The sequence below is a fragment of the Macaca fascicularis genome, chromosome 4 (assembly GCF_037993035.2).
Source record: "Macaca fascicularis isolate 582-1 chromosome 4, T2T-MFA8v1.1".
Classification (NCBI taxonomy): domain Eukaryota; kingdom Metazoa; phylum Chordata; class Mammalia; order Primates; family Cercopithecidae; genus Macaca; species Macaca fascicularis.
In genome coordinates this window covers 131,215,818-131,359,996 of record NC_088378.1, presented here as the reverse complement: position 1 = coordinate 131,359,996, position 144,179 = coordinate 131,215,818, and the positions used below count along the sequence as shown (strand labels likewise).

Genomic DNA, 144,179 nt, shown 5'->3' with positions numbered 1-144,179 from the left:
TTTGCCAGAGAGGCCAGCAGTCAAATTCGGGAAATACAGAGAACTCCTGCAATATTCTACCCAAGAAGATCATCCCCAAGACACATAATTGTCAGATTTTCCAAGGTCAAAATGAAAGAAAGAATATTAAAGGCAGCTAAAGAGAAAGGGCAGGTCTCCTACAAAGGGAACACCATCAGGCTTACAGTGGACCTCTCAGCTGAAACCCTACAAGCCAGAAGAGATTGGGAGCCTATCTTCAACATTCTTAAAGAAAAAAAAATCTTCAACCAAGAATTTCATAGTCAGCCAAACCAAGCTTCCTAAGCAAAGGAGAAATAAGATCCTTTGCTGATAAGCAAATGTTGAAGGACTTTGTTACCATCAGACCTTCTTTACAAGAGATCTTGAAAGAAGCACTAAATACAGAAAGGAAAGACTGCTACCAACTAATACAAAAACACACTTAAACACACAGACCAGTGTCACTATAAAGGAACCACATAAACAAGTCAACATAATAATGAGCTAACAACACAATGACAGGATCAAATCCACACATATCAATACTAACCTTGAATGTAAATGGGCTAAATGCCCTACTTAAAAGGCACAGAGTGGCAAGCTGGATAAAAAAGCAAGACCCAATGGTATGTTGTCTTCAAGAGATGCATCTCACACAAAATGACACTCACAGGCTCAGAATAAAGGGATAGAGGAAAGTCTACCAAGCAAATGGAAAACAGAAAAAAGCAGGGGTTGCAATCCTAATTTCAGACAAAACAGATTATAAACCAACAAAGATTAAAAAAAAAAAAAAGATAATGAAGGGCATTACATAATGGTAAAGGGTTCAGCTCAACAAGAAGATCTAACTATCCTAAATACATATGCACTCAACACAGGAGCACCCAGATTCATAAAGCAAGTTCTTAGTGATCTACAAGGAGACACAGATCCCACACAATAATAGTGGGAGACTTAACCACTCCACTGACAGTATTAGAGAGATCATCGCATTGTCCCCCAAACAACAGAACATACATTCTCATTGCACATAGCCTATACCCTAAAATTGACCACATAATTAGACATAAAACAATCTTCAGCGAATGCAAAAGAGCCGAAATCATACCGAACACATTCTTGAACCACAGTGCAATAAAAATAAAAGTGAAGACTTAAAAAATTGCTTAAAGCCATGCAATTACATAGAAATTAAACCACATGTTCCTGAACGACTGTTGGATAAATAATAAAATTAAGGCAGAAATCAAGGAGTTCTTTGAAACTAATGAGAACAAAGATACAACATACCAGAATCTCTGGGACACAGCTAAGGCAGTGTTAAGAGGGAAAGTCATAGCATTAAATGCCTACATAAAAAAGTTAGAAAGATCTCAAATTAACAAACTAACATCACAACTGAAAGAATTAGGGAAGCAAGAAGAAATCAATCCAAAGCCAGCAGAAGACAAGAAATAACGAAAATCAGAGCTGAACTGAAGGAAACTGGGACATGAAACACCATTCAAAAGATCAATGAATCCATGAGTTTTTTTTGAAAAAATTAATAAGATAGGCCACTAGCTAGACTAATAAAGAAGAAAAGAGAGAATACCCAAATAAATACAATTAGAAATGATGAAGGGAATGTTACCACTGACCTCACAGAAATAAAAATAACCATCAGAAACTATTATGAACACCTCTATGCATACAAACTAGAAAACCTAGAAGAGATGGATAAATTCCAGAATACATACACCCTCCCAAGACTGAAACATGAAGAAACTGATTTCCTGAACAGACCAATAATGAGCTCTGAAATTGAATCAGTAATAAATAGCATACCAACCAAAAAATGCTGAGGACCTGATAGATTCACAGCTAAATTCTACGAGATGGACAAAGAAGAGCTAGTAGCATTCTTACAGAAACTATACCAAAAAATTGAGGAGGAGGGACTCCTTCCCAGCTCATTCTATAAAGTCAGCATCATCCTGATACTAAAACTTGGCAGAGACACAACAACAACAATAACAAAAACTTCAGGCCAATATCCTTGATGAACATTGATGCAAAAATCCTCAACAAAATACTTGCAAACCAAATCCAGCAGCACATCAAAAACCTAATCCACCATGATCAAGAAGGCTTCATCTCTGAGATACAAGGTTGGGTCAACATACACCAATCGATAAATGTGATTCATCACATAAATGGAACTAAAGACAAAAAACACATGACACTCTCAATAGATGCAGAAAAGTCTTTCAATAAAATTCAATACTTCTTCATGTTAAAAACTCTCAGTAAATGAGGTATTGAAGGAACATGCCTCAAAATAATGAGAGCCATCTATGACAAACTCACAGCCAATATTATACTGAATGAGCAAAAGCTGGAAACATGCCCCTTGAAAACTGGCACAAGACAAGAATGCCCTCTCTCACCACTCCTATTCAACATAGTATTGGAAGTACTAACCAAAGCAATCAGGAAAGAGAAAAAAAATAAAGTGCATCCAAATAGGAAGAGAGGGAGTCAAACTCTCTCTGTTTGCATATGGCATGATTCAATATCTAAAAAATGCCATAGTCTCAGCCCAAAAGCTTCTTCAGCTGAAAAACAACTTCAGCAAAGTTTCAGGATACAAAATCAATGTACAAAAATGACTAGCCTTCCTACACAGCAACAACAGCAAAGCCAAGAGTCAAATCAGAAATGCAATCCCATTCACAATGGCCACAAAAGGAATAAAATACCAAGGAATACAGCCAACCAGGGAGGTGAAAGATCTCTACAATGAGAATTACAAAACACTGCTCAAAGAAAACAGGGAAAACACAAACGAATGGAAACACATTTCATGTTCATAGATAGGAAGAATCAATATCATTAAAATGGACACACTGCCCAAAGCAATGTACAGATTCAATGCTATTCCTGTCAAACTACCAACAACATTCTTCATGAACTAGAAAAAATATATTTTAAAATTCATATGGAACAAAAATGAGCCTGAATAGCCAAGGTAATCCAAAGCAAGAAGAAAAGAGCTGGAGGCGTCACACTGCCTGACTTCAAACTACACTACAGGGCTGCAGTAAGCACAACAGCATCGTACTGATAGAAACACAGGCACATAGACCAAGGAAACAGAATAGAGAGCCCAGAAATAAAGCCACATACCTACAGCCACCTGATACTCAATAAAGCTGACAAGCAATGGGGAAAAGACTCCCTATTCAATAAGTAGTGCTGGGATAACAAGCTACCCATATACAGAAGGCTGAAGCTGGACCCCTTCCTTATAGCATATACGAAAACTAAGTCAAGATGGGTTAAAGACTTAATTCAAAACTATAAAAACCCTGGAAGACAACCTAGGCAATACCATCCTGGACGTAGGAATGGGCAAAGATTTCATGACAAAGACACTAAAAGCAATCACAACAAAAGCAAAAATTGACAAGTGGGATCTAAATATATTTAGGATCCTCTGCACAGGAAAATAAACTGTCAACAGAGTGAACAGACAACTTACAGAATGGGAGAAAATTTTATTTGCAAACTATATATCCAAAGGTCTATATTCAGCATTTATAAGGGACTTAAATTTACAAGAGGAAAACAACCCCATTAAAACATGAGCAAAGGATATGAAGAGATATTTTTACAAAGAAGACATATAATGCAGCCAACAAACATGAAAAAAAGTTCAGTATCACTGATCGTTAGATAAATGCAAATCAAAACCACAGTGAGATACCATTTCACATCAGTCAGAATGGCTATTATCAAAAAGTCAAAAAATAACAGATGCTGGCAAGGTTGCAGAGAAAATGGAACACTTATACACTGTTGGTGGGAATGTAAATTAGTTCAACCATTGTGGATAGCAGGATAGTGATTCCTCAAAGAGCTAAAAGCAGAACTACCATTTGACCTAGCAATCCCATTACTGGGTATATAACCAGAGGAATATAAATCATTCTACCATGAAGACACATGTCCACAAATGTTCACTGCAGCACTATTCAGAATAGCAAAGACATGGAATCAACATAAATGTCCTTTAATGGCAGATTGAATGAAGAAAATGTGGTACATATACACCATGAAATACTATGCATCCATAAAAAAGAATGAGATCATGACTTTTGGAGGAACATGGATGGAGCTGGAGGTTATTATCTTTAGCAAACTAATGAAGAAACAGAAAAACAAATACCACATGTTCTCACTTATAAGTGGGAGCTAAGTGATGAGAACTTATGAACACAAGGAAAGAAATACCAGGCACTGGATCTACTTGAGGTTGGAGGGTGGGAGGAGAAAGAGGAGCAGAAAAGATAACTATTGAGTACTGGTCTTAATTCCTGGGTGATGAAATAATCTGTATAACAAACCCCCATGACATGAGTTTACCTATGTAACAAACCTCCATATGTACCCCCAAACCTAAAATAAAAGTTAAAAAAATAAAAATAACAGCACAATAAAACATAATGCAAATAAAAAAATGTAGCATAACACTTATTTACCTAGCACTTACATTGTATTGGGTATTATAACTAATCTAGAGATGATTTAAAGTATAAGGAAAGATATGCCTTGGTTACATGCAAATACCCTGCTGTTTTATATCTGGTACTTGAGCATCCATGAATTTTGGTATCTTTGGATGTTCTGGAACCAATCTCCAGTGGATACAGAGGGAAGATTGTACTATCATTTTATTATCCACTCTTGATGAACACTTGAGGTTTTGTTGTAGTTGTTTTGGGGTTTAGTTTGTTTTGCTATTGTAATACTGCAATGAACGTTGACATATAAGTATCTGTTTGAGTCCCGCTTTTTAATTCTTTTAGGTATATATCCAGGAGTGGAATTGCTGGATCATATTGTAATTCTATGTTTAACTTGTTGAGAAACTGCCAAACTATTTTGACAGCAGCTATATCATTCCCCTAGCAATATACAAGAGTTCCAATTTATCCAAGTCCTTACCAACACTTGTTTTCTGTATTATTATCATCCTAATAGGTGAGAAGTGGTATCTCATTGTGACTTTGACTTGCATTTACCTAAGGACAAAAGATGTTCAACATATTTTCATTTGCTTATTGACCATTTGTATATTTTCTTTGGAGAAATATCTAAGTCATTTGTCCATTTGTAAAATTGGGTTGTCTTTTCTTATAAAAAAGAATATATCTTTTTTATATTCTGGATGTTAAAACCTTATTCAATACATGATTTTCAAATATTTTCTCCCATTCTATGTTATCTTTCCACCTTTTAATTGATGTCCTTTGATGCATAAAAGTTTTTAATTTTGATGAAGTCCAATTTTTTCTTTTGCTGCTCATTCTTTTGGTTCAATATCTAAGAGACAATTACCAAATCCAAGGTCATAGAGATTTACACCTAACTCTCTCTCTCTAAAAATTGTATGAGTTTAGCTCTTATATTTTAGTCATTGATCCATTTTGAGTTAATTTTTCCATATGGTATGAGGTAGGGGCCTAACTTTTTTTTTTTTCTTTTTTCATTTTGAAATCCAGTTGTCCTACATAGCATCATTTGGTGAAGAGACTATTATTTACCCTTGAATAAACTGGGCACCTTTGTTGAAAATGTGATGGGAGACAGAACACTGCTTGAATCATTGGACAACCTAAAGAGATAGGTAGAAAGAGGGGATGCTGTAGGCTGGCCACATCCCTTGACTGCAGGTCACAGATCCTTTGACATGGTCTTCTCACACAGCTCACTGTCTCTCTAAGCTTCAAGTACTATTCCCCCTCCTTTTGACCCTCTAGGCCTCAGGTGGAAATGGGAATGGCCTCCCTGGAGAACTGAACCATCTTTTATTATTTTCCACACTCTACCAACAGCTTTGTAAATGTCCTTGTGATGGTTTATTTTATGTGTCAACTTGACTGGGCTATGGGATGCCCAGATAGCTTGTGAAACATACTATCTGGGTCTGCCTGTGAGGGTGTTTTGGGAAGAAATTAGCATTTAAATAAGGAGACTGAATAAAGAGATCTGCTCTCACTAGTGTCAGTGGACATCATCCAATCTGTTAAGGTCTTGAATAGAACAAAAGGCATAGGTAGAGCAAATTCTCTCTTTTTTTCTTGAGCTGCAACATCTAGTTTTCTTGCTTTCAGATGTCAGAGCTCCTGATTCTCAGGCCTTTGGACTCTGACTGAATTATACCACCAGCTTTCCTGGTTCTTCAGCCTGCAGATGGCAGATTGTGGGACTTCTCAAAATTCATAACCATGTGAGACACTTTCCATAGTAAATTTCCTCTTATCTATCTACCTAACTATCTATCTAGCAATCTAGCTAGCTAGCTATTCTATTGGTTGTTTCTCTGGAGAATGCTGACTTATACTGTCTCTTCACTAAATTTTCCCCAAGCGACCCAATTTCAGGGTGCCACCTGTTTGCTGTAAGGACCCTGATGGATGCACCTCATTGCCTAAAGTGGAGGCAGGGAAGTTTGCCAGTTAGCTCACATATCAGCTTTGCCTCAGTGATAGCCATGTCCCCAGTCACACCCTCCAAAAGTGATGTCTGTCTGTTGTCTTTTCTGGGTAAAGGGGTAGTTGGTGTACTGGGGTAGGAAGAACAATTATTTTGGAGACAGGGGTTCTGGGATGTTGTCACTATTCTCACGCTGACTCATGATGGGACCTGGGATAGTCTCTTGTCCTCTTTGAGTTTTATTTTGCTCCTCTGTGAAATGGTGCTGGCTGCCATGCTCAGTAGCTCTTCCCATGATTAAAGTGCAGGATTCCTGTGTTAAATGCCCCCTCCTCACACCAGCCAGTTATATCCATACAGGACTCTCCCTGGGCAGGGAATCCAACCACTCAGGCCTCACTGCTCCTCCCCATCCTGGGGACAAACAAGATCTTCCTCAGGTAACCCACGAACCACTCCTAGGACCTCAGGGAATAGAAAATATTTGTCATGGCTTCTGAAGGCTCTGTCAAGAGAAGGAACACACTGTTATCTTCAGGGCTGGAAAGTAGGACTTGAGACTTTCCCTGGGAACACCCTGCTCCCACAGAAAGCCTTCTAGAGCTCAGAACTGCCCAGTAGGAGAAGGAATACCTATATAAGTGTCTGAAGCTTCCCTGGTACTGAACAGGATTCTTACTAACAAAACCAACCAACACATTCATGAAGCAGAACATTTTCATTTGTGAATGAGAAGTCTGTAACTTTGTAGAAATCAATGAGCCAAAGCAATTAACAGAGTGGGCTTCCAAACCAAATCTCAGCCCCTTATAGTAGGGTGGATGTCCTTGTCTGAAAGAGAAAGTTTTCCTTTCCCTTTCCATGTATTGAAGAGGGCTGGATACTCAGGGAGTCAAGGAAATGTATCAGTCAAGTTCTGTGCAAGAAATAGAAAACATCTCTAGATATTTCAAATGGAAAGAGATTAGAGGCATGGAATTAGGTGCCTAAAAGTCTTTAGGAAGGCTAGAACCATATGAGTTTCAGGTTGGGTGCAGGAATGCCCCTTGGAACACTGCAAAGCTGACTTGTCAATGGAGCTGCTCCTTCTAGGGCACCTCTAAGCTGTTGAATTCAAGATCACACCAAGCCATGATTCAGGGCTCAGGAATCCAGGAAAGCAACCCTGCAGCTGTGCCCTGTGCCTGTCTGTTTTACTGCTCTCAGAGCTGGTGTGTGGGTCTGGAATGTGATTTTCAGCCACTGTGTCCACCACAACTGCTTCTCCACACCCAACAAAAACGGGCACTGGGATGCTGCTGCAGAAGAAAAATAAAAGCCACATTTCCTCAACCTCTCTTGCCAGCAGAAATACAACCAAAAGCAGAGGCAAGGTGGCCTCTACCTCACTTTGTCTCCCAAGTCTTATGCAAAAACATTTCATTAGAGAGCTTAATAGACATGTGGAAGAATAACTACAAAGAAGTCTGAGAAATGTAGTTCTTAGCTTTCCAGCCCTTGCTGTGCAGGAAGACAGACTAGAAGAAGGGCAGGATGGAGGGCAAGCAAGCTGACCTGCAGTGCCCACACAGCAGACCATCCTAAATCAGAAGGAGGCTGTTGACCTGTTTCAAATTCCCTTTGGAGGTTGCCAATCATCTAACACCACCCCCATTTTCCTCTGAGAAGGGACATGTGGACACCAATACAGGTAGACTCAATATGCCTCATTTCCATGCCATAAAAAATAGGACAATTATATGCAGATTTGGTTGAGTAATGTTTTTGTGTGTGTTTGTGGAGGGGAGGACACTGAACACAAGATATTGACATTTTTGTTGTCTAGAACAATGCTGATGTTCAATTGTTCAAAATTTAATGTTCCCAAGACAATATATACAGTCCTAGGTTTAAATCCCAACTCTGCCTCTATGTGACTCTAGACCAGTTGCTTGTATTCCCTGAGCTCTATTTTTTTCACCTGTAAAATGGTACTAATGATATTGACTTTATAGAATTGTAGTGAAGAGTAAATGAAATAAACCTGTAAAGTGCCTGGTGGAGTGCTGAGCACACATGTACTTGGGGTCTAATGACTATCCCCATTGCCCTGTTTTATACATTTTGCAGTAAAAGCCAATCCACATGCCAGGGAGTAGACTGTCCCTTGGATAAATGTCAATTGCATCACTGTTTGAGAACAAAAAATGATGAGATATTTTTTCCCTAATGCTTCAGAAACCTCCGTAGACCCTCACCTGGTGTTCTATGCAGCACACGTTTCCAGAGACTGCATCCTCCTAACAGAAGGGGTCACACAGGCAGCCTAATAAGAGGGAACAGCAGGCTGGGCATGGTGGCTCACGCCTATAATCCCAGCACTTTGGGAGGCCGAGTCGGGCAGATCACCTGAGGTCAGGAGTTCGAGACCAACCTGGCCAACATGGTGAAACCCTGTCTCTACTAAAATACAAAAAGTAACCGGGCATGGTGGCAAGCGCCTGTAATCCCAGCTACTCAGGAGGCTGAGGCAGGAGAATTGCTTGAACCTGGGAGGCGGAGGTTGCAGTGAACTGAGTTTGTGTCACTGCACTCTAGCCTGGGTGACAGAGCAAGACTCCATCTCAGAAAAAAAAAGGGCAGAGGGGAAGGGCAGCAAGAGGTTTTTGTATGATTTATCAGGATCAGTGTTTTTTGAACTGCAGGTCAAGACCCATTAGTGAGGAGGACCCAAAATCAATGGGTTATGACTGGCATTTTTCCCAATGAAATCAAATGGAAGGGAAGGAAAGAAGGAAATAAGAGAAATGAGACAAGAGAAGAAGAAGAGAAAGAGAGACTATGAAAGTATGTCTTGATAGAGTATTGTTTTGAGGAACTGCTCTCTCCATTCATAGGTGTGTATGAGCACGTGTGTGTGTGTGTGTGTGTGTGTGTGTGTGTGTGTGTGTGTACGCACTGGGTCATAATGTCAAATACATTTCTTGCTTGGATCACTGCAAAAAATGTTTGAAAGTCAAGATAACCAGCCCCCTATTTTGGAGTGAAGGGGAACATGGATAATTAACCTGCTATACAACTTGTAACAAAAAGGAATTTCATTGATACTAACTTAATTACCCAGAAAATAAATTTATATCTAAAAGTTTCTGAAAAGCCCACTGCTCACCACCCAGGTCATTATAGCATCATCCTGGATTCTCTGTGCAGTGGCCAGCTGGACCCATGGGTCGGTGTGGTGAAGGTACTGCCTTGGGGCACAGTGCTCTTGGCTTTCCCACTATGGTGTCTGCCCTGGCCTGACATGCAGGTGACACAGTGTCAGGTTGTGAGGGGTCTACCCCTCAGATCCCGCTGCCCTTGGCTGCTCACCCTCCCTTTCTCCCCTAGCCTCTTTGGTGCTGAGCTCATCTCTCCTGTGCTCTTATCTGCACCCCTCCACTCCATGGCTTTCTTTCTGCAGCTCCTTGCTTCTGCTGTCTCACCTGCTGCTTCCACCGCTAAATGGCTTTCCGCTCTCAGCCTGCAAATAATTCCTGCTGCCGCATGCACAGTCTGCACACAGCTCCTGCAGCCACCTGCCACTCACCATCCTCAGTGCCCAGGGCTTGGCTTGCAGCCTCCCTCATGGTGGCTGAGGAGGAGTCAAAGAGAGAGACACATGAGGCACAACGAGAGGACTGTCACTTGGTGCGGGAGGAGGCTCATTAGGTCATGTTCCTTAACATCTCTGAGCCTCCGTTTCCTCATCTGCACAGTGCGTGCAACAGTTGAAAGGTGTCCTTGCTCCTCATCAGGCTGTGGAAAGTGTGAGGTCTGTCAAAAGAGCTGGGCACGCTTGAGGGATTGTGTGCCTGTCAGGACCCTCCCTAACTTTCTGACTCCTCCTTCTTCCCTTCCTCCCTTTGCCCATTCTCCTTGGTGCTGGCTTCTCTAGTGCAGTGGTCCTGCTCTTTAGGAAACTCTTTTATTTTGTAAGGAAAGGATCAGCTGGGGACAACACCCACCTCGTGGAAGCCCAAGACCACCTCATTTTTGGTGTTCTCTGTTCTCCTTACTTTGAAACCCACCTTAGTCCAAGGGACCCTCCATTCCCAGGATTGTTCAGAAGACCAGTGGAAGAGAGCTTTTACTTTTAACAGCTGGTTACATGTGGGTTACTCTTGCTGAAATATAGACGGCCTGACTCTTGAATGAATAAACACTTTGTCTCCTCTTCTGGTTTTAGGCAATGGGGTGCCAAGTAGGAACAAGGTTCCTGCTGAGACAATCCTGCCTAATGAAGCATTGGAGGTGTCAATCTGTGGGCCGTGAGAAAGCTCCATGCTTGGGCCCAGCTCCCAGCCACAGACCCACCGCTTCCTCTTCACTGGCCATGGGTCATCTGCTGCCAGTGGCTTCTTCTCTCGAATACCCCTCTTTCAGGGTGAGCTGGGAAGACGCCAACTTGTTTTTCCATTAGCTTTTAAAAAACAGGCTAAGGAAATCCATGCTGGGTACAACTAGATCCCTGAGCTCCTGACCTGAAAGCAAACAGCTGGCCTGAGAAACAGAGGGAGCACTGGGACAGACTGAAGAGCCCTGAAACCTACAGCTGCCTTCCCATGAAATCTTCACCCTAGGGTAAGTCACTATACCTTGTGGGGACTCAGTTTCCCCACTTATGTGGCATTGGTGATTAACATATAGGGCAAAAGCCTATCTCTAGTGATTAGCACAATGACTGGCACATAGTAGATGCTCAGTTGTGTGCCCCATATTCATGGCTTCATAGATTAATTCAATTCTCCAACCCGAGTAATTATTAGTAGTGGTCAGTACTCTGAGCAAACACTGTGTATGGCCCTACAGAGAATCTCATGCAAGAGAGGGTCTGCTTCTTGAACTAAAAGGGATGCATCTTCAGAGTCTAGAGTGGAATGAATCCCATTTCCCTTGTTACTTACTCTGGAGAAGACTGATCTCTCTTGCCACCTTCCTGCTGGCACAGGGACCCCCAATACTCTGGTTTATAGCCACAGCCTTGCTCCTAACACATTGTGTAACTTCAGACCTCAGTTCCTTCATCTGAGAAATGGGTGTGGATTCCTCTCCAGCTCTAATGCTCAAATCCTGTAGTCTCCCTGTGGAGCGAGACATTGGTACACTCAGGGGCTCTGTTCATCAGAGATTTTCCATGTTATCAAATCTCCCCTTCCCTGTCTCTCATGCAAAAATTCTGATTAGACTAGAGGTGAGAGGGTGGACAATGAAACTTCCTCTTCCCTCTCACTTCTACACTTACACTCCTCTCTTCCCAGCTGTCCCCAACTCGCTTTTTTAATTCCTCAGCTCTGAAGACGAATTTGCATATTAATTTGAAAACGAGATCAGTTATTAGCCATAACCTGTCATGTATCATCCAATGCAGCTGGACCTGGATTAGATTCAATATTGTCACAGAATAAAGACAGGGGGGAAAGAACTAAATAATTTAAAGTCATTATTCTACTAATCCTCCCGCCTGGCTGGGCTCCCTAGAGGTGTGTTAGGAGGTAATTGAAAACACAGAGATTTGCTGAGAAGACATTTGAGAGGAACCTTGCCAGCCATGGAAAGTATGGAGCTTGATGGTTTTTCCCTCTCATCTACCCACAAGGAAGGAAAGAGAGTGGTAAGGCTGTGACTCCAAGAAAACAGAGGCAGGGAGGTAGTACTTTAGGACCTGGGACACAATGGGGCCAGTAGGAAGTGAGAGACTCAGGTGCCACATCTCCTCTCTTTGTATCACCCTGTAGGGAGATGTGGCACATCTCCTCCCTACAGGGTGATACAAAGAGAGGAGATGAAAGGGAGGTGGAGAAAGGATGTCATGAGCCCCTCTCCTGCAGACCCTTTACATGTGGGTTACTCTCTTCCCCATCCTGCCCCTTTCTGAGGTCTTTTCACCTGATATACCAAAGAAAATGCTAAAGCCATAATTTGCAAACAGGCACCCTGGACTTATGTTTTGTTTGACTTGATCATAAAATGTCTTTTTTAAAAAGATAAATAGAATGCCAAACATGCATACATCTGGAAATTTCACATAGAAACCCAGTTTTGCTTCCTTTTGACCATGGGAAGTGCTGGCAGGACTGTGGCCATAGTTTCATGAGACCCCCTTCGGCTGGAGCTGAGCTAAGCTGCCCACTCATATAGAGCTTGAGGATTCTGGGAGACCCACCGAGCTGGCTTCACTCCTTTGTGTTACCTGCCTCAAACCTCTATGCATTTGCAGTTGCAATCCCGTTTCGTGGGTAAAGGTGCTCCCATTGCAGCTCCCAGGAAATGGATCTACTGCAATGTGGATAATCAGAGAATCCAGGTTCAGGGCAGGGGAAGGGAGCCAGTGTTTTTTCTTTTCTTTTTTTTCTTTTTTTTTTTTTTTTTCCTGTGTTTCAATAACTTTGATAGGGAGCCAATGTTTTTTCTTTTCTTTTTTTTTTCCTTCTGTTTCAATAACTTTGATAGGGAGCCAATGTTTTCTAAACATAGACTCAGCTAGGCACTGTGTTAGGCATGGGGGCTATGAAGAGGTGGAAGATGTGTGCTTTGTGTGAGTTGTCTTGGAGGGGAGATAGGCGGGGTCTATACACAGAAAACTAAGGAATTTGTAAAAAAAGAATTTCCTAAAGGAGGAGTTCAAAGAGAGATTGTGCTGTGTCAAGAGGAAATGGGTTTCCCCTGCACTGGTGGTGTTCAACAGAGAGTGGTTGGTCTTGTGGTGGAGATGACCACACATAGACCCGTTTTGGTAAGATATCACCCCTGAATCTGTATTGCAGGAGCAGAAGTGAGCCACAGAGCCCAGGGTGGGCAGAAAATACAGCAGTTCGGGCTCTAGAGCAGGCTCTGCCAGCAATTTACTAGGCAAATTACCCTTGGGCAAATAGCCAAATGTTTCTGAATGCCAACTTCCCCAACCATAAAGTGAAATCCGTGATGCTTCCTGCTCTCCCTCTTTCTAGAAGAGAGTACGTTGAAAGAGAGCAGATTCCTCAGCTGCAGGGAACTCAGAGGAACAGCAAGGGACATTCAGGGCTGCTGGGGAAAAGGTACAACATCCCATCCCTTCCAAGTATAAACTCTTGTGAGCTATCTCAGCTCCTCCACCCCAGAGTGTGGAACACATGGCACCAGCTGCAAGGGACCCCATCTCCTATGAGAAACCAAATGCTTGGTTGTTAGTACCATTTATTGCTGCCATGGGAATTAGCTGCTGCTTAATGAATTTCTTAAGGAAGAAAGCTGTACATGTTCCTGCACAGCTAGAGAAGTGGAGGCAAACCTGCCCTCCCCCACTTCTCTCCTCTCACCTGTGGGTCCACACTATTATTATTTATAAGTTCCCTTTTAAGGCTGGCATCCTGAACAAGTCACTTGCCCCCTCTGGGCCTCATTGTCTTCATCTGTAAGAAGGGGAGTTAGACTACTGTTCACAAGCATATTATTTTCTCTCTGCTTCTTCTCTGAATCTCCCTGCCCCCCAAAAAAATCTCAAAACAAAAAAAAAAAAAACTGTACTCTGGATGATCATCAATTAAATACTCTAATTACACAGGAATTGTTTCATTAGTTGTTTCCACCCGATCAAGCCTTGGCTATATGAAGGGGGGTAGAAAGTCCCTCAATTGTTACCTAAGTGACTAAAGGAAATGAAGCTAAGTAAATCCCCAGCCCACAGCTCATCGCTGTGATGCTGGCAGGCTTGTTAGCAAGCTTGGAAAGTGACCTGTGGTTGACAAGATCTCTCGGGTTGAGAATGAATCTTACATTTGAGTTCTGTCCCCACAGGTCAGATCAAATGAATCACTGTTCATGGAGTCTCCTCTGGCACTTTCTGCAGTCCTTATCACTGACGTCAGGCCTCGTTTGTTTATGAGCTGTCTTCCCCGCCTGGAAAGTGAGCACCATCCTATTGGTCTCTCCATGTCTGTTCCAGCACAGGCCCTAGGAGAATGACTTGTGAATAAATGAATAAATTATATGTGATATCCTAGAACCGCTCATTCATTGAGGACTAGGGCTGGGAGGTTCTGTCTAGTTTATCTTCAGTACTTCCATGCTGAGCAGTCCCTGCTGGGGATCTCTACACCACCAGATGTCCAGTGCCTGCAGGTTAAGCCTTGGTTGCTCCCTTTGCAATGCTCCTCATCCCTGCACCTGCCATTCTGCATTAAAAAACCTTGATGATCAGGGTCAAAAGTAGGGTGAGGTGAAATACTTATTGGGGTGTAACACTTAAGGGGGCACAAAAAAAAACTCAGTAATATTTTAATGCAACATTTCTAAAAAATCAAAATTAATGAAAAAACTTCATGCTAAACAGAACATTTTAATTTTAAATAAAGTCCGGATTTGCACTTGCATAACTGCTTCACTAGCCTCACCTTGAAAGGGCCTTCTGGAGACAATGCCTCAAAAGTAGCTCAGACTCTGACTCTGGTAGTAACATTGCCATCTATTTGCTACAAGGCTAAACCCTTGGTTTCCTGTGAAAGCTTGGCCTGGGCTATCTGTTTTCAAATGAAAGGGGAATTCCTATTTGTGGCTTCTGCCCCACGTGCTATGGGGTCGTGTTTGCTTTGCTTGGCAGAATCCTGGAATACTGGTCCCAACAAGGACCTTACAGATAGAGCGGTTCTCAACATAGGACAGTCCTCTCTGATCTTGGAAACTTGTCAATGTCTGGAGACATTTTTCATGGTCACAAATAAAGAGGGGGTTCTACCAACATCTAGAGGAGAGAGGCCAGGGATGCTGCTAACCATTCTACAATTCACAGGACAGTGCCCACCACAAATAATTATTCAGTCATAAATGTTCATGGTGCCTAGGCTAAAAGACCCTGAGGCAGAGAAACAGGGGGAAATAGACTCAAATCTACATGGCTGGTCTGGTGATTCCTCATTGAAAGACAGCCACTTCTCAATTAAGTTTCCTGAATTCTGAAAATCTTGTGGTTTGTCTGTCCACAGATAAGACCCACCCTAACTCAGGCATTTATGAAAGAGGATATCACAATTTCCTTAGGTCCCTATCACTTTCCTACAACTTGCTCCCCTGACTTTGAGGAAGTTCTTCCTGAAGCCTAGCCTTCATCTCTCCTGCTGCGTTCAGGAATGTTTCGGAGATCAGATGTTCCTCTCTTGTCCCACCCACTTCAGACCCTTTGAAATAATGCGGTGTAATATTGCTGATTGGAACTCCCCAGTGAAAGAAAAGGTCAGGTATCATGCGAAAATGTAAGGGCAGTTATATTTCCCTGAATACCTAGATACTGTGACAAGTGAGCACAAAGATATCTGTCACTGCACTTCAGGCAGATTGTGTTGGGTTAATTATCATGAACTTGGGGCTCTCAAGCTGGAGTTCAAAGGCTAAAAAAGAAATTCCTCTTTAGCTAAAAGTAACAAATCTTCAATATGGAGACAGATCCTATTTGAGAAAGATCTCACTGCGAACCTGTTTCCACAGATTGGATGAAGAGGATTTTCCTTACAGGAGTCATTCATTCTCTCAACAAACATCTGTTGAGCACTTTCTATGTGCTAGAGCTGTGGTTCTTCAACTTGATGCATATCAGAATCCTCTGGAAGGCTTAGTGTGTCTACCCAGCCTCCTAGGAGAGGAGGGGAGCTGGAGATGGAGTTCAGTCACATGGACTGTGTTTCAGTCAGTCATGCTTATGTAATGAAAGCCCCAACAATCTGGACACAGAGGCTCAGGTGAACGTCCTGGCCGGTGGATCCTCCACGAGGGTGATGTGAGGACATGGAAGTTGTACGTTTGGGACCCTCACACACCTCTTCCTATGCATCTCTTCTTTGGGACAGTTCTTTTTTTGTTGTTGCTACCATGCAAATGATTTTTCTTTTAATAGTTTTCAGGGTACAGGTGGTTTTTGATTGCATGGATAAGTTCTTTAGTGGTGATTTCTGAGACGTTAGTGCATCGATCACCTGAGCAGTGTACACTGTACTTCTTTTGTCTAGTTTTGAGTTGTAGCTTTTATAATAAAATCAATTGTAAATATAGTGCTTTCCCGAGTTATGTGAGTTATTCTACTGAATTATTGAACCTGAAAGAGCTACGGAAATGGCTGACTTTGTAGCTAGTTAGAAGTGTGAATGGCTGGGGGACCTCGGAGCTTGCAACTAGTGTCTAATGTGAGGGCAGTCTTGAAGAAAACTGTGCCGTTAACCTGTGGAGTCTGCACGAACTCTGAGTAGTTAGCACTGGAATTATGTTGCACCATAACTGTATGAGCTGGGGTGGGCCTGAAAAACAGACTGGAGATAGTTTGAGGAGAACAACGTTAGAGAAAAGAGAATAGAAATGACCCACAAGAACCAATTAAAACATTATTTCCACTCCTAGCTCTTCCGAGCACTGGAAAAGAAGGCCTGTTATCTGTACTGTTGAAGTGTTAAGATACTTTCATACCCATTGGCAAAGAGTGGGCTACCTTGAGCCCACTAAGTACGCCACGATGCCTCTCTTACGAGATCTTCTCCACATTGATCACCCTAAGATTCAGAAACTAAAGAGTTAGCATTGACACAGCAGAGGCCTTGCAGGTCACAGTCATCCCAACTGGCCAGTGCTATACCCTACATTTTACTAAATATTTAAGAGTTCAGCCCTGAGTACAAGGGGTTTCTACAGAGGAATCTGTCAGAGCAAACCCACATTTTCTAGTCTTGAACTCAGCAAGGATTTTTCCAAGAAAGATTAGTCTGTATCAGGGTTTTAGGCCCAGAAAAGACAAAAGAAACTACTCAGAAGTAAAAAAGAGTTCAGCCAACTTGGTTATTTGGTAGCATGTAGATTTAGAAGCAATGCATTCATCAGGTTGAATTCATTTCTTTCCCCTTTCTCTCACCCAAAATAAGAGTTAGGAAGCTTAGATAGTATCTCGAAAATCTGTGTAAAGAAGGAACTGGAATTGCTCTGTTCTTTTACTTAGATATTTTTGCCAATTCTAAGACACATAAATAAGCTTGTTATTCAGGCACAGAGGAAAGTGGGGTTTATTAATTTAAATGAGTTGATTTGGAGGTCTCTGGGGAAAGATGCCTTGTTCACTCACCAGTCCCAGGGCGTAATTTACAGTGAGCTTTCGCTTTATGTTTTGGACCTAGCTGATGCTAGCGCATAAATTTCCTCAAGTTATTATTATTATAATTCATTATTCATTGAATGTTGACTCAGTGTAACACAAGCAGTGGCAGAAAGACACAGCCCTCCCAAGGGGCTGGAAAGCCATGTCCTAGACAATTCTAGAGGGAGATTCAAAGATCTGGGATTGCAGGAGGGTGATGAGTCTCCCCAGGACTCCACCTGGAGCTTTATTGATGTCCACTAAAGTCTTCCCAGAAGAAACAGGCTTTTGTGCAGGGAGAGTAAAAATACAAACTTAGTGGTTAATTGGCCATGAATTGGGCCACTTGCTGACCTTAATTCAGACGAAGAATCCAATAGGTGGGAAAGGGCCACAGAAGAGGACAGAAACAGAACCAAGTCCCTGAGGTTGGAGGGGGAGAAGGGGACATGTTCATTTGGGAAGCATTTTCTCACTTTTCTCTCCAGATGCTGGGTTAAAAACTAAGAATCTGGGCAGGTGAGAGGGAGTCAGGCACAGGAATCCATTCCCCACAACCACAACCCTCCATCACCTTGGATGACTACTTCCCCTCCTCTCTCTCCCACCCAGGCTCTTCTCCTGTTAGGAATAGCAGTGTGCCTCTTCATTCTTCAGCCATGCCAAACAATTGTGCTGCTTGGAGGCACAGGCCTGACTGACAGAGCGTTTTAGACCTAGCAACAGAAAGCAATTAAGTGCCATTTGGTGCTGCCTATAAGTGCAATGGGAATTAGAGAGGAGACAAAAAATGATTTCAGGATGTCAAGATGGGTGACTGGTGACAATATAGTGACATGCTCTCCTCCCTCCCTCTCTCCCTCAAACATTTACTGAGCATCAGTTGTATGCCAGATTCTGTGCTATGTGGGTGGGGTTTTTGGGTAGAGGGGAAGCATACACAAATCAAGAAGAGATTTGGGAATGCATAGAAGTCAGGTAACCTCACTAAGCCTCAGCTGTCCCATCTGTAAAAGTAGGGTACCCTGCTACCTCACAGAATGGCTGTGATGGAGATGCACATAGTTGTTAGCAGAGTACCTGTTGCAGAATATGCAGTCAATAGAGATTAGCTCTGTAGTTATCTCTGTTGTCAAAAATAAGTGTTACTTATATACTTCAATGTACTGAAAAACCATGCTCCTACCAAGCAACTGCTTTTTATTTTAAATTTTTGATGAAATACATACATATATATATTTACCTATATATGCCTATGCATATATGCACATCGTAAATGTAAAGCTTGTTGAATTTCCATAAACTAAATATGCCCATGTCATCCACACCCAGACCAAGAAACAGAACATTACTGACACACCCAGGAGCCTCCCCTGCTCTCTTCCCAGTCTTTCCACTGCTGCAAGGGTGACAATCACCTTGACTTCTAACAGCATAGATTAGTGTTGCCCATGTTTGTACTTTATATAGATGGAATCACACAGCATGCACTCTTTTGTTTCTGCCTTCTTTCATTCAACCTCCTGTTTGTGAGGCTCGTCCATTGTGCAACTGATGTACATTTGTCAGTGAATTTTGCAACTGATCATATTTTTATGACACTCAGTGCCAAAATTAATGGCCACCTCCAGAAATTCCACAGGACCCCATGAGAAGCATTCTGTACCTTACCCTCACTTTCCCACCACCCAAATTTTCTCATGGACTTTTTTCTGTTTATATTGATGGAATATAAGGATGTTTATAACTTATTTCAAATCGTGTTTAAAATGATGTATAGGGGAAATTATAATAATGAATAAATGTTATTTCCCCTTCCCTAGTCAGAGCTCTACTCATTGTACAACTCCACTTCAGGGAGATGATAAAGATGAAGATGACTGCAGATGTCCCGAAGATGGGGATGAAGATGAAGAAGGTAGTCATAGCTCGCATCCATGGAGCACTTGCTTACTACGTGCCTGACTTTCTTCTAGCTCCTGACATGTACTGACTCGTGACATCTTCATCACAACATATTTTTATCCCCATTTTCAATTAAAGAAACCAAAGCACAGAAAAGCTAAGTATCTTGCTGGAGGGGACCCAGCTGGAATGTGGTGAAGCTTAGATTAGAGCCCAGCCTGAGAAATTCAGTTCTAGACCCCTATCTCAGCCAGCACCTGGTATTGTCACTGCATTGCATGGAGGATGGCCTCTGAGCCACTGCATTTTCACTTCTTTCAAGTCAGCGCTCCTGGCTTGCTTTTTGGATCCCCTTCATAAGTTACCAAAGTCCCAATGTCAAGCCTAATCTCAGCCTCCCTGCATGTGTGTGCATGAATGCATGTGGCTGGAATGTGAGCGAAGCCCCTGATTATTATTTAAATGAGGACAGGGCTGAAGGCTCCAGCAGAGCAGTCTTTGTCCATTGCCTTCTCCAAGGCTGAGCACCAGGTGTAATTATCAGTGTCTTTCAGCAGAGCCACAGGTAGCTGTCAGCGGCATCAACAGCTTTTAAATGCAGTGGGAGGATCCATACAAATCAGGCTGACCTGCTGACAGAGGAAGAGCCCCATCTGCATGGGAGGTTAGCTACAGCTGTTATCCAAGGAAGACACACCCAGGGCCAGCCAGACCAGAAGTCACCACTTACTGATTCATCCCAGGCTCCTCACACACATTATGTCCACACTTAGAGCCATCCCTGGGGCTAGAGTTACCATCCTATTTTCCAGATGAGGAAACTGAGGCTTCAATAAGATGTGGCCCATTTATACAAGCCTGAACAATCTGGCTTGATTGTTAGAACAAAGGGTAACCCAGTGTTTGTTAAAGACAGAAAGTGACGTTCTGCTATGAATTCAGTCTGGGATTGTAGATAGGAAAGTAAGTGCCAGGGTCCCTGGAACAGGGACTAGGGGGGAATATGGTTTCAGCCTGAGGAACCATGGCTGCAGGCACACAGGAAGCTGCCTGCCTTTCCTCCCAGCCAGAACAGGCTCCTGGCCTTCAGGAGCTGCCACAGTACATGGGAATTACATGGAAAATGCACACCTACCTCAGGCCTCTGAGACAAGCAACTCTCACTCTGATTCCTTTCTTGGGCTTTAATCTTGCTTACCACTTAAACTCTTACTGAATTCTGTTGGCAATGGCCTGTGCTTTCTCCAGGAGCAATAAACATCTTGCAATTTATAAATCATTCTATCAATGATTGTCTGCAGGCCAGGGACAGTGGCTCATGCCTATAATCCCAGCTACTCAGGAGGCTGAGGTGAGAGAATCTCTTGAGGCCAGGAGTTCGAGACCAGTTTGGGTAAACAGAGAGACCTCATCACTTAAAAAGTAAAAATAAAAAATTTAGCCAGTCATGGTGCTGTGTACCTGTAGTTCCAGCCACTTGGGAGGCTAAAGTGGGAGGATCACTTAAGCCCAAGAGATAGAGGCTTCAGTGAGCTATGATTGCACCACTACACTCCAGCCTGGGCAACAGAGCGAGAACTTGTCTCTAAAAAAATTAATAAAATAGTGAATAAAAATAAGAAACAGAAACTTGTCAAAGTCCTTAGCCCAGTGCTACAGGAGCTGCCTATCCTTGGTGAATGACTCCTGCTGTGACACCTAGAACATGGGATTAATGCTGTCCCTACTGAATACTCTCATTTGCCAGCCATTCCTCAATGATTATCTCTAATCCTCAGGATAAACCTACACAGCCAACATTATTCTCTATCTTCTTACATGTGTGGATGTGAAGGTTCAGGTGGGTTAAGTAGTCTAAGGTCATGCAGCTGGCAAGTGGCCGAGCCAGAGTTCAAGCTTTGTTCTGGCTGACTCTAAGTCCATACTGGTTCCAAATGCCACCAAGGTCTCTTACTGGACAATGGCTTGTAAGCGTTTTTGACTGCAATCCATGGTAAAAGATATGCTGTGCATTTCCCTGTGCCAGAACTTGTCTCTCTGCCCATTAGGACATACTGCCCTCTGTCCCAGGAGCTGTAAAACACTGCACCTGTGGCTGTCTTACCTTCTGGTTTCTGGGGAGGGTCCACCAAAGGTGAGCTCCAGCAGGAGATGAGAAGAAAGGAGGAGAGAGGCTGGGGTATTCGTTCCCCTCACTTACTTCTTACTGATTTGAGTAGGAGCCTATACCTCAACACAACATCTGTTTCTCCCACGGTGATTGATACGGTTTGGCTGTGTCCCCACCCAAATCTCATCTTGAATTGTAGCTCCTGTAATTCCCATATGTTGTGGGAGTGTCCTGGTGGCAGATAATTGAATCATGGGGGTGGTGTCCCCCATACTGTTCTCATGGTAGTGACTAAGTCTCATGAGATCTGATGGTTTGATAAGGGGAAGCCCCTTTCCCTTGGTTCTCATTCTCCCTCTTGCCTGCCACCATGTAAGATGTGCCTTTCATCTTGTGCCATGATTGTGAGCCCTCCCCAGCCATGTGGAACTATAAGTCCATTAAACTTCTTTTTCTTTATACATTACCCAGTCTTGGGTTTGTCTTTATCAGCAGCGTGAAAATGAACTAATACAGTGGCCTTTTCCACAAGATTCCCTTGTTGGATCTGGAAAGTACTCCCTCCCCAGGATCCTTCTGCCCTGAGGGGTGCTAACAGCTCCACTGCTGCTAGTCTCTGGGTCTTGCACGGTGGTTTCCATATTCCTCTCCTTTGTAAATATTCTTTCTATAAACCCTGCTCAACTTATCCTAATTTAAGTGTGCCTTCTCTTTCCTCTTGGAACCCTGACTAGCGCACTGGTAAACAATGACCCAGTACACACACACACCTGAAGCTAATGTTTCCAAAAAACTTTCTAGTCTTTTATGCCCTATCCTGCCCCACCAAACAACTAAAATTTATTCATGACCTTCATTTTGAAAAGAAAAAACAACATTTTAGACAACACCTATGGTAGGTGCCACAGTGATCATGCAGGTCACTCCTGTCTTTTTGGAAAAAGCAACTGAGTTTAAAAAAAGAAGTAGTTGCTCAGAACCATTTACTCCAGGTAGATTGGTTCTGGACTAGAACCCAGATCAGTGACTATTGACCCTGCTTTGAAACATTGAGGTTGAAAGACATACTGCCCTTTCTCTGGGGACCCGCGACTCCCCAGGTCTTTCCTTGGGACAAAAAGAATTGGTAGAAAGACTGAACTTACTAATCAGCTTTTCCCTCTTGTCTTGGTCCTTTCCAACAGCTACTACTTACTCTTCCACTCATGAATGGTACTGGCAGGGTTTATAGAAGCCTTGCTTCTTGGAGTTGGACAGGGCCTTAGCAGTCAATCAGTCCAACCCTCTCATTTCACAGGTGAGGAAGCATGCCTCTAGAAACACTCTACACCACTAAATCAACACAGGCCTGATTCACAGTCTTGGCTCTGGCTGAAAATTACAGAGTGAAACATCCAAACACTCCTACAGCAAAAGGCAAATCCATGGAGGACTGGGCTGCAGCATCTGCAGTCAGACTCCACCTGAAAGCCAGAATGTGCCCACCATAGCCCCCTGCTGGCCTGGAAAGGAAACGAAATCATGGGCAATTCACAGTGGACAGAAGGAAAGCCTGGAGGTCTCACCTTGATCATAAGGGGCTGGTCCCCTACCTGAGTGTCAGTATTGCTGATTGGGGCCAGGAAGCTAGAGGGTAGGAGCAGTGAGGAGAAAGGCCCCAGATGACATCATGTTTTCAATGGCTAAAGCTCTTTTCCCAGCCTCTGTGGCCTTGGCCTCCAAAGTAGGGAACATACTCCCTGAAAGTTAAAAGCAGAGTTTTGGAGGCAGGAAGAAAATAATTTCCATTTATATTTATTTTTCTTTATTGAAATGCTTTACTTCCAGTAATTAACATCCTAGCTCTCAGTATTACATGTATAAAACTTATAAATTAATGTACTTATTTTGGGGAGTAGTATACAAATCCAGATACATTCTAGGTCACTGTTATAGGGAATCAGGGACTCTCAAAGTGTGGTCTGCATCACAATCACCTAGGAACTTGATTCAGGGCCCCCAGGCCAAACCTGCTGGAGCAGATTCCCTGGGAGCTGGGAAGGGACAGGAATCTGCATATTAGACAAGTTCCCCAGGTAAGTCTATGCCCACTAATTTTGGACAATGGTCACTCTGGGCCTTGCCTCTGCAGCTGTGGGAGGAACCCATCCAGCCCACAGTAGTCCCCTCTGCACGCCTATCCCCACAGAACGCTGGGTCCTGCCTGTCCTGCCATCCACTCATTGTACACAAAGGTACCTGGTCAAGGGGGTGAATGTGGCTGACGTCCTCCAGGTTGTGTGCCTGGCATGGAAGCTGCATCTGCCCCAAGAAAACGGCCACTTTGTTCTAATTTACACAGAGCTGCTGTATGGGCTGGAAACAGCTGTGAACTGCTGTGAATTTGCTGGGGAAGCCTGACCATTCACTGGGACCAAAATGGGATCACCAGAGAGAGGGCAGAACTTCTGAGGCCAAGGGGAAAAATATGACTGAGACGGTGGAGAAGCCTAGGGTGGAGGAAGAACTTCCTCACATCAGGGTAGTAGGACAGGTGGATTGAAGAGCAAAGTCACAGAGGACCCAGTTGAGGAAAAGGAGAAAGACAGGGGAAGGGGAAGGCAGGATAGAAAAATGAGCAGGTGAGAGAGAATACGACAGGCAGAAACAGAAAGAATAGAGAAAGAAACACATTATTGAGAGATGGGGCTCGGTGAGGAGTAGGCAGTGTAGCCTGCCTATCCTATCAGAAAAGTCAGGGCAGGAATGAATGGATAAGATATGGCTAACTTTAGGGGACAAAAATCATGCCCCTTCCCCCTGCTCTTTCTATTAGGTTGGTGCAAACATAATTGCGGTTTTTGCCATTATCAATGTCAAAACCCACAATTACATTTGCACTAACCTAATATATTTTCCTTTACACTAGTCAAAACTGTCTGGAGGCCAGGTGTGGTGGTTCTTGCCTATAGTCCCAGAACTTTAGGAGGCCAAGGCCGGAAGATCGCTTGAGCCCAGGAGGCTGAGACCAGCCTGGGAAACATAATAAGACCCTGTCTCTACAAAAAAATTAAAAAACTTAGCTGGGCATGGTGGCATATGCCTGTAATCCTAAGGTACCCAACAGGCTGAGGCAGGAGGATTATTTGAGCCCAGGACTTTCAGGCTACAGTGTTGGCAGCCTGGGCAACACAGTGAGACCTTCTCTTAAAAAATAAATAAATAAATAAATAAAGTCTGGAGAAGCAGAGAAGAATCTATACCCCAGGGTTGTTTTGCTGGAACTTTCTCTGGCTAAGGCAAGGAAAAGGTTTTCCACTTTTAATGCTTTTTCATTGACCACCCGAGCCCGGTTGCATTCAAGTTTTCGTTTCTGAACAATAAACTGGCAATTACCTATTGGGTTGTTTTAGCCAGGACGCTTGCTCCTGCTGACATTTCCCTGGTGATTTGCACTGATTGAAATTCTCCAGAGTAATTGTTATTAGCGTATCATCAGGAGTTTATCTTGGGAGCTTTTGGGTTTTGCTGATTTAATAACCAAGCTCTGGAGTCTGTGCTGTGGGAAAAATGTTTAGGCTGAGGAAGAGAGTGGGACAGAGTCCAGCATCTTCTCCTGCAGGTCAGGCCAGAGCTGATTTAAGAGAATGAAAATAAGAAAGAGCAAGAGGAACATTTGCTTGTTTAATTGGCCATAGACTTTCCTGGTAATAATTTGTAGCAAGATAACAGACCTCTTCAAGGTCATGTGTCTGGGCATGGCTGGATGAGGGAAAGGACTCAGAAAATTCTGGGTGATTGGCTTTATAAATGAGTATGCTGATCTTGCTGGGACTCATCGGTCAGTTGATGAATGTCGACTGTTTAACTGATGGTTCCAGCCTGGCTGGCCTGGCTCTCAGCCTGGACTCCTGGCCCAGCTGTGTTTGAATAAATGCAAAGATGGAGGACCTGCCCTGGGGTCTGGAGCAGCAAAGGCATTGTGTTCAAATCCCAGGAGCATGAACTCGAGCCTGAAGCCAATCATTTGTTGAGAGCCCACTGAAGAGACAACTCAGAAAGAGAGCAGACAACCTGGGCAAGAAGTAGGATGGGGCAGCTGTGCCTGTGTCTGGGCTTGCACGGACCAGGTTGGGTTCTCCCAGCTGTACTACACCCTAGTTCCAGACCCTTGATCTGTTGGAGCAGACCCTGTGATTCCCCACATTTGACCTGAAACCAATTTTATAGAGTCAAAAGGAGCCTCAGAGTTCCTTAAGTCCAGCCACTCCCTGTTTCAGATGAAGTTGAGGCCCACGATGGCACCCATATCTCTGTACTCCATCATGACCTGAGGGCACTCCATCACTGCCCCTATTATATTGTTCAGCATTGCTATGGGCCACTGTGGTCCTCATCTCCATGTGAAGGGCTCCATGAAGCCATGGCCTGCATTTTATTAATCACAGGACTTGACACCCAGCAAATGCTCAGTGTTTCAATGAATGAATCAATGAATGGAGTGACTTGCCCAAAGACGTATAGTTGGTAGTGGCAGATCCAGGACACCCTGTGCTAGCACTGGCTCAGTGTTCCTGATAGGGCCCCACACTATCCACCGAGGGGTGAAGCAGAGGGCTTAAGTCCACTGGCATCCAGTCCCAGACTGCTGGAGTTTGGATCTTGGTTCATTAGCTGGCTATGAGGTGGCCACAAAGGCAGGCTTCTTGGATTCCCTTTCAAGAAGGAATTTGCTGTTCAGCTCTAAGAGGGCAGTTAGCTGACAGCTCCAGCACCAGCACCTTCAGGGTCCACCTTGGCTCTGAAGCCAAGGCCAATTCTTCCCTATCAGTCCCAGCCAATGACAGAGACCAGTGGGAGTACCAGGGCCTGGCCATGCCTGCCCAACGCCAGGCCCTCTAACGGGCAGTCTCCGCTCCAGAGTGCCCCACCAGGCTGGCTGAGACTGTCTGAGCTGCTCAGCGGTCTGAGGCTCTCCCAGCTCCTTTTCCTTTCCCAGGTTTCAGGTCTACATTCTAGTCCGAAGGTTTTCCCTCTCCATTTCTACTTTCTCCTCCTTCTTTTATATTTTTTCACAGGAATACTTCCAATAAACCTCAATAAATCTTAGCATCTACTTCCCAGAGGCCTCAACTGACACAAGCTGTGGGACCCGGGACAAGTTCCTTAACCTCTCCAGCCTTCATTTATCCTCTGTAAATTGGGCTTATGTTCATATCTGCCTCATAGGGTGATACAGGCCATCCCTTAGGGAGTAAATGAATCCAGGTAAGGGGCTGGAATAGCACCTGGCACAGGCAGGCGCTCCATACATGTTAGCTACTGCTATCACTGAGGAATCCTGCTTGTCCATGGATTTCAGTTGCATGGAATCCTACATCTAAGTAAAGGAACCACAGAAAGACTGTAGTCCTTGGGTTCATCCACACACGGCTGGATGCATGTGAGATAAGGTCATAAAAATGCAAACTCTGCTCCTTTTTCCAAGGCACCCATTGTGGAGCTAACAGAGGCTGGGGCTGGGATCTGGCTGCAGATCTGCTGGGGGTCAGGGCTGAGCAGATGCTGTCTCCATCTCTCCTGGGAGATAAGGTCCTGAAGGTGAGGAATGTCCTGACTACCTTCCCAGCCTCAAAGTCTCCACTGAACACCCTGCCATGGCCTGCTCGGTGCCCAGCTGCCTCTGGTGAAGGTGGGAAAGGTGAGAGCTGCTGTTGGTGCCTTATGAATCCTCGCTCTCCTCTCCCAGACACCCTGGGCCACTTTCCCGCCTCAATCTAGGTCCTCAACTGTTCTGGGTGTACTTCACAGCTAAGATGTTGGCTCATGAAAACAAAACAAAACAAACAGTTCTAACCCCCATTCAGCCTCAGCAGTAAGTCATGCTCTCCCACTGGGACCAAGATCTAAATTTCTAGGGATAGTCCTGACTGTGACAGGAAAGCTATAGGACTAGATAATGTCTGATTCCCCTTCTAACTCTGACAGTCCATCAGGGGCCAGCAAACTCTTTCTCTAAAGGGCTAACAAGCAAACACTTCACATTTATAGGCCGTAAGGTCTCTGTCACGACTACTCAACTCTGCTGTTGTATCATGAAAGCAGCTATTGACAATATGCAGAAAAATGAACCTAGCTGTGCTCAGATGAAACTACCTACAAAATCATGTGCTTTGGTCCAAGGGCCATATTTTGCCAAGTCCCATGCTATGTAATAAATGTGATGACACTGCCCTGGGGTAACTGATTTTCAGTGGCCATGTGGACATTCACTGGTGGTTTCCCGACACATTTTTCCCTGCCCTCCTGACCAATAGCACCAGACATTCCTTTGGGCCACTGCTCCTCCTCCTTTGTCTCCCATGTGGTTTGGGTGTGATGACTTTAAGCTGGATTCTGGGTAGGCCCTGAGGGGATTGAGGGAGTCAGCATATCCCTCCTGGACCATAGAGATTTATTGGGGGAGTTAAGTGAGAGGAACACAAAATCCAATCTAGGCCAATGAGTTGTGAGATGTTTGCTGGGGACTTCACCAGCGATTCCTCCCCTTCTTCTGCAGGAACATCTCAGAAGAGAAGCTATGTATGTCCAGGTAGTTTTGTAGCCACTATGGTGGTGGGGAAGAGGGTGGTGGCCAGAAGAGAAAACTGGCCTACGAGTAGAGCAGAGCCAAGGAACTCAAAGAGAAATGGAGCCAGAGCCCTTCTGACAATGGGAACCCCTGGATCAAACCATGCCTGAAGCCAGAGTCTCTCTAAACTTTTCAATCATTAAGCCAATAAATTATTATGCTACCTAGGACCAAGCTAAGTGTCCTGTTATTTATAATAAAAAGGATCCTAACTGATGCAATTAGGAACCTCAGAAAAGGAGGTTTTTCTACCCTACCTTCACTACCCCCACCACTGCTAGGTCCCAAAGAAATGAACCTACAATGGTAGAATTTCAGACCTATAATTAGGAATGGCAAGGAAATCTCAGGAAGAAACTTGAAGACAGGGGATTTATTTTAAAGGAATTCAGAGTATGCTGTGCCAAAAATATGCCACTTAGGTATATGAGGATTATGTTGAGCTGAATGCAATAATGAAAAGGCAGACACAGGACAAGCTCTCTGGACTCCCCCCTACTACATAAAAACAGAACATAAATTCCCTTGTAAAGGTGCCCCAACCCCATAACCCCCCAACACAGGCACACACATGCATACACACAAATGCTTCTTATACCAGGAAGAAGACATTATCACCAGAGAGGAGATGACACTGAGAAAGAGTATACACAGACAAAGCTTACTAACTAGCTCTTATCTACTGTTTCTTTCCTCATATATTTGCCTTCCAACAATTTGTCTCAGTCTCTCTGCCCCAACGCAGAAGGCCCAGCTACCTCACCCCTTTGCTCTGCTTTGCCTCCCAAAATGTCATGCAAATTGCCAAGCAGAAGCAATTGACAGGTCCTGCTGAGTTCACTGCAGCTGGCTGCAGAACCGCCAAGAATAGGATTGTCTCAATCAAAAGAAGAAAGGCACAGAAACCAATTAGGCCCTGCAATATTTGACTAAGTGTGCCAGATTAATCGCAATTATTAATTACAGGGTATGGAGAGCAGAAATGTAATTATTGACACCTTCCCTTTGTGGAAATTGGCTTTGGGTGATGGAAATCTGAGAACCCAATCAAAGATAACTGAGAACATCTTTCTAGCCAGGGGCTAGAGGGTGGAGGGGGGCAAGTTTTCCTCAGGCTGGGAAGGGGAAATCACAGGGCCATTCCCAATGGAATTTTGAGAGGAAGCACCAACCCACTGCTGCCAACTGGCCTGCCTCTACAGGTGGTCCAGAATCTGGCTTGGGCCCCACATGGTAAAGGTTCGTGGTCAAGATAGGGGCTTGGCTCTTGTCCTGCTTCTGGCCTGATGCACCAAGTGAATCTGGACTCATCACTTTATTTGGGACTCAGTTCCTTATCTGTTAATGTGGGATTTTGCTGTAATTAGTGTTTCTCAAAACAGAGGCTGATTCGTTTTTCCTGAGTAAGACATTCAACACATGATAAGACCCATACATTGCCAAGGGGGGAAATTTACTCTTCCAAACACAGTGGTTCCAGCCAGCATGACAATTCAAAAGTGCACACCCATGTTTTAACATGTCCCCTAGGGAGATAGTACCAACCTGGGCTGAGAACCAGTACCTGGTAAGTAGCATACTTGAAGAGTTGTGTGACCTCTCCGCACCTCAGAGTCTTCATCTGAGAAATGAGGATTCTCATGCACCTTCCTCATTGAGCTATGATGGCTACGATGATTAAATGAGATATTCCTAAGCACAGTGTCCGGCACATAGTAAGTATAATCATTTTTACCCCTTTTAACATATGGAGCCAAGTAGTTATGATCTGATTTCAACCCTGAAAAGTATATACTATTATCTTTTACAGATGGGGAAACTGAGGAACTAGGAAGTTAAATAACTTGCCAGACTTCAACAATGGATCCTTGTAACTTCCCAACCTGGCCTTTTAACAGCCCATTTGCGAGGGAAGTGACAAGGACAGGCCTTCACTGACGTTTGTTATAGGTGGTCTGAGCTGTAGGGGCAGGGAAGAGACACTGGGGCTTCCAGTGATGACTGCCAGGTCTGGAAGACAGGCTGAAGATGGGCTGCCTCTTGTGGGTCTGCCAGGCCGCATGCTTTGCAGGTACCCTATTTGTAAATCCAGACTTGGGATTAAGGACGTCTTTTGCTCTTTGGCTTCACTAAGATGGTGCTAAAGACCAGGAAGTGAGTGGCTGAGCTCTGGAGACCAAGTCTGCAATAACAAAGCTGGGAAAGGGTAGGGAGTGTTGTCAGCAGGTCTGCCCCCAGAGGCAGCTGCAGAAAGGGCGTGGGCAGAATACTTCTTCCGTTATTGCTTGGGGTCAGCAGAGCTCTGTGTCCTGGGCAGAGGAATATGAGACAGGAGACAATGTCCTTACATTCAGATGTTCAGATACCCATCAGAATATTACAGAGAAACAACAGAAAGCTCAGGGGTTCAGGGAGACCCCCTAGGATAGGAGTCACAGCCCGTTCTCTGCAAGCTCCTGTTCCTGGTGACCTACAAGGCCCCGCACGATCTCCATACTGCTCGAGTCAACGTTTCTCACTTCATCTTTGTGCCACCCCCTTCACTCACTAAGTTCAGACACACTGACCTTCTTTCTTTTCCTCTCTCCTATCTCAGGGTCTTCACATTTGCAGTCAGTTCTGCCTGAAAGAATTGCTCTTCACCCAGACCATCCTCCCATAGCTGGCTCATTTTCATCATTCAGCTCTCATCTCAGAAGCCTCCGGCCAGGCGCAGTGGCTCATGCCTATAATTCCCAGCACTTTGGGAGGCCAAGGTGGGCAGATCACTTGAGGCCAGGATTTTGAGACTAGCCTGGTCAACATGGTAAAACCCCATCTCTACTAAAAATACAAAAAATCAAGCGGGTGTGGTGGCAGGCGCCTGTAGTCCCAGCTACTCGGAAGCTGAGGCAGAATTGCTTGAACCCGGGAGGTGGAGGTTGCAGTAAACTGAGATCCTGCCACTGCACTCCAACCTGGGTGACAGAGCAAAACTCTGTCTCAAAATAAATAAATAAATAAATAAATAAATAAATAAGAAGCTTCTGCTCAGAGAGGCTGCCCAAACCATGCCAGTTGAAATAGACACGTACACCCAGTAAGAGAAAACAAAAAATCTCAGGACGCCACACTCATTATGCCCAAGAAAATGTTAAGCCTGGAGACTGAGTGACCCAACACTGCCATCTTTTCCCCAAATGATTAGCTGTCACTCCACAGCCTTGTGTCAAAGTGTTATCCATTAGCCAGATCCCCACAGAAAGGCAAAAGGCCTCTAGCATCTCCAGACGCTTTTGAAAACTTTCAAGATGCATATCCTCCCACAAGACAAGGACATGTCAATTACAACTTTAGGGCTGCAATCTAAGTGTAGTTCCTAAAACTAAAGTCTATTAGATTTCACAGTGATACTGCTTATCTTTGCAGGTACAGAACAAAGACAAGATTAGATCAATCATTCTTTCACTTACCACACCTCCCTTCCTACATTCCTTTCCCCCTTTAAGAAAGTATATAAGAATGATGGTTTCCAGCTGCATCCATGTCCCTACAAAGGACACAAACTCATCCTTTTGGACTCAGGAAGGGGAACATCACACACAGGGGCCTATCATGGGGAGGGGGGAGGGGGGAGGGATTGCATTGGGAGTTATACCTGATGTAAATGACGAGTTGATGGGTGCAGCACACCAACATGGCACAAGTATACATATGTAACAAACCTGCACGTTATGCACAGGTACCCTACAACTTAAAGTATAATAATAATAAATAAATTAAAAAAAAAAAAAAGAAAGTATATAAATACTAAGCCTCCTGAAAAAAAAAAAAGTTTCTGGAAAAAACAGCCGCAGATACATCTGTGACTTGTGTTTTTCCTATGCATACCCTCAAGCTCTGGCTTAATAAACCTTGATTGATTGAGACTCTTGCCTCAGTCACTCCTTTCAGTTAACATGCCTCTCCTACCATTATAATTACACTGCATTTATTTGCTTCTTAGTACTTATTGTAACTTAAATTTGTTTGTTGTTTATTGTCATTTATCACAACTAACTTGTACGTTCCATAAAACCAGTGATTTTTTGTCTGTCTTTTCAACATAGTATTCTGAACCTAGAATAGTGCCTGGCACTTAAAAGGTCCTTAGCAAATATCAAACAAGTGAACAAAGGATATAGACGCAGCATCTGATGACAAGGAACCTTCAGTCTGAGGAGGGAGACACAGCCTTTCTCAGTCTGTTTTCTACTGCTCTAACAATACCTGAGGCTGAGTAACTTAGAATAAATAGAAATGTATTTGGTTCATGATTCTGGAGGCTTGGAAGTCCAGGAGTGAGGGGCCACATCTGGTGAGGATCTTCCTGCTGCATCACCATATGGAAGAGAGGAAAAGAGAGTGAGAGGTCCGCAAGAGAGGGCTGAACTTGCTCTTCTAACAAATCCACTCTCACAATAATAAAATCAATCCATTACAAGGGCAGAGCCTTCATCACCCTAATCACCTCTTAAAGGTCTGTAATCACCTTCCAACTCTGTTACATTGAGAATTAAGTTTCTAACACTTGCCTTTCTGGGGGAAACAGTCAAACCTTGGCATTCTATCCGTGGCCCCCAAAATTAATGTCTTTTTCACATGTAAAATACATTCAATCCATCCCAATAGCCTCAAAAGTCTTAACTTGTTCTAGTATCAACTCAATATCCAAAAGTTCAAAATCTCATCTAAGTCAGATATAGATGAGATCAAGGCATGATTCATCCTGAGGCAAATTTTTCTCTACCTGTCAGTCTATGAAATTAAACAAGTTATCTACTTCTAAAATACAGTGATGAAACAGACATAGGATAGACATTCCCATCCTAAAAGAGAGAAATAGTCAAGAAGAAAGGCCTACAGTCCTAGGGTCTCGGGCGTTACCCCACTCCCATGGCTTCACTAGGCATTGCCCAAGTTTGGTCTCTCCAAAGTAGCTCTATCCCTGCAACAGGTCTCTGCCTGGGTCTCCAGGCTGTTCATGACATCCTTTGAAATCCAGATGCAAGCTGCCATGGCTGCAGCTCTTGCATTCTGCATGCCTGTACTGTCAGCACCATGTGGACGACGTATGGCTTACACCTTCCAGAGTTGGCAGGTCAAGGTTCACCTGGATAAGCTTAAACCATGGCTAAGGTGGCTAAGGGGCACTATGCTAGAATTTGGGGAACAGAGCCCCAAGACAGTGCAGGGGAACAAATACTGAAGTCCTGCAAATGCCTGTCTGAAAACTTTGCTGTTATGGTCCTGCTCTGGGCCTGTGATGAGAGGGAAAGCTTCAAAGATCTCTGAAATGCCTTTGGGGTCTTTCTCTCATAGTCTTGATAAATAGCACTTGGCTCCCTTCTATCCATCTTAATTGCTTTAGCAAATGGTCACTTGGCCACATCTTTGGTTTGTTCTCCTAAATATGCCTTTTCACTCTTTTTTTGTTTTATTTTGTTGTGAGACAGAGTCCCGCTCTTTCACCCAGGCTAGAGTTCAGTGGCACAATCTTGGCACACTGCAACCTCTGTCTCCCGGATTCAAGCGATTCGCCTGCCTTAGCCTCCCGAGTAGCTGGGATTACAGGTGCCTGCCACCATGCCAGGCTAATTTTTGTGTTTTTAGTAAAGACGGGGTTTCACCATGTTGGTCAGGATGGTCTCAAACTCCTGACCTCATGATCCGCCTGCCTTGGCCTCCCAAAGTTCTGGGATTATAGGTATGAGCCACTGAGCTAGGCCGCCTTTTCACTCTTTACGTGGCCAGACTTCAGATTTTCCAACTCTTTCTGCTCTGCTTCCCTTTTACTTAAAATTCTGTCTTTAAATCATTTTGCTTCTCTTGCGTCTTACCAGGTGCATTTAGAAGTAGCCACGCAGCTCCTTTAATATTTTGCTTAGAAATTTCTTCCTCCAGTTATCCTAGTTCGTCACTCCGAAATTCTGCCTTTGATAAAGTCCTTGGGCATGGATACAATTCGGCCAAGTTATTTGCCACCTCATACCAAGGAGAGCCTTGACATCAGTTTCCAATAAGATATTCCTCTTTTCCATCTGAAACCTCATCAGAATGGCCTTTACTGCCCATATTTCTACCAACATTCTGATCACAACCACTTAGGTAATCTCTAAGAAGATTCTGGCTTTCCTGAGGTCTTTTCTTCTTCTGCAACAGCACCAGAATTGCCCATTATGGTCCATTCACAGCCTTTTTCTAACCTGCTTCTCCAAATTCTTCCAGCTTCTGCTCATTATAAAGGTCCAAAGCTGCTTTCACATTTACAGACATTTGTTATAGAAACAGCCCCAGTTCTCAGTACCAGTGCTCAGTCTTAGTCTGTTTTCTGCTCCTATAGCAGAGTACTTGAGACTGGGTAATTTGTAATAAACAGAGATTTATTTGGCTCATAGTTTTGTAGTTGGGAAATCCAAGAGCCAGGGAGCACCCAGTGAGGATCTTCTTGCTGCATCATCCCACGGCACAAGGTCAAAGAAAGAGGGTAAAGGAGGAAGAGAGGGCTGGAATCACTTTTGTAATAAACCTACTCCCAGGATATCATGCCAGATTAAGTCAGCTTAGTTGTACTAATTCTGACCAGGGCTGAGAGGTTTCACAATGACTCAATGGCCAATTAAATGCTTTCCAATTCATGGTTCATTGTGAAGCTTTCACACAACCATGCAAATATATTCAACACATATGCAGGCAGTGATAAGAGAGAGGGGAACAAACCATAGGGAGAGACCAGCACATTGACAAATGAACTGGAGGGTGGGGTGGGGCAGAGCTGCTTCCACAGGTATCTCACCATGGTTAGTTTCTTTGCTGTTTTTATGGCCCTCTGAAGGAATGTCCATGATCATTATCTCAGCTGTGTTTTGGCTTCACTTTCTCCTCTAATGGACCTAGTCTAACCCTCTAAAATCAGGGCTAATAAAACTGAGCTTGATCAGATGTGAGCAGTGAGTATAATTAGCAACCAACCCCACAGATCTACCTCTGCTGTTTCAGATATGCCTATCTGACCATTCCTTTGTGCAGTATAAAGACTTATCTACCTCTTGATTGGAGAAAAGGGTGGTTACAGGCCATTTTTCTCTTTGCTTGGACCCCCTCTCCCCTCTTTGCTGCCCTCTCAGGTCCTTGCTTCCCGTCTCTTTCATCTATATCCATCTTTATAGAATCTAGGGCCACTGCAGCAGCAGTCTATGAGCAGCACCTACCTGGAGTTGTGCAGTGTACAACCCGTGTAGCTGAATGCAGCAGCCCTGATAGACTTCCGGATTCAGGGCTAAAAGGGATCACAGAAGGGCTAGAGCATATCCTCTCAACTTAAAAATGAGGAAATTGCCAGGCACAGTGGCTCACACCTGTAATCCAAGCACTTTGGGAGGCCGAGGTGGGTGGATCACCTGAGGTCAGAAGTTCAGGACCAGCCTGGCCAACATGGCAAAACCCCATCTCTACTAAAAATACAAAATTTATCCGGGCATCGTGGTGAGTGCCTGTAATTCCAGCTACTCAGAAGGCTGAGGCAGGAGAATCACTTAAATCCAGTAGGCGGAGGTTGCAGTGAGCTGAGATCACGCCACTGCACTCCAGCCTGGGTGACAGAGCAAAACTCTGTCTCAAAAAAAAAAAAAAAAAAAGAGGAAATTGAGGCTCCAGGTGGAGAGGAGACTTTTCCAAGGTCACGCCACAGTGATTTAACGACATGACTGGGATGTGAACCTGCAGCTCTTGGCTCCTCAGGCAGCACCATTGTTTATCCACTCCCTTTTTTTTTTTTTTGAGACAGAGTCTCACTCTGTCGCCCAGGCTGGAGTGCAGTGGCGCGATCTCAGCTCACTGCAACCTCCACCTCCCGGGTTCAAGCGATTCTCCTCCCTCAGCCTCCTGAGTAGCTAGGACCGCAGGTGCTCACCACCACACCAAGTTAATTTTTTTGTATTTTTAGTAGAGATGGGGTTTCACCGTGTTAGACAGGGAGGCCTCGATCTCCTGAACTCATGATCTGCCTGCCTCGTCCTCCCAAAGTGCTAGGATTACAGACGTGAGCCACAGCGACTGGCCTCCACTCCCTCCTCCTAAGGCTAATTTTCCCTACTCCCTTTCTTTACCCTGCAATGTACTTTGTGATCTCTGTCCTAGTTTTGTGCCCATATTCAGACTTAGTAGATGCCATGCCTTGGGGTCTTCCTAAAGAAGACATACAACCAAGCCTGCCGCCAGTCATGGGTCCACCCCAGAGTGGGGACCCCCTGAGGCCCGGGGCCTTACGAAAGTTAGTAACGGGGTAAAATGCAATGACAGGGGTGGAAAGACCCCCATGCTTACCCTGGCAGAGTAAAAAGTGCAGATGTCAGACACTCTTGAGTAGACACTGCAGCTCTACTTTACATTAAGGGCTTGACCTCAGGCAGTTTACTTCATTTTCCTGGGCTCCAGGTTTTTCAATTATAAAAAGAGGTAAAAAATAACCCTCATGTCCTCCCGCCCCATCCCAGCTTGCAATTTAGTGAGAATTAAATCAGGTGATGTACGCGTAATGGGCCCAGCTTAGCACCAGGCACGCAGGCCCACAGTATGGCTGCACCTGCCCCTCTGAGATACTCTCTCCTCCCCGAAGACTTCATCAGCCTGCATTCTGCATATGCATTGTGGCTCTTCCCTGTGGAAGCCCTTTTAAGGCAGGAACTGTTCCTGGGAAAAGATAAAATCCTTGGCACAGCTAAGCCATTACCAGAAATGTTTAACCAGCCCGTGTTCACAGGCGGGAGGACATGCATGAAAGCATTTTATCTTCCTCCCACAAAGGGAGAGCGGAGCTCCGCACCAGGCTGAGATGAAGGCTTGATTTTTTAAAGTAGACGTTTAGGATTCTACTGATGCTTTGCTAACTCCCAGTCAAATCACAACATCAAGGAAAGAAAAACTCCATTTTCTGCAAAGATGTTGAAATGGCCCTTTCCAATTAGGCAATGGGCTCCGGGAGGGGGATCTCAGACAGGCAGCCAAAAGCTGTCTCTGCTCATCTGTGCATTCAGGGATCTGTGAGCCCAGGGCACCACACAAGTAGCCACTCCAAGTGGACTCTGCATGTCCTAAGGCAGGGGAGAGGCCTCCGAGTGACATCCTGCCCTCTCCCACCAGGTTGTTCTGGAATGTCCCTGGAGAGTATATGAGTCTCGTTACTTACTAGTCAGTTATGTGTTTTACATATATTGATTAGTCTGAACATCTACCTTGATTAGCAAAGACCATGACTCTCATAAAATTGCCCACATGTCATATGTGCAAACACCACCATTTACTTGCAATGCTGCCCTCCCAGTCAATGCTCTAACTACTTTTTATGTATTAACTCATTTAATCTTTACATATCTGTGGTGGCTTCAAAAATGGCCACAAATTCTTTGTACTCCTGCCATGGAGAGGTGGGGGTCTCAGTCATCTCGCCTTGAATCCAGGCAAGCTCCGGGTCTGCTTTGCCAGTAGAATGTGGCAGGAATGATGCTGTGGCCCAGGCCTTAAAAGATGTTGCCACTCCCATCTCCTGGCATGCTCTCTTTGGGAGCCCTGGGATACTGCATAAAAAGCCTGTCGGTTGGGCATGGTGGCTCATGCCTGTAATCCCAGCACTTTGGGAAGCTGAGGCAGGTGTATCACAAGGTCAGGAGTTTGAGACTAGCCTGGCCAACATGGTGAAACCCCCCATCTACTAAAAAATACAAAAATTAGCCAGGTGTGGTGGCATATGCCTGTAGTCCCAGCTACTAGGGAGGTTGAGGCAGGAGAATCGTTTTAACCTGGGAGGTGGAGATGGCAGTAAGCCAAGATCGCAGCACCACTGCACTCCAGCCTGGGCGACAGAACAAGAGTCCTTCTCAAAAAAAAAAAAGCCCTGTGAGTACTCTAGTCAACTATCCCAGCTGGACCTAGCCTTTCATTCACCCCAGTTGAGATGCCAGATGTGTGAGTGAAGCCTTTCGGGACCCTCCAGGCCAGCTGAACACCATCGCGTGACATCAGCTGACACAATGTGGAGCAGATGCACCGAGTGGCAGACCCAGCCTGAGCGACTGACCCAGGACAGCGTGAAATATAATAAAATGGCTGGCTTTATGCAGCAATAGATAAGCAGAATAACCACCTTCTGAGATAGGCACAATGGGGCACCATGTTACCAATGAGAAGACCAAGATACATTGATATTAAGTAGTTTACCCAAGGTCACACAGCTGTTAGTGGTAGAGTCAGAATTTGAAACTCAGGTAGACTGGGCCCAAAGCCCGTGCTCTCACCTCCTCCTCTGAACCTGGTACCTACTACTCCCCTAGCTGTCCTAACACCTCTTGAAGGTACCTATTGGTAAATCTTCTCTGTTACTACATGCAAAGGCTGCTGGAAGGCAGGCACTAATTCCTGCCTATCTTTATAGCTCTGTTCCTGGCACAGAAGAAAAGCACTGAATGTTTGTTAGGGGAGTAGAGTAGGTGGGTGGAGGGAGGAAGAGGTGGATGGATGGATGAATGGACAGACAGACAGATTGATGGGCTTGGGTGGGATCGAGCCTGAGAAATGTGGAGGAGCTAGAAGTGTTTGGGATATAGGCATATTAGAGGCTCCTGTAAGGACAAGTATGAAGGCACCTGAAGGTGAGGAGAGCCACACACACACTGAGCATGGGGGCAAAGGCCCTCTTACTAACGGTATGGGGAGTGCCTTTCTTCTCCAGAGCCGCATGAAAAGTCACTATTTGAGGATAGAAGTTGGTTTTGAAAAACTATATTGCCTCTGTTTTTTAGCACAATCTCAAAAAAAGACCAAAAAAGAACTACAAAGAAATAGACATGTAGGGAATGTGGAATGTCTAGTCACTAGCTGAACACCAATTTTACCCCTGAATGTCTTGGTAGTCCAGGCAATAATGAAAATATATTGTAGTTAAGAGTTCTGATCTGGGGGAAGTTGGTTGGTCTCTTAGAGCCAGAACCAGCAATGCTCAATACCTATATGTGAAAAGGGTTGCCCCCCATTCCTCAGGTGGGTAGCCCCTCTGTCCTCAGTGTCCAGACACATGCACCTCACATTTTCACCACTGGTCCACCTTGCATGCAATGGTGCCTATTCACATCATTTCCCCTGTGGTTCTCAATTGGACATTGATCTGACTTCATTCATCTCTCAAACATGGATCCTCAGTCCTGGAGATCTTATGTTTCTTTCTAGAAGAGTCAATACCCTCAAGATCTTCCAAAGCTTCTGGAAAAACTGAAGTCCCTGGGCTTTCTCTGACAGTACTTTTCTGTTTAAGATTCTCAGAAAACAAAATTATTTTTACCATCTTGTCCAGCAGTATTTTTCCAGGAAGAATGATTACTTGCAACCTCAATAGAAATTTCCATTGGACCAGTCTGTTTTCCGTAGCCCATTACACAGACCTACATTAAACTTACAGGATGCAATTCCAAAGATGCCAGTGGTTAGGTTATATAGTTTGTGGTAGCAGATAAAAGGAGGCAAACAAGCTTATCCGGAGAGATGAAATTTCTACTGCAAAGTGGATAGTCTCTGTTCAGAGTTCAAAAAGAGCAATTTGTCATCCCAAGAGGGATTTATTGCATAGATGCTCTTACAAAGGATGTTGGATAACATAATAGGCAATCCAGAGATGTTCACTGTCTCATTAACTCCATGAGAGTGGCCTGGACTGCAGATTCTGAGCTATCCTAGAGAGAATGATGGAACAGATTCTGAGCTATCCTAGACAGAATGATGGAACATCCATGCACAGCCATCCCCCACCCAGCCCCACCTCCCACCAGGCTCTATCACCTGGTCTTGCTCAAGGTAGATCTGGGGAAAATGCTTAATCCCAGGCCAGATTTGCTCAGCCAGGCCTCCTCCCTACCACCCACCACCTCCCCCGCTCCACAGACACACACACTCAATTTCACCGGTCTCTGTGCTCAGGGAAATAATTCACTTTACTACTACCCTGAGTGAAATGTGAATCATTGAGCAAAAAACTATCAGACACACACCAAAGCTGAAGATAAATTATTTTTGGAAAGCTGTCATCTTGAAGCACCCAAATGCTGGCTTCTCCAGGGTTGGAGAGGATGTGAAAGAAGACAGCCATACTGGGCCCCTCGCTCTTCTCTGAACACACCCGTTTCTCTCCCACCCTTGCACTTGTTCTTCCTCCACCTGGAAACATCCTCTTTGACCTCATCTCTTCCCAGCATAATGTCATCTATCCTTCAAGGCCCAGACCTTCCCGATGTCTCTATCCCAGCATAAGCTCCCCGAGGACATCTCTCATTTTAAGACAGAGCGGGGATCCCTCTTAGGGGCCTGCTGCCCACCCCACCAAGCATGGAAATAAAATCTCGAGTCCCTCCAAGGGAAATCCCAGGCACCTAGCTAGACTTGAGAAGTAAATGAACAACTTGGAAAGCAAGAAGGCAACGGTAGCTTAAAACAATTGTCACCCAAGTAAGTTAGAGCCACAAGATATTTGGTTCCCTATAGAAACTAAAGATAACATCTAGACCTGTGTCCCTGAGTTGTTTTTCAGAAACCTGTACCCCCACCAGATGGAACATGCTGATCACTGTCATGTAGATTTCAGATAAGGGGGAAGTGAGGACTGAATTTCGACTGCCAATCTTTTTATAAATTTCTTCCAGAGTGGCCTAGAGACAGTCACACTCACAGGCCAAACCATAACATTCCTTTCTGATGACCCCAAGGTGTTAGGCAAAACCTTGCTTCCTTAAGCTGTTGCAAATTAAAGAAAGTCTGAATCCACCTATGACCTGTAAGCCCTTTGCTATAAGATGTCCCACCTTTTTGGGACAAGCCAAAGTCAAAGTATAATCTCCATGTATTGATTTATTACTTTGCCTATAACCTCTGCCTCCCCACCTTTAAAAACTCTTACATGTGGCCAGGCTCAGTGGCTCACACCTGTAATCCCAGCACTTTGGGAGGCCAAGGCAGGTGAATAACGAGGTCAAGAGATCGAGACCATCCTGGCCAACATGGTGAAACCTTGTCTCTACTAAAAATACAAAAATTAGCTGGGCGTGGTGGCACACGCCTGTAGTCCCAGCTACTGGGGAGGCTGAGGCAGGAGAATCACTTGAACCCAGGAGGTGGAGGCTGCAGTGAGCCGAGATCGTGCCGCTGCACTCCAGCCTGGTGACAGAGTGAGACTCCGTCTCAAAAAAACAAAAACAAACACAAAAAAACTCTTACATGTGAGCCACTGGGGAGTCTGGGTCTTAAGCATGAGGTGTGTCTGATTCTCCTTGCTTGGCACTCTGTAGTAAGTGCCTCACTTTCTCTCTCCGAAAATCCCAATGTCAGTGTTTAGCTTGCTAGGCTGGACAGGCAGACTCAAGTTAGGTTTGAAAACAATCTAAAATGTTTTATTTATCAGTGAAGGCCTGTGGTCCATCTCTTCCACCTATAAGCTCTCCTTGTCAGCTATTGGAAGCTCTGATGAAGCTTCAAGGATCAAGCTTTGTCTGCTATGCTTTAAAATATTTTTTCAGATGACATGCCACTGCAAGCATCCTCAATTCCTAGCACAATACCAAGAGCAAGAATGTGCTCAGTAAATAAAGGTAGAATGCATTAATAAGTCAATGAAGTATGTTTGTGTAGGTGAGAGGACGGCAGGAAAGCTGCATTGATGATGAAATTTTAGACATCTTATGAGGAAAGGACAGGGAGAGAGGGTTTGTGTGAGCCACAGCTTTGGGGAACACAGGAGCAGGAGGCCAGGAACCTCTCTTCCCTGTGGCAGCCTTGAGATGGTGGGTCTGCCCCGGAATTATGTATTACAAGGGAGAGCAGAGGGAGTGGTTCATCTTCCAATAACAGCTAGGCCCAGCGGCCTGCTCTAATCTTCTTATTCTTAGAGGGGTGCTCTTGCCTGGCAGGAGAGAAGGAGGGGGTGAGCTGGTGGGGCAGGGAGCCAAGCTCCACAGGTCGCCTTCAAGAAAATGAGATGTCAGCTGGAAGGAATGAATTAATAAAAGGAAGTGGACCCTGCTGACCTGGCCTCATTCTCTGTAAATCCTGGGTTTGGGAACTTTTTCCGTGGCCTCCACTTCTCAGGGGAACGCTGGGAGGGTAGGTGCGGAGGAGTGAATGGGTGTATAAGTTGTGAGGCTGGGGTGAGAAATTTTAATCACCTGGTCTCTGGCTCTTCTGAATGTTGCTTGCTTATAAAAAGGATATCCTGGCTGTTTCCCAGACACCTTTTCCTGGGGAGGCTCAGAGGCAAGTTGAGGACAATCCAGGCCTTCCTAGAACCTTAGGTACCAGCAGCTGGGAGCGTCCTTGATACTTGCAAGGTTTCCCAACCCCTCCGGATGCTGAGAATCACCTGCATGATTGTTAAACAACACAAACTCTGAGGCAGAGGTTCTCTTACTTTAGTGTGCATCAGAGTTGCCTGGAGAGCTTGTTAACCCTGGGGTTCAGATTCATCAGGTCTAGCGTGGGCATAGCCCCACAAATCCCCAGTGCTGCTGCTGTTGCTCCTGGGGCCACACTTTGATCCCCACAGCCCTAGGCGGGCTCACTGACCAGAGTCTCCAAGGGAGGCTCCAGAAGCTATGCTCTTTGTAACTTCCCAGGAGATTCTAGCATCAAGACAGTTCAGGAGCTAGTAAAATGTGAGGGCCACCTGCAGCAGAAGCACCTGGCTTCCTTATTAACATTCAGATTTCCAGGCCTTGCCTTGGCTCTTAGGGCCCAGAATGTCTGGTGGGTTGATCCAGGAATTAGCGTTTGCCTGGATCTTCGGGAGTTTTTCAGTTAATTACAGTTTGAGAGCCATGACCCTATATAGCCTCCTATATTACAAGGGAATAAACCGAAGCCCAGAGAGGTGAGCTTGCTGGCAAAGACTTCACCACTAATTAGCAACCAAGCTGAAACCCCAAAGAGCTGTTTGTGCTCTTTGTGGAAGTACAATTCAGGGTCAGGGTGAGCTCAAGCTCCTCTGAGAATCCCAAAGCCAGGCAGATTGGCCAGAGCCCCCTGAATGCTGGAGTTTCCTCTCTAGGTACAGGAGCCACTGGGCACCATTTTCCCTCAGGCCACCCTCCTTTACATGGTAGTGACTTTCTACAACCTGTAGAACACCCTCCCCTCATCCTGAAATATTTCACGTTTCAGCTTTCATGCTAGTCCCTCTGTGAAACTCCTGTGACCCTCAGTGGCCAGACACACTCTCCTCTGAACACTCACTAACCTTGCCCGTTTGTCCACTGCTGCTCTCATTGCTGTGACAAGGACCAAGCTAGGATCACAGCCATCCCCACCTTCCAAGGGGTTTGTGCTGCTTAGGGAGTTACCTCTGTGGAACTGGTCTTGGGTGACAGGTTGGGAAGGGACACTGGGACAGCTGCAGCTATAGAAGCATTAGGGAGACCACAGAGACCAGCTGGGCTGGAAGTTCTGGAAACACCAGATACATCTGGAGGGCATTTTCTGGAAGGAAGAGGAGGGTAAAAAGGATTTTTTTTTTTTTGAGACGGAGTCTCACGCTGTTGCCCAGGCTGGAGTGCAGTGGCGCGATCTCGGCTCACTGCAAGCTCCGCCTCCTGGGTTCACGCCATTCTCCTGCCTCAGCCTCCTGAGTAGCTGGGACTACAGGCGCCCGCCACCGCGCCCGGCTAATTTTTTGTATTTTTAGTAGAGACGGGGTTTCACTGTGGTCTCGATCTCCTGACCTTGTGATCCGCCCGCCTCGGCCTCCCAAAGTGCTGGGATTACAGGCTTGAGCCACCGCGCCCGGCCTGTAAAAAGGATTTTTAAGAAGTTTTGCTCTCTGCTGTGAAATGTAATTCCCACTTCATTCCTCTCCCCTCCAGAGAACCTTTAGCAAAGCTGCCCATTATTTTCAAAAGCTTTTAGAGCCAGGTTTTCTGTTATTTTTATTGTGACGTTGTGCTAATATGTGCCTTAGGTGGAACCAAGAAGGGACATTTCGCTGGGGTGCTGGTACTCCCGTATCACCATTGTATTTGTTACTTATTGCTGTGTAACGAATTACTCTAAAACTCAGTGGCTTAAAACAACAATCAATATTTTCTCTCTTGGTTTTTGGGTCAGGCTTTTGGATGCAGCTTAGCTGGGTGGTTCTAGCTTGGGGTCTGTCCTGAAGTTGCAGTTGAGATGTGGGGGAGGGGTGGGTCACCTGGGCTGGAGGAGCCCTCTCCAAGGTGGCTCCCTCACAGGGCTGGCTACTTGATGCTGGCTATTGGTGGGATGCCACAGCTCTCCCTCATGTCGCCTTCTTCCAAGGTGGCATGGGTATCCTCACAACATGCTGTCTGACTTCCCCCACTGCGATCAATTCAAGAGAGAGGAAGATGGAGGCAGTGATGTCCTTATGACCCAGCTTGGGAAGTCACACACGGTCACACCCACCACACTCTCTGGACTAGAAAAAAATCGCTAGGTCCAGCCCACATTCAAGGAAATTAGGATCCAGTTTATGAAAGGAAGAATATTAACTATTCTGCAGACAGATTTTAAAATGCCACAGTCACAAAGTATGTGTCTTGTCTTGGGAAACGGGGTGCACCACCCTGAAGGGAGGATCTGCACTCATTCTCTCCTCTCTGAATCCTCATGGCTAGGCCAGTGTCTGGAATGCAGTAGATGCTTCATAAACGTCTGCTGAACCGAACTGACAGTTCACCTCTACCCAATGCCACTGTGAAGCCACAAGGGGACAGGAGATAGCCCCTGCCCTGGGAGCAGCGCTGTCCCTGGACCTCTTTGGCTGCACATTCCTGCTCTCGGGCTCTGGCTTCTTTGGAAAACATGCAGCAGGCTTCACTGGCCTGGTCTCTGACCAGTAGTGTCCTCCTGTTCCGTGTACACCTCTCACCTCAGCCTCCTGCTTGTTTCCCCCTCAGGGCTTGACCATAGACCCTCCAGGCCTCCTCCCTGGCCTTGCCCTGCTCTGCCTACTCTACAAAGGCCTGGATGGGCAGCCACTACCACTTGGAGCTTGCTTCAAGGCCTGGGTTCCTTCTACAGGGGACTATTTCATTCCTTTGTGACAGGGTGGGGGCACATCGAGGGGGTGGAAACAACTTACCTCCAACTTTGCCTCGAGAGAAATATTCATCACACCATGTCAATTTCCTCAAAGTCTTCACATGTGCATTTCAGCTTCCGAGACTTTGCTGATATTTTCCCCACCAAGAGTGCCCTTCCTTCTCCTTTCTGCTCTGCTAGGTTCTGTGCACTGGGAGACAACATGGCGTCATGGAAAGGACACAGGCCTTAGGTTCAAAAGATGTGAACTCAAGGCACGGCTTCATCATAAAGTACTTGGGCAACTTGGACAAGTCCGTGCCATAACTTTTCTGAGTCTCAATTTTTCTCATTTATTAAAATGGGGATATCATTTCCCCTGAGGATCTTGTTTCAAGGCACAAATGAGAAAATAGATGGGAGAGTATTTTCTGTACAGTATGAAACACTCCATGTAAGTAAGAAATTCTTCATTATCCTTCTCATCCTCCTGCGTCCAGCTCAAGTTCTAAGTCTCCCAGGAAACTCTTCACATCTATGAACTCTTCTAGCAGTTATGTCTCAGCCTCACAGCTCTGTATTTAATCTCAACATCCTCAAATTTTTATTCTCATTGACGTAGGCTAGTTTCTGGCACTAGAGTGAAAGTACAACAGGATTTGTCTGTGTCTCCACCACAGCACAGGACACAGTGCTGGGTCCCCAGGGACGCTTAGAGCATCTGAGAGACAGACCACAGGACAGGGGTGCTGATCTTCGGGGGCTTGAAAAGAAATTGATCTCTACTTTTTATTCCACTGCCTGTGACCCTGCTGAGCCCTCTTTAGTGGAGACTCTATGGTTCCTTGACCCAGATCCCTTTGGATCTTTCTAGTAGTTCTATGTGCTCAGCCTCCAGCTTCTGCTCTGTTTCTAATGGCTCACACCTGGAAAACTCATTAAAGACCTGCCTCTGGGTTCCTGGAACTGCTTATTCCACACTTGCAGTCAGTAGGAAGGTGCCTGGGAATTTATACCTCTTCCGGCCACCAGCAGTCTGCAATCAGTGACTGTCTAGTGCCAGAGTCTGAAAGCCCAACTCCTTTGCCTTGCAAATGCTGAGGTGTAATTTGAAACCCCGAGTTCCTGGCAGGATCAGATTGAGGTTGGGATAGTGTCTAAACTCACGCCTTGCCTGGCTTTCTCTCCTTTGCTGTCCTGGTTCCTCCACCCCCTTCCAGCTTTCTGAATAAGTCATTTGCACAGGAATTCTCAGCTTGGGATCTGCTTCTGGGGAGCCAGCCCAAGAAATCACCATCCAGGCTCCCATCAGAAATGATCAAGGTGGCATTGACGAGCCATAACGCACCAAGATCTACAGAAAAAAGAGGTAGGGATGAACAGCATATCCCTTTTTCTCTTCTAGTCGCTTCCAGATTTACCACCAACACCACGACTGGGAGGAAAAAAAAAAAAGTGATTCCTTTTCAGTTTATCTTTTCTTTAACATAACCAACTTCCGCTTCTTGAGGCTTAATTGGATCTATTCTTGGATGTGACAAAAAGTTAGTGGGAAATGAAAGGGGCATATCAAGGAAAAAAACATTTCAAGTGAATAATTTAAGATCACATCCATAATTAATGGCATTTGGCATGCTTTCCCTGGAAGCCTAATCAGAGCGTGGAATGTGCTAATTAGAGCGGTTTGGTGCAAATCAGCCCGTGCAGGTGTGGGAAAGCCGCCTCTGTTCTTTTCAGCACCGGTGGCAGCAGCAGCTCAGGAGTCTCTCAGGTTGGGCGGGGCTTGAATCAATGATGAGGCTCTATTCTGAAACACCTTATGGTGTGAAATGGGCTTCTCTTCTTTTTGAAGATGTGGACGTGTGTCTGTGTGTTTGATGGCGGGACACAGTTTGGAGCTGGGGAAACACTTCAGGTGTGCTCTCCTCTGCTGTGGGGGAACATAAGAAAATCAAATAGCGCCAGAGCTGGGAGGACGGGGTTGAGGAGAGGAGCTGACTACCCCCAGCACCTGCACTCAATACACAGTGGATAGACAAGGTCACCTGTCACACAGCCAGGTGCACTTTGGAAAAGCTAAGGCAATGGGTCATCTTCTGTTCACTCTCCCCTGTGTATTACCCTCCTCCTCCAACCTGTTGTCCGCCTCAGCAGGCTGGAACCATGCCCTCAACCCAAGGACTCCCTTAATGTCTGACTTCTGGTTGGTTTAGCACATGGGGAACCCCTGAAAGAGATTGGAGGGAAGGAGTGAAAAGTGAGTTACTGTCTCATCTTTCTGAGGGCTCCCTGTGGTCTGCCGGTCAGCCGTCTTCCTAGAGCTAAGATTTCAGTTCTTGTCTAGTAACCCTCTCCTCTGTCTCAGAGTTCTAGGACCCGGGCTTCAGGCTGAGGGGTGTCCACTCCCACCCTCATCAGCCTGGACTACAGCAGCCCCCTCTTGTGGTTTCCCAATCCACCTCCACCTTTGTAAATAACCCCTTTATTAAACTCTCCTCAGATGATCCTCATTGGAGGGTGACATCTCTTAACAGCTGTCAGGACCCTGGTGGAGACATTAGAACTGTTCCACTGAGTGACACTCTTTTTAAGTAATTGGAGCTCTCTCCCTTAAAAACCAACGTTTTGGCAAATCATCTCTTCTTTTTGAAGGGAAATCTTTATAAAATGCATCTCTTATTTCTCTACCATCTTAACAACAAGTAACTACACATGATTTTAAAACTGTTCTTGATAACACTTCATGAGCAGCAATTGTTGTATCATGCTGGGCACTGCACACCTTGGGAACTGTTATGGACCTGAGTTGTGTCCCCTTGAAATCATATGTTGCAGCCCTAACCCCCAAAGCGACTGTATTTGGGCCTTTATGGAGATAAATAAGATTAAGTGAGATCATAACGGTGGGACCCTAATCTGATAGGACTCATGCCCTTGTAAGAAGAGGAAGATACCAGAGCTCGGTGTGTGTGTGCATGTGTGATGTGTGTGCACAGAAGAGAGGCCATGTGAGGTTACAGTGAGAGGTCAATGTAAGCCAGGAAGAGATCCATCGCCAGAAACCAACTGTGATGATTAACACTGAGTGTCAACCGGATTGGATTGAAGGATGCAAAGTATTGTTCCTGGTGTATCTGTGAGGGTGTTGCCAAAGGAGATTAACATTTGAGTCAGTGGACTGGGAAAGGCAGACCCACCCTTAATCTGGGTGGGCACAATCTAATCGGCTGCCAGCATGGCCAGAATAAATGCAGGCAGAAGAACATGAAAAGACCAGACTGGCTTAGCCTCCTAGCCTACATCTTTCTCCTGTGCTGGATGCTTCCTGCTCTTGAACATCAGACTCCAAGTTCTTCAGATTTGGGACTTGGACTGGCTTCCTTGTACCTCAGCTTGCAGATGGCCGATTGTGGGACCTATTACTCCTTAATAAATTCTCCTTTATATATACATCTATCCTATTAGTTTTGTCCTTCTAGAGAACCCTGACTAATATACCAACCCTGCTGGCTTCTGGACTTCCAAGAACCAGAACTGTAAGAAAATAAATGTCTATTGTTTAAGCCAACCAGTCTGTGGCACTCTGTTATGGCACCCACGTAGACTAATACAGGGGCCCAAGAGTGTAGAACTGTTAGCCCTTGCCTGAAAAATTCCAGATTTCAGTGCCCTCTCACCCTTGTTTTACAGTTTCTTTGCCTTAGCTCTGCCAGTTATTACCTCTTGCTGTTGACGGGTTGCTACCATTAGCAGAGTCATCTCTCACCTACTTCAATCTTACCCATTATTTACTAGTACTAAAGTGTTATGTCAGACCAGAAAAATCAAGCTCACTAGAATTGTGTATAAAGCAAGAGTTAACAGGTTCTGAGTGAGAGTCTGAATTGCTCTTCCTTAAATAGATTTTTTTAGGATTTTAATGTATAGACGTTATCATGAGGACTTTGTAAATGCCCAGAAGCCATTTTTTCTTATACTAGAATCCTTGTTATATTCTTGGACAGCTGAGGTCAAATCAGTGGCATAAGGAAAGTACGGTTGATAACGCAGTAATTTCTCTGTTTTCTTTTGTGATCTAAACTGGTTACAACACAATGAAACTGTGGCTTTACTCCCAGGATCTTCTGGCTTGAAATCGTTAGAAATATGGCTTCTGGGCCCCCTATTACGTGCCCACAGGTAGGAGAGAGGACTCAATTCATTTGTTCTAATGGGTTTCCAGGGAATTTGATTAGTGATCAGGCCCTGCATTAGCCACCCTTTGTCCTGGCCTACATGGCACTGCAGCCAGTCAATAGGTACCAATTTTATTAGGTGCTGCTCATGTAATGGTGCGCAAGACGCCCCTGCAACCTCCTTGGCTTGTAATACTCATTGGCAGAGACAGCTAATCGATAGTTGCTCCTCACCAGCCCCATAGATATCGATTCAGGGCTCGGGAAGCCTTTATAAGGAGTCATTGGGGGGATTCTTTCAGTTCAAATTGAATTGTGGGCCATTAAATCTCTTTAGTAAAAGACCGCGCCTCATATATGCCAATGCTCCTTCTGAATTTTTAACCAGTGCCCACCTCTGGAGAACATCCTGCCTGTGCTAAAGCCATCTCAGCAGGTCCCAGGTTTTTCTTTCCTCTGGCAGATCTGGTTAATTGTTATGGATTTTCCAGCAGGTAAAAGCAGGCTTTGTTTTCCTTGCAAAAGAAAACCAATTCAGGTGGTCCTGCCCAGAAACTGGAAGGAAGGAGTGGGGGAAGAATGAAAGAAAGAAAGGGAAAACAAGAGGAGGGTCAGACATGAAATGCCTGCTGTCCAGTTAGTCTCAGAGAAACTAAACATTGATCAGATACCACACGTGTGCATACACACACCCACATCTTGACCCGCATAAGCAGACACAGACAGGCACATAAACATAAACACACATGTAAATAGGCACACTCACACACATTCATGTGCATGTAAACATGGTCATACATGCACACACAATCACAAATGCACACACAAACATGTGCATGCACAGGTACAAACACACTTATGTGTCCACACTAATACAAACATGCACACTTCTTCCTGCTACCCATGTTCATTCTTAGTGACCCCTTGAGTGAGTTTCCAGGAGAGAATAAAGATTCTCTTCCCACCTGGCCAGAGGTAACAGGGGAGAAAGGCTATTACAATGGAAAGACTCATTCAATCCCCAGCTCTATCATTGCCAACTCTGTGACATTACACAAGTTATGTGATTCCTCCGAAATTTGATGTCCCCATCTGTAAAACAGGAGTTAATCATCATATAACAGGGTCATAGTGCAGAATTAGTTCATTGGAGAAAATCCTCTAGCACATAACAGGTAGTAAATATCTGGCCCCCTGCTGCAATCTTTGATGAGTTCTCCCTGGAATCAGAGAAGGGAATGGCTGTTGAAACCCTCATGTTGGCCGGGTGTGCTGGCTTGTGCCTGTCATACCAACACTTTGGGAGGCCGAGACGGGAAATCCAAGGAAGAGAACTGTTAGAAAATTAGTGTCTACCATTTAAGCCACCCAGTCTCTGGCAAATTTGTTATGGGAGCTCAAGTAGACTAATCACTCTAGTCTAGGAGCTTGAGACAAGCCTGGGCAACATAGAGAGACCTCTGTCTCTACCAAAAATTAAAAAAACAATTAGCCTAGCATGGTGGTGTGCACCTGTGATCCCAGCTACTTGGAAGACTAAGGTGGGAGGACTACTTGAGCCCAGGAAGTTCAGGATGCAGTGAGCTGTGATCACAGGCTGTATACCAGCCTGGGTGACAGAAGGAGACCCTGTCTCAAAAAAAAAAAAGTCCTAATTTCATCAATGAGGACACCAAGGCTCAGAGAGAGGATGTATCTTGTCCAAAGTCACTGAGGGAGTTAGTAACAGACTGGGATTCGATTTCTAGTCCACTTCCTTCCAGTCCTTTTTCTCTATTGTGCTGCCTTCATCAAGGAGGACTGAGAGGCTCCACTGGCCCCATCCCCAACCCCAGCAGGATCAATTGTTTTTATTAGAAACTAACATTTGTGTAGAAGTTTACTGTTTTCACAGAGCAAAGGATAATTAGAAATTGCAATCTTAAGGGAGGCTGCCCTGGGCCTCTTATTGGTACCTATGCCCAGGGTGAAAGGAACAGAAGCCAAAGAGTAGGCTGTGTGTGATAGGAAGATGTCACCCCTGGCTTGGACAGGTTTCTTTAGAGGGCAGGGTCTCCTGAAAATTGTGTCTGGAGACCCTGCCTAGTAACAATCATTGATCTAAACAACAACAACAAAAAGCAGCTCATTGTGGGGCAAGTGCCAGCCCAGGCTGGGAACCAGGCACCAGGCTCTAGGGATGTACACTCAGTGATAAAACATGCTGCCAGGATGGATGAGGAGCCAGGGTCAGGAATCCCTGGGTCAGAGCCAGGACAAGAATTCAATTCAGTAAATACTTGCCACACCCTGTCCAGGAACAGTTAATAGCACAAGTGGGGGTGGAGGCTGAAAATGCCCCTGAAACTGTGGCAGAGCTCCTGGTTAATAACATTTGAGCATTCACCACGTGCCAGGTACTATTGTAAGGCTTTCTGTATAGTCACTCATTAGTCTTCATAATGACTCTATGGGGTAAGGCCTGTCGTTATACCCATTTTACAAGTGAAGACACTGAAGCAAAGAGAGCTTAAGTAACTAGTCCAAGGTCTAAGAGGCACAAACAGAATTTGAATCCACACATTTAACAATGATGCCCTTGTCTTCAATCTTAAGAGGTCTGAGTTAAGGACTTGAGCACCAGTAGCTTATTTGGGGGATCTCGGGAAACATGGGAAGGGGGGAGAGGGGAAGTGGGATAGAGAAAAGAAGGAAGCCAATACAGGGTGCATTAGAAAGCAGATTGCCAACTAGAGCTTAATCCTGCTGACCAGTACTAGGAGCCAGGGCAGAGCATGCACCTTGGCTTTACATGCCTCCTAGGGGTGAGGGAGCTGGGATATTTATACACTAAGCCCCATCAATTACGGGTTGAGAGCTGCTCTTGGGCCGATAGTTCCTCAGCTCTTCCAGCCTGCCATGAACAGGCAAAGAAGACTTTAGAGGACAAAAAGGCTTTAGAGGAAAGCCCTCAAAAAAATATATAGATGATAAAAATAAACAAAAAAACCCTGCAGGTGCAAGGGGGCATTTGGAAGTCAACTGGTGTGCAACTGAGGAGACATGGGTGAGGCTCTGGTAGTGTTCAGTATGGAAACCCCAACCTCCTAAATGAGAGAAGAGAACAGAGATCCTCACTTCTGGCTTAGAAATCAAAACATCTAGACCCAGAGGGATGAGCAATGAAAGATCTGAAATACCTGGAACAAGTGGTGGTGTCCCCTCTACCCCTTGTCCCTGGGCATGCAGATCAGCCCCTGTAGCCTCATTTCATGCATATCCCCAATCCCAACACAGAACACATGTTGTCAGGCCTGAACATGTGTGATTTAAGTTCAAAGATGAGACAAAGACCTCACCTGACCGGATGGCTTCACCTGCCTTCCCCCTAACCCACCCCTGGCTTTGAGCAGTACAACAGACATCGGTGAGTTAAGTTTTACGTCCTTCCTGCCTGACTGGGGGACTTGAGAACAAGGAACCACCCCAAGGCAGGGTGTGGAGGCAGGAAAAGGAAGGTCCCAAATACCTCACCTGTAAAGAGATGCTTGCCCCAAAGGTTGAGCCCCAACAGGCTACAGCGGCATCGCTTGGGGAGCAGAGAGGTGATGGCGATGAGTATGTTTGAATATGTATGTCCTTGTTTGCTTGGAATTGGTGTAACTGGGCTGTTCTGCGGGTTAGGTATTGAAAAGTGCCAACGGAACATGAAGAAAAGTCAATAGACATATGTAAAATGAAATCATTACATAGAAAATGATTTCCCCTGAAGGCCTCGGGAAACTGTCGCTATCAAGTAAAGAAATGTGCCTCTGTCAAGCCTGGAAATGCATGTGGGCTTAGAAAGCTGTGCCGTCCTGTGGTGCTTTCCTCCTTCACATGCTCAGCAATGGTGTGTCAGCCCTTGGCTTAGGGAGCAGTGTCGCCAGAGAAGGTGGACATGGAACCAGCACAGTAGCGGCGACTGTCTGCCCTCGGGAAGGGTCAGACTTCTTTCTCAACTACCAGAATTTATTATATTCTTTAACCACTCTGGGCAACACAGAGATTCAAAAAACTGTTTTTGCCCTCCTGGAGGTTACAGTTTCCTCACCTGTAGGTTGAATATAATAATGTTTCTCACAATTGTTATAAGGAATAATGTCTATAAAACATATGAAACAGCACAATGCCTGGCTGAGTGTGAGCCTAACCACTTAGTGTTTAAATGTGTCCATTGTCTGTCTTCTGGTCTAGAATGTGAGCCCCTTGAGGGAAGGATTCTGTTGGCTGCCTCGCCATGCAGGTGACAGTACTTGGCAAATTGCAGGTGCTCAGGAAGTAGTGAATGAATGAATGGATGAATGGAAACAACTCCAAGTACACAGTAACTTCTAGCTTGTTGGCATAAGAGTTTAACCTCAGATTAGGTAAAGCATCCTGTCCTTTTTCCTCGTAACACCCACCATAATCACATTGACTGATATTCTGTGTAATCATGTAATAGCTGTCTCCTCTATTAGAATAAAAGCCCCATGAGGTTCCAATCCTGTCTATCCTCCTTCACTGTGATTTCCCCAGAGCTGAGCACTGTCACAGAGTGGGTGCATGATAATTGATGGAAGGAGGGAGGGGAGGATGGAAGTGAGAGAGGGAAAGAGCAAACGAACACAGATAGTAGCACTGAGTCATGGAAAACCCCAGGGCATGAACTCTGGGTCCCAGAAGGCTCTTGCATCCCTGAGGATAGAAAGGTGGGGTTCTTGGATTGTGGGGGGGTGGTCTGACCTGCAGGAGTGAGCCCTTGGGAGGGGTGGGCAGGGCTGCTGCCATGGCTGGGGCTCTGTGAGCTCCCCGCTGTTCCTGTCCCCAGCCTGATGCCGTTTCTGCTGAAGCCTCTGTGCTTTCCCGGGGAGAAGGGTTGTGGTTGTTGGTCACTGATATTTGTTAATGAACCTGACATGCAGAGGGATTTCACTTCCTTCCTGCAAAGGTCATTCTCCTCCCCAGGCTGCTCTGTCAGCCTATAGGGAATGGAGAGACCAGAGGTCGCCTGACACCTCTGGTCTCAGGGAAGCCCTACCCACCCCAGCTCCCTAGAAGCCTGTGACAGCTTTGCACATCCTCCGCTGCACTTGGAAAAGATACAAAACGTCCCTGTTTGTCTCTTAGTAAAAAAGCAGTGGTTTCTACCTTGTAATTAGGATTACTCTGCCTGCAGTGTGATGTTCCTTTTAATCACCAAAGGGTAAGCCAGCAGTTAGCATAATGCAACATGTTCATCCTAATACACACAGGCATTGGTGGGGAGAGCAGAGCAAGCAGGGAGGAGCAGGCCCTGATTCAGCCACAGCAGTGGGAGGCAGATGCCAGGAGAGAGGCGTGCTGAACAGGAACACGGCAGTGATCATCCAGGGCAGAAAGGGACTGCAGCATGGCCGGGCGGGTGGGCAGCCAGAATGGGACAGCTGCTGGAGACAGGAATAGGGAAGCTCACAACACCTATACTCAGGGAGCCCCAGTCTGAGGGAGACACAGCCCCGTCCTCAGGGATCCTCAGTCTGAGGGGAAACACCGCCCCGTCCTCAGGGAGCCCCAGTCTGAGGGAGACACAGCCCCATCCTCAGGGAGCCCCAGTCTGAGGGAGACACAGCCCCGTCCTCAGGGAGCCCCAGTCTGAGGGAGACACAGCTCCGTCCTCAGGGAGCCCCAGTCTGAGGGAGACACAGCCCCGTCCTCAGGGAGCTCCAATCTGAGGGGAGGCGCAGCCCCGTCCTCAGGGAGCCCCAGTCTGAGGGAGACACAGCCCCGTCCTCAGGGAGCTCCAATCTGAGGGGAGGCGCAGCCCCGTCCTCAGGGAGCCCCAGTCTGAGGGAGACACAGCCCCGTCCTCAGGGAGCTGCAATCTGAGGGAAGGCGCAGCCCCATCCTCAGGGAGCCCCAGTCTGAGGGGGACACAGCCCCGTCCTCAGGGAGCTCCAATCTGAGGGAAGGCGCAGCCCTGTCCTCAGGGATCCCCAGTCTGAGGGAGACACAGCCCCGTCCTCAGGGAGCCCCAGTCTGAGGGAGACACAGCCCTGTCCTCAGGGAGCTGCAATCTGAGGGAAGGCGCAGCCCCATCCTCAGGGAGCCCCAGTCTGAGGGGGACACAGCCCCGTCCTCAGGGAGCCCCAGTCTGAGGGAGACACAGCCCCATCCTCAGGGAGCTCCAATCTGAGGGGAGGCGCAGCCCTGTCCTCAGGGATCCCCAGTCTGAGGGAGACACAGCCCCGTCCTCAGGGAGCCCCAGTCTGAGGAGAGACACAGCCCTGACACAGGGAGCCCCAGTCTGAAAGCAGACACAGCCCTATCCTTGGGAAGCCCCATTTTGATATAGGAAAGAAAGCTTCTGGTCTCAGCAAGCCTCCTGTAAGATGCAGACGTGGTTCCTGCTCTTAGCAGTTCACAGGGTGATGGTGGAGCTCCCAGTTTGATGGCAGAAGGACACTGCTCCTGCTCTCAGAACACTCTGTATCTGATAGAGGTGACACAACCCTTGCTCTCAGCAAACTTTCAGTCTGATAAGAAAGACAGATCCCTTAGTCTCAGGAGATCCCCAAACTAATGGCAGAAGGAAGTGAATTAAACTCCATTTAGCTCCTACTGTATACCAAACTGCATGGTAGAGGCACCTAGCTACTCATTTAACCCTGTGGTGTACCCAGGGTCATAAGTTGCCTGACTCCAGGGGCATCATTCATATGGGATACCATGACGGTGGTACCTCTGAAGGTGCACACGTAGGAGAGGGTCCAGTCTGAGGGAGACACAGCTCCGTCTTCTGGGAGCCCCAGTCTGAGGGGAGACACAGCCCTATCCTCAGGGAGCCCCACTAAGGGGCCCCAGAAGGGCCCAAGTAAGCATACCTACTTCCATCTTACGGAGGAGACAAATGGAGCACAGAGAGGCTGAGCCCAAGGGCTCATAGCTGAGAAGCAGCAGAATCAGGACTTGAAGTTGGTTTTTCTGAGCTCAGTCAAGTGTTCCTAGGATAGTTTCTTATCTGTGAGGGGAGATAAAACAGGAAGAGAGAAAAGCCTCCTACACATCCTGGTTTGGAGTTGCCCTATAAGTAGAGTCTGAAACAGAGGCTACCTCCTGGTGGCATTTAGTTGGGAAATGATCTCAAGGAGCAGGACGGGAGAAGAAGGAAAACTAGGGAAGGCAGGAAAGCCCATCCAAGCTTGTGTTATCAGACTGGCCATTCCTGCAGGCAACTGGTGCGTGATCTCTCTGGGACACCTCTGGAGCTTTGTGTAATATGTCTCAGCACTATGTGCCCAAGGGGATGAAAGGGAGAAAAAGTTACCCCTTGGCTGTCATCTCCTGTTGCCCACGGGTGACCTGTACTTCCTGGTTACAGGTGCCCGAGCATGAAACAGGTACCAATGGGAATGAATTGGTATCAAAGAAGCCTTGGGCAGGAAGTGAGAGATGCAGGGCACAGGCAGAGGTGAGTTCTGTTGGGTTGCATCTGCACAAGGCTGGTTGAAGCAGGGACTGATGGGAGGGTAAGAGATGAGGAGATTAAACAATTGATGCGGTTTGACTGTGTCCCCACCCAAATCCTATATTGAATTGTGGCTCTCATAATCCTCACGTGTTGTGGAAAGGACCTGGTGGGAGGTAATTGAATCACGGGGGTGGGTTTTTCCCATGCTGTTGTCATGATAGTGAAAAAGTCTCACGGGATGTGATGGTTTTATAAGGGGTGGAACTCCTGCACACACTCTCTTGCCTGTTGCCATGTAAGACATGCCTTTGCTTCTCCTTGGCCTTCTGCCATAACTGTGAGGCCTCCCCAGCCATGTGGAATTGTGAGTCATTAACCTGTTTTCTTTATAAATTACCCAGTCTCAGTTATGTCTTTATCAGCAGTGTGAGAACAGACTAATATAGTAAATTGGTACCAGTAGAGAGCAGTGCTGCTGTAAAGATACCCAAAATGTGGAAGCAACTTTGCAACTGGGTAACAGGCAGAGGCTGGAAGAGTTTGAAGGGCTCAGAAGAAGATATGAAGATGTGGGAAAGTTTGGAACTTCCTAGAGGTTTGTTGAATGGCTTTGACCAAAATGCTGACAGTGATATGAACAATAAAGTCCAGGCTGAGGTGGTCTCAGGTGGAGATGAGGAACTTAATGGGAACTGGAGTAAAGGTCACTCTTGCCACGCAAAGAACCTGGCAGCATTTTACCCCACCCTAGAGATCTGTGTAACTTTGAACTTAAAAAAGATAATTTAGGGCATCTGGCAGAAGAAATTTCAAAGTGGCAAAGTGTTCAAGAAGGAAGCAGAGCATAAAAATTTGGAAAATCTGTAGCCTGACAATGCCATAGAAAAGAGAAACCCATTTTCTGGGGATAAATTCAAGCCAGCTGCAGAAATTTTAACAAGTAATGAGGAGCCAATGTTAATCAGCAAGACAATGGGGAAAATGTCTCCAGGCCATGTCAGAGACCTTCAAGGCAGTCCCTTCCATCACGGGCCCCAGGCCCAGAGGCCTAGGAGGAAAAAGTGGTTTCCTGGGCTGAGTCCAGGTCTCCACCTTCAGTGTGCAGCCTAAGGACTTGGTACTCTGCATCTCAGCTACTCCAGCTGTGGCTAAAAGAGGCCAAAGTAAAGCTCAGGCTGTGGCTTCAAAGGATGTAAGCCCCAAGCCTTGGCAGCTTACATCTGATGTTGAGCCTGAGGGTGCACAGAAGTCAAGAATTCAGTTTTGGGAACTTCCACCTAGATTTCAGGGGATGTGTGGAAATGCATAGATGTCCAGGCAAAAGTTGACGGCCAGGGCAGAACCCTCATGGAGAGCCTCTGTCAAGGCAGTGTAGCAGGGAAATGTAAGGTGGAAGCCCCCACACTGAGTCTCCACTGGGGCACTGCCTAGTGGAGCTGTGAGAAGAGGGTCACTGTCCTCCAGACCCCAGAATGGTAGATTCATCGACAGCTTGCATCGTGCACCTGGAAAAGCCACAGACACTCAACAGCAGTCCATGAAAGCAGCGGGGTGGTGTGGGCAGGGGGGTGGGCTGTACCCTGAAAATCCACAGAGGTGGAGCTGTCCAAGGCCGTGGGAGCATCAGCGTGACCTGGGTGTGAGACATGGAGTCAAAGGAGATCATTTTGAAACTTTAAGATTTGACTGCTCCACTGGATTTGGGATTTGCATGGAGCCTGTAGCCTCTTCATTTTGGCCAATTGCTCCCTTTGGGAATGGGTATATTTACTCAATGCCTGCATCCCCATTGTATCTACAAAGTAACTAACTTGCTTTTTATGTTACAGGCTCATAGGCAGAAGGAACTTGCCTTGTTTCAGATAAGACTTTGGACTGTGGACTTTTGAGTTAATGCTGAAATGAGTTAAGACTTTGGGGGACTGTTGGGAAGGCATGATTGCTTTTGAAATGTGAGGACTTGAGATTTGGGAGGGGCTAGGGATGGAACAATATGATGTGGTTCTGTGTCCCTACCCAAATCTCATCTTGAATTACAGCTCCTATGATTCTCACGTGTCATGGGAGGAACCCGGTGGGAAGTAATTGGATCATGGGGGTGGGTTTTTCCTGTGCTGTCCTTGTGATAGTGAATAGGTCACATGAGATCTGATGAGTTTATAAAGGGCAGTTCCCCTGTACATGTTCTCTTGCTTGCCGCCATGTAAGATGTATCTCTGCATTCTGCCATGATTGTGAGGCCTCCCCAGCCATGTGGAACCGTTTCATTAAACCTCTTTCCTTTATAAATTACCCAGTCTCAGGTATGTCTTTATTAGCAGTCTGAGAACAGACTAATACAACAATGAAGCACATATAGCATCTGCTGCCTCTCGCCCCAACCCCCAGCTGGTTGTACTGTCTGGGAAGTAGAGGCTAAAGTGGAATTGGGAATGCAAAAGGTTTTTAAGAAGTATCACTTGAGAAGGAAAAAGGGAGAAAGATTGGGTAAGGGAGTCAGCTTTGAGATGTTATCCCTTTAAGGATCCAGTCTTCTAGTCCCTAATAAGAATCTGAGATTCTGTGTTGTAGACCATCTATCAGAGCCCCTTGGCCCCCCAAAAAAAATGCAGTAGTGGAAATTCCTAGCTCAGGATTCTGCTATCTTTGGCCATGAAGTGTTCTGATTTGTGGCAGAGACTGCTAGATGCCCTCAATCTCTCTTTCTTCCATCTTCCTTGGTGAAAGGATCCCTCAATTTTTAATTGGACTCACGAACTCCTGAAATAAAGTCTATAATCCCATTCTATCTTGCAGGTGGGTGTGGTCCTCTGACTAAATTCTAGCCAATAGGACACAAGCTAAAGTTAGAAAAGTGTTAAGGACACTTAGAAAGTGTCTTTAAAGAGAAGAATGCCCTTCTCTTTCTCATTTCCTTCATTTCTCATTTTGTTGACTGGAATGTGGATGAGATGGCTGGTGCTCCAGCATCCATCTTGGATCACACAGTAGAAGCTATGTGGTGAGGAAGGTGGAGAAACAAGATAGGCACATGGGTCTCAGATGAGGATGGAGCTGCCATACCAGCTGCAGGCTGCCTACTTCTGAAATTGATGAATATGAAGTAGTAATAAGCTTCTGTGTTTCGTCAGTGATTGTTATTTATTTTGGGTTTTCTGTAATAATCTGTATATGTGTCTATCTTCTTATTGCTGGGGACTCAGGGAGGGCAAGGACCTGACGAGGCTTATTTATCTTTGTGTCTCTTGTACCCAGCAAGGAGGCTGTCCTACAGTAGGCGTTTAGTGTTTGTTGAATGAATGAATGACATACCTTCATTGCCACTTGACCTGTGGAAAGGCGTGGTGGCTCATGCCTGTAATCCCAGCACTTTGGGAGGCCAAGGCAGGTGGATCACGAGGTCAGGAGATCGAGACCATCGACCATCCTGGCTAACACAGTGAAATCCCATCTCTACTAAAAATACAAAAAAAAAAAAAAAAAAAAAAAATTAGCCGGGTGTGCTGGCGGGCACCTGTAGTCCCAGCTACTTGGGAGGCTAAGGCAGGGAAATGTCATGAACCTGGGAGGCAGAGCTTGCAGTGAGCCAAGATCGTGCCACTGCACTCCAGTCTGAGTGACAGAAAGAGACTCCATCTCAAAAAATAAAATAAAATAAAATAAAGTTAACCTAAGGGCCTCCCTCCTTTTGGTCTCATCTTGAATGGAATCCTAAACTGGAGGCCCAGGATCTAAGCACCTAGCTTGGGCCACTCCCTGTGCTGCTCAAATCTGGTACCCTGGAGGCCACAGGGAAAGGTGGGAGCCATGGCCATAGTGGGGGCCCTCCAGAGATAGATGCCCAAGTGAGCAGTGGCTTCTGCAATTGGCTGAGGGAGAGTTTTCCAGGATGACTTGCAGCTCCTGAACTTGCCATACTCTCTCTTGCCTCCTGGCCTTTGCATAAGCTTGCCTGTCCTGGCATGCCCTTCCCTCTCTCCAGCATCCCCATATGGTTTTACTGGACCACTTCTCCCAGGCTTCAACAAAGAAGACATTTCTTAATGGAGACCTTTCTTGTCGCTCAATCCTTTATGAGTGCTCACCAGGCCTCCTGCTTTTCTTGCTTAGAAGCTCTTTCCACACTAGATGGTACCCTCCATGAGGTCAGGGGCTATGTCCCCTCTGTTGCATAGCCTGGCACAGGTGGGCTCAGGGAAGGCTTGTTGAATTATCTCTGAGCAGGGCTTGGGATCCAGGGGTGGCTTTCAGAGGATCGGAGAGCTCAGTGCCAGCCACAGTTACCTGCCCTGTGCCTCCAGCCTGTCCCAGGCCTCAGCCATCTTCAGCTCTCCCTGCCCTCACCCTCGCTCCCTCTGCAATGCCCTGGCAGGACTGAGCATTTTCTGCTCTCAGTGACCTGTGACCAAAGCCACAGCAGCTAATTAACACCCTGCTGTGTGCTTGACCCCTGCCCTGGCTGGCACTCCACTCCTGACCATTCCCATTTAATTGGTTCAGCGCCTGCCTGGCAACCTCCATCCTCTCTCCCTTCACATGATTTAGCTTCCAGCCTGAGGGTTGCTTGTTTGCTTCACTCAGTAATTAACGCTTTCTTCTGACTGTTCTCTTCCCTCCTCCACTGACTATATGTGTGATCTGGGACTGGGTCCCCCGCAATACAGGCTGAGGCAGATGTGGACCCTGCCCCAGGGGATCCAGCAGTGGAGCTGACACACTGACATAGAGAGGCAAGGATAGGGCGCAGGGATGACAAGGGAAGGATCGCAGATAGCACATGGTCCAATGTCTACCTGCTGTGCAGGAGGGAAGACTGAAGCCCAGAGACAGTGAGCAGGCTGTCTCAGGTTGCCCAACAACCTAAACTGTCCTAGTCTGGGTTCCCCACCAAAAGTCTGAAAAGTCTGAAACATTGGTTTTAGACGCAGATAGTATATTTTGGGAGAGGACAGAAATAGGGGCTGGAAGAATGAAGTAGGAAGGAGAGTAAACCAGTGCAAGCATGCCCTACCAAGCTGGGTTCTCTTGTGGGCAGTGCAGGTTCCATCACATGATGGGCTTGCTGAGGGCTTCAGAAGTGTCCACTCCAGAGGGGAAAGAAGGGACCATTTATCCTTTGGTTTCTAGCCACCATTGGGCAATGGCTGCCTCATGCCATTGGGGTGCTGACATCCTTGCACCTCTGGCGTTGAGCCTGTGTCTGTATAGCTGGTTGTGCAGCCTCCTGGGGGCAGTCACTGCCGAGGTGTAGAGAGAAGTGGTGTTGCTGAGGCAAGGTGCTGTGAGAGGACACCGCACTTGGCTGATTCTGCAGCAATGGCCACAATGAAAGGTCGGGCTGAGAGGCTGTGAGGCAGGACATTTGAGTGTCAGATTCACAATGCAGTCGTAACAGAACAAGAAAGCACAACCAGCAACGACTGTGCTCAGCATCAACCGGCGGAATACCCAACCCCACTGCCCCCAAAAGAGAGGCTTATTTTTCTTCTATGAGAAGAAATCCAGAAATAGACAGCTGCTGACATAAGTTCAAGGATGTCAGTACCAAAATCTGAGACTTCGTTAGTCTTTCCCTTGTGAGTGCAACATGGCTGGTGCGGTTCCAGCCATCACATATACACTTCCAGCAACAAGGTGGAAGCATGGTGGAGGTGGGGACAGGGGAGCACCTTTATCAGGTCAGTCAAAGCTGTCTCCAGGAACACTCCAGTGAACTTCCACTACAGTGTATTGGCCAGAACAGTCATAAAGCAACACGTCTAAGGAGGAGAGGACAGTGGGACAAGGGACGGGCAGTGGGCAGCCAGCAGTCTGCCACACAGACATAGCCTCATGTTCTTTTTCCTTTGTAGAGGAGTTGACTTCTGTCCCTGCCCACACTACACACTTTCTTTGTTGTTCCTAACTCACGGCTGGCCTGAGTGGTCCTGGTCTTTGGGATCATTTAGGGTGAATGTTGGGCTTTTCCACTGAGACCAGATGGATGCGGAGGGATGGAAAACAATCAAGAACCTTCCCATTTTATCCCCTCCGCTAATCTCTCCTTTGAAAGAAGTCTCTCTTGCAGGTGAAACAGGCATTATGTGATTTCATCAGTAACTGAGTGCCATGCATAATGAGAGTGATGTATTTTGATGTGTTTGTTTCTCTCTCCTGGCCAGTGGGCAGTTTCACCAGGTGATGGGCCTGCAGAAGGGTGCCAAGGAGAGAGATGGTATCCAAGGCTCCCACAGCTGCCCTGTGTCTGTGTGGGACACTGGGAAGTCAGCAGCCAGGAGTTCCTGCTATCTGCATGTCCTGACCCAGCCTCCACCCATCCCAGTTTGGTTAGGTTCACAGTGCCTACTTGTCATTCAGGGTCTCTCCAACCTCCCCAGGCAGGAAGAAGCACATCTTCCCAGTCTCACCAGATGGCCCAGCTGTCGTTCATGGTCACCATCTTAGTCTGAACTCCCTGAAAAATCGACCCTGAGTCAAGGATTTCAGTGAAGATGGGGGAGGTGGGAAACGAGGCAAGGAAGGGCAGGAAGCTTACGCATTAGGGTCCTATCCTAGGTTCCACTGCGAACAACTGTGGCTCAGTCCCACTACAGGCCTTTGGAAGACCACGTGGGACACGCCCCACAGTGGTCCCTGAAGGAATAGGGAGCTAGGACACTTATACACCAACTCCATCAGCTGTTGGTTGAGGGCTGCGCTCAGGGGCTGTAATCCCCCAGTGTTCTGGATGCCACATGGCAGGAAGAACAGGATGCAATTGCCAGAAAAAGACCCCAGGCACAGACATGCAGGCAGTTCCCAAGGAGAGTGAATCTGAGAGTGGCTACAATGGCGAGACCAGGGGCATGTGAGTGGAGCTCCAACAGTGATTACCACAGACAAAAGGACTGTCCCAGCTGGAGGAATTAGAAGGGACCATCCCAATGGGGTGCTATCAGCATTAGTTGGAATGACTTTCCTTGTGTGGGACAATAGCCCTTTGCAGTATGTTGGCATCCCTTGTCCTACCCACTCAATGCCCATCATACCTCCTAGTCACTATGACAACCAAAAGTGCCCCCACAGATTTCTAAACACCTCTTGCCTCCAGTTAAGAACTCCCAATACAATCAATCCCTTCATTTTCCAGGTAAAGGACTGTGACTCATCCAGCAACTCACAGCTAGTTGTGAGAGACCAAGCTAAGTCTGAAATGCGGGTTTCCTGAGTTGTTATACTTGATTTAAAAAAAAAAAAAAAATGGGAAGGCTTAGTACTCACTTATTCATTCATTCATGTATCACAATTTATTTAGATGTCCTGTCTGAGCTCTAGACCCTTGTCTCCCCTCACTCATGTCTAACCTGGTGCCTTTCTGCTATGGCCTCAGGCCTGTGCCCAAGGATTTCGGCAGCATTGGTACCCTGTTGCCAATGGGCTCTGTGTGAGGGGAGGGCTGCCAAGTGGCCTAGCACGGGCTGTGGCTAGATGGGAACTTCACTCTCCAACAAGCCTCTCCTGCAGCTGACCAAGGTTGCACAGCCGCAGTGATGGTAATGAGGCTCTAAGTCCCTAACATCACACTCCCGGGAGGGAGACGCTACCCAGCAGCCCTCTCCCTGCCGCCTCCACACCATCCATCTGCCACCCACTTGCAGCACCTGCAGCCAGGCCCGGGGCCACTCTCCACCCTCCAGGTCCAGGCTTCTCTGTGACTGGCAGTCCATTCAGGCCTGGCACAAGCTCCTGGCATCAGGCGCAGCATGAGTGCCATGCCAGCCTCGGAAATGATGGAGCATCTCTGGCTGCCACCCCAGGGGCCTGGTTACCCGACCCACCTCCAGCCAGAATCCACCTGGCTCCCTCTGCTCTCTGCTAAGGGCTGGGACCAGATGGCGAATTATGGGGGCTGATTTACAGTGATAGCTAAGTCGGCTGAGGATGAGGTGTGGATGCCAACAGCACTGAGCAAGGGGCCTGCTAGGCGCACATGGGGTAGGGATGGGGACAGAAGAAGGGAAAGGAGGGGTGATCCCAAAAGAGAAAGTGATGCAAAGAGGAAAGAAAAAACCCAGGGCCATGAGAGGAGAGAGGAGAGGGAGAACAGAGGCTGGGAGAAGAGGAAGAGGGAGGAAATGAGTGTAGCCGCCATTAATTGAGCTCTTACCATATGCCAGGCATGAATGTTCTCATGGCTCTGTCTAATATGATAGCCACTAGCCACATGTGGCATTTTAAATTAAATTAAAATTAATTATAACAACTATAATTACAAATGTAGTTACTCAGTCACGTTAACCACATTTTGAGGGCTCGATAGGCGCATGTGCCTAGTGCACTGGACAGTACAGATAGAAAACCTTTCCATCGTCCTAGAATGTGCTAGTGGGCAGGCAGTAGAGGGGAGGCAGATATTAAGTAACAACAATGCATGTTGCTGATATGCACATATATCTCTATCCATCTATATATCTCTACCTGCATATATATCAGGCACCGTTCTAAGAACTCGACATAGATTTATTCACTTATATCCACCGTAGATGGCAGGTTTTTCTATCAGAGGTTGGCAAACATTTTCTGTAAAGAACCAGATAGTGTATATTTTAGGTTTTGTGGGCCAGATAATCTCTGTCACCACTGCTCAACTCCACCATTGCAGTGTGAAAGCAGCTGTAGACAAAGCATAAATGAATGGGCATGGCTGTGCCCCAGTAAAACTTTACAGGCACCATGATGTTTAATTTTCGTGTGTCACAAAATATTTTTCTTTTGATTTTTCAACCAATTAAAAATGTAAAAACCTTTCTTAACTTGAGGGTAGAACAAAAACAGGCATCGGGCTGGATTTGGTTCATCGGCCATTTTGTGCCAACCCCTGATTTACATCATCCCCATCTCACAAATATGGAAAGTAGGACATAGAGAGACCAGCTAGGTCACTGGAGGTCCCACAGCCACAAATAGCAAAGCTGAGATTTGTACCCACGCGCTTGGGCTCCAGAATCAAGGCCCTCAGCCTCCCCACACACCAATGAACAATGTAATTTCTGGTAGTGATCATTGCTTTGCAGAAACTAAGAGTGTGATATGGTAGCAAGCAGGGGAGAGGGGTTGTCTAGATCAGGTGAACAGGAAGACTGTACTGAAATGAGGGAGCTTTTAGCCTAAGGCAGAGTAACAAGAAGGATGCAGCCATGGTATGACTCAGGGGACGACATCTCAGGCACAAAAGGGACAATGAGTGCCATACTCTACAGCAGGGTCATGGGTCAGCATGGCCAGGGCATGGAGTGAAGGGCAATGGCTGACTCCAAGGACAGGGAGTTGGGGATGGAGTGAGGCTCACAAACTCTGATAAAACAGACATTATTTTAAGTGCAATGGGTAGTCACTGGGGAATTTTAGCAGGAGAATGGCCAATAAAATTCATGGTAAAACCAAACGTCACCCTAGGTGCATAAGAGAAGAGACAGGAAGTCAGTTAGGAAGCTGCTACAATTGGTTACAGAAGCAATGGTGGTAGTGTGGAGTGGGGCAGAGGCTGTGGAGATGTAGATATGAGAACAGATTTGAGTTATCTTTTGAATTGGAGCCAACAGGATTTATTTTTCATTTGGATGTGATACGTGAAGGACAGGGAAAAAGTGGAATGACTCCTAGTATGGGGGCCTTTAGCAATGGGTGGAAGGCAATGCCATGTAGAGACTGGGAGGACAGGGAGAAGTACAGGTCTGGGGTGAGGAGATCAAGATGTCTGCTTTGAGACATGCTAAGTCTGAGGTGCCATTGGACACCCAAGCAGCAATGGCAAGTGGATGGTTCTATATTGGAGTCTGGAGGCCACTGAAGAAGCCAGGGCTAGAGATATAAATTTGGGGAGCAGCAGCAGGTAGGGGGTTGTTAAAATCATAGAATCAAAGGAAGGTACAGGTAGGGAAGAATAGAGTGCTTGGAACTGCACCCAGTATTGGAGGAAGGGCCGAGGTGGAGGCTCCAGCAAAGGACAGTGATGTCAAATGCTGACGTCAAGCTGAGAGAAGAGAAGCAAAGACTCAGATAAAACGTTTATACTATATTTAACAAAATATTGACATTTGTAATATAGATTTTTTATAAATAATTATAAAGGCAAGTCTATAGAAAATGGGTGAAGAATATGAACAGGTAGTTTATAGAAAAAAAAAAGGCTAATGTGTTAGATAAGACCCAGGCAGAACACAGAATTTGCACCCTGATGGTTCAAATGATGGCAATTAAATAAAGCATCAGCTTGTAAAGACATGGACAGAGTTAAAGGAATAAGCAAGGGTTAGTGAAGTGCCCAAGGCTGGCAGCAGCAGAAAACTGTTATCACTCCTATGGGTAAAGAGACAGAAGAAGCCAAAGAGGCAGAAGTTGGCAGAGAGGCCACCCCATGGGAGCTGAAGTTTTAGAACAATGCCAATACCAGAGGCATGGGGATGGAGCAGGGAAGGAACACCTTGACCTCTCTCTTCTCTCCTCCCATGCTTCAACCTCCTGTCCTCCAGCATTCCGGGAATCTATTCCATAGACAAACACACATACACACAAAATATCAGCAGAAAAATCTTCATGCTAGCATTGTTTAGAATGGAAAAAACTGGGAATGATATTAACATCTATCAATAATAGTGATGATGATGTTGATAAAGATTATGAAAGCCAATAGGTATATGATGTGTGTGCATGTGCACTTACTATGTGTCAGGTTTAATTCTAAGCAATTTCCATGCACCATCTTGTTTAACAATAATCCTGTGTGGCAGGTACTATTATTTCAGTTTACATAAGAGTAAATCAGACATCAATAAGGTTCTGGTGAAATTATGGTATGGGCATTCTGTGGAACACTGTGCAGCCATTTAAAAAAGGAAATAAGTTCAGATATATGAATCTGGAAAAGAAACACATCGTTAAGAAAAAAGTAGCAGAAATATTTGTATAGTGTGATCCCTTTTATATTTTTAAAATAGCAACTCTGTCTATATTTCTATGTGTACAGAAAAGATCTGGAAGGATACACTCAACAAATAATGGTGGTCACCTAAGCAGAGAGGGTAGGACCAATGGGAGTTGAAGAGGAGTGGCACTTTTATTTTACATATAATCAATATATACTGACATATTACTTATGGATGAAAAAATGAAAGGATAAACTGAAGAAGTAAAAGAAAACAGAGGACAAGAACAAGTCCCACTGTTGAAACTGTGATTTCAACCAAGCAGGCTCCTGTCCCAGTACTGCTGCATTTTAGCCGTATGCTCCTGGGCGAACACATTGATTCTCCAAGCTCAGTTTCTCCATCTATGAAAGGGGAATATTAATCATGGTACCCACCTCCTCAAGCTGGCATGAGGTGCACATGAGAGACACGTGCGAGAGTGTACACGAGTCTTGCAGCCTGGTGAAGAATGCCCTGCAGACGCTCTACAGGGCATGCCCAGCGTGTGCTGTGCTTCCAGCCCCTGGGAGGCTTGAGGAAAGTGCAGGTGGCAAGTGGAGAGGGATTGGAGGGACCACTTCTGTGATTCTGGGGCTAGGATTCTAGTCCCTAGAGTTTCCAGGGCACTTTCTTCCCTGCTCACACAGAGCTCAAAACCCAGCACTCGAGGTTGACTCCACCTACATGCAGCCAGCATATCCTCTCTGTAGAGCAGGAAATGAATCACGTCTAGAGGCTCTACAGCCACATCCCCTGATCCGAACTGGGAACAGAGGCCACAGCCATTCAGTAGAAAAGTGAGTTAGAGAATCACACACGTACGCTTCTTTGACCTTCTAGGAATTAATACTAATGTTTTATAAAGTGTTGCCAAGACACTTTCTGAGGGCCTTTTAAAATAAAGTTCATTTGCAATTCACACATTGAAGTTGATACGGAACGAAGTGCTGCCAAGAGAAAGAGTTGTGTGTACATACTCCCCAATAAGCTTGTTCAGAGGGTTATCTCCACCTAATGCTCACTGACATGGAACTAAGCTTTACAGCCCCAGGAACTGTATTGGTGAAACAAAAGTCTGGAAAGATAAATACCAAACTTATACCGGTAGTTAACTCCAGGGTACGTGTGTGTGTGTGTGTCTGTGTGTTTATGAGGGGGTGAGACATTCCCATTTTACTTCCAATATTGATGCAGTGCTTGGCTCTGTTGTGATGAAGATTTTTTTTTTCAGATATTTTATGTGAAAAAATAAAATACGAAAAAAGGAATGCACCAAATAGGATTGTTCTGTGGAATACACAACATTATAGATGTATGAAGAAGGACCTGCACTTCCTACACATGAAAGCAGTTACCATTTATAGAGTTCTGATTTGGTGCCAGGTGCTGTTATAAGTGCTAAGTTATTGAGTCATGCAGATGACTCCACAAGGTAAACATTATTCACCCCACTTGCAGAAGAGGAAAGTCGGGGCAGGGGCAGAGCGACACCCTAATTCATCAGTCCGTGCATTTGCAGATTAGTGTGAAATCACAGAGCAATGAGAAATGGATTTCCTCCTCCCAGACAGAGTCAAAGAACCTCACCAGGAGGCTCTCCCTCCCTATCCAGCTAAGAGTCTTCAGAGAAACCCTACAGCATCTGTTCACATGATACCAGGGAGCAAAACGCCAGCGAAATTAGAAACCCCACCATTCTGCCTTGCTGGAACGAGCCAGGGAGGATAATCAATCTTCAAGATGAAGCTGCGAAGCACAGCAAGCCAGGCTTGGCCCTTTTCAGGGAGGACCCCAAACAGGGGGTCTGGGCTGTTATCCCCTGGACGCTGGTCCTGTAGCCAGCGTCCAGGGGATAACAGGGGCGGCAGCCCGACAGGGTCCCCTTCTCCCCAGAGGGGCAGGCAGCAGGCTCACAGCTGCCCTCTCCCAACATTAAGACGAATTTATAGGAGCGCCAGCAGGGCCTAAAACACACGAGGCTAGGCTGTTCCTCCCTCCAGCCTGGCTACGCTGAGCTGTAGCTCAGCTTTTACATTCAGCCCCCTCATTCCCTCTCCAATTCTGCTTCCTCACCTGCTTCCCACAGCTGAAGCCAGAAGAATGCCTTAAAGACCCTTAAGTCACCGACAGAACAAGTCTGGCCTGGAGCCACTCTCTTGGTGGCCACCCCCACCGCAGCCCCAGGACCCCTGGACCCTGTGCCGGTGGCTGTGTGCCCTTCCCTGGCTCGGCTTCCCCAGATGTTCTTTGCGGCTCTCCCTCCTCTTCCTCGCACCTCACTGGTGGCAAAGAGCCAAAGCTCCCACACACAGTCAAGTTGGCAACCCAACTACATGGCATTCCTGTGGCTGCAGATGGCCTGAGACTACTCTCAACCTTGATAGGATCTGGGGACTTGAGATTAGTCAACTAACGCTCAGCCCCTGGACGGGGTTAGAGTCACTCCTCCACCTCGTGGTCATTGTTGGAACTACACCCTGGGAAAGCCTGTCCTGAGAGGCGCTTACTCCAAGGGATGATGGAGGTGGTTTGATGAGGACGATGATGATGGTGATGATGTGATGATGATGGGTCAGGAGTGTAATCACTTACCTCTTGCCAGTTTCTGCTCACATCACCTCAAAAGGGCTCTTCCCTGACCACCCTGTGTAAAACAGCCCCACCAAACACTCTCCTTAAACCTGCCTTATTTTTTTGTAGCACTTATCATCTAAAATATTATTAATTTGTTTATTTGTTGTTCGTGTAAGCTCCAGGAAGGCAGGGGCTGTGTTTGTTTTCACTGATGTATCCTGCGTAGCTAGGATTACCTCGCACGTAGCAAGTGTTCAATAAATATTTGTGAAGCGAAGGGGCTGGTAAATGACTCCCCAATCTCCCCCTGCGCCCAGTAGTCCTCCCAGCTCCTGGCAAGGCCACAGATCCCTCTCCCACAGACCCAGTTTGCCTGTAATACTGGGAACAATCCCCATGCTCGTCCGGGAGATGTAAGGACCCTGTGTTAGTCTGTTTTGCATTGCTAAAGGAACACCTGAAGCTTGGTACTTTATAAAGAAAGGAGATTTATTTAGCTCATGGTTCTGCAGGCTGTACAAGAATGGCACAGGCATCTGCTCAGCTTCTGGTGAGGCCTCAGGAAGCTTTTACTCATGGCAGAAGGCAAAGGAGGAGCAGGTATGTCACATGGAGAGAGAGGGAGCAAGACAGAGGGGAGGAAGTGCCAGCCCCCTTTTAACAACCAGCTCTCGGAGTGAACTAATAAAGTGGGAACTCATTCATTACTGCAAGGATGACACCAAGCCATTTATAAGGGATCCTCCCCCATGACCCAAACACCTGCCACTAGGTCCCATCATGTTTCAATGTGATATTTGGAGGGGACACACATCCAAACTATATCAGACCCCTAGGTCTCAAATCTGCTGGTTTGGCCCCTGCCGGCCTGTGGTGGTCTTGCCCTTGGTGGTCAAACCCCTGCCCTTGGTCCTCACCTTTAGTGTCTGCATCCCTTGGTGTCATTCCCTGCATCTGCATCCTCCCTGCCTCATCCCAGTGGCCATGCGTGTTGCCCGCCCACTGAGTGTCAGGGCCTGGGCTGGGTGTTTTGTGTTCACTACCTCTGATCTTCACGGCACCCTGCACAGTGGGCATTGATTATCCTCATTTTTAGATGAGAAATGAGTTCAAAGAGATTGCACAACTTTGCACATGTGATTTATGCCACCCCTGTGTTTTCCAGAGATGGTCCCAGTGATGCTAACGGGTGAAACAAATGAATAAAAATATACATAAAATAAAGTTTCCACAGTGAGAAATTTTAGAAAACACTGGGTTCGACAAAGCAGAATTATTTCTATCAGGACTTCTTAGACTCTTTAAAATGACCATGTGCATGGCAGCCCCCCAGTGGGGAGGGGTATTTGCAGGGCACAATATTTCCCAAACCTATCTGAGTTTGGAACCACTTTTCCAAGGAGCATCTCACAGGACATGGCTTGAACAACAAGTGCAAGATCGGTTTCAATCCTGCTGGTCAGGAATCAAGATCAGTGCATCAAGATCGGTTTCAATCCTCCTGGGCAGGAATGCCAGGGATGCAAGAGGGTGACTGTCAGGCCACTCCTGCATATCTTATTTGATCTCCACAACAGCTCCACGAAAAAGAAATCCTTATTCTCACTTTCCAGATGGCGAAGCTGAGGCTCAGGGAACTAAAGTAATTTTTCTATGCTGCCCATAAATATTTGAAGCTAGTGGAGTGTGACTATTCACCGGGTGCTCTTGAATGATGGCGAGAGGGAAAAGGATTAAGACAGTTCACCGTGAACCAGGAAGCAGACACGGGGTCTACATGAAAGGAGTTCAGGGAGGAGGATGTGACTGTGTCCAGTCTCTGGGGGTCACCCCAGCCCTGACACAGGATGACTGCCACCACACCTTCCACGCTCCTCGGTCCATGTTCTCAGGATGCTCCTGCAGTTTTAATTAAATGCTGCGTATGGCGACTCATTAAGTAGAAAACAGTTGTTCTGTATCTAAGTAGCCTCAGGTCTCTTCACCACTTTTACTGCTCAAACAACATTGCAGAGAATTTTATAGTGTTTGGACTTGGTATTGCCTCTAAGCCTCGCAGGACCTCCAGGCCAGGGCTGTGTAGCAAATCACTCTGCTCCAAGGACACTGTCCTCACTTCAACAAGGATTCTTGGTCAGGCCCTGCCTCCCTTCTCTCTTCAGACCCCCTCCCACCCCAGGGAGGGGCTCAGCCTGCCCTAATGTTGGTGCCAGGATTCATGATGATGGGAGGTAAGAAGGCTTTGGAGGGGTTAGGCTGTGTGTGCCAGTTCCCATGACTGGAAGGTTGTCTCGCTTCTGAGTTCTGATACACACCATTTGGCAACTTGGTCCCTTGTTAGGTTATTTCATAGGAAAGGATTAGGAGCCTATTAACAATATTAGTTTATGCTCCCACAGCCCTTGCCACAAGCCAGGCGTTGTTCTGAGGTCTACCTATAGTAACTTGCCAAATTCTCACAATAACCCTATAGGATAGGTATGATTGTTATCACATTTAATAGGTGGGGGAACTGAGGCAAAGAGGGTTTTAAGTTTCTTGCCCAAGATTATAAACTACTAATTGGTGAAGCCAGGATTCAACTACAGGCTCTCGGACCCTGAGTCTCTGGTCTTAACCACTGTGTTTTACCATCTGCTAAAAACCCGACTTCCAGGCTTGGCCTTGCTCTTTGTCAACTGCCCTGAGTAGGGACTGTAATTCTGCCACTGATTCCCAGCTCAGGGATGACAGCTTGATTGACTGCTTATCTAGGTCTCCAACCATCACTTAATCCTGGATTGGCATCACCTTTAGCAAACTGTGTTTTCCAAAGATGGCACAGCAATATCTTTAGAACGTTCATACTCACCCTCTGAATCTGGACAGATCTTTGTGACTCCCTCTCCCAGAAAATGTAGCCAAAGTGACAAACTGTAGCTTCTGATGCTAATACAAGTGTCATGCACTTCTGCCTTTCTCTTTGGGGAGTTGGATGCCATGTTGTGAGGAAGCCCAGTTAGCCTTTGGAGAGACCCATGTGGAAATAAACTGAGGGCCCATCAAGCTCCAAGTTGACAGCCAGCAATGACTTGCCAGTCAAGTGAGTCACGCTGAACATGATCTTCCAGCCCCAAGTTGAGTCACTCAGCTAATGCTATGTAAAACAGAGGCAAGTTGTCCCCACTAAGTCCTGCCCAAACTGCAGATTCCTGAGCAAAATAAATGATTATTGTTGTTTTAAGCCCCTATGTTTTGGGGCAGCTTGTTACATAGCAGTAGATAAACAGAACACCAGCTGTGTCTGCCTTTGGGGACATTTTGTGATTCTGGGTTATCTTCCCTGACACACCCTATTTTACTGCTGGGCTCTATCGGCCAGGCCAGACCTCTCCCAACTTCTCTGTCCCCACAATTCCTGCCCTCTCTGAAACAGAAAGCAGAATGGCTGGTGCTTTTCCATCTGCCCATCTCCCTGCAGGTCACAAGGCGCTGCTGGCCTGGGCCCAACTGCCAGCCATCTTCCCAGCAACACTCAACCTCCAGACTGACTCTGAATGCCAGGGACCAGTTTCCTAGGCAGTGGGGCCAATTCCAGGCTATCTTCTAACTCACACATTTTTGCCTTACCAAGAAAGTTACTATTTCTCCTTTTCATTGAGTGTATTACATTGATTATTTTTTGTTGTAAAAGTTATAGTTAGTTATTTTGCAAATTATCCAGTCTATTTTTATTTTTTTTCATGGATCTGGTACACCTTGAGTCCCCTTTTAGTTTTAAAACATATAAAACATACTACTTTCGTACTGGGTGTGATGGTTAATTTTACGCATCAACTTGACTGGGTTAAGGGCTGCCCAGATAGCTGGTAAACTTTCTTTCTTTCTGTGTCTGTGAGAGTGTTTCCAGAATAGATTAGCACTTGAATCTACAGACAGAGTAAAGAAGATCTGCCCTCACCATTTTGTGGGGGCATCATTTAATCCATTGAAGGCCCAAAATAGAACAAAAAGGTGGAGGAAAGGCAAACTCCCCCCAGCCTACCCCAGCTTCTTGAGCTGAGACATCCATCTTCTGCTCACAGAAATTGAAGATCCTGGTTCTGGTCCTTTAGACTGAAGGATTAACCCCCCTCCTCCCCATCCCACCCCATCCCGAGTTCTTCAGCCTTGTAGTAAATTAGATTACCTCTTTCCTGGTTCTCCAGCTTGCAGATGTCTTTATAGGACTTCTTGGCCTCCACAATCACATGAGTCAATTCTCATAATAAATCTCCTCTTGTATATCTATATATATCCTTTTGGTTTTGTTTAGATAACCGTGATATGCTGGGTAATGAACTATTACAAAACTTCCTATTTTTTAAACATTTTTTTTTTGTTGTTACTCTTACTCATGGTGGCTTGTTTCCCTGTGGGTTTGGGGATTTTAAACTGTGAGCTTGTGTCCTATCAGCATTTTATCTGTGAAAATTCTTTGAGATCTGCATTTAGAGTATATTCCTCAGAAAAGATTTGTGTTTGCTTCTGCAAGGCTCCTGGTGACATCACCAAGGCAGAATCACTGGCAAGTTTCACAAAGGTTTATTAGATTAAATATGAATCTTTAAGGACATGCCACCATGACCAGCATAGATTCTTTCCAGTTCCCCTGAGGCCCACTTTTCCTTTCCTTTACTATTGCAAGTATTTTAGGACCCCATCTCTACAAAAATTTTTAAAAATTAGCAAGCTAAACATGATGGCATGTGCCTGTAGTCCCAGCTACTTGGGAGGCCAGGGTGGGAGGATCACTTGAGGCCGGGAGTTCCAGGCTGCAGCGAGCTATGATTGTGCCACTGCACTCCAGCCTGGGCAACAGAATTAGTCCTTATCTTAAAAAAAAAAAAAAAAAAAAAGGATTTTGGAAGAAGCATTTGCTCTATATTCTACTCTGGTTCCAGTGTTCCAGGTGTAAAAGTTTGCCACATTTTAACCTGAGTTACTTTTCTTAACTACCTTGTTTCTTATACAAGGTACCCCAGGTAGCCTTAAAACAGTGGGCACCTATGGAGGAGAATGTGTTCAAAGAGGGAGGTAAATAAACCAAAGGAAACAAAAAAAGAAAAATTGTGCCTGGGTTTGTACCTGTTGGCAAGAAAAATATTCCATATGACTACAACTAAAGTTCTTTCCTAAACCATTTGGTAACTCTCGGTGCCATCTCCATAAGCGAATTACAAGTTTATTTTATCTTTTTTCTTAAAGTAAGTATGTTCCTCAACCTGAAAATGCCTTAACATCTACCTTAAGTTATTATAGGCCTTAAGAAGCAATTCTCCAAAAATCTATTTCCTGGAAATTATGAACTCAGCTCTCTCAGTAGTTCAGCATTCTTTTCTACCTGGTTAGTTTGCAAATGTGTGCTTTGACAATCTCTACATTAGAGCTGGTGTATTTGCTATCTATTGTCACAATAATGCTATCTAATAAACCATCCCAAAACTCAGTGGCTTTAAACCATGAACATTTACACAGTAGGTCGGTGATTTAGGTGAGGCTTAGCTGTGTGGTTCTTTTGGTCTCAGCCAGGTTTGTTCATATGCCAGGAGGCTGGAGGTGGGCTAGCAATTGGCTGCTGCAAGCTACCCTTGGCCAGCAGGACTGAAAAACATGGCTCTGCTCCATGCTCTCTCATCCAACAGGCTGTACTGGGCATATTCTCAGGGCAAGGTCAGTGGTTCAAGAGAGCACCTTTTCAAGCCTCAGTTGTATTTTACCCACATATATCTCATTGACCAAAGCCAGTCACATGGCAAATCCAGAGTCGAGAGATGGAGTATATCACCTCATCAGGTGACATACTGGTGGCAAAGTTACACAGCAAAGGGCATGAGTACCAGGAGAAGCAAAGGATTGGAGCCAAGTGATGTAATCCATCACAGCTGGTGTTCAGGCAGCCCTCTCACAGGAGCCATGCCAGGCAGCTGGTCTAATGGTCCATTAGGGTGTCCCTTGGTGACCGGAGCAGGAATGAACAGAACCCTCCTCTCTTCTTCCTCAATCCTATTTGGGCCTTAGCGTCGGAGTCAATGTGTCTGACTGCCTCTCTCACTCCTCGCCTGCCCTGGATTAAAACTGCTGGTAACACAATTTTATAGTTTTCAGGGACCACCTAGGAAGGCAGCAGTCAAACAGGGCTGATCTCCCTGCATCTAACACGTCCACTTCCAAGCTCAGGCCAGGATGGCTGCTTAGGTCTCTGGGCATGTTACTGAAAATAAAATGTGGCTGGAGTTCAATCACTTGAAAACAGAACAGCATTTCTTTCCTGAATTACCTGAGGGCATGTTAATAGATGGCTTGTAGAGAATCTTTCAAATCTTCCATTCATCAATACCATGCCAAGGAAGGAAGCATAAATCAGAAAGCAGTTATGAGAAATTGTACACGGATGCAACAAAGCTCAAGGTCAGTGGCCAGACCATGCACCTGCCTTCCATACACCCAGAGCCCACACCAGGGCTGGGTGCACACCAACTGTGTACCTAATAGGCGACCTCTGGCCTCTACTTCATAAACAGAGAGCTGTTACACCTGTAGCTTGAGAACGGTGCAGAGAATACCTGCGAGGGCTTTCGTTTAAACCCTCGGTATAGGATATATTTGTCAGAACTGTCACGGGAGCAGCTGACAGATATCTAACTCAAGGTAGCTTAAATAGAATGAGAGATTTACTGTCTCGTGAGACCAAATAACGATGAAGGCCAGCAAAGAATACCTGGAGCCACAGACACAGCTGTCAGAAGCTTTGCCTCTTTCCCTCTCTCTCCTCTGCTTCTCAGCTTTTCCCTGTGTGAAGTCTCATCCCACCATTTTTCTCCACCTTGTAGGTAGATGGGTCGGGAGTTGTTGAGAAACTGATCACTGACCAGCTCTGAACCCACATCCATCTGGAAACTTTCTGGCCAGGCAGGAGAGGGCTCTCTCTTCTGAGCTCATGCTTGAAAATTCTAGGGAAAGGGTCTGATTGGCCAGGCCTGCATCATGTGAGCCATCCTGGGCTGATCCCTGTGGCTGGAGTTGGGGTTTGCAACAGGGGTGGGGCACCAGTGGTTAGCAGCTCTCATCAGAACCACGTGCGTTTAGGAAGATGAGGAATACTGTTCTGGGCAGAATGAGCCACGCATGTCCACCACAGAGGGCTGATCATTCCAGCACAGGGGCAGCTCTGAAGGTCCTCACAATGAGGTTCCTCACCTACAGAGCCTCACCAGCTTATGCGTGATGAGCACAGACATAGATTTTAAGCCACCCTTTTCTTGAGGAGAGGCTGGGCTTGGTGAAGTGAAATATGAATGAAGAAGGAAAGTAGACAGGGACTATCATTTTCTTAAGAGTGCCAGATACTGTCCAAGGCACCCAACAAGGCTTATGTCTCCTGCTGATCACCTGAGAGATATTATTCTTTTTTGTTGTTGTTTGAAACAGGGTCTCGCTCTGTGACCCAGATTGGAGTGCAGTGGCGCAGTCTCAGCTTACTGCAGCCTCAAGCTCCCGGACTCAAGCAATTATCCCGCTTCAGCCTCCCGAGTAGCTGGAACTGCATGCAAGCACCATCACATGCAGCTAACTTTTGTATTTTTAGTAGAGACAGGGTTTCGCCATGTTGGCCAGGCTGGTCTCAAATTCCTAGGTTCAAGCGATCCACCTGCCTTGGCCTCCCAAAGGGTTGATATTATAGGCACGAGCCACCACACACAGCCAAGAGATATATTCTTAGACCCATTTTACTAGTGAAGAATACTGAGGCTCAGAAAAGGAAAGTGAATTACCCAAGGTTACATAATGATGGAGTGGGCACTTGAAATAAGCCTTCCTGACCACTCCACATCTGCTCAGCTCTACAAATAATCTAACCGCACTGTCAAACCCTTTCTAAGCATCAGCAGTTCCACTGCTGTGTATTTACTCTAAAGAAATGATGGCTTACGGTCATTCAAAAACATGCAGGAGAATGTTCACAGCAACTTTATTCCTAATGGCCCCAAACTGGAAAGAAACCAGTATCTATCCACAATAGAATGAATAATTTGTGGCATATTCATACATGGAATACCACACAGCAAGGAAAAAGAACACACTATTTTGGGAGGCAGAGGCAGAGGTGGGTGGATCGCCTGAGGTCAGGAGTTCGAGACCATGCCTGGCCAACATGGCAAAATCCCCGTCTCTACTAAAAATACAAAAATTAGCCAAGTGTGGTGGTGCATGCCTGTAATCTCAGCTACTCCGGAGGCTGAGGCAGGAGAATCGCTTGAACCTGGGAGGCAGAGGTTGCAGTGAGCCAAGATCGCGCCATTGCACTCCAGTCTGGGAGACAAGAGCAAAACTCCACCTCAAAAAAAAAAAAAGAAAAAAAAGGACTATTGTTACATGCAACAGTGTGGATGAATCTCACAGATATTTTGTTGAGTGAAAGAAGCCAGGCACAAAAGAGAACATACTATGTACACTCACTTATATGAAGTTCAAGAAGAGGGAAAGCTAATCTTGGTGATGGGGACCAGACTGGTGGTTATCTCTGGGGTGGGTAGAGATTGGAAAGGAGCACCAGGAAGCCTGAGAAGCTCAAAAATTAGATATCTTGATAGGGGTGGTGATTATTGCAGGTCTGTACACAGGTAAGAATTCATCACATTGTACATTTATGTTCTGCATACTTTACGTATATCATACCTTAATTTAAAAAAATTCATTCACAAGTTTGATAGACAAAAGTTCTAAGCCCTTCAAGTCTATGCTGTTCTTTATTTTATTAATTAATTTATGTTTTCCAAAGACAACCGGAGGATTCCCCTACCTGAGGTTTGAGGCAGAGGCTCCCATTCACTTCACCGCGTATCTCTGCACAGGTTCTTTAGCTAGACCTTAACTGAGAGACCACTCTGGGGCTCTCCTCTCCCCTCATTCCATCTCCCAGATTCCAACAAGGGAAATCCCCAGGTTCCAAAGGTACCTCCTCCTTTTCTGAGCTCCACCATCAGGATGAGTTGGGGCTGGGGATGGCAGCTTTCAGCACACCTTCCTCCTGAGCCAGGTGGTTCTTGTGAGGCCAGAAGGAACCGAAGCTCCCGGGGCACTGAGCTGGGGAGTGGATGCCTGGCGCAGCACCATCAGTAGGAACATCTTCATGGAAGCTGATGGAACCAGACACAGGATCCACGTCCACAGTGGCCAGAACACAGTGGGAAAGGGCTCTGTTTTGCACTTGCATCGCAGGTAGCTAGTTCCTTCCTTATCCACCGAATTAGCTTGATCCTGCAGATATCTGTCTCCTCACCAGTAAAATGGACCAGAATACCTAATCACAGAGTTATCTTGAGATAGAATTTCAAAAGGAGACTTTACAGAAGAGCCCATCTAATTTACACGGTGCCTTTGTGTAGATAAGAAAAAAGAAACCCTTCCTCAGGACATTTCATTGCCATCCCTAGAATTTCCCTAGAATAAGACACATTAGAGCCATATGCCATAAAATGGTCATATTAAACTTTCAAATCTACAACATCTCTTATGTGACTGGTGACCACTAGGGTTGTGCAGTACACAACCTGAACAACCATACACATGGCCCTATTTTCAGGATATCATGCACTATGCACAAATAAGGAAGCTGCCCTCTTATTGTGGTCAGGAGCCTTAGGTAAGTCCCTTTGTTCTTGTAGGGCATTGTCCTTGATTTGGACTAAATTGTGCTCCCCTTCCAAAATTCATATGCAGAAGCCCTAACCCCCATTATGGTGGTATTTGGAGATAGGGCCTTAGGGAAATTAGATTTAGGTGAGGTCATGAGGGTGGGGCCCTCATGATGGGATTAGTGCCCTTATGAGAAGAGGAAAAGACACCAGAACTCTCTCTCTCTGCCTTGTGAGCACATAGGAAGAAGACTTCAACTGCAAACCAGGAAGAGACCACTTGCTAAACTCTGACCATGCTGGCATCCTGATCTCAGACTTGCAACCTCCAGAACAGTGGGAAAATAAACTCCTGCTTTTCAAACCACTCAGTCAGTGGTATTTTCTTATGGAAGCTTAAGCCAAGACAGTTCTCATCATGTAATTTTCCATGAAGAATTTATTGATAATTACTTAAGTTGTTATCTCTCTCAGGGACATCTGAATTCTAGAGTCTATTCATATCCAGGTCCCAAAGAGTGAAGTGCTAATGACAGGCCTTGGAGCAGCATTATAGTCAGTGGGGAGAGATGGATTCAAGGGAGATGGAGAGTGTTGGCACTCTTTGAAACAGCCTCCCTCCTTCAATCACACTGTAGGCAACAGCCTCTTCTGCCCATGCCTGAAGATGGCCAGGGATCTGGGTTCTGAGGCCCTGCTCTATGGGGAAGGAGACTGATCCTGCAAGATACAAGGGGATTAAAGTCCCCAAGGCAGGAGTTTTCCATCCCTGCAGCCTCCTTCTGGCTATAAAATTAGACTTGCCAATTCCAAAGGAGCCATCTGGCAGGTGGGAAGAGTAGAGAGTGGGCCCTGACCCTCCAGGGACACCTGGCCTAGAGACAATGAAGAAAGTCATCTAGTGAGCTTCCACGTGCCTCCTTCCCCCACAGCTTCTGTTTTAGCATTTTGGGAGGAAAAAGGCGTTCTGGTGATGAAAGTGGGTCCTGCTCGGAGGAGAAGATGGCTGTCGTTGTAGAGTGCTGCATCCCTGGGGGATTCACAGGCCCCCGAGCTCTGTCAGCTTTCCTGGCTAGGGCTCAAGCTGAGCCTCACGCAGTTCCTTGTCCAATTGGCATCTCCCATGTGCCCCCCACTGTGTGGGCACTGGGGAGACAAAGCTGTGCAGGAACCCCCCCGCCCCGCCCACCCTGGGGGACCACAGCCCGCCGTGGGAGTTTGGCTCATAGACAAATCATTATCGAAGGTGTGAGAAGTCCTGTGGGAGAAGTAGGGAAAAAGTAGGTGCTGGGAGAACACAGAGGAGAAAGTGAGGAAGCCCTCTGGGTGGGGCACTCAGGGAGGAGGTCCCCAAGGAGGTCACCTTTGAGCTGCATCTTGCCACATAGGCCAGAGTTCAGCAGGCAGAGGGTAGTGTGGGACCAGCCAAGGGGCATGGGGGAGGACTTGGCAATGGACAGACCCCATGTCCAGAGAGGGGCAGTGTCCTAAAGGACAGGTGACTGGACTGAGCTGTCTGGACTTTATCCACAGTAGGCATGGGAGCCATAGAGGATTTTAAACAAAGGCAGCGGTACCTTCCCCAGTGGGGAACAGCTTGTTCTTACCTGAAACCTTGGATCTCCCAGGAAGAAGCAGCATGAGTCTGGGCCCTCGGACCGTCCTCCTTGGATCCTGCCTTGCTGCTGGCATCTGAAGCCCACTCCTGGGCTGTATGCTGTATGAGCTGAGGCCCATTTTCGCTATAGATTCTCACAAGTCTTTCCGGAAACCTGCAGTGCAGCTTCTCCTATCACAGCTGAGGTATAGGATATTTCACCTCAGTTGGGAAGGGAGATGTGGGTCTAGGACAGGGAGCAAGACCCAGCCACCACCAGGGGAGAAGGGAAGAGAGGGAGGGAGGAGGGCAGGACCAGATACATCTCTGGGCATAGGTCCAAAGTAGAGGAAAGTGTTAGAAGCCTGGTAAAGGCCAGTGTTCATTATCTGGGACCAAACAGGGGTGTGGGCATAGCTCCAGGGTAATGGCCCTTGATTCTCTGTTTATAAATAAACAGAAATAAAGATAAATCTTGGGAGTCGATTTAGGTTTACTGGGTTATGATTGGAGGTGTTAGTGCCTGTTGGGACCACACCCTTCATCCTCAAGGGGAAGGGGTAAGGGTTCTCCTAAAGAGAATGCCCTTACGTCCTTTTCAGTCATACCTAGAAGAGTAGAGTCCTTGGTTAGAGACCTGGAATGCTGAAGGCAGTTTCTAGACAGCCAGAAGAAACATCAATCTATCTCCAGGTCGTGTCCTCCTGGGTCTCAGTCACAAAAGGGCTCTTGCCCAGGCAGGAGTTCTCTGCAGTAGGGACCAAAGTGGTGCCCACACCACGAGGCAGGCAGGGAGTGGGGATGGAAAGGGGCCAGACCACCCCAGAGAAGGACAGCCCTGTGAACCAAATGGGCCAGTCACATGGGATTCTCTGTATTTCTTTTCTTTCTATTATATCCCTGAGCTTCCCATAAGGCCTTAGCTAACTGTCCCATGGTAATTACTGGGAGGGCCTCAAGGGAGGGTGACTGTGGGGACAAAGGTGAGCACTTCAGCTCTCACTGCACTACCTCTCTGGTGATTCAACCCACCTCCACCCCCACCGCCCCCCGTGGGTGACTTTGAAGGATCCAAGTTGTCTTAATGGGAGACAATGGTCGTTTTGTGATTGTAACATTTGGGAATCCACGAATAGGTGACCTTAGAAAGAAGAAACTATTAGTTCGCATTGAGAAAGTAGCAGAACTCCCTACACACTACACACCAGGCTGGGGGCAAGGCCAGAACTGGTCCTGGGCGGGGCAGGGATGGGAGGGGGAGGCTGAAGGGTCCAAGCCACGACTGTACCAAGTCAGGGGCTCAGGCTCTGGAACAAGACATTTGTATTCCTCTTTCTTTCCTAAAAATGTCTATACAAGAATACACACATACCCGCATGAATGAACCCAGGCAGGCACGAACGCAACACATGTTTTTAACCAAGGAAACATCCCCCGCTCCACTCCCAACAGACAGAGCTACAGGAAGGGACTCTGACTTCCCAATAATCTTGCAAACAAACGAGCTTGACTTTAACTCCATTACCAGGGCTAATCTGTCCCGACTCCCACCTGATTTGCACAGGAAATGGGCTCATTCATAATGGATGGTGTGTGCACTTTGCGGAGTCCCTCAGAGGTATCAGTTAAGCAGTTTGCAGTGGCACTTTCCTTAAGCAGAGGGAAGGGGCTGAGACAAGTCTCCCAGGAAAAGGTCAGGCCGGGAGGGAAAATGGCTAAAATGACTCCTCCCCTCCCCGTCACCCATTGGGCTGCCCTGCGCCTTTCACTGCTCCACTCAGCTGGCTCCGCACCGTGCTCACAGCCTTCAGCACGTCTCCCCTGTGCAGCTCCACAGCTGCTCTGGCCAGATCCCTTCTGGATTTACAGGCAGGAGGACAGGAGTCGGAGAGAATGACTTTAGAGGGTAATAGTTCTTCCAGGACTATGGTTCTCAAGCTTCAGGGTCCATGAGAATCCCCTGGAGGGCTTGACAAAACTCAAGCTGCTCCCCCACCTGCTACCCACCATTCTAGAGCTTCTGACTTAGAGTTCCAGGTGGGCCTGAGAATTTCATTTCTAGCAAAGCTTCCAGGTGCAGCTGCTGCTGGTCCGAGGACCACAGTTTGAGAACCACTGGTCTAGCTCCTGACTTGGCACCAGAATCCCTCTGCCACCTTCCTCACAGGTAAAGTCAGAAATTGCATGTGCTTCCTCTTCTTAGACACCTCTTCCTACCAGTCCCCCCTCTCTCGTGCTTTGTTTTCTTGTCTCTCTGTCCTTCCAGACTGTAAGTCCCTAGAGAACAGGATGTGTGTTAGTTTCCTGTGTGTTCCCAGGATTGTAAACGTACCAGGAAAAGCTTCAGGAAGAGGTATATACCACTAGGGAAACAGTGGTTACCCCCCCACCCCAGGAAGAAGCAGGATCAGGGTGGGATGTTACTACTGAAGGACTGTTACTTTTTAATTCTCTAATCTGTTATATTGTTTGGATTTTTAAAATGAGAATGATTCATGCGTAAATGGGTGATTAAAAAGTAATGGAAGAAAACTGATTTTATTGACTAAAGCATCCTCTCTGAAGGTACTAACTCTGCTGTCCCACACTCCCACGGAGTCCTCAAATGTGTTCAGCTAAATAGCATTACTGCCAGGTGCTGCTGACAGAGCTTTAAATATACAGACTTATTTAGTACTTACAACAGCCTCACGAGGTGAGGACTATGTCTTATCCCTGTTCCTCACATGAGGAAACTGAGGCCCAGAGACGCTAGTTAGCTTACCCAAGGCCAGGTGTCTCATTTGCAATAGGGTTGCGTTCACCCCTCACCAGGCTAGTTCTGGGAGTTGTGATCTTGACCCCTGGTGGGGCTGTACCACCTAGAAGTTGAGGTTCATCAAAAGATGGAATCCTATTTATTTACACCTAACCCACTTTGCTCTAAAGAGGATTCGAGGGGACTGCTATCTGATTTAGTTATCCAAAGCTTATATTGCCTAGAAATGTTACCTTTAATTAAATTTGTGCTAGAAACACAATACAAAAACACAGGCTCAAGCACGTGAACTTATCAAATTTAAAAAAAAAAAGCCATCAAAGTAGACATGACAATGGCTTCTGAGGTTTTCTGTTCCTATTGTTTTTTCACCAATATACTGGCAAGCATGCAGCAACAGGTGCCAAAAGGATAGAAAAATTTATAGAGGGAGGACTTTAAATACAGAACATTCTATTCATTAACTTGATTTCTTTTGTGCATTGAAAAAAGAGCTGCAGGATTCAATTTTAGTGGAGGAAACCCTTGACCTTGCTCTTGGAACCCCTGAGTTCCCTAGCAGCAGAGCTTAGAGCATCTGGCCTGGGGCATATTTTGTAATCATCTGAGGTGCTCAGCCCCCATGCAGCCTAAGGAGTGAATTTCTGCAGGGACTGGGAGGGGCAGTGTCTGGCATTGCTATGTTTAAACAAACTACCTCTGGGGATCGTAATGCACAGTCACGGTCAAGAACCACTGAGAAGATCCCTTGCAATTTTCAAGTTTTGATTCTCACTCTAAAATCTCAGTTTTCTAATATTTTATGATCGTATCCCTCTCCCCTAGCCCACAGTCCCGGCCCTGCCTTTCCAATGGAAGTTGCTGGGTTGGTTTGGAATTTAATCACCTCCTTGGAAACAGAGCCAGCTCCCCGGGGGGCTGCTTGTTCCGCCCTGTGTGAGGCCAACAGGTTTATTTATGGTTTCTGATTTTATTTATTTCCCCACCTCAGAGCTGTTCTTCTGCATACAGAGAACTCAGGCTGTCTGCTGCCTGCGCTGCCGGGGCTGCCATGAGCTGGGCTTGGATGGATGTACAGCTTTAGTCCACCGAGTTGGCTGAGAAGCTGGTCACCTTCCTGGGGGTGATTTATGTGAAGCAGCAAAGCCCTACTCCTCCAAAACATCTCCCCCAAAGCTTTCCCAACACAGGGGGTATGAATGGATAGCACAACACAGGCCTTGCCTGCAGGAAGTTCTAGAAAAATTCTATTCTCACTTGGAGGGTTCAGCTCTGCCTATTTTACCATTTGCCTTGGGACCCACCCAAGAGGGCAGCAGCTAGATCTTGCCCTGATGCATGTTTATTGCCCTCCATGGCCAAGGGCCAATGTGGAGGACACAGCTCTTTGGAGGGTGAGCGCAGGTGGTGGAGATCACAAAGGGTGGGTAGGAAGGAGACCACCGTTGGTATCTGATTTCTGTTTTTCATATTCTTTGCCTCAGTTTAACACCCACTCTCTCTCCCCTTTTTCCTCCCTGCTCCCCCACGAGGGTCCCGCCATGTAGATGGTACAGCAGTCAGGGTCTAAACAGGAAAACAGAAATCAAGTTAACGGCAGGACATGACAGAAAGAAGGTAATGCAGGGACCTGGTTATAGGTGTTGGAGGGGCCAAGAGCCAAGTGGGACAGTGAAGAAACTTCAAAATCAGCAACCTCAGGAAGCTCCTGTCAGCTCGAGGGCTGGTGGCAGGGGAGTGGTGTTGACAGTGCCTGGGAGCCGGGGCCACCCGTGAGAGCTGGAACCATGCCAGCCTACAGGGCAGGAGCTGAGGCCACTGCCAGAGAAGCCACCCCAGAAAGGAGAGCAGGACAGACACCTGCTGCTTCTTCCCTGAACCCTACACTCCACCAAGGGAGACAGAACCCAACAGGCACAGAGTCTGGAGTTGCAGAGAAGGGTGGGTGGTTGTATGTTTTGAGGAAGGGACTTGAGGACAAACAGGCAGGAGACCAATACCAGGGAATTGCCAGACCACTGTGTACTGAGATTTTGAAGCAACTTCTTCAGGATCCTGGAGCCTGATTAGGGACCTGATTAGGGACCTGGCTGGGGATGGAGCCAAGAATTTTACCCTGACTCCCCATCCTGGGTAGGATCTCTCAGGCTTTCTGTCCCGGTCCTCCTTTCTAGGACCAAGAGCTGCTTTGCAGACAGGTGGCTGAGGAAAAAGGTGTGGTCCCTGGCTGCTGGAATCAGTCAGTATGAGACGAGGGAGGGGTTGTGGGCAACAGCGCCTCTGCTTCCTCTCCACCTCTTTCACCCTGTTCCCACATTTCTTTTCATCTTCTTCATCTTCTGGGCGCCCCTCCCACCATGTTCTTAAACTTATGTCTTGGAGGTAATGGCAACTCCCAACCTTTTCTTTCTGGGTTCCAGTCACATGAGTTGCTATGGCAGAGACAATGCTCTGTATTCACCTCCCCATTTCCTCTGTCTGAGCACATGGCAAGGTTGTATCTCCCAGCCTCCCTTGAGGTGAAGTCGACCCATCCATGTGACCTGTTCCGGCCAATGGGCTGTGAGCAGTGGATTCCCTCTGGTCCAAGGCACTTAAAACCAGGTGTGAGTTCTCTAAGTTCTCCTTTTCCTGCCACAGTAAGCTGAAGCCCACTCGTGTTGACATGATATCACTGGACAGAAGGGATCCCCAAAGAGAGGACAGCTGCCTTGGAGAATTAGACATCCTACACTGGAATTTACATGTGCAAAAAGTAAATTTTTATTGTATTAAGATACCAAGATTTGGAGGTTAATTAAAAACACACACACACACACACATAGCATAGCCTGGTATTAACAAAACACAGTTGCTATATGCTATAATGATTTCTCCCAGAAAGAGAGTGAGACCCCTCTTATATTCTTCCATAGGCCCCTGGGTGGCCCTTGTCCAGTTTAAGGCTGCAGTCTCCATGGAGGCATCCCCAAGCCTGGCACAGTAGCTGGCACATAGGAAAAACTGAGTAAATAGTTGTTGACTAAATGAATAAGTGAGTGAACGAATGAATAACCAAGGACCAGCTAAGAACTCTTAGAATGAGATCATGGCTTATCCTGGAGCACCAGAAGGAAAACACCCAGTCCAAGAGGGCAGAAACAGAATTCAGGGGAACCTTGACAGATTGGAAAAATGATCCATTCGGGATGGGTGAAATACAAGGCAAGGCTTGTAGAAATTCAACACAAGCCTCATCAATCCAGGGGGAGGTGAGGAGAAACCCAAGGGGACCCAGGATTGTAGGGGACCAGGAGTCTAATAACATCCTTAGGGAAGGACCAGCCTCTTTCCGTGCTGGGACAGGACCCAGGAAGGAGGAAGTGGCACATGCCAGGCAGGGTGTGATCATCCCACTGCACTTGGCCTTCTCCCGGCATCTAATTTTAGCTGTCACATTTAAGAAGGATTTGGAAGTTCTGGAGCAGAGCCAGAGCCAATAGGAGAAATGATGAAAGATTGAAAAAAATAGAACCTGTAGGAAAAGTCTAGAAGTGGTGGGAGTTAAATGGGGCTGGGAGAGGCAGGTGTATGCAAATGAGCAGCTCTTTAGTTTGAGGACGGTGGGGAGACCAGAACTGGGGGACATTGATTTATACAGCAGCAAGAAAGGTTTAAGTTAGACTCCAGGAAGTGAACCTTGATGAAGGTTTCTGGTGAACTAAGTACTTCCCTTGGCTGCCCCTCTGCTCAGGAGGCCCTGGTAGGCCCCTCCCTTTTCCCACAAGGGGCCAGGCACGAAATGTGAAGTCCTAGAGGGCTGTAAAGGCAGGAGATATCTGATACTGTCCTTAGGTCATATGACAAGGAAGGAGCCTGAGCAGGGTCTGTCTGCTCTGGTTTCTGGGCCTGATGCAGGGGCTGGAGCAGATGACTTCTTGGGTGTGGAGATTCCTCACGTGGCATGGGGAAACAGTGACGTTTCAGGAATTGGATACTTTTCACATTCCTCTAGGTTATCTCCCATATGGCTATATCCCTAGGAAATGTCTCACATCAGTTAAAGCAGTTGATGCATTCTAACTATGACCCTGGGATCAGCTTTAGGAAAGGGGTCGCTGAAGATTAACGGAGACTCATGCATCCCAGGATGTCAGAACTAAAAGGATTGTGGCAGATTAACCAATCCAACCTCCCACCCCTTTACAAGTGAAGACACAGAGCTCTGGGGAGCTTTCAGAAATTAGAACATTAGGGGCGAAATCAGCAGCAAACCCCGGTCCCTGGACTTCTGACCCAATGTTCCTCCAACCAACTCATGTTTGACTCTCAAAGTGAGAGCCAGGAGGTCAGGGGAGAGGTTAGAATGAACACAGGAGAAGGATAAAGGCCTGGGAAGAGGTGATGGGGCCAGAAATGGGGAAGGGGCAGGAAGGAAAAGAGAAAAGAAAGCTTTTCCTCTCTTGGGCTAAGTGGTGAGAGGAGTCAGGCAAGATTTTCTGTTGTTTTAGAGAGAGCTAAGGGTAGAGGGCTGGTATGGGAGGCAGGGCTGCTGAGGGGGGCCTCTCACGGGGGGCTCCTTTGGGGTTGGCACTTTCTGAGCTGGCCGGCTTCATCCACCCGCCTTCCCTAGATTTCCCCACTTTCTATATTTTCACCTGCCCTTTCCCCCGGTTAATCTCTGAGACCACAAGAAGAGTGGGGTTCTGGGGGCAGATAGAGGAAGGACTGTGAATGGGGCGTGATGTCCTAGAGATGTCACCTGGAAACAGATGTGTATACCCCAGAGTATACCTGAGCCCCCACCAGGTCCCTCACCAACATCTCAAAGCACAAAATGGCATCCCATGTACTGAAGACCTACTCACGGTAAGGGCTGGAGCAGAGAGGAGGATCAAGAGGCTTGCAAGTACGAGTTCCCTGCGGGAGAAAGCCAGTTTGGTTTCCCTAGCTGGAGGGCATCTCTGTTCTCAGGCTTCCATGAATGTCTGAGCAGGAGCCGTGCACCAGTGTCCCTCTCCCAGGTCACACGCCTCTAGGACCTCTGCGTCCATCCTCCTGCCTAAGCATTTCCCTGACACACCTCCAGGTGGCATCCTTCTCTCCACAAGGGAGCAGTCTCTGGGCTTCCTCCAGCTTTCCTCATGCTTTTAAGCTAAGCCACAGCCCCTCACTGGGATCTTTGGAAGAAGGACCACTCCTAGCTGTGCTGGGGAAACTGCCAATGCAGTGGTCTCCCCACTCCTCTACTTGTTCCTAGAGACCCTATTCTACCTTATCAAGTTCCCGGGCCCACCTGTCCTCTCCTCCCTTTTTTGCAGTAAGGATGCTGCAGCCACCCCTGCACCTGGCCGCTAGAGGGCACCATGCCCTCACTGCCACCCCAGCTCTCCAGCCCACTCCTACCTCTGCCTTCCTTATAGTCCTGCCAGATCGCACTTGGCAGAAAGGAGCCAATTAGGAAATCCCAGGATAATCTAAGAGGTTTATGTCAAAAGGTTTACAAGGGAAAAGGTAGGTAAAAATAAGTGCCTGGCACTCTGCCAGCTGCAAGGGATTGAAAGGTGAATAAGACCCCTACCTGCCCACTTCTCAGTCTCAAAGAGGAGACAGGTAATGACTGTGCAGTAAGGGAGCCCAGGAAGGTAGAGAAATGCAGCCTACCGATGGAACAGCCAAGAGGGGCTCCCTGCCCCCAACTTCAGCAGGGGCTCAGGGAAGATTCCTAGAGGATTCCTGAAAGGTGAGTAGGAAGCAGCAGGTGAGGGAGGCAAGGGCAAATCAGGAGGCAGGGACAGCAAGCCCGGGAGTAAGAGCAGCATGAGCAGAGGCTGGGAGGCATGGCAGATTTAGAGTGGAACACAGGGTAAGTAGACTTATGTCATATTCCAGACACCAGCCTCTGTTCCTCTCCTTTCCTGGTCTGAGGAATGCCCAAGTGTGGGAGCTTTCAGTGCCACCCTAAGAAGCCTAGTGGAGTTCCCAGGCCCTCCTGCAGCCCTGCCCTCCTCCTCTTCTCTAGAGAGGAGCGGAGTATCTGGGCTTGGGGGAAGGTGCTGTCACTCAGTCCTCATGGTGCTCCCTGGATGCTGACCTCCTGATTCAGGTTGTTATTATTCCCATTTTGCTGATGAGAAACCAGGGGCTCAGGAAGATGCAGGAACCTGTGCAGGACTGCACAGCAAAGCCAAGCCCCTCAGCCAGGGCTTCTGCCCCCAGCCCCTGTGGCCTGTGCTGCTTAGGAGAAGGGACGGAATGGAAATCCCTCTCTCCCCATGTGGTTCAGAAGGCTGACACTAGCCATTTAAAGCAGATTTTTTTTAATGGAGGTTTTCCAATTACAAAAGTAATAAATACTCATTATTTTAAAAATCAAACAATATAGAAATTCACAACATTGAAAGTAAAAGTCTCTTATAATCCCACCTCTCTCTCCCCAAGATAACCACTCTTAACAGTTTGATATGTATTTTTCTAGACTTTCCCATGGGTTTGCAAATATGACTGTACATTTTTAAAAAACGAAATTATGCTTTGCTGCAAGTTGCTTTCTTCAACTTAACAGTCAGTCGTGAACTGTTCACATGCCTGCATACTGATCGACAAAGTGGGGTTTCTTTTTTTTTTTTTTTTTTTTGAGACGGAGTCTTGCTCTGTCGCCCAGGCTGGAGTGCAGTGGCCGGATCTCAGCTCACTGCAAGCTCTGCCTCCCGGGTTCACGCCATTCTCCTGCCTCAGCCTCCCGAGTAGCTGGGACTACTGGCGCCTGCCACCTCGCCCGGCTAGTTTTTTGTATTTTTAGTAGAGACGGGGTTTCATCATGTTAGCCAGGATGGTCTCGATCTCCTGACCTCGTGATCCGCCCGTCTCGGCCTCCCAAAGTGCTGGGATTACAGGCTTGAGCCACCGCGCCCGGCAAAGTGGGGTTCTTGGGATCCCCACTTATTGCTGAGGAAACCAGGCTTCCTCAGGGAAGATAAGTTTCCCCAACCACACAGCTCAGGAGGGACAGACTTACCAGCCCAGCCTGTCAAGATCTGGGGCAGCCAGTGGGGAGCTGCCCATAGCTACACCCGCCCACTCACTCCTTTTTCTCCCAGCAGCTTTCTCACCATCCTCAGCTGCTGAGAATTTTTAGGAATGGATTTCTGTGTCATTTCTAATAGATCAGGAATATCCTAGCAAGACAGATTGCCTGAGCCTGTTAGGTGGTAAAATCCAGGCTCATCCCTCTTGTATGCAGATCATTCCTTTTCCTCAGGAAGGAAGCTCTGGGTAGCAGCTCCCTGGGGGTGGGAGGTGGGGGGTGGAATGAAGCAGCACAGGGCCGCTGACCCACCAGCCTCCTGAAATAGCCAAATATCTGGGCTGGGGGAGGCAAGTGCCACGAAATTCAGTCAGTAGCATGCCTTCACCTCTTGATCCTCAACGTGTAGTCTCAGGAGTAGCACGGCATCCCTGGGGAGCTGGTTAGAAATGCAAAATCTCAGCCCACAGGCCAGACCCACTGAATCAGAATCAGCATTTTAACAAGATCCCTGGGGAAGTCCTATGCATAGTAAAGTATGAGTAGCTGGGGTTTGGCAGTATTCTGGTTCCTATAAAGCCAGTCCATGACTTCTTTTCCAGAAGTTTAGTTGATGCACTTGGTATTAGAAACTTAATAAGAGCTAGCAGTTACAGGGACGTTTCTATGTGCCAGGCAACATTGCGAGTGTCTTACTTACATGAATTCATTTAATCCTTATAAGGATGCTATGAGTTGAGGTACTATTATTATCCTGATTTTACAGATGAAGAAACTGAGGTGCAGAAAATTTGCTTAATGTGCCTGAGGTCACATGCTAACCAGAGGGTAATCTGGGACTTAAACTCAGTTCCTCCAGGATCTTCACCACCACAGCACACTGCCCTGCAAGTAGATGCACCCATCTGGCATGGAGCAGTTTTGACAGGCATCTCCAGAGTGGCATTTCCAAGTGGAGCTTGCCAACACATCTTGCTTTTCTCCCCCACCATCTTCCCCCTTCCTAAAGACTGGTCACCTTGGAGAAGCTGCCAGAGCTCAGCATGAACCTCGCCACTGCTTTTGTGGTGATGCTGAGACCAAGAAGTAATAGCAGCTTATTACATCTGCAAAATCCTTTATCATCTATGATGTCTCTTTATTCTCCAAGAACCAAGTGAGATGACGCAGGTGTTACTATCCTCACTGGAAGAACAGGAAAGGAGCCTAGAGACACCCAGTGACTTACAAGGTCATGCAGAACAGAGACTAGCAGCCAGGCCTCCTGACTTCTGGAGCATGTTTCTTTCATCTCTCTAGGATGCCCTCTTCTCTAGAAGACTCTATACCAGTCCTCTCCACCCTGAAGGCGGCCAGCATCTCCTCTCAGTGCTTCTGCAGCTCTGCAGGGGAAACTGGGTCCCTGATGAAGCTTCAGTCTCTCTCCCAGGCTGCCTCCTGCCTGAAGCAATTATAAATCAGGGCATTTTCCTTTCATTCAGACCTGATGTTTAATTCATCGCTATTCTGGCTGCTTTAATGCAGAGAACATTTATTCAGTGGAATAGCTTTGTTTTGCCTCCCAAGCTTTATTCTCCTCTTTAGAATACCATTGCTATTGCAGAAGGGGCTTCCTGATAGCCAGCTTTGGAGACCCTCCCCCTTCTGCTCCCCGAGAGTGGCCCAGCCCTGCCATCTTATATGGACCCACCCCTGGGCCGAGAGTGAGCTTCAGCTCCTGAGAATGAGGAGTCCAGGCTTTTCTGTCCTTGGTCTAAGCACCTGACATTTTCAATTTGCTCACCACCCCCCTTTCTCCCAGGCCACATGCCTGGTGTGATGAGCTGCCTGGCTCCCAGATAGGGCTGCTACTGCCCAGGACACAGGAAGTTGGAAGGGCCTGGAGTGGAGCGGGGGTAGCACAGCTGTCGTGCTTCCTTCTTGGAGCTCCTGCCTTGTGGCACTGACCACATCTTCAACTTCTTGCAGTCTAGACAAATCTAGAACCTTGGACTCCAATCCCTGAATGCTATGCCACCTCCTGACAATAAACCTCCCTGGTGATCATTTCCATTGTCCTGGATCTCAGACTGCTAAGTGTCTACAAAATACCCATTCCTCCTCTATTTTGTAACAACAAAACCCTCAGCTAAGCATCATGCTGGAAACCCAGTTTACATATAAAACTACATTGCCCAACCTCTCTTGTAGCTGGGTGTGTTCGTATGACTAGGTTCTAGCCACTGACAGCTAAGTGGAAGTGTTGTGTGGGACTTCTGTGAAGCTTTCCTAAAAGAGAGAAGGCACAACTTTCTTAATTTATCTTCTGTTACTTACTAGCTGGAATGTAGATGTAAAGACTGGAACTCTAGCAGCCATTTTGAACCATGAGGTGGAAGCCACATATTGGGTTTAGGAGAGACACGAGACAGAAGGAGATGGGTCCCTGACACTGAGGATTCATCTTTCTGAGTGGTTGGCTCATCTCTGAATTTCCTTTACAATAGAAATAAGCTTCTATCTTGTTTTAGCTACTTTTATTGTGTGCCTTTCAGACATAGGTAGCCAAATTAGTTCCTAACTGATGAAGACACAGCCATTTACCATTTTCTTGATCTCCATGATGGAAGCTGCTTGCCTGCCAAGCTCACTACCTAAACCAGTTTCTGATACAAGATTTAAGAATGTAGCACCTAATAGAAATGAAGGACAAAAGAGCTACAGAGGAGGGATGTGGAGTCTAGGACACAGAGTGAAGAATGAGCGGACATAATTCAACTTGCTCACAGTACAGATGGGAAGACTGCGTTTTGGAAATAATTAGTCATTAGCCCATAGACCTAGAGCTAATAAGTGGCAAATTCAGGATTCGATACCAGAATTTTTTACTCAAACCATCACTCCATTACCACTTAGAGAGAGCTTGGGACAACACGAGGGAAGACGTGCCACATCTTCCAATCTTGCCATGGTCTGGTCCTCACTGTGAGAACTGGAGCTTGTCCCCACAGAGCTCTGCTCCTTTCTCCTTCTCTTGTGAGGTACATGTATTTATAAAGCAACAGACTTCTTATTATCATACAAAGCAGATGTAGGGGAAGGAATCAGCCCTTTTTGGGGCAAAGCCACCTAGTAAGAGGTGAGCTTCCTCTGGCCCATCTCAGGCTGGAGGAGGGTGGCTTCCGTTTTTCCATACCCTGCTTCCCACCCTGTAGGTACAGAGCAATGGTTAAGCTCAGGCTTTGAAACCAGGCTGCTCTGGTTTGAATCCTAACCCCACCACTGACTGACTCTGTGACCTTGCCTCCCCATGCCTCAGTTTCCTCACCTATAAAAGAGGTGATAATTATACCCACCTTCTAGGGTTGCTGTGAAGGTTGAAATAATAAGGGCGCAGGGTGTTAGTTATTACTACTTTCCAGAATTACTATCTTCTAGATCGAGATCACCTTGTCGTAGACACACTGACATGGTTGACATTTTAAAGTTTTGCTTGTTTTTCATGTTATAATATGGTCATAAGTTCCTTGATGTCATGGAGCATATTAGTCTTTGTTCATCAATACTTAGACTGGTACCTAGCACACAGTAGATACCCAATAAAAACGTGCTCAATAGAGCCAGGCAGAACTGAATTCTTTCCGCTTCTGAGGAGCATCTTCCATTCTCCCTCCCGTCTCCCTCTCCCCCTTCTTCCCTCTCTTTGTCCGACACTCTTTCTGTCTCTGTCTTTCCCTCTACCACCTCTCTCTCTATTTAATATACTCCCTCTTGCTCTTTCTTTCAACCATTTTCCCCACTCTGTTCCAGGCTTCACACTGACATGTGTGCCCCTGTCCCTGGCTGCCCCGTCTCCAGAGCACGATCATATTCTGCTCCGAATTTGCCTCCAGGATCAGTCCTCCCGGGAGGCCTCCTATCGCTCAGCCTTGAGGACACTGAAGCATCGGGGCTGGATGGGAGCCTCACTACCTGTTCTATTCCAGCCTGCTCACTTTTCAGATGAGGAGGCCAAGGTACAAAGTACTGAGAAAGTTGCTTCACAGTCATGTGGCCAGCTTGTTCCAGAGCTAGGATTAGAACCTGGGCTTTCCCACTCTCAGCCCAGTGCTCTTTACATTAGAGCATTCACAGAGGCAGTGGCAGAAACCTAGTAGGAGACCACTGAATGCTTGTTAGATGAATGAATGAATGAATGCTGTTGGAAGAGGAGAGCTACTCAGACAATACTACTTGTTTTTCTGCAGCTCCTTTTGACCTGCTCTACCCCTGCCCCACCCTCCACATGCCTGGGGTCCCCAGAGGAGGTCTTTGGCACAGTTAGTCTTGCCTGTGACCCTTCCACCACCCCTGAGGAGTCAGCCGTCTTTCTCCCTCCTCTCACTCCTGTGTGCATAAAGGCCATTTTCATTGTTCTCTGTGGAAAGATCTTTAGAGGACCGAGGCCATTCTCTGAGAACAAAGCCTCCTCCTAGGGAGTGTTGGTCAGGGCTCTTGTCATTGTGGCTTGCTGTCTGCTCAGAGCCTGTGTTTTGACCAGAACAAAGTGATTCCGATTGGAACCCTGTAGCTTGTTGCTGGCTCTGCCTGCTTTTCCTGCAGATGTGTAGCCCCATTCTGGCCTCTTCTCCTCTCAAGGAAAGGGGAGTTGTCTTCAATTGATGGCCCCTCCCCAAAGCCCAGCCCCCTCCTTCTCCATGCCTTTCCCCTCTACCCTACCCGGCACCTCCCAGACACTACCTGCCGCTGCAGTTCCTTGTTGAACTGTTCTTGTTTTAATTCCATCCCCTGCAATTGGAGCCTGAATAATGAGTTATTTCACAGGATGATTGATCTGGGTATTAGGGCATCATTTAGTTTGCCATTACAACAGCCAATTTTGGTTACATGCTCAGCTGTGAAGGGGAAATGGGCCAGCCTGCTGGAGCTTTCTAAAGCATGGAGCTGGTGAGTAGGGGGATGGGGTGCTGGGCTGAGGGGCAGAGGTGGCAGGTGGGCAGGACGAGGGGGTCTGGCTTGCTTCAGCCAAAATGTCTTTATTCTTAGAATACGATGCTGGGAAAGAAATGTAAGGATTGAAAAGGGATATAACCCTTTCTCAAAGGGACAAGAAGAGTGGAGTTTTCAGGTTGTAGATGCCAGGAGTGGAAAGGTCTCTCTTAAATAACCAAGTGAGTGAACCCCAAATTAAAGAGCATTACAGACTCTCCAGTATTTCAGGATGACAGAATAGTGGTCCATCCTTACTCGCCAGTCCCATACCAGACCCAGCTGCAGAAATTTCCGTGGCTCCCCCATTTATTCTCCTCATAGCACTTCTCACAACCCAACACTTCCCTTTCCATTTACTTTAAGTGAAGTCTCGCCTATCTCTTCCTCAATGAGAATGAAAACTACATGAGGGCAAGTACCACGTCTATGCTGCTCATCTGTTTCCCCAGGGCCTGAGACAGTGCCTGGCACTTCATGGCACTCAATAGGCATTTGTTGAATGAAGTGAATGAGCATCAGAGGGCACTGGTTTCATGGATCTGAGTATGGGGGACAAGGCATAACATGCGCAGTGATCTCCGACTCCCCCGCACGAAGCACATGCACGGTGGTCTCTGACTCCCCCGCACGCACGCGGGCTGGTCTCTGACTCCTCCGCACAAAGCGCATGCACGATGGTCTGACTCCCCCGCATGCGCACGGTGGTCTCTGACTCCTCCATACTGCACGGTGGTCTCTGACTCCTCCACACATGCACGGTGGTCTCTGACCCCCGCACGAAGCACATGCACGGTGGTCTCTGACTCCCCCGCACGCACGCGGGCTGGTCTCTGACTCCTCCGCACAAAGCACATGCACGATGGTCTGACTCCCCCGCATGCGCACGGTGGTCTCTGACTCCTCCACACATGCACGGTGGTCTCTAACTCTGCGCCTCTTTTGAGCATCTTGGGAAAGCAGTAGACCCTCTCCCCAGGAGAAAGTGTACACGCATCTGCAATGCGGTATTTTGCAAATAAATTCTAATAGTAAACAGAAACTTCTGCAGAAGCTGCAGTTTTCTTTAGAACCTCGGTCAAGAACTCCTAGCACAGAACTACACAGGGAACATTGAATTTGGAGTCAGTAGACTTGAGGTCTTCCCTACGGAGAAGTCACTGAACATTTCTGAAGTTGTTTTTTCTTGCCTATTTCACAAACATCCCATACAATGTTTGTGAAAATGCCTTGTTATCTGCTCGTTGTAATTAATAGCATCACTGGCCGTTTCAAGCCTGTCTATGACGAAATGAGTTTCCTAAAAAGAAATTAAGGAAGGCTGTCCTATGGGGAGGTACAGCTTTGTAATCACTCTTGGCTCTAGCCACAGAGGGGCCATCCCCTGCAGCCCCCCGCCCCGCAAAGGCCCTCCAATATTCCAACTATCCGCAAGCTTTAAGCCTGGCCTGTTAGAGAAATAATCAGATGACCTGGTCATGATTTGCCTGAAGCATCTGGGTAACAGTAGCAACAAAAGTTGAACAGACTTTAGCTACATTACCAAAGCTATTAAAGTTAAAAACCACTAAACAACCACAGCTTGCTTCCAATCATCCACCCCACAGGCATGCAAAACAAAACCAACAAGAATGTGTTAGAATAAAATGGACACTGAGTCTTATTAATGTCTTGAGTTTGTCTGGAGCTTTAAAAGCAAACCCCTGGCACAACCAGTAGGCATTGTTGAGCAGCACAAGGTCCTTCCAGGAGCATCCTTACACCCCCACGCTAGACACCTTTAGGTCCTAGGCTAATTTTCAGGATCCATGATTAGAAGGCATTTGTGAACACAGATGTGACATGGGGGATAGTGGATGGGGAATACCTCTGGCATGGGAGGTCAATGAGTCAGAGTTGAAGACCCTGGGGCAGGCACGGCAGCCAGAAGGATGGGGGCACCAAGTGGGAGCTAAGATATGGGACCAGGGGAAGCCCTACATGTATGAACAAGGGCATTGACTGTGAGTCAGTCTTGGGGGCGGAAGCAGACAACAGCATCAGAGTCTGCCAACAGCCCTCATTCTGCATTGGCAGGCTCTACAAACAGAGGGAGGTTCTGCAAACAGTGCAAGTGCATTAAATAGCTTCAGATCCTCTAACCAGCAGCTTGCTCTATACACAGAGAACGGTGCAGTCTCCAGGGATCTGGTGAGCAGACGGCTACAGGATTTGTACCCCAGGATTAAAGCCAGAAACCAAAAGACCATCTGCCGGTACACATAGGAGGGAGGATGCAGGTCATTTTCATGTTCAGTGACATTGTAGGTAGGTTCATTTTCCCACAAGACCTGAGGTCTTGACACCTCTATGTGGCTCTTGCTGCCCTCCCCTGAGAAGATCAGAGGGTGGGTAAGTTCCTGATTCCTTCCTGTAGCACAGCATAACAAGTTTCTCACTGGGAGTCGCTGGGTGTCTGGCTGTGGTGGGTGTGGACCATGCATTATTAAGAGAGAGGCGAAGCTCCCTGTAGAAGGCTGAGCCAGTGGCCATTGCATTGTGCGGCATTGCTCAGCCTTTCCAGTTTACAGTCCATTTGGACATCCATTATTTATGGTAACCGAGTGGCTATGAACAAGCTGAGACTCAATTAAGGTAACGTCCCCCACGCAGAAACCATGGTTAATGCTGAGAAGTTATTCCAACTCCCACTTTACCATCGCAGAGCTGGAGACACAAAGAGACCAAGAAGTGGAATTAGAGAAACCCAGAGATGGAGGCAGAGAACAGAGAAATGAAAAGAGAGGCAGACACCCTCCCCCCCAACACCTGCCCACAAAGCCAGAGGCTTTTCCCACGGGTCATCTTAGCGCTCTCCTGGCTCTCCTGGAGTCCCCTGTGCCCTGTCTTACAGGAGAAGAGTGTTCTGGCTCCTGGAGGCCTGAAATTGATTATCCCAGTCTCCACTGTCCCCATCTCTTCCTTCCCTCTTAGTGTCCCTCCTGTCCTGTGCCCCAGGACATGGGAGAGATTGGATACATCCTCGGAGGACTGTGGATGGTGCCTGCAAGGGGAACTGGGTGTCAGGGACAAGCTGCTGGCAGTTCTAGAGTCCATGGAGCTGGAGGACAGGAGAGGGAAGCGAGAGGTGTGGCCAGGGAGGGGCTCTGGGAAAGGCATTGCTGGGGAGGGCTGGAGGTGAGGTTTTGGTGTGGAAGTGGAGAGGAGAGTAGGCGGCAGAGAAGTGACTGAGGAAGGGGAAAGACAGGCAGAGAGGGAAGAAAGTGGAGGAAGATGCAGGGGAGGTGAGAGAGAGGGAGGTGAAGGAAGAGAGAGACAGAAGAGGGGAACGGTGGAGGTTGGGGTGGCAAGGGCAGAGAGAGGCAGAGTGTTTCAGAGCTGGCAGAGCCCGTGAGGACAGGCATGGTGCTTAGGTGGGAAGCCCTTGAGGAGACTGACTGACAGTGGCTGCCTGAGCATCGTGGAGAATGGCAACAGAGTTTCCTGAGTGTCCTGGGCCCTGAGTCCCAGATTCCTGGGTTGGGGCAGTCTGCTGGCTCCCTGCTCTGTTCCCTGCTCAGGAGGCTGGACAGGTGCAGGAGAACCTGCGGGGGCGGCTCTGCAGGCAGCAGGAGTGGCTGTGTCAGCTGCAGGGTCCAGACCTGACTCAGGACAGGAAGAGCAGGCGGCAGACCTGACTGTCTTCTGTCCCTCTCATGACTGCATCTCCGCCATGCTCACTTCTCCTCCCTTTCATTTCCCTACTGGAGCCCTGCAGGTGGCCTGGGGCAGAGTCCTGCTGAGTTCTTTCTTGTTGATTGTAAGTCATGTCCATCTACCTCCTCCTGCTTTGCCCACTCTTCCTTCTAATTGAGATACAGTTTCATGGTTGTTATTGTTATTATTTTCATCATCATCTTTATTACCGTTATCTTTTGGAAGCTTGTAAGCTCCCTGAGGGCAGGAGTCTTATTCACCTCTGTGTGTGCACACATGTACAGACCACACTAACTCACAAACACCCCTGAGTTATTGCCAAAGACCCCATGCTTACTTCAGGGAGTGCTGTACCAGTCAGGGTGTTTGCAAATCTACTCTGGCTAGCTTAAGCAGAAAATGAAGATGTTAAATCTTTGTGGGAGACAGACTCAGACTTTGGGAGCAGCTACCCAGTCAGGAAAAATGCCCAAACCAACCCCAGTCTCTTCTCCTACAGACCTCAGAGCTGCCATGGACTGGCACATGCCTCAGAGCTCCCACTGCTGATACAGGGTTCTGGATCCTGGTGCCTCCATCTCTGCTGCTTCCAAAGCCAGACGCCTCTGCCCCTGCCTTCACCAGGAAATAGCTACTGCATGGCATTGGCTACTGCTTGCCTGTCTCAGGCTGAAGCCTCTACTGGTGGGTCCCATTGGCAGAGTCCATGTCCATGCCCTTGTCATAGTTACAAGAGACACTGGGAAAGAAGAGTCTCTGGTTTCTCACTCCAAGAGGCAGGACTCAGAGTGGGAAATTCTCCAACAGGGGAGTGGTGTCCAAGAGACGTGGGTGGCCAGAAAGCTTGCTGGTGTTCTCTAGGCAGTGAGGGGCACCTGCCTGTAGGACTGCACTGATGGTGGTGGATGTGGAGATGTCTATCTCATTGGCAGCTACCATGGAGGGCATGTTGTCCCCCTGGGGGGAACTGGGGGCTCATGTATCCAGGCAGGGTGAGGCAGGCATGGAGGATGAGGTGGCTGAATCCAGGCACAGCAGAGCCCCATTGGTAAGCAGGTGAGATATACCCTTGGCATTTTCTCACCTGCAGCCCACCTTCTGCCAGGGAACTGTGCAGAACTGCTGGAGGAGGGCTAACAAAGCTGGGGGGACAGCAGGAACACCCCTTTCCAGGTGTGTCTGCTGATTAAAAAGGGATGCAAAGTGAGGAAATGAAATCGGATCTGAAGGTGCGAGGCAGGGCAGCCTGGCTGTGCAGATGTTCCAACCAACCTGCTCACCGAGGGTATTTCTGTTCACCCACTGCCTGTGTTCCCATCCTGCCAAGGCCATAAAGACAAGAACACTCCCTCCTGGATCTCTAGAGGTGAAAAATACTCGTGCTGAAATATCAAGCACCTGGTAGGGAATGGGGGTTTGAGGGTAAGGCAACCCCCTTGCCTTGTCCCGGGCTGGGCTGTCAGTCATTCATTCCACCCCAGCATCACAGAGGTGGGGTCCATCTCCCCCACACCACCACCCATAGCCCCCTACTCTAGATCCTTCCCCACACATGCCCAGGCAACCTCCTGGTGAGAATGACACCTGAGTTCCATTTATCTTTGTGGCTTTTGGCTAAAGGGATCCACACGCAGCAGGCAGGTTCATGAGCCTAATCAGGCCTGATGCATCTCTAACCAGACAGGGAGTGCGTGTCTGGATTTGTCACCGGACAGGTACAGATGTTGGAGGCTCTCATCCATGAGACGGAATCACTCTTGGGGATTGAGAGGCTTAGGCGGTGTCAGTCAGAGACAGTGCACACATCTCAAACTGGGACAGAGGCTGCCGGCAAAGCCCTCTTCAACCCACTGGAGTCAGCAGCCCAGGGCTTCATAAACCAAGTTATGAGAGCAGAGCTGAGAATTTGTAAGGTGCCTCCTTTTTAAAGCCTTTCACTTCACCTCCTCTCTCTCAGCTAGCGAGTCTTTCCAGGGCAACACAGGTAAAGGGATGAACAAAGTCTCAGAAATAGAGCATTTGGGTTGAAACCAGCTCCAGTCTCTACTAGCTGAGGGGCCTTGGGCAAGTCACTTACCTGCTCCTGGTCCCAGGTAATGCATGTCGCCCGTGGGCTTGCTGTAAGCAGTGAGTGGGATTCTCTAGGCAGCCGCTCCGTCTCTCATGCTCCTGTAGCACTTCATTCCTCCCTATTAGGCAGAAACTGTCTAGCACTGGACATATTACTTAACCTCTCTGAGACCCATTTAGTGCCTGTCTACAATGGAGAACCGTGACAGTGCCTACTTGGTCGGGCTGTCAAGAGGGTTCATACCTGCAAAGCCTCCTGACAGCCTGGTGCATGGCGAGCCCTCAGGAAATGGTGGTGGTGGTTTTTGGTGGTGGTGGTGGTGGGTACTCCAGCATCCCCCTTTTCGGGATGGAAGTTTCCTTGTCTTGCTTCTCTTGCCAGCCAGGGAATGGATCGGGGCAGGGTCTCTATCCAGCCTGCATCCTGGCAAGCAGCCGACATTCAATAAATCTACGTTTGATAAATTAGTGAAAGAGACGATGCCATACAAAGACAACACACCACCGCAATGCTGCAGAGTGACTCTGGGTATCTGCAAGACCCCTGTGGCCTCTTGTCCACTGTGAGGACTTGGGCAAGAGACTGCACTTCTATGAGCCTCAGTTTTCCCATCTATGATGTGAAGATATATGATATTGAGATATAGTAGAAATACATACATATATATATATATGTCTTATCCCTAGTTTCTTGGCATGCAGCTCCTAAAACCCGTGGGATCTCCAGAAGTGATAAGTCTTTGTGTATGTTAATGAAATGACTGGTGTCTGGGGGCTCCTGGATAGCCTGGGATTGGGGGACTGGTTGCCAGGGGAACCAACCACATGATCAGAGGGTTGAAATGTTCAGCCTCACTTCGCAGAAGGGGAGAGGGGCTGGAGATTGATTTAATCATCAATGGCCAATGAGGTGATCAATCATGCCCACATAATGGAGCAAAACACCCAAAAAGATGAAGTTTGGAGAGCTTCCAGGTTGCGAACACATCGAGGTGCTGGGAGCATGTGTGCCCCACCCCACCCACATACCTTGCCCTGTGCATCTCTTCCTTCTGGCTGCTCCTGAGTGGTGTCCTTTTATAATAAACTGGTGGTGAAGTAAGTAAGCTGCTTTCCCGAGTTCTGTGAGCTGTTCTAGCAAATAATTGAACATGAGGAGAGGGTCTTAGGAACCTCTAATTTATAGCCAGTTGGTCAGAAGCACAGATGGCAGCCTGGACTTGTGATTGGAGTCTGGAGTGGGGGCAGTCTTGTGGGACAGTCTTTTAAGCTGTGAAGTCTGCACTAACTCTAGGAAGTTAGCATCAGAATGCAGTTAAATTGCAGGACACCAAATCACTGTTCACTGAAAATTAGAGAATTACTTGGTGTGGGGAAAAACACTCCCTACACAGTTGGTGGTCAAAAGTATTAATGTAGTTGGTGTAGAGAAATAAAGTTTGTTTTTCTTATTCAGGATAACAGCCCCACCTCAGAGAATGGGTTTAGATGATGTCTCCAAAGCATCCAGTACAATTCTGGGCTTATGGTGGATGCTTAAAAAGTGGTGGCTGGCAGCTGTCCCCTGGAAGCCAGCCTAGAAAACTGGTGACCTTAACCAAGAATCTCCCACCTCTCCTCGCCTAGGTCTCACCTCCCCTTCCTGCTGCCCTGCTGTAGTCCAAAATGACCACCGCCCACCCCCAACCCCCAAGAGCCTCAGTCAACTGGAGTCTTGTGAGGGTGGCTGTAAATAAAATAATTCCCACGAGGTGTGATTCATAAGTTCTACCTTTCCCAGGCTACTTGCATATATAAGAAAGAAGTTTGGAGATGGCACTATTTGCAAGTTAGCAAGCTAGAACCATAGGGAATGATGAGGACTGGAGAGAATTCGAGAACAGTGTATTCGAAATTGTTAAACAGTACGTTGGCAAAACAAAACATTTGGTTATGGGTCCCAGTTTGCAACCTCCAAGACAAAAGTGGGCTGGAAGGGTGAAATTCTAAGCTGAGAGTTAATCAGGACCAGAGTAGCCACACTTCCCCTTCAGATCATTCCGCATCCATTGGGTGCGGCTCTGAGTCTCTAAAACCTGAGAAACGCCACAGCTAGGAGCCTTTCCTCTCCTCGTTGATTCAAGGAAGTCCAAGAGCCAGGGACGGTGCCCCTCACACTGCCGGGAAGGCCTGACACTCTCTCTCCCCATGGCGCAAGTTGAGGCCAATCCGCTCCTTATTTAGAAAGAGCTGGGACTTAAATGTCAGTGGATGATATGGGAGCAGCATGACAATTACCAGCTTAAACTGAAATAAAGGAAAGAAGGATTAAAAAATGCCCAGCACCCATCAAGCCAGGCCAGAAGAGAAGAGCGAAGCCCTCTGTTTCTACATTAACTCCTCATCAGCGAGGCGCAGGTCAGAAGGGTGGCTGGGGTGGAAGCTGGGGAGGGGAGAGTGGGTGGGAAGCTGAAGGAAGGTCAGAGGTGGTGCTGACTTGGGCTCCCACACTCTCAAGGAGGGGACCCAGAAGGCCCCCTGCTCCTTTTGGCAGTACACTCAGGGGTTGGTTGGACCTGTGGTTCCAAACTAGGCAGACTGAGTTCAAATCCCAGCTCCTCCACTAACTAGCTCTGTGATTGTCCCAACTTCCTCAACCTCTCTGAGTTTCAGTTTCCTCATTTAGACCAGTGGGATGATGATAATTCCTCTTAAGATTAAATGGGGTAGTGCCTGTATGTCACTGGGCATGCAGCGATACTCAGCAAATGATGCCTCTGCCAGTCAGATGCAGTCAGGAGCTAAGAGCCAGGTACAGCGCAGATCACGCCTAATTCCATTACCCCCAGTCGTTGAGCTGCAGATAGTCTCTTTTATTTTAATCTTTCTGTAGGGGGAATGTGTGGTGCTCAGATGTAGGTCCAGCAGGAACTTGGCACCTTTGCAGCAGCCTCAGCCTCTCCTTTCTCTTGGGTGCAGGGCTCAGCTGGGCAGGCGCTCCAGGACCAAGGCCTGGGCCCTCATCTTGGAGCCCCTCTGGGTTGCTGCAGCATCTCCTCTTTTCAGGGTGAACTGCTCTGGGGGCTGGGCGATGGTGGAGATGCACCCCACAGGGCCAAGACAGCCTGGGCACTTTCCCCAGGAAATTCTTGACACTCTGCACTTTTCCACTTGGCCTCCTTTAAAGGGACTGCTCATCTGGCCTCCCCTGGATGTACTAGAATTGGCCCCACAGGCTGACCCAGCTGGACCCCAGGCTCTGGGTGAGCGGTGGCCTGGATTTGTTTACCCATCTCCTTCAACTCTCTACAGGGGAGCAGCCCTTGGTTTCTGAACAGGGGCAGTTCTAGGTCACCTTTGAAAGGACCTGCTGGGATTTCTGCAATGCTCCCCTCCGGCATCCACAGCGGGTCACTGAAGCCCAGCTGATGGTCTGTCCCTGCCTATCCTGAGAGCCTCTGCCCCTGAAGCTGGCAGTTTTTCTCAACCACATCACATCCTCATCACAGCCACCAGGGTCAGAGTCTTCTTTGGCCTCTGAATCAGGCCCAGGCTCCTCCTTTGTTCAGCCCAGCATCCACCTGTCCCAGCCGTGTCCTATATATCAATCAGCATTCTGTGTAGAAAGCAGAAACGCCCAAAGGATCCAGCAGAAAGAGATTTAATAAGGGAAATAGTGACTTACAGAGTGATCAGAGGTCCTAGACAAATGAAGGTCAGGACCACTGCTAGGCTTTAGGCTTAAGGTCACATCCCCACAGCTGTGAGCCTGAGACCAGGAGACAGCTGCTGCCCCTGCAAGGACCACTGGTGTGGCTCCAGCTGCCCTGCATTCAGGAAGCTGGTGACAAGACCGTGGATATACCAGTTGCTGCAAATCCTCACGTTGGCAGGAGCCCGCGGACCGTCCAACACACTGCAGAGGAACGCCTCTGCTCTCTGCCACTGTCCAGAGCTCATGGAAATGCCTCTTGTTGACAAAACCGAAACTGCAGCCAGATCCAAACAGCAAGAAACTCTGGGAAATGTCATTTTTGTCCTGCTAGCCCCTGTGATACAGAAGGAACATAAAGGGTATGAAACAATGCTAAGTGCTGGTAGACAATACCCAGCACAGCCCAGAACTCACTCAGACCCCAGCTGGCCCGCAGTCCCGGCCTGCTGTAGCCCCACCCAAGCCTATGGCTGGTGCTGACTCCTGCCTCTGCTGCATCGCCCCACACAGCCTCTGTCCCTTCGACAGGTGGAGGACTGGCCCCCTCCATTCCCCAGCCCACACCCAGCTCCTTCAGCTAAGGTCCTCCTAACCCCAGCATAGCTCCCGGGCCTTCCTGGGGCCTTTTTGGGATGGAACCAATCCAAAGGCTGGCTCCGCTGGAGGCTGGCTTGGGACTCAGATGCCTGTGTTCTAGCTGTGAACACAGAATGTCTGTGAGCCACATTCCCAGAGTACATTCACCTGGGGGTCTCGTCCAGCTGTGAGGTTCTGAGATTTCTAAGTATCTTTCTTTATAAGCAGAGTGGACACGGACACACACACACACACACACAGTCCTCAGGGAGCTACAGCTTTGCTGAGTCAACCCAGAGTCACTGTCCAACTCTCCTCTGGAAACGTGGGCAGAAATAGGTGCTGAGGGAGGAGGGGTGGCTGAAGCAGAAGGCTGAAGCACATCCCCCACCACTGACTTCTGGCTTGAGTGGGCTGGGAAAACCCGCGGAGGACAGGCTTGGGGAGGACAGAGGAGGCTGGGGCGAGAGACGTGGTAAGGGCAGAAGTGAAGCACTCAGGCCACACGAGAGGAAAAGCTACTGTCTGTGCTGAGCTGGACCTAGGGGCTCAGCCCCCAGCCTCCCTGCTGTCCCCTGCTTAGCATCGTCTCAACTAGACCTCTCCCAAAGCAAAGCTACAGCCATGCCAATGACCTTGAGCTGCACATTCAGCTTAATCCGCATCAGTGTCAGAGTGAAGGCCTTGCTGTCAGTCCAGGATATTTATAACCCGCTTGCCAGGTCCCACTACCTGGCGGCCGCCAGGAAACTAGGCCACAGGAGCCACAGAGGAGGCAAGCCCTCCCCCAACCCCAATCCCAGCCTCAGACGGCTCTTCCGTGGCTGTTGGCACCCGCCCTGGCTGTGTGCCTCCTCCCCATGTCCCTGCTCCCTGCTGGCGATCAAAACCCACCAGAGTTCCCAATGCCTGGGGGCATGTCCACAGGCCTGAGTACAATGTCCATGGCTTCCACTTACCACTGTCTTCCCTGCCCACTCCTTGTGGCCATGTGGTGTGGTCACGAAGGCTCCGCCTGCCTGGGGTCAGGTGCCGGTTCCACTGTTCTCTGTGTTGACCTCAATAATCTTGTGTGACTTTTCTGTGTCTCAGTTTTCTTATCTGTAAAATGGAATTAATAATGAAGACTCCATGAATAAAAGGCTCAGAATGGTGCCTGACACATCGTAAGGGCTCAGTGTGTGCCAGCTTATCTAGAAAGGTCTATCAGATAGCAGCAGAAGCCCCAGGGCCAGGCTGTTCAGGTTCAAATCCTGGTTTGGCCACTCACTGGCTCTGTGACCTTGTGCCCATTAATTATCCGCTCTGAGCCTTAGTTTCTTCCCATGATATGGTTTGGATGTTTGTCCCCTCCATATCTCATGTTGAAATGGGATCCCCAATGTTGGCAGTGGGGCCTGGTGGGAGGTGTTTGGGTCATGGGGGCGGATCTCTCACGAATGGCCTGGTGCCCTTCTTGTGGTAGTGAGTGAGTACTCGCTCTGAGTGCTTGCGAGATCTGGTTGTTTAATAGCACGTGGGACCTCCCCCTTCTCTCTCGCTCCCTCTCTCGCCGTGTGACACACCTGTTCCTGCTTCATCTTCCACCAAGAGTAAAAGCTTCCTGAGGTCTCACCAGGAGCAGATACTGGGCCATGCTTCCTGTGCAGCCTACAGAACTGTGAGCAGATTAAACTTTTTTTGTTTTTAAATAAATTACTCAGCCTCAGGTATTCCTTTATAGCAACACAAAAACCATGTAAAATCAGAAATGATAATAGTATCTACCTCATGGAAGTGTAAGGATTAAATAAGCTAATCTGTAAAGCTCTGAGAATGGTGCCTGGCACACAGTAGGTGGTCAATTAATATTAGCTCTGATAATGATAATGATTAGCATCATCATCATCATCGTTTATTCTGGAATGATTTTCTCCCAGCCAGGCTGCCCTCTCTTCTTCTTGCCTCCACACTTTAGCTGACACAAACGTTCCCCTTACACACACTCTCTCTTCTTCCCTCCCAATTCAAACTTTGCGTTTCTTTCAAGCCTTACCTCCTCTATGCAGCCTTCCTTGACCATTTTGGTAAGCTTTGCACTGTCTTCCTCACCCAAACCACCTTAGACCAGATCCCCCACGTGATTCCCGTGAGTAAACCTAGACTCCAGACCCTGAAGGCAGAGGCTCTGCCAAGCCCACTTCTCCTTCCTGCTTTATGCTGAGCTAACAGCGGTGAGATCAAAGATGTTGTGGATCAGACGTGTCCTTGTTGAGTGTCCAGGGCCCTCCACTCTGGGCAGGGGTCTGATTCCTGGGATGAAGGTACAGTGTGTCCTGGCCCTCAAGAGACAGGTGTGTGTGTGGGCGTGCACGTGCACGCCCACACACACACCTACACGCTTGTGACCTGTAAAGTAAAACCTAGTCATTTCCCCAGAAATAATCCCACATTCTGGCCACTGACCACCAAAATGCATTTTTTCCCAATCCCAGTCATTTTCTGGATGTTCTCAGTTTGAGAGAGGACCAGGCCTGTATGCTGTGTCCTAGGGGTGGACCCGAAACCCTTCCCCACCAGAAAAGGGCAGGTAGGAAAATGTCTTCCTCGGACACCCAGGCACAACAAGCCCAGGGACACAGGGCTCAACACGGGGGGAGGGCAGAGGGGGCGGGCGCGAGGATCTGGCTCAAACACCACAGTCCTTTCCTTGAGGAAGAAAGCAGCACTCCAGTGTCACTGTGTTCCCCGTATTGAAGGCCTAATAAACAGCAGGTCAGCCCAGCAGGTCAGTGGTTCTGACCTGGCACTGTGGCTGTGTCCGGCACTCTCAGCCTCGGCCAGTCAGAGGCTTGCTGACACTGCCTCCTTCCTCCCCTCCTCCCCACAGGCCTATCACTGCGGAGAGCTCTCCTCCAACCTCCTCCACTGCCTCCCCAGCAATTTCCTCTCCTCTCAGGGGCGGCCTGGCCAGGATCAATGTTGCTCAACCTACAGGGGCTGCCTTTGGTGGGAGCCCCCCTTTTTCCTATGTGCTGGGGGAAGGGGTGGGGGATAGGAAAGGGGCTCAGCAGGGTTGGGGAGGGGTCCTTCCTCGGTACTCACTGTCCCCTCTGGGGGTTGAGGGCGGTTACAAAATGGATGAGGATGGGAAGAGGCCCTCCTGCAGTGCCCTGTGCTTGGCCCTCAGGCTGTCCCCTTACCCATCTTCCCGCTCTAGTCTAAGAGCACCTAAAAAGGAGTCTCACTGTAGCTCTCATGACCCATAACTGAAAATTAATCCCTTCCACGTCCTTTCTAAGTTATCCCAGAGAATATGACATGTCAAAAGCACATTTGTCTAATGGAAGGACCCCAGGCCAGGGGAGAGGGGCGTTGGGGAGAGAAGCCTTAAAAAATCCAGCCAAGCATCTGTGGTTTGTGCTCCATGTAAAGTGAAATGTGGGCATTTCTTCCACTAAACGGCATGGGAATAAGTGTAGTGATACTAGCTGGCATTTATACAGCACACTACAGTTACAAGATCCTTGCCCCACCCTCTCAGTTTGTTACCCTTCTGCATTGCAATAGAGCAAGGGAAGGCTGTTGAACCCCCTTTGACGTGGAAGGAAACAGAGCCTCAGAGCAGCTAGGAAGGGGGGATCAGAGGCTGTTTGTGCCCCACCTAGATGTCCTTTACCAACTGGGCACTCACTCCAGGCTGCTGCAGTGTTGGCTGCTAATAGCTCATAACTATACCCTTCTCCTCCACATCGCCTTAGCCAGCAGGAGCCACTTCCCTGGGAGATGCTTTGGAGGTTAAGCCCTCTACCGTAGCCCCTTCTCCGGGAATAACCTTTAGCTAAGGCCTGACTGCTGTAGCGACAGAAACACCACCCTCTTGTCTTCAGGTAGAACAAACTCCATGCGCTGTACATGCCCCAAAGCCCCTGTGGGTTTGGCCCAGCTAGACCTCCCCTGAAGTGGCATCTTTGTCTGGACCCTTCTGCTGCTCCATCATGCCCTACAATCCCTCCCAGCTTCTCTGCAAGCACTCACTCAACAAACCACACGCTGGAATATCCTCTCAAACCCTGCTTCTAGGGAACCAGACAGAGGGCTAGTACACAGGGCTTCAGATCCTGAATCCGGATGTTCCTGAGACAGTCTGGTTCCTAAGCATCCTGTGGGTGTCTGTTGTGGTGAGAACCTTGCTTTCTTCCAGGACCTCAGCTCCCTCCCTCTCCTCCTGCCAGGGCAGAAGCTGGTTCTTAACACTTTGACTGTGAACTGAGGGATGAAGCTGCCCAAAGCCCCCGGCACCTCCCAAACCCCACTGAAAGCTCCCTCTCTCCCGCTCCCACCCCAGCTGTGTTAGCCAACACCATGACTCAGGCCCCATCCCCACAGCCCTCCACGGGCCCCCAGATTGCTACCCAGTGCCCTGGCATGTTAAGCAGTACAGATGGCAATTAACTGCGTGACAGGAAAATAGCCCGACACTAATTACTTCAGGGACAAGGCCGGGGACCATTAATAAGTGATGAAGGAGTCTTTCCAGAGGCTCTTTGGCTGGCCCCTGCACCAGCCTGCAGAAGGCTGGAGACTGATGAGGACCCTTCCCCACGCAGAGCTCAGTGGTGTGGGTGGGCAGTGAGACAAGTGTCAGTGCCGAGGGAGATGCCACACATTTTCCAGGGGAAGTCAAGCCGCTCTCCCCAGCAGTTAAATTGACAACTGTTAAGGAGACAGTCCTCATCCTTCAGACAGGCAGAAAGCAAACAACAGTGGTTCCCTGGATCTTCTCTGATGAATAATTGATTGTAGAATGCAATCTCATGAATGAATTCCGGAAGAATCCCCAGTCAGCCCCTTCTACACTCTCACATCTGCCTCCCCTTCCCTGGCCCAATCCAAGAGGCAGGCACAATTTCCATTTTCCTGAAATGATTCTGTTTCCTCTGTGCCTGCTTCTAACGTGGCCCCCGGGACAACTCCCACGAGGAGCAGCAGTCAGAGGCCAGGAACGAAGGATGGCAGGCCCAGATGGAGGGCTGAACCACGCCGGGTCAGCCCTGGGCTTTGACGGTGTCTCTCTCCAGCAGCGTATCACAGCAAGGCAGGGAGAGGAGAAAAGCGTCGTACATTCAAAAACCCTTTCATGTGCCAGAGTGAATGCAAATGCAGACACCCTCACACTCACATGTACACACTGACACACATACCCACTCTCGCACCCACACTGACACACACATGCACAGACACACTCAACACACATGCACACTGACACACTCACACATACACACACACTCTTGCATACACACCAACACATTCACACATGCACACTGACACACTTATATATACATGTGGACTGACACATACTCATGCACACCGACACACACTGACACACAATTGCTCTTGCGTATACATTCACACTGACATACATATGTACTGACACACTCTTACACAGACACACACACAGATGCACACCCACACATACACTGACACACACTGACAAACTCGTACACTGACACACACATACATATGCACTGACACACACACATTCAGTTACACTGACACACTAACAAACACATGCACACTGACACGTACACTGACACACATACACACATACAGTGACACACATACACACTGACACACAAATATGCACTGACACATGCTCACATTCACATAGCCTCACACACACACACACTGATACACACATACTGACAACACACACACACTGACACATTCTTCCTCACACACCCTCTCACACTCAGATGTACGCACTGACACCCACACAGGCACACATACACACACTGACACACATATGCATATGCAGTGACACATGCTGACACACATATACACACTGACACACACACATGCACACGGATACACACTCCTACACATACGTGAACACTGACACACTCTCATTCTCCCTCACACACATTCACACTCTCACACTGACCATATACTCACACTCACACATTCTCACACACACACTCTCACACTTACGTACACACTGACACACAAGCCCTTTCTCTCACACACACACACACACACACACCCACTTGAACAGACAGGGGCTCCCATACTTTAAGAGCCGAAGTAGGCCGGGCGCGGTGGCTCACGCCTGTAATCCCAGCACTTTTGAGAGGCCAAGGTGGGTGAATCACGAGGTTAAGAGATTGAGACCATTTTAGCCAACATGGTGAAACCCTGTCTCTACTAAAAATACAAAAATTAGCTGGGGGTGGTGGTGCACACCTAGAGTCCCATTTACTTGGGGGACTGAGGCAGGAGAATCGCTTGAACCCGGGAGGCGGAGGTTGTAGTGAGCTGAGATCGCGCCACTGCACTCCAGCCTGGATGACAGAGCAAGACTCTGTCTCAAATAAATAATTTAAAAACAGAGCCTAAATATGAAGGAGATATTTATGGGGGAAGAGATATTTGCTTCACAAAAGGATTTGCAACAGGGATTCTTTCAGTAATAAGAAACCAAAGTGCATTGAAAATGGAATTTGATTTACAAAAATGTGATTTCTCTGTAAATTTTCAGAAGCCCATGCCTTGTAGGGGATGGATGTGTGCTTGTAAATATGCAGAACTTGTCAGTGCCCCTCTCCGTGTAGTTCGGGAGAGGGGCAGGGATGTCAGATGGAAATCCTCGCCAAGCCTGCTGGCTACACACTCAGGGGTCTGATGGCAATCCAGCTTGGAGGACCACAGACACCATCTCCTTCTGCACCTCCAGCTTGCAAAGAGGAAACCAAACACTTTATTCCCACGGCTACCACAATCCAAAAATGCAAGGTGTGTTGTGCTCAAAAGATCTTCATCTCCAAATGTTTTCCTTTTATCCCCTAACTCACTAACCAGCCCAGCCTCCAGTGGATGTTTTGAGTGGGGTTAACTAAGAAATATCAGTTATCTCAACTGACTTCTTCATTGATGACTGATGAAAAAAATGAGGCAGAAGCTGCCCCAAACCAGCACCTACTAGACCCTGTGCCCTCCAGCCTTCATCCTCACCAGCCATCCCCATAGTTGTACGAGGCCGAAGCCAAGATAAAAGGCTCTGGGCAGCACAGTCGCGCGGTCCTGTCTCTTCCAGCCCCATGTCTCCCTCCCTCTCCCCGCTTCACTCACCTTCTTTCCCTGCTGGAAGTGAACAGATGAGTCATTTGAACTTTAGCTCCCTCGGCTGCTTTTCTGGATGAGTTTGGAACTCACTCTTTTTGGGTAAGGACCCCACCCACTAATTAAGACCCCTACCCTTAGGAGACAACTCCTGTGCTGGACACTAAACTAGGGTCTCACAGGACTGTCTTGGTAATGCCTTAAAGGCACTGGACGCCTAGGGACTTGAAGACACACCAGGGAGTAAAATTCAGGTCTCTGATAATTTCCAGCACTTGTTCCAACAGACAAATGGACTCTTCTTCAAATTTAAGCTCCTTTCTTGTAATAACAATAAGGCTGATCGCAATAGCCTTATTTTAAAAAATAGTGTCTGTTTGTTTGTTTTTTAAAAAACACAGCTGATGTATATGCCAGCTATTGTTCTAAGCCCCTTACATATGTGAACCCATTCTCTCATCGCCATAATGCTCTCTAAAGGAAGTACGGTCATTACCCCTCAGAGGCCCAGAGAGGTTCGGTAACTCCCTCAAAGTCACACAGCTAGTAAGCGACACAGGAGGGAATTGAGTTCTGACTCCCTGAGCCCTGCAGACATCTCTATTTCTGACCTCAGCTCCTGCCAATCTTTCCCCACCCCCACCCTCTTCTCTCCAGCTACAAACACACCAAGCCCATTCCCCACAAGGCTTCTGACTTTGCTGTTTCCTCTGCCAGGAAGGCTCCACCTCCAGCTTATCCTGTCTCCTCAGTTGGACCTTGCCTGACAACCCCATCTAAAGTAGCCACCGTGGCCACCCCCACCCTCACCCACCTTCCATTTACTAGGCATCGATCTGCTGTCATTCCATCAGCATTCCTCACTACCTCAAATGATCTTATCGTTGGTTTACTGATTCCACCACAATGAAAACTGCACATGTGCAGTGATTCTGCCCCTCCTCTTCACTACTGTGCACTTTGTAACACCTTGGCTTGGCACAAACTGGGCATGCAATAAAGACTGATTGATCAAGGAGTGCTCTATTCACAAACCAATATGCACACCCACTCACGTGCACACACACTGCACACTGGCGTGTGCATGGGAATGCATTCACATTAGACCACAGGCAGACGCCATGTCAGTGATACAGTCCTCTGCAGTGTAACACTGATAGATGTGGTGAGGCTAGACTGACATAAATGGGCTTTCTAGCAGTAGATGCTAAGAAACAGAATTCCTCTGAGGACAGATCCATAATTACCCAGCCTGGAAGAATGCAAAACAGAAAATAGAGCCTCTGTGTAGGAGCCCCAGCATCTCTACCACCTGGTCCAGGCCTTTTGTGTTGGTTGCCTGGAGAAATGGAAGACGATTAAAAGGTGTGAGAAACTGGTCCCTTCAGAGTCCTTGGAAGGGGAGGGCGCTAGACCAGTTGCTCTAGTTACTGAATTGAGCTTGCTAAATATAGCTGGCTCAGACGTGGGGCATTGAGGAGGCAGGTCTGAAATCAGATGGGGTGGAAGGGGCTTCCCAGTTCCCTGCCCTCGGCCTTATACTCCCACCCCAGGCCCAATTTGTAGTGAGGGGATGCCCTTGACATGGAGGTGGAGAAAGAGGGAGAAGCAGATGCCTAAGCTTATGGTTGTTCTGATCCAGTGCCTGGCATTCCATTCTGAATGGCAGATATCTGAGGTCAAGGTACAGCCAAACTCTAGCAGATAGGACCCTTGTTCTATGGTACTCAGGCTTGATCAATTTCAATGCTGCGCAAAGCCTTCCTGTGTGCATGTGTGAGTGTGGTTCCTAGAGTAGGAGGGGCAAGAAGGTAAATATGACGTCTTTACAGAGCAGAAGCATGGGGGTGTTGGTGAGAGCAAAACTCTGGAGCTGTCGCTAGTGGCATGGGCTGGATGGGGACTACCTCCTCAGCCCAGCAGATTCCCAAAGCCCTGCTTCCACAGAAGAAGATTCCTAGAATCATGTAGTAGGTGGAAAGGGCTGAGAAAAGCTCTCCATAGCAGAGGGCCTGTGGAGCCCAGGCCCTCCGAGACATTTGGCAAGCCAGGGTGCATGCCTCTGGAATCACCCCACTGCCAGGTGCCCAACACACACCTCCCCCCTTGTCCTCTTGGGCAATCCCAGCCTTTGGAGCTCCTGGTTCCAAAAGCTCTTCCCTAGCCCCAGGTGATGTTCCCCTGGACTCTTAGCCAGAAAGCCTTAGAATGGTCCTGAGAGCACCCACTGTGGTGGCCTGAGATTCTCCTTATCAGCTCATGAATAACCATCTGACCCAGGCCCTACCAGCCCAGAGACCTTGTCTGTAAAATGGGAACTACAATGACCTCTTCAGAGGTTATTCTGAGGGTGAAACGAGAAATGTCAGTAGAGCATCCAGCACAGGTTACAGGTCCAGTCAGCAAAGATGGCATTAGAATGTTTGCCATATTTTCTTTCTCTCTTCTCTTTGTGTCTCTTTGGATTCTGTATTTCCTACAGGAAGGAGATGTGGCCAAACTGTGATGTTGCTTTCTACCTCCTTGAACTACCCTAAGAAGCTTCCTTCTCCACCCCTATCTCTAGTGAAAGCCTTCACCAACCCCCCATGTTGTTGCATATGGCGGGATTTCCTTCTTTGCTAAGGCTGAATTCTACTCCGTTGCATGTATATTCCACTTTTCTTTAACCGCTTCTTCGTTAATGAACACCCAGGTCGCCTCCACATCTTGGCTGTTGTGGCTAGTGCAATCAACATGGAAGTGCATGTTTGAGATCCTGATTTTAATTCCTTTGGATGAATACCCAGGAGTGGGATTGCTGGATTCCACTTATATGAAGTATCTAAAATAGTCCAACTCACAGAAGCAGAGAGTGGAATGGTGGTTGCCAGGGACTGGGAGGAGGGGGAGATGGAGAGTTGCTATTCAATAGGTACACAGTTTCAGTTATGCAAGGTGAATACATTCTAGAAATCTGCTGTACAATGTTGTTGTACATTGTTATAGTTAACAATACCTTATTGTACATTCAAAAACTTGTTAAGAGAGCAGATCTCAAGTTAAGTGTTCTTAATACAATAAAAAAAAAATGATCAAAATCACAATGCCCCATTCTGCTGGTTTCTGTGTGGGAGGCTGATTGATCTTGCTGCCTAGTTGGGGACAGTAAGCTGGGCTGTACCTGACACTGTATTGCATCAGTGTTGCTCTTCCTGCTGCTGCCTTTCTTCCAGATGTCTCCTTTCTTGTTCTTTCACAAGAATCAAAGCCTGTGATTATTGGTCAAGCAAGAACACAGGGCAGGAGACAACCTCACCCATCGAAAGAAATGCATGCAGAAAAGCCACCTTTTCCAGTTCTGGGGAGCAACCACCTGACCCTACCCAAGCTCCCTCCCGCCTGTCTTATACCATCTGAGCCCCAGGTACCTGTAGAGGGATCTGCTCATAGGACATGGGGCCTTTGTTTCTGCCCGTCCACCACCCAAGGTGTCTAGTCTCCAACTTCAGTGGCGGGGAGAGCTAGGGCACCTAGAGAAAAGCCCCATTGCAGCCTCCTTTCTCGGGGTGAGGTTCTCATGACTGCTCACAGGGAAGGACTGGGATGTGAGCTGGAATCCCAACATGAGGAGAAAGTGTGCCTCCATCCTCCTTGCTCCTCGCTTTCCTTTTCTTCCCTTCCTGCAGCTCAGCTGTTCCCCTCCATTTACATCCATAGCGGGGAAGCTCTTTACCTGGGCAGGCCCCCGATTCTCAGCCAAATGTCCCAGTACTGCCAGTCCTGTCTTGAAGTTGACCCCAGAACATCTTCTCCCGTGGTTCAAAAGGCCTGGCCAGCCACTCTTGTTCCAACAGAGCCACCCTTGCATCAGGATGGGGAGAACAGGGTTCTTGAATGAAGGTTTTATATTGTATTTCTTACTGCTTGAAGTTGTGCTTGGCGGTGAAGAGGATTAAGACAAGAGTTTATTGTTACTTTCCACCCCAACGAGATAGACTGTATCTGAGACAGAAGGAGGATGAGAATAAAAGGGAGGGACTCCCATCTCTCCTAGAGGATCGATGGCCTCCTGTCACCCTGCAGGTTCCCTAGAGCAGAGCTGTGATGTGCTGGGAGTGGGGACCATCTTCTTATGCATGATTATGTTTTGCAGAGGAAGTTCTAGAACACTAAGGAATGGCTTCTTCACCACTGGCACACTGGGCAAGGCTGGGGAGAGCTATGGGGTAGTATTCTTCCCTGGTGTGGTTTCTTGGTGATTGTGCCAAGAATAGTGGAAAGGATGACTCTTGGGTCACAGATGACTGTGGCAGCCGTGCCATCTTCATGTGGGTGGGGAGGTGACTCCCAGGGAATTGGGACCCTATGCTTATGTTGTTTATGTCTGAAGTTATATCAAGGGCTCTTGGATGCCTTTTAGTTGACATTTGGGACAGTGAGGCTCAATTTCCTGCTGGGCCTGGGGGAAGTAAGCAGCTGGCTCCACTTCCTTAGAAATTTTCTCCAGTCTAAGCCCTGACTCATAGCTGGTTTTTCCATTCAGATGATGACCACAGCCCACTCTGGATGCCAAACCTGTCTGTCCTCAGGGATCTAGGAGGGCAAGAGTGGTTCTGGTCAACCTAGGGAAGCCTCACGGGAGACAGGCAGGATTACCCACTCTCCCAAGGCCCTGGCTGAACTCTGACATTCAACATGCCCGGTATTACTGAGGAAAATATTAGTACTCCTTAGCACAAATATCTTACAGAGAATTCTAACATTAGATAAGGAAGACCAGGCTGGATGGCCTCTGAAATACTTGCTGTGCCAGTTCAGTGATTCTAGAACCCAATATGCCCAATGTTATCATTAATATGCTGCCATTGATTACAATGTGCATATAATTAATATAATGGAGGCCGTTAGCACTTCTACTTCTCCAAGTCTATGTGTTATGCATTTAATTACTTTAGCACTTCACAGTTTATAAATATACAACCCCCTGAGCTAGATCTTTCTCCAACGCCATTTTACAAATTAAGGAACCAAGGTGATAGAATAAAACCCCACTTCCCTCACTCACGAAGAGACGAGCAGCTTCCCCCTATCTAGGCTGCTGAAGGACCTTCTTGTTCTCCCCAGGCCACCACCCTATAGCCCACACTGTTTGCCCTCCCCCACAAGCTCACACAACCACATCCCCCAAACTCCAAAGGAGTTTGCTCCCCCAGGCCTCCTTGGTCCTCAGAAAAAACAGTCACTCTTTTTTTTTTTTTAAGAAAGAGTCTCACTTTGTTGCCCAGTCTGGACTACAGTGGTGCAATCTCCGTTCACTGCAACCTCCAACTCCAGGTTCAGGCGATTCTTCTGCCTCAGCCTCCTGAGTAGCTGGGACAACAGGCGTGTGCCACCAAGCCTGGCTAATTTTTGTATTTTTAGTAGAGACAAGGTTTCACCATATGGGCCAAACTGGTCTCGAACTCCTGACCTCATGATCCTCCCACCTTGTCCTCCCAAAGTGCTGGGATTACAGGCATGAGCTACTGTGCCATGAAGTTAAGAATGAAGAATAGTCATTCTTAACTGGACAGAAAGCTAATTTCTTCCTCTTCAAGGCATTAGTTGAGCTTTAATAAATGAGACAAGCAGGTCTGAGAACCACTAAGAGCACCCGTGAATTCTTCTGGCTGTAAGAACCACCTTGAACTGAGTAATTTTCTGGCCAATCCATCCTTGCCCAGGTGGTGTGTTCCTCAGAGTCACAGGTACCTGGTAAATTTGTGAAAACATGCCTGTCTGTCAGCTTGAGAAGTTAATTCTTCAGGGAGGCTTGTAAAGACCTCAAAGTCATGGGCCTATGTTCTTTCATTTCTTACAACACGGGGAAGAGTGTCTAGCATTCAGCAAGTTACTAAATGTGAGTTGTTTTGATTTCTGCATCTCCCTCACATTGCTGCTGGGCTCTGTCTTCTAAAGTTCATGGCCCATGTGTTAGGATCCATGACTTGGGACATGAAGGACTTTTCTGGGTTTCATACTGGGGTAGGAGAATATATTTACTAAAGGCTTACTCAGCCCTGTCCCTTACTAGGACTGTGACCTTGGATGTCTCTTGTTTAACCTTTTTATATCTTAGCTTGTTCATCTAAAACATGAGTCTTTGTGTCATGGGCTTAGTGAGGATTAGTTATCATAGCACATATGAGGTGCTTCGCAGAAGTTGTGTAAAGAAACGCCAGTTTCTCCCTTTCCTACCCAAAAAGCCCCATCTACATTGCTAAGAACCTTCCTTTTTGTAGAGCCTTAGAATAGTCAACTGAGATTAGCAGGAGCCCCACCTCCTGGGCTTCAATCCTTCATCACAGGTGCCATTGCTTGGTCCATCGTGTCCTTGAAACATTTGGTAAAGCCACATCTTAGAGCATCTCCTCCGCTCCCCTCTCCTAGGCTAGCAAACCTAATTCCCTTGAGATCCAGCTTTGTCCCAGCCCCACCCTCCTCCCCTGCCTGTGTCATGGCTGACTCAGGGACCATGACAGGTTTTAGAAGGCCAGTGGCTCATTATCCCTACCCTCTGCACTTTGGCCCCTTGGGCTGGCTTTAGCTCCTCATTTGAGGAGGCCTGGGTGGGGTGATGGGCAGGCCCCAGCCATGGGATATTTACAGAGGGGTCTGGAGCCAGGCTCCCTGATGTGACAGCTGCTGTGTCCTCAAGAGCATGTGCACCCCCATACCTACTGATCCTGGGCTAAAAAGGCAACAGGTAAGAGGGAGGTTATCAGGAGTCCTGAGGTGCCCACAGGTGGCATATGACCCCCAGCCAGGAAGAAAGAGCACCCTGAGGCCAGAATATAGGTTTCCCTTCCTCAGAGTCCTAATCTCTGCTTTGTTGTTGTTGTTGTTGTTGTTGATGCCACATTTACTGCCACTGCTACTCCTCTCTTTCATTCTCTGGTGGCTGGAACATGAGAATGGAGAGAAAGTAAAGAAAACCATCAGGGGTCCCCCCAGGCTCTGAGTTTTAGGAGTCTCCTTATCCACTGCTTGAGCCAGAACCAGAGGTTTTCTTCTGCATCTCTCTGTCTGCACCGTGCTGCTCACTCCTGGGTTTCAGGCCATGCTGAGTTCTGCTCTAGAGATTCCAGAGGAAAAAGTGTGCACAACTCACCAGCAGTTTTGTGGTACTTGGAATCCTGGCTGTTTTCAGCCATCCACTTGCTGGTATTTACTGTTCAGATTATTCAAATAGCTGCCCCATGCACTCTATCGAGGTTGTATCATCAGTGGGAGAGAGAGGCTGCCACATGTTTACTTCCTCTTACCCGGAACAGAACACAGTAAAATGGTAAGGTCCTATCAAGTCCTTCTCCTCCCTCCAGAAGGAAGGAATCAAGCCCTGGCTTATTGTCACATTGTCCCGTATCCCTATAAAAACACAATCACACCTATTCACTTATTCATTCATGTAACAAATATTTCTTAAGCACGGATTCTGGGCTAGGCCCCTTCTAGACACGAAAAAATAGACAAAACTACTGTCAGGCAAGGCAGTAACACCTTATGAACAAGTAATGTCATATATAATATGTGGGTAATAAGTGCCATTGTGAAAAATTCAGGAAGGTAAAAGGATGGGAATGTTTTTTGATAAAAGTGGACAGGTAGGACCTCTTTGAATAGGTAATGATATCTGAAGAGAAGGTTTAAAAAAGGCGATTTCTCCAAATACCTGAGGCATTCCTGGAATGGAAATTGCCAGCACCCTTTAAGAGATGAGGGCACGCTCCTGGCAGGTGTGTGGGAAAGCCAGGAGCCTGTGAGCAGGACTGCAGGTGGCAAGGAATGCAGTTGAGGATGAAGTTGGAGATGGGCAGGAGAGGGAGCAGGTCACATGGGCTATGTAGACTGTGATTAGGACTTTGGCTTTTACTCTAAGTGATCACTCAGCTTGATGCAGAGTGATACTATCTAACTTATAATTCAACAGGATCCATCTGACTGCTATTGAAAGAGATTGGGATAGGGGAGTGGGGCCAAGAAGGAAGCAGAAAAGTCATCTAAAAGACTATTAAAGTAATTCAGGAGAGAGAAAATTGCTTATTGATCCAGGGTGATTGAGGTAGAGGAAGTTAGAAAGGCTTGGGTTCTGAATATATGTCGAAGGTAGAATGGACAAGATTTGACAGAGTAAGCTTGGATAGTGAGAGAATGTGAATGGTCAACTTGGCATTGGCACAGAGACCATCTGGTAATTCCTGTTGACCCAGGTATCTCCTACCTAACATCCCTGACATCATGATATCCAGCCACTTAATGAAGAATGAAGACTCCCTGGAAGAGAGACTTCACTACTTCATACAACAGCCTTTTGCAGGCCTCTAACATTCTTTCCTATGCTCACTCAAAATTCATGTGCCTGTGTCTTTCTCTCACCACTCCTAAAGCAATACAAAGCAGGCCTCCACCACCTCCCACAGGACAGTCCTTGAGATTCCTCCGAGGTTATCCTTGAGACTGATCTCTTCCACAGTTGATGATCCCCATTAATGCTGTTTTCAGGAGGAAGTAGCTCTGGGTTTTCTACTAAGTAAAAGGATCAGGAACTGATGGCCCTCTGAGCTCCTTCTAGAACATCATTCATGAATTTTGATATGTGATTCATGTTCAGGCCATGAATCTAAATTTGGCAAATGCACTCATCTCCATCCTGTTTCTTAGGTGGGAGATAGGAGAGTTAGCTTAGCACATGCTTCCTTACCATTAAGGAAACCACAGCAATTAGAAGAGCCCTTCCTTAGACATCCACCTCCATGTCTCCCCTACTCCATAAGCATCCATACCCACACTCTGGTTTACTGCCCATTATAGTAAATGAACTATCCATATTCCTATTTAAAAGCCATCTCCACTGTTCTACTACATCCTATTCTTTCATACATATTCAAGAAATTGATGTTTCTAACAGGTGAAAGGCACCATGGAATAGAGCTAATTTTTTTAAATGACATACAAGCACTCTATATAAATAAGAGAAAACCTAAATTTATGGAAGAGTCAATGTGCCTGGAAAAATTGACTGAGAATGATTAATTCTGAGACATAGCCTATATAACTATTAGACTATTAAAGAGAAAAAAATACTCATGGCCTCCACACACAACAAGCATGATACCTAGAAAGGTATGAAAATTATATAAGCTTCACAATATTCAAGAAAAATCTGCAAAGCAAGGCAAGAGTGGAACATTATTTTCAAGTAATCAAAGAAAAGTAAATGAACTGTGAGCCATTGCCTTTATTGCAGCAAAACCATCGTTCAGTTATTAAGACTATAGAAAAACAAATGATATATTCAAGGAGTGAGAGAACTTTGTACACATGAACCCTTCTTGGATAATCTGCTACAGGGAAACATTGGCAAAATAATGATGGTGAGCATGTGGTATATTTACTGTAGATCTAAGATTTACATAAGAATCAGGGACAAGGATAGAAAATAATTTATAAGTGTTGTATGTTCTAACAAGGTAGAAAGAATACAACTTAAAATTTGAGCTGAGAATAAAGACAGAAAGAGGAAAGTAGAATAAGATCATTGTTGCATAGAAAACAGGCAGGTGTCAAATTATACCATTTAGAATGAACAATCCACATAGTAAAAGGTTAAGTAAGAAAAAAGATGAATAAAGATATTTTAAAAGGTAACTACTAGAACAAAAATGTACATTTTTTTTAAATCTCAAGGGAAATCTTTTAAAAAGAGCAAGGAAGACATATAAAGAAAGAAACACATAAAAATACATAGAAAAACATTGAAAACAAAGTGATCCAAATTAATTTTAATGAAGAAGAGAATGTAAAAGCTAAGATGGGAAAAGTTATGCTAGCTAAATAGGAATAACTCTAAAGCAGAAGTAGCTACTCTAATATCACCCAATGCAGAATTTAGAACACAGAGCATTAAACAAGAAAAATAGTAGCATTATAATGCAAAAACCAACAATCTATAATAAAATATATTATTTATTAAATAATATCTATGTAATTAAATAATATCGATGTAAGAGATTATACAAAATCCATCTATATGTAAAATAAAAATTACAGCAATGCTAGGATAAATAGAAACAATAATGGTAAGATAGTTTTACACATTACTTTCAGGACAAGAGAAGTCAAGAGAAGTCAGGCAAAAAGTAAATATGGATAGAGAAGACTTAACCAATATCAATGATAAATTAGATTTCATAAATATGTATCAAATGCTATACCCTTTAATAAAGAATATTTTCCCTTCTCAAGCAGAAGTGAAAATTTTATTGAAATTCCTCCTATGTTAGATCACAAAGGAAATATAAGTAAGTTCCATGGTAGGAATATTATAAACAGAATTATCTAATCACAATGCAGTAAAAGTAGAAACAAAAGGCAAAAATTTTAAATGCCTTTCCAGAGGTAAGGGAAAAGAGACTAACTGCACTCTCCAGCCTCAAACAACAAAAACATCTGAAGGAAACATTTAAAACAATGATTTTTAAGATACTGGACATCAAACCATGAAAGACAGTGAACCTGAAAAATTGGAAGACAAATGAGATAGTTCTACAATTTCACCAGCTGAGCCCCTTGAGTGGATTTCCAGGCCTCAGTGCAGGAAAGGGGAGCCCAGGTAGACTCTGACTTGAGGAACTGAAAGTCTGAGAAGATCAGGATGGCCATAGTTCATAGGACAGAGTACCGGAGAGAGGAGAGCGGCAGAGGGTCTCCCTAAAGTATTCAGTGGAATGCGGATCAGTACATACATGCAAGGAACTACCCAAAGCCACATAAAGACTTACCTTAAAGGATCAGAGGAAACTCTGCCAGGTACGTTTACAGGGCCAAGAATTGTGTCTGTTCTGAATAGCTGAGCTGGAAAATCTCATAATTCGTGCAGAATTGTGTCAAGTACTCATGAGGATCTTACCTCAGAATACTCTAGACTAAATGCTGCTATCATTCCTCCTAACTAATCTTAAAAGCAAGACATGAAAGGATTAACTGTTTCCAAGTAACTTAACAGCATTCCAAAACAAAGCTCAAGAGTATTTATAGGGAATATATAAATGTCCAACACCCAATAAATTAAAATTCATAATGTCTGGCATCCAATAAAAAATTGCCAAGCATGGAAAGAGGCAGGAAAATACAACCCATAATGAGGAGAAAAATCAATCAATTAAAACCAACCAGAACAGGACACAAGTGTTATAATTAGCAGGCAAGGACATTGAAACAGTTATGATTATAATCCATATGTTCAAAAAAGTTGGTATAGAGACATACAAGATGTCTAAAATTTCTAAATTGAACATCTACAGCTGAAAACTACTATGTTTTACATGAAAAATACATTGAATGGGATTAATGGCAGATTAGACATTAGAGAAAAGAAAGATGACTGAACTTAAAGATAGCAACGGAATCAATCTAAAATAAAACAGAGAATGTCTCTAATGTCTGAAATAATAAAAAACAAAATGAAAGGAGCATCAGTGGGTTACAGGACAATTTCATGTCGCCTATCATACCTGTAATTGGAGTCTCCAAAGAAAAGACAAGAAAGAGACAAAAAAAATTTGAAGAAAAATAACAGCCTAAAATAATCCGAATTTGATAAAAACTATTAATGCACAAACCCAGGAAGCTCAAAAGCCCCAAACACAAGAAACACAATGAAAACTATGCTAAGCCAAATCATAATAAAATTACTCAAAACTAGTGATAAAAAGAAAACCTTAAAAGCAACAGAGAAAAAGACAACTTACATGAAGAGCAACAAAGATAAGGAAGATAGTCGCTTTTTGTCAGAAACGATGAGAGCAAGGAGACAGTGTAGCAACATCTTTAAGGTACTAAAAGAAGTAAACTGTCAATGTAGAATTCAAAAATGAAGGCAAATAAATAATTCTTTAGACATGCAAAAGCTGAAAGAATGCATGCCAGCAGAGTCACACTGCAAGATATGTTAAAGAAGGCCTTTCAGGCAGAGGGGAAAATAACAGCAGACTGAAATACAAATCTACCCAAATAAATGAAAGGAGAGGAAATGGTAGCCAGGTGGATAAATATAGAGATGTTTGTTGATGTACGATGGAGTGCATCTCCATAAACCTATTGTAAGTTGAAAATATCTTAAGTCAAAAATGCATTTCATACACCTAACCTACTTAACATCATAGCTTAGTTTAGCCTACCTTAAACATGCTCCGAACACTTAACATTAGCCTACAGTTGGGCAAAATCATCTGGCAACACAGTACACTGTAGAAGTATTGGTGGTTTATCTGCCTGACTATGTGGCTGACTGGGAGCTGTGGCTTGCTACTGCTGCTCAGCCACATAGGAGAGTGGAGTTTTCTATTGAATGCATTTAGTTTTTGTACCATCATAAAATCCAAAAATCATAAGTTGAACCATCATTAAGTCAGAGACTATCTGTATAGGATTTTCTTATTTAAGTCTCTTTAAAAGATAATTGCATTTAGAATAAAAATAACTGTAGTGTATAATTTATGATATATGTAATAGTAAAATATATGACAGAGATAGTTTAAAGGTCAGTGGGAGATAAATGGAATACACTATTAAAAGGCTCTCATACTATGTACAAAGTAGAATAAACTTACTTGAAGGTATATTGCCATAAGTTGAAGTATGCTGCAAACCCTAAAGCAACCACTGAAATAGCAAAACTAAGTATTACAGATCATAAGCCAACAAAGAAAAGAACATTGAATTAACAAAAAAAAAAAAAAAAAAGCTCAATGAATTCAAAAGAAAGCAAAAAAAAAAAAAACAAAAAAAAAGAGGAAATTGAAAATAAAGAACATATGGGACAAATAGAAAACAGATTGTAAACCAATATACTTAAACCTAATCATATCAATAGTCACATTGCATGATTGCATGTAAATGCATGTGGCCACACTGCATGCATCTAAACACCCCAATAAAAAGGCAGAAATAAAGTTGAGGAAAAAAAGCAAGCCTCACTATTGCTGCTGACATAAAACACACTTTAAATATAAAGACACAAATAAGACAAAGGAATAGGAAAAGATATACAACGCTAAAACTAATTCTTTAAAAGCTGGAGTGGTTTGTTAACAGCAAACAAAGTTGATCTCAGAACAAAGAATATTACCAAGGATAAAGAAAGTAATTTAACAAATTTCGAATGATAAATGATATCTAATCAGTTGGAAGGGCATAAACTCCTAAATGTCCATGTGCCTAACAACAGAGTTTCAAAATACATTAAACAAAAATTGGATAGAAGAATCCACAATTATAGCTGAAAGTCTTAATACCCTTCCCTCAACAACTGATACAACATATAGAAAATCTGTAAAAATACAAAGGATTTGAACAGCACGACCAACCAAGTTGAACTAATTGATGTGTGTAGAACACTACATCCAAAAAACAACAGAATATGCATTCGTCTCAAGTGAAACCAAGATATTCTGAGCCAAAACAAATTTTAATACATCTCATTGAAAGACATAAATTCCCAAACTTTATGTAAGAAGAAATAGATAACCTGAAAAGTCCTATGTCTACAAAAGAAATTTAACTTGTAATCATTAAACCTTCAAAAAAGGAAAACTTCAGACCCAGGCAACTTCACTGGTGAATTCTATCAAACATTTAAGAAAACCTTAATACCAATGCAACACTAACTCTTCCAGATGATAAGAGAAGGGAGTACTTGCAAAGTCATTTGATAAGACAACCATTACCTTGACATCAAAAGCAGACAAAGATATTACAGGCAAAGAAAACTAAAGACCAATATCCCTCATAAACATAGATATAAATATTCTTTACAAAATTTTAGCAAATCAATACAACAAAATATTAAAAGAATAATATGTCAAGACAAGTGAGATTTATCCCAGGAATTCAAGGTTGGTTCAACATTTTAAAAAAATTGATCAATAAAGTTTACCATATTAAGAAACAAAAAACAAAAAGCATGTGATCATCCTTGCAGACACAGAAAAAGCATTTTAAAAATAGAATATCAATTTTTGATAAAAACTCTCAGGAAACTAGGAAAGGAAGGAGACTTCCTTAGTCTCACAGTGTCTTTTAAAAGCCTACAAATAATAGCATACTTAATGGTGAAAGACTAAATGCTTTCCCCCAAGAAGAGGAACAAATAAGGAGATCTGCTCTTACTATTTCTATTCAATATTTACTGCAAGTTATAGCTAGAGCCATAAGGCTATGAAATAAAATATTAAGCATTCAGGTTTGAAAAGAAGAAGTAAAACTGTCTTTACTCACAGAAGACATAATTGTCTGTAGAAAATCCAATGGAATAGAGTGGATTCCTATGGAATCCACAATAAGAATTACTAGAAGTAATACATGATTTTAGCAATGTTGTGTAATACAAGGTCATATGCAAAAATCAATTGTATTTCTGTATATTAGTAACAAATGATAGGAAATTGAAATTTTTAAAATGCCATTTCTAATTGCGTCAGAAATGTGAACTATTTTTGAATAAATCTGACAAAAGATGCACAAGACCTTAACATTGAAATCTATAAATTGTTGATGAGATAACTTAAAATAGACATAAATAGATCATATTTATAATTAAGAAGACTCAATATTATTAAGCTGTAAATTCCCAAATTTACAATTAGATTTAATGAAACCCCAATCAAAATTTCAGTAGGCTTTTTTTTTTTTTTTTTCAAATGGCAAGCTGACCTTAAAATCAATATGAAAATCAAAGGACCTAGAACAGCCAAAACAACTTTGAAAAAGTAGAACAAAGTTGGAGGATTAATGTTACTTGATTTCAAGACTTAATATAAAGCTAGTTAGTGTATTAGTCTGTTCTCACATTGCTATAAGGAAATACTAAAGACTGGGTAATTTATAAAGGAAAGAGGTTTAATTGACTCACAGTTCCACATCGCTGGGAAGACCTCAGGAAACTTGCAATCACGGCGGAAGGGGAAGCAAGGCACCTCCTTACAGAGTGGCAAGAAGGAGAAATGCCCAGTGAAGGTGGAAGAGGCTCTTATAAAACCATTAGATCCCCATGATAACTCACTCACTATCATGAGAACAGCATGGGGGAAACTGCCTCCATGATTCATTACCTCTACCCGGTCCTTCCCTTGATACTTGGGGATTATGGGGATTACAGGGATTACAATTCAAGATGAGATTTGTGTGGAGACACAAAGCCTAACCATCTAGAGTAATCAAGACAGTGTAAAATTAGCATAAAAATGGGCAAATACATCAATGAAATAAATAGTCTAGAAGTAGGCCCTCACATATATGGACAACTGGCTTTTGACAAAGGTTCAATGATAATTCAATGGAGAAGAGATAGAGCTTTCAACAAATGGTTCTGTAACAAATTACAAAATATGATACTAACATAAAAACTGACATATAGACCAATGAAACAAAATAGAGCCCAGAAATACATCCATTCATGGTCGTAAAGGTACAACTTCATTCTTTTGCATGTGGATATCCAGCTTTTCCAACACAATGTGAAAAAAAAAAAATTCCATCCATAACTTGTACCATATACAAAAATTAACTTAAAATATATTGCAGATCTGGGCTGGGCAGAGTGGCTCACAACTGTAATCCCAGCACTTTGGGAGGCTGAGGTGGGCAGATCAATTGAGGCCAGAAGTTTGAGACCAGACTGGCCAACATAGTGAAACCCCGTCTCTACTAAAAAATACAAAAATTAGCTGGGCATGGTGGTGCACACTTGTAGTCCCAGCTACGCAGGAGGCTGAGGCAAGAGAATCATTTGAACCCAGGAGGCAGAGGTTGCAGTAAGCAAAGATCATACCACTGCACTCCAGCCTGGGTGCCAAAAAAAAAAAAGTGTGTATATATATATATATAATTTAGATCTGCTATATATCTATGTGTGTGTGTATATATATACATTTATATATAAATATGTATTTTCACATATATAAATATATATGTGTATATATATAGAGAGAGCAGATCTAAATGATCTAAATGTAGAATCTGAAAGCATAAAACTTCTTAAGAAAAAACATTTACAACTGTGGAGATCAGGCAAAGGTTTCTTAGGGATGATACCAAAATCATGACCCATATAAAAGAACAAATTGGTAAACTGGGATTCATCAAAATTAAGAACTTCTTTTCTTCAAAATACACTCTTTTTCCTGTATATTAATTATCATTTATTTGAATACCATTTTTAGAACCTGTAAATCTGTACAAACATACATTTTGCAACCTTGATCAAACTATTTTATTTGATTGTAAGAAACTTAACATGCGATCTATCCTCTTAACAAATTTTTAAGTGTACAACACATTATTTCTGATTATAGGAACAATGTGATATAGCAGATCTCTACAGCTTATTTATCTTCCTTGACTGAAACTTTATTCCTGGTGATTAGTAACTCTCCATTTCCTCCTCCTCCTATTCTGTGGCAACCACCAGAGAGCTCATATAAGTGGAATCATGCAGTCTTTCTGTGACTGACTGTATTAGTCCATTTTCACAGTACTATAAAAAAATACCTGAGACTAGGTAATTTATAAAAGAAAGAGGTTTAATTGACTCACAGTTCCACATGGCTGGGGAGGCCTCAAGAAACTTACAATCATGACAGAAGGTGAAAGGGAAGCAAGGATCTTCTTCACATGGTGACAGGAGAGAGAAGTGTGAGCAACAGCAGGGAAAACTGCCTTATAGCCATCAGATCTCATGTGAACTTACTCACTCTCATGAGAATAGCATGGGGGAAACTGCCCCCAGGATCCAATCACCTCCCATCAGGTCTCTCCCTAGACATGTGGGGATTATGGGGATTACAATTCAAGATGAGATTTGGCTGGGGACACAGCCAAATCATATCACTGGTTTATTTCACTTAGCATAATGTCCTCAAGATTCATCTATGTTGTCACATATTACATAACTTCCTTCCTTTTAAAGGCTGACTAGTATTCCATCATATGTATATACCATGTTTTCTTTATTCATCTCTCTGTCTATGGACATTTAGGTTGCTTCCACATGTTGGCTTTTGTAAATAATGCTGTAATGAGCAGAGGAGTGCTAATACCTCTTTGATATCCTGATTTTAATTCTCTTGGATAAATAGCCAGAAATGAAATAGTTAGATCATATGATAATCCTATGTTTTATTTTTTTGAGGATCTTTTCTATACCGTTTTCCATAGCAGCTGCACCATTTTGCATTCTCACCAACAATGTACAAGGATTCCAGTTTTTCCACATCCTCTTCAACACTTTGGTTTTTCTGATAGTAGCCATCCTGACAGGTGTGGGGTGTTAGCTCATTGTGGTTTTGACTTACATTTCCTTGATGTTTATTGATGTTGAACATTGATGTTTACTAACCTAACTATCAGGTTAATAGTTTTTTGTTTTTGTTTTTTTCTATTGAGTTGTAGGAGTTTTGGAGATTAACCCCTTACCAGATACAAAGCTTGCGAATATTTTCTTCTATTTTGTAGTTTGTCTTTTCACTTTATCAATGGCTTCCTGTGCAGAAGCTTCTTAGTCTAATGTAGTCCCACTTATTTATTTTTGTTTTTATTATCTGTGCTTTTCTGTCATATCCATAAAATGATTGCCAAGACTAAGTCATGAAGCTTTTCTTCTATGCTTTTTGTAGGTGCTTTACAACTTCAGTCTTACAATTAAATCTTTAATTAATTTTGGTTTTTGTGGGCAGTGTAAGATAAGGATCCAGTTTTATTCCTTTGCATGTGAATATCCAGTTTTCTGTCATCATTTCTTGAAGAGATTCTCTCACCCATTGTGTAGTTTTGGCACCTTTGTGGATGATCAGTTGAGCATTTATGAGCAGACATATTTCTGGGCTCTCTGTTTTGTTTCATTGGTCTATATGTCTGTTTTTATGCTGGCATTATATTGTTTTGATTATTGCAACTTTGTAATGTAAACTATTTTGAAATCAGCCATTTTCATTATACAAGTCTTTTACCTCCTTGGTTATGTTTATTCCTAGGTATTTTATTCTTTGTGGTGTTATTGTGCATGGGATTGCTTTCCTAATTTCCTCTTCAGATAGTTTGTTTTTGGTATATAGAAATACAATCAATTTGTGTTGTTATTTTTGTATTCTACAACTTTACTGAATCTATTTATTAGTTCGGCCTCCAAAAGTGCTGGGATTACAGGCGTGAGCCACTGTGGCCAGCCAGTTCTAATAGTTTTTTAATGCAGTCTATAGAGTTTTCTATATATAAGATTAAGCCATCTGCAAGAGGGATAATTTTATGTGTTCCTTTCCAAATTGGATATATTTTCTTTCTTTTTCTTGCCTAATTGCTTTCGGTAGCACATTCAATACTATGTTGAATAGAAGTGGCAAGAGTGGGCATCTTTGCCTTGGTGCTCTTATAGGAAAAGTTTTTAGTTTTTCACCATTGAGTATGATGTTAGCTGTGAAGTTTTCATACATGACCTCTATTATGGTGATGTAGTTTCCTTCTATTTCTAGTTTGTTGAGAATTTTTATCATAACAGAGTGTTGAACTTTGCCAAACACTTTTCCTGTATCTATTGTGACGATCATGTAATTTTATAATCTTTTATTCTGTTAATGTGGCATATCACAGTAATTTCTGAATGCTGAACAACCTTTCATTTCAGGATAAATACCACTTGGTCATAATGTACGATTTTTATAATATGCTATTGGATTCAGTTTGCTGATACTATATTGAGGATTTTTGCATATATATCCATCAGGGATACTGGATGCTGGCCTATAGTTTTCTTTTCTTGTGGTCTCTTTGTCTGGTTTTAGTATCAAGATAGTGCTGGCATCTTAAAATGAGTTTGGAAGTATTCCCCACTCTTCAACTTCTTGGAAGAGTTTGAGAAGATTTAGTATTAGTTTTTCTTTAAACGTTTGGTAGAATTCACCAGTGAAGTCATCTGGTCTTGAGTTTTTCTTTGTTGGGAGGTTTTTGATTACTAATTCAATCTCTATGCTACTTACAGGTCTGTGCAGGCTTTCAATGTCTTTATGATTTAATTATGGTAGATTGTATGTTTCTAGGAATGTATCCATTTCTTCTGGGCTATTCAGTGTGTTGGTATATAATTGTTCCCAGAAGTCTCATGATCTTTTTAAATTTCTGTGGCACAAGTTCTAATGACCCTTCTTTCATTTATGATTTTATTTATTTTAGTTTTTATCTGTTTTTCTTATTCTAAGGGTTTGTCCATTTGTAAACATTTTGCTCATCTTTCCAAAAATACAGATCTTAGTTTTGTTGACTTTTTTTCTATTGCTTTTATATTTTCTGTTTCATTTATTTCTGCTCTAATTATTGTTGATTCCTTCCCTCTGCTAACTTTGGGCTTAGTTTGTTGTTCTTTCTCTGATTCCTTGAGGAATAAAGTTAGGTTGTTTATTTGAGATCTTTCTTCTTTTTTAATGTAGATGTTTCTTCCCATGAAATTCCTTCTAAGTACTGCTTTTGCTGCATCTCTAAGTTTTACATGTTTTTTTTTTAATTTTCGTTTTTCTCAAGCTATTTCATAATGTTCTTTTCAATTTTTTTTGACTCAATGATTTTTCAAGAATGTATTTAATTTCTATACATTTGTGCATTTTTCAGTTTTATTTCTGCTATTGGTTTCTAGTTTCATGCCATTGTGGTCAGAAAAGATACTTGATATAATTTTAACCCTATTAAAATAGTTAAGACTTGTTTTACAAACTAATATGTGATCTATCTTAATGAAAGATCCCTATGCTGCTATTGGGTGAAATATTCAGTATATGTCTGTTATCTCCATTTGGTTTATAGTGTTATTCAAGTTCTATGTTTCCTTACTAATCTTCTGTCTGGATGTTGTGTCTACTATTGAAAGTGGGGTGTTGGAGTCTCCAACTATTATTGTATTGCTATTTATTTCTCCCTTTAGTTCTGTTAATGTTTGCTTTATATATTTAGGTGCTCTAATGTTGGGTGCATGTATATTTATAATTGTTATAATATTCCTTGTGGATTGACTCTTTTATCATTATATAATAATCTTCTTTGTCTCTTAAGAGAATGAGAATACAAGCTAAAGGCTAGGAGAAAATATTTCCAAAATACATATATCTAACAAAGGACTTGTTTGTAACACATATAAAAACTTTCAAAACTCAATAAGTAAAAAGTAATACAAACTGATAAGAAAATGGGCAAAAGATTTGAATATATAGTTTACCAGAGAAATTGTAGTACAGATAGCAATAAGCACATGAAAAAACACTCAACATTCATAGTCATTAGAAAAACGCAAACTAAAATCACAATGAGATACCACTAAACACATTTTAGAATGACTAAAATTTAAAAATCTAACTTTGTCAAATATTGGTAAGGATTTGGAGGAACTAAAAACTTCCACATATTGCTCTTGAGAATTAAAGTGTACAATCACTTTGGAAAACAGTTTGGTAGTTTCTTTTCTTTTCTTTTCTTTTCTTTTTTTTTGAGATAGGGGTCCCGCTATGGTACTCAAGCTGGCCTCAAACTTCTGGGCTCAAGGGGATCCTCTGTGGTACCTTGGGTAGCTGAGATTACAATAGTGCACCATTGCACCTGGCTGGTAGTTAACCATACACTTATCACATGATAGAGTCATTCAACTCCTAAATATTTATCCAAGGGAATAAAAGTATATATTCACACAAATGTCCTCCAAGTTTCCTAGCAGCTTTATTTGTATTAGCTAAGAACTGGAAACAACACAAATGTCATCATCAGGTGACTAGATAAACTAATTATTGTATATCCATATGATAGAATTCGATTCAACAATAAAAAGAAATTAACACTAAAACTCATGTTTTAATTTCAAAACAATCTCAAAACAATGCTGAGTGAAATTATTTATAAGAAAATTGAGTACATACTGTATGATTCCATTTATATTAAATTCTATGAAGTGCACACTAACCACAGTGACAAAGCAGGTAAGTGGCTGCTTGTGGGGAATGAGGTTGAGAACTAGATTACAAAGCGACACAAAGTTTTTTTGGTATGTTCATTATCTTGATCATCATGATGATTTCATTGGTTTTTATAAATGTCAGAATTAATCAAATTGTACATCTTGAATATATGAAGTTTATTGTATGCCAATTATATCTCATTAAAATTGGTAAGAAAAGATTTTTACATCAAAAAATATTTTAAAAGATGCCCTTCCAATTGGAACTTTAAAACAATCTATAGTTAAACAATTGAGTGATAATTAAGATACAAATAATAATTAAAGGAGCCTGAAAAAAAAAGATAATTAAACCACTAAATATCCTATCTGTAAAATATATTTAAAACAGTAATCAGAGGACAATATATGGCTATAAACATTGTATCTCTAAACATGGAGGAATGAAACTAAATTCAAAAATATATAATATTCCCCTAAAAAGTACAAGAAAGAAGATATAACAACTATACATTATATGTACCTAACAACAGAGCCCCCAAATATATGAAATAACAACTGCTAAGTTGAAGGGAGAAATAGACAATTCAACAATAATACTTGGATACCTCAGTATATCATTTTAATAATGGCTAGAATAACTAGACAGGAGATGATCAACGAAACAGAAGGCTTGAACAACACTATAAAATAACTGGACCTAATAGACATCTATAAAACACTCAATTGAACAGTATATGTTCTTCTGAAATCCACATGGAACATTGTCCAGTACAGACCATAAGTTTGGCAATAAAAGAAGTCTCAGTAAGTATAAAAAATAAAATTATAAAAAGTATCTTCTTCAATCACAATGGAATAAAATTAGAAATCAATAATGAGAAGAAATTTGGAAAGTCACAAATGTGTAGAAATCAAACAAATTCTTAACTAATCCAATGGCTCAAATAATAAATCATAAGAGATACTTGAAAATTCTCTGATATAAATGAAAACAAAACCAAAGCATACCAAAATGTATGGATACAACAAAAGTAGTATTTAGATGAAAATTTTTCATTGCAAACATCCACATTAAAAAAGAATAAATATCTCAAATCAATAACCTAAGTATATAATAAACTAGAAAAAGGAAAAAGCTAAATTCAAAGCAAACATAATAAAGGAAATAATAGAGTAAAGTGTACATAAATGACATAGAGAAAAGAAAAACAATAGAGAAAATGAACAAGCACAAAAAATGGTTCTTTAAAAAAAATAAAATTAACAAAATCAAAACTTTAGACTTACCAAGAGAAAAAAGAGGACTCCAATTACTAAAATCGGTAATAAAAGAGAGGACATTACATTGATCTTACAGAAATAAATGGGGTTATAAAGAAATCATATGAGCAATTATATACCAACAAATTAGATAACCTAAATGAAATAGACAAATTCCTAGGAAGACACGAACTACCAACTGACTTATGAATACATACAAGCATAGACACATAGCTCAATGGAATCAAATGTAGGGTCCAGAAATAAACTCATATACTTATGGTTAACTGATTTTTCTCCAAGGGTCTCAAGACCATTCAGCAGAGAAAGAATTATATTTTCAACAAATTGTGCTGGGAGACAGCTGGATAAGCACATGTAAAAGAATCAATTTGGACCTCCACTCACAACATGTACAAAAGTTAGTTAAAAATCATAAAAGACCAAACGTAAGTGCTAAAACTATAACTCTTATTAAAAACAACAAATCTTCATAATCTTGGATTTGGCAATAGAGCCTTAGATAGGATACCAAAAACACAAGCAACAAAAGGAAAAACAATAAATTGGGCTTCGTCAAAATTGAAAACTTTTGTGCATTGAACACTATCAAGAAAGTGGAAAAACAACCAACAAACTGAGGGAAATTATTTGTTAGCCATATACCCTGTGAGAAACTTCCTATGAACTAAATACTTCCCCCAAATTCACGAGGCAGAGCCCTTATGAATGGGATTAGTACCCTTATAAAAGAGGCCTGAGAGAACTCCCTTGTTACTTCCACCACATAACCCAAATATATACTTTAATAAAGTATATAGGACACATTGCAAGATGGCCATGTATGAACCAGGAAGTAGGCCTTCACTAGACACTGAATCTGCTGGCAGCTTGATCTTTAACTTCCCAGTCTCCAAAATTGTGAGAAATAAATTTCTGTTGTTTCTAAGCCATCCAGTCTATGACACTTCGTTACAGCATCACAAACAGACAAAGCCAGGTCTAGGACTGTGAATATATAAATAACTCTTAAAATTCAACAACAAACCAAAATCAATAACAAACCAAAAGATACAGAAATCAATTTTTTTCAATTGTCAAAGGACTAGAACAGATATTTCTCTTAAAAGACATACCAAGAAAATATAGCCAATAAATACATAAGAGGATATTCAGAATCTTTAGTAATTAGGGAAATGTAAATCAAAACCATAATGAGATAACACTTCACACCTACTAGGATAGCTATAATTTAACAATCACAGCAAAAAGAAAACAAGTGTTGACAAGGATGTGGAGAGATCAGAACCCTTATATATTGCTGGTAGAAACACAAAATGGTTTAGCCACTGTGGGAAGCATTTTGGCAGTTCCTCAAAAACCTAAATATAGGATTACCACATGACCCAGCAATTCTACTCCTAGGTACATATCCAACAGAACTGGAAACATGTCCAAACAAAAGCAGGTGTACACAATGTCCATAGCAGATTTATTTCTAACAGTCAAAAAGTAGAAACAATCCAAATGTCCATCAACTGGATACACAATATATTGTATATCCATGCAGTGGAATATAAGCCTTACCAATAATGAAGTACTGGCACAGGCTATGATACGCATGAACCTTGAAAACATTATGCTAATTGAAAGAAGCCAAACACAAAAGGTTATCTATGGTATGACTCCATTTATATGAAATGTCCAGAACAGGTAAATCCATTGAAACAGAAAGCCAATTAGGTAGGATGAAGGGAGGGCAGAATGGGGAGTGGTTGCTTAATGAAGTGTTAGTCTGTTCTATCACTGCTATAAAGAAACACTTGAGACTGGGTGATTTATAAAGAAAAGAAGTTTCTGCTGCACTCCAGCCTGGGTGACAGAATGAGACCTGGTTTCAAAAACAAACCAACAAAAAAAAGGTTTAATTGGCTCACAGTTCCACAGGCTGTACAGGAAGCATACATAGCAGCTTCTGCTTCCGGGGGAGGCCTCAGGACACTTCCAGTCATGGTAGAAGGCAAAGGGAGAGAAAGCAGCACTTCATACGGCCAGAGCAGGAGAAAGAGAGGGAGGAGGGAGGTGCTACACACTTTTAAACAACCAGATATCAGGAAAATTCATTATTGCCATGACAGCATCAAAGAGGATGGTATTAAACCATGAGAAATCACCTCTATGATCCAATCACCTCCCACTAGGCCCCACCTCCAACATTGGAGAGAATTATTTGACATGAGATTTGGGTAGGACACAGATTTAAACCATATCAGTGTGTATGGAGCTTGAGTGTGATAAAAATATTCTGGAAGAGAGTTAGTGATAATGATTGCACAATTTTATGAATGAACTGAAAGCCACTAAATTGTACACTTAATACTGTAAATTCTATGCTACATTAATTTTATATCAATTTTTTAAAAATGGATATGGGAGGCTCAAATATAATGGTACATTTGAACTTTTCATGACAAGGTCTTTCAAAACACTTGCCCAATAAATATAAATATATGGGCATCCCCCAGTTGGCCTTTAAGGCATTCTCTTCTCATTGGCCGAGAGCGTTCTCATCTGCTCAGCAACTTTCTCCCATTGGCCGGACCCTTGATGCTGAGGCTTTGAAGCAGAGCCTGGGTTTTCCAGGCACTGCAGATAAGCCGGTTTTAGCAAACCCTCCAGTTAGGACTCTGGGTCCCCAGGAGCCGACTGAGTCTGTTCAAGCATTTCTCTCTAGTGCCAGGCCTTTGGTTGGTGGGAAAAGGTCAGAGGATGGCACTGGGGCCTCTATTTGCAGTCTTACTCTTAACTCTTGCGAGGCCTCAAAACAAGTGCCTTCTGGGTGGTACTTTCCAATGGGGTAAAATAAAAAGACTCCAGGGTCACAGGCACCCAGGGTTCAATAACCTGGTAAACAGAGAGCAGGAGACAGTACCAGCATAGCCCAAACTCTGTCGGGCCTGTCCCCCTCAGAAGCCAGGACATGGCCAACCTAAATTCTGGAAGGCCTCGTCTCCCATGGCCCCAACAGGCAGTGCTCATCATCAACGACTTTCCACCAAGCCCGCCCTCTGCATACTGCATGTACTCCAAGAGTTCCCTGCCCCCACCCCTGCCCAGGAAGGCTGGTCTGGGACCAATCAGAGGCTGTGGAACTTTCTGGAAAGCCCAAGGCTCCTCCCTGGGTGGGGCACAGCCTCTGATTGGAGGAGGCCTGCCGGGAAGGTGGGGTAATGGGCGTGGCTAACGGTATAACTGCCCGAGCAGAAGACAGTTGGCAGTTATTTCACGGCCTTCATCTGTTCGGGCAAGATGCCTGTAGCCTGACTTCCTCCTTGACAGGCTGATTTAGGGGTGCTCCCCAAGAAGATCAGAACTGCTGAAAGAATGAAGAAGAACCTCCTTGGCCCAGGATGTGGATAGAGAACGGAGCGCATTTTCACTTACCTGGCAAGGTGGTTTTGGAAGTTTCCACGGAAGCCTGCCCCGGGCCGCTGCTGCCCGTCCTCGCCTAGGTGTGGAGCTTCCCAACCGGCTGGGGAGGGAATGTCCTGCGGGAGCCGCCGAGGACCCTTGTGAGCCTCTTCCCTGGCTTGGCTGCAGCTGCAGTCTGGTACTTGCCCATTCTGCTCTTCTTCACCTCCGTATTTTCTCTCTCATGGAAGAAGAATTCCATTCTCCCATCCCAGGAAGGAGAGTGCCCTGCGTGCCATGAAAGAGCCCAGGACCCACAAGACAAGTGCGTCACTGACAGACCTGCCTTCGCCAGCGCCAGCCCATCTATGAAACCTCCAGCATTTGTGCCCCAGACTGGCCCCTCCCAGGCCTGACTCTTTCTGTGTGGGTATTTTCCTCCTGGGCTCGCTGCCGCCTCGCTCCCATTTCTCCCTTCCCTCCCTATGGTGACTGGTGAAGGGTTGGGGCGGGTGGAACCCAGATCTGGGGTCAGAAGGTCCCCTTGCCAAGTCCCAAGTTTTCCATCTAAGCCGTGTGCTCATGGGAAAGACACCTTACCCTTTGTGGGCATGTCCGCTCAACTGGAAAGTGACACAATCATAATGCCCTAATCCAGAATTCTTGTGAGAATGGGCGTAATTATGTAAATATCTTTTGAAAACAGATGTGCTGCCAATTACATTTTGTGATTTTAACTTTGTCTTGTTTCTCTGCTGTGTTTTGTCTTCGTATGTATCAAGTTTCTTCTGATTTTTTTTTTTTTCTTTTATAGGAACGGTCACTGCCCAGGATCAAGCTACAATGAAGAGGAGGGAGGCAGTCTGCACGCACCGCCATTTTTCTAGGAACTGGAAAGCGCCTCCCGCTCCCCCCGCCCTTAGGAAGATCCATCCTTGTGGAACCTTACCCAGGCTTACCAGCCTTTGCTGAGCTTGATCTATTTGGACTAGTATCAGTCAGTAGGACTTGAGACGTTGGTTCTCTACACTTGCACCCTCCTTGTCCCCATCAAAATATCCAGTACTCTACCTCCAGGGAGTAGACTTGACCCTCAAATAGCAAGTTCAGCCTTCCCAGGTCTAGGTTCCCTGGGGGTTTAAGATTCGTATGGTTCCTTAGTATAGAGGGCTAGCTGTGAGATGGAATCCCACTATGAGCTTTAGAATCAGTCAAGAAGAACTGGGCCCCTTCCCTTCATCCCTCCTCTTTTCCCTTTTTGTCCCAGAGCTCAGCTCTGACTCAAAGTTTTTCCATTTACCATCAACATGGAAACTTGGCTCCCCACATGGGTATATTATCCCCCTTTTGTACATGGTCTTGTTGATCAAAACTCCCTTTCTGTGAAAGAGGCCTGTGGGGCTCAAGAAGCCTGGTCAACCAGCCAGGCTAGTCCCACATACCTCAGAACCAGTTTAATAAAGGCTCTATGTCATTCTTTTTTGTTTGGGCTGAATGGTGTGCTGATTCAGAAGACTTTGATATTTTATTCTTTTCCCCAAACCAGCTCAATTGGTGTTTGTGCTAGAGGGAGATGGACAATGGGGAGGGCTGTTATAAGGGATGTCCTTGGCCCTCCCACCTCCCCCTTTGAAGGATGCCCTCATTGTCTTAGGCAGGGACCTGATACCGGTTGGTTTAGTGGATACCTGGCAGTTTACTCTGATCATTTACCTTGTATTAGGGCAAGAACTAAAGGAACAAATATATCCACCTGAATGTCAGGTCAAGTGGGAGGATGTGGATGGGAGTAAATAGTGATTAGTATTGAGGTCCTGGAATTTTACTGGTTACTATTTTTATAACTTTGGTCTTCCAGTCCTTGAATGAAGGTAAATGGAGACTTCTTAGGGAACAAATTACTAGTGGCAGGGTGGTGGTGTCCTGGTATCCTGCTTAGACTGTGAAGAGAGTGCCCCATCATTGGCATATGCTGTGCGTCTGGCAGGTGGTAGCCAACTGTCCTGGACTGCACAACTGGTAGTGAAATTCATAGCAGAATGCAACGTTCATTTACTGGGGCCTCACAGTTGGCCAGTGTCCCTGTGGCCTTTCCCCTTTTTCCTTCCACTCTGTGTCATGGAGACCCGACTTGATTTGGCAAGAGAACAACGTACTCCTATGATTTCCCGAATATTTCCCAGCAAGGACCCTGGTTGGCTGTGTTTCTACTTCAGTAGTGACCACAGCAGATACTGGCAGTTTTCTGTTATGGCTGTGGGGTCTTTTAAGGAGCAGGAACGGTGGAATATGTACAAACCTGGAGCCACAATCAAGTACTGAGCTCCTTGAAGCACAAGGCATGAGAATATCATGTTTTCTCTTCCTTAGAGGATTTATGAATTAAAACTAAGGAATAATTTGTAATCAGAATAACACCACCTGGCAGGGATATTGATGAGCTGAGGAAGGCTTATTTGGAGATTTCTGGTATTTTCCAGCTCTGAGATTCCAGACCTAATATCCGTGTAATGGCCATTAATATCTTGTAATTTTAACAGTTTTATCGGTGATCCATTACATTAATCATCATGAGTTGGTGACTTCTCAAATCCTACAGGTTATTTGTTATTTGTATAACTGTATAGGGCTATTTAATTTACAAACACAATACTCTTTTGAGGTAGATACCAGAACCATTTTACATTTGAGGATATTGAAACCAGGAAAAATACTCAGCTCTTGAAGGAATGGACATGGGGTGCCCTTGCCTTCCTTGGGGAGAGAGCCACCTCCCCTATTCTGTGCAGTTGTAGTTAGGGCCTGCCACCTTACTCCTCCCCTCTCCATCCAACCGCTACATTTTAGAAAAGGCAGCAGTAATCTGGGAATTATTTAGTGCTTAGTTTGAGATGACAAATTTTAAGGACCCTAAGAGCAACCTTTTATTTCTTACCATATGAGGCACTAGGACAGGCACAGAGAATATTATTTGCCCAGTGCATATCTTCATGGCTTCTACTTTTTAATTTTAGGCTCACTTTTTTAACCTCATTGCTCACATGTTACGATTCCTTCCAGAAAATTCACTGAAATTCTAATGCCCCTTGATGTTCCTTAGGTAACTTAGGAGTAACTCTAGTTATTAAGCAGTTATCCAGCTCTTCCCCTAACTAGTTGTATGACTTTCAGCAGGCTGCTTAATTTCTGCATGTCTCAGTTTTCTCAGCTGTAAAATGAATGATCCAACCCCTATGTCAGAAGGATGGGTGAGGCTCATGAGGAATAACACACATGAGAAATATGGGATGCTTACCACAGTGTTTGGTAAATAACATGAGTTTCCTTTTCCCTGTTTGAATAGTCCTTTCTATTCTGCTGAGAGCTTTCCTGTTCATGCTGCATCACAACCAAAAGGGGAAAGAATCCTGAGTCCTGTGCTCATTATTTCTCCCTTCTCTAGCTGGTTCAAGGCCAATCTAGATACCATGGTATTTTCTGAAAGAGTCCCACCCTTCTGTACAACACCCTTCCTCCCAAAGAGACTTGATATGACTGGTTAACAATACGATGAACACTCTGGAACAATCTAGAAGGGCTGGGGCTCATTACCCTCAGCCATTCTCCACCCATTTAGTCTCCAAGCCATTCCCTGGAAGAGACAAGTGGATCTAATGAGTGGGACTGTGCCATGAGACCTCCAGTATTCATGGAGAAGCCAGTCCTTTCTTCCTTCACCAGGCCTCAAGATTTCCCAGTGTGCCTCTATTCTTACATGAGGGATGGAAGTCTTTGCCTTCATACAGGAAGGAACTGGAGCCTCAAAGCAGACAGGACAAATACAAATCTTGAAAATGACCATGACTCCTAGTTGGTCCCTACTTGCCTCCTGGTTTCACTAGGTAGAGGGTCACTCCAGGTAGAGCCCTACCCAGCATGCTGCTCCTTCCCCTACCTTTAGACGTGGACAGTGGGTAGGCGGGCCCATAGCCTGGACCTGGACAGCTGTGTCCCCGCAACCAGACTCTTCTGATTCTGCCACGCCCCACTCTTTCCTACTTATCCTTTCCTAGATCCCTCTTATTCCATCTTTCCTGCTCAGGTCACAATGGACAATAATCTCTGATGCCTGTCCCAGCTAGATTGGCACTGGGGAGCTGAGAGAGCCTCCTGTCCATGGAGAATTCTGGCAGAGCTCCTCTCTTCAGCCTCCTCTCAACTCTCCATGGTCTGGTGCCCTTTGTCTGCCTCTCCCAGGCCTGACTCTCCTCCCACTTGCATGGACATTGTCTTTCCTAGCTCTGGGCTGCCTTCTCAGCCTCACGTTTTGCCCTCTTTCCTGCTGTGGCAGCCAGCCATCACTGTAATGCCTGAGTGCGGGGATGTGGTGTGAAGGGAACTTCAGTTCTGGGGTCAGAAGATTTAAAGTTTGAGACCTACTTCTGTCCCACAAGCTCTATAAAAACTAAGCCAAATAAATGACTTTGATACTCAGTTTGGAAACATTTGTAACATGAAGCAATCAGGCTTTTGATAAAGAATGGAAGAAACGATCATCCATGCTAAAGAAATGTTTGGAATGTTGAGATGCTATAGAATCCTTTTGACTGTGCTGCTGACTTTGTATACCTCTACATATAAATGTCTCCAGTTTTGTTTCTTTTCTACCATTCTGCAGACAAAGCTGAATGCAGGCAGCTGTTCACCCCTGGAGTCAGGCACTCTTATCTGAGCCCCTTCATCTTTGGTTTGGGGTAGAAAGCACAGGTGGCACCCTTTCTCTAGTTTTCTCATGTCTGGCACAAACTCTCATTTTCTGTAACCTAAGAAAGGATGGAAGACCTTGAGCCTCAAGAAAAAAGCCCCAAGACAATTCCATGCCTCTGCTTCCCTCGCAAATCAAAGCTGAGCTAGCCCAGAGCAGTTTGCATGATTCCTTAGAAGAAGGAACCTCACCAGGA

General features: G+C 45.7%; 2 long non-coding RNA genes across 5 annotated transcripts; both read left to right on the top strand.

Annotated features, from left to right (window-relative positions):
• Nucleotides 1-10,959: 10,959 nt before the first annotated feature.
• On the top strand, nucleotides 10,960-16,521 carry LOC135970435 (uncharacterized). The gene is made up of 2 exons (XR_010586111.2): nucleotides 10,960-11,088; nucleotides 14,281-16,521. It is a non-coding gene; the product is annotated as an uncharacterized lncRNA (long non-coding RNA).
• Nucleotides 16,522-46,473: 29,952 nt separating this feature from the next.
• On the top strand, nucleotides 46,474-140,718 carry LOC102141435 (uncharacterized). 4 transcript variants are annotated; one of them, XR_012434477.1, is made up of 4 exons: nucleotides 46,474-46,666; nucleotides 98,592-98,734; nucleotides 139,168-139,665; nucleotides 140,054-140,718. It is a non-coding gene; the product is annotated as an uncharacterized lncRNA (long non-coding RNA). The 4 variants fall into 4 exon arrangements; XR_012434479.1 differs by lacking the exon at nucleotides 98,592-98,734 and adding an exon at nucleotides 56,833-56,922; XR_012434478.1 differs by lacking the exon at nucleotides 46,474-46,666 and adding an exon at nucleotides 96,171-96,385.
• The last annotated feature ends 3,461 nt before the right edge of the window (nucleotides 140,719-144,179 follow it).